Genomic DNA, 133,656 nt, shown 5'->3' with positions numbered 1-133,656 from the left:
TTTGTCATAACTCGCAATATTTTGTCCTTTTCCTTTCTCCATTTGTTCTAAAAAAATAACTCAGTAATCATTTGCTTGAGGAAAAAAATGACTTACTGGCAGGACTCGAACCTGTGACAATCGCGTATGCCCAGCAAGCACTCTACCACTTGTGATCATCCAAACGGCGACCGTTCAACGTTTTCCTCACACTTATTATCTCTCGCGTCCTGTGAATCCACACAAGCTGGAGGTATTCAAGGAACGTACATGACGTGTAGTGTTTAAATTGCAGTTTTTTTAGTTACTGCAAAACTCACGGTTTTCAGTTGCCTGGTGTCCTTTGTTATCAATTAGCTCCACCAAAATTGAGGAGGTATGAATAGCCCCCTATCAGTGTTTATGAACTGTGCAAGGTGCAATAGATTATGTAACATATACGTCGCAATACCTATAATTATCATTACGAGAGACGATATAAATCATGCCTCTATTCATAGCAGACACTTTGTGGGTAAATTCTAACGGCAAGATGGCTCAGCTCGCATCGCCTCTTCTCAGGTATGGCAGCGCCAGCTTGAAGATGATGTTTCAGCCTGGGTGATGTCAAACCAAGTTTTAAATTAAGCAAAGAGATCATGTGTGTGTATGTGAGGAGGGGGGGGGGATGAGGGCGTGTTTGTGTGGGTGAGTGTGTGTGTGTTAGTTTGTGTGTGGGTGGGTGTATGTGTGTGTTTGCGCGCGGAGCGAATGGTGTGAAAAGATCATAATGTGTCAGCTAAATATAAGGGCCTAGGAATATCGTGTTAAAGACTTGACCATTTAGCCGAATGTTCTTGTAATTATTCGGGAAACACAGCTGCTGCTGATTGCAATACTTACCTCCTAGAACGAGTTGTTCCAGTTTTTTTGGTCTATTGGTTTTGACGTCGGATACTTTTCCTTGCATGCCAGGTGAAGTGCCCTTGTGGGGATTGTTGAAGTAAGTAAATGATGGACAATCGGGACTGGATTTCGGAGGGAAGTGTTGACTCTGATGCACTCTCACCACTTCCACCCTTAGTGATATGGACCAGCAGAAGGACAACTGCGTGTCCTCCACCGCACAAGATATCATATTATGGTACGACTTATCCAGCTGTTCAGCACGCAAATCCCGTTAGTGCTACCCAAGTAGTGACCTCAGAAGGCTCCTTTGCATATGGTGCGCTTCAGAATACCTCATTCAGCCCTTGCACTACACAAACACCTACCTGCAGTGTGCTTCAAGAATATCCTTGGGTGGAAATTTCAGAAGACAATTTCAGGCACCCTCCACCAGAATTCCAAAGAAACAAAGATACGTGGACTAACGAGTCTTCTAAAGCAGCTGTCGAGAAACCATACTCTAATCCCATGACATCACCAGTGGACACTGACCAAAAATCGCAAGGCAACAGTCTCCAAACTGTTAACTATCCCGTTTCGTTTTCAGACCACTACACAGGACACGGGCACGTGGATTATCACTCGGCTGATTGCAATTACTCAAGCACGCCCTCCGATGTGGACCTTCACAATATCGGACATGTTGCAGTATCCCCTCTGGCACCTAGCGTTTCTGAGGATGCCAAACATCATGATCATCACATGCTCAATAAACAGCATACTTCGGAGTCGTGTTCTGAGGAAGATAGTCGACTTCTAGCTAACTTTCCTCAAGACCATACGTCACTCAACAAGGAAACAAGGGTGCCACTTGATCGCCAGCATGATGGTGATTGGGCACATTCACATACTGGAGAAGAGCTGCATAAATGTCAGTATTGCGATAAGTCATTTTCTACTCAATCCGGTCTAGCGTCGCATGAGCGTACACACACAGAAGATAAACCGTTCAAGTGTGAAGTGTGCGATAAATCCTTCAAGAGGAGATATAATCTGGTTTCTCATGGACGAATTCACTCAGGAGAGAAACCCTTTAGGTGCAAGTACTGCCCTAAATCATTCAGGGTGAAATACCAACTCACTGTTCATGAACGTATCCATAACGAGGAAAAGCCGTTCAAGTGTGATCATTGTGACCAAGGCTTTTCCCAAATTTCCCACCTTATAGTCCATAAACGTACACATACTGGAGAGAAGCCATTTAAGTGTAACCTATGTGGCAAGTCATACAGACAAAATGTGCATCTCACAGATCATCAACGCATCCATACTGGCGTGAAACCATTCAAGTGTAAAATTTGTAGAAAGTCTTTCTCTCAGAAATCCAATTTAACAGTACATGAAAGGTTGCATCTCTGAAAGAAACTGATCAACGATTGTGACAAGTTTTTCAAAAAAAAAAACACATATAAAACCATGCAAACACTAACCCCACATAAAATGCTTCTTTTTAAGGGCATGGAAAATGTTCATAAGAGAATCGTTTCCAAATGTAAGTAGCCCCATCTTAACTCCATGCAAAAAGTCACTGCTTAAATGCTGACTTCTACATTTGTACCATCACAAACATTATCATTGTCATTGTAATTGTTCTAGAGTTGATATATTGTACAGTTTCTACCTCTTTTATTCAATGCACTTCTTTCACGTATTTCCAAATCTACCGTTCCTAAAAAATAGCTCAGTTGCGCTGAACATGAGGATCATTTTTCATAAAATCATCTCTATTCTTCTGCCCACATACCTCGTATGGATCCTTTCCCTTGAAGAGTCGCTGTGCTGTTTTGAAATTCGCCCATGTTGCTAAATACGTGATGTACTTTGTTCCTGTATGTTCCTTTGGTCCCATTTTTATCGTCATGTAGTCCCGTTCTAGTCCCTTTTAAAACTCTTAAAATCTTCCAAAAAAAATTATTCTCTATATATATTGGCTTGTTCGAAGGTGCAAACAACAGAAAGTGACACTCACTACCACGAATCGAAAATGTGACTATTGTTTATGCACAGCGAGGCTCTACCACTGAGTACTCTACCACTAGTGGTCGTCTAAGCAGCAACCGTTCAACATTTTCCTTTGTCTCCTGCGAATCCACTAAGCTGGTGGGATGCAAGGAACGTACATGACATTTAAGGTGGCAGACTACCCAAAATTCCGCTGAAACATCGAATTTGTAAATTCATATTGAGTGCTACGTCAGTTGAAAGAGCATGAATAGCTGCAAATTCTCTGAAAATTGTGTCTCTATCTGACCAGCGGTTCAAGAGTTATGGCCGAAAATGTGCCTTTGCAAGGAAAGATTTTTTTGTTGCATGCTGTCATTTGTTGGCAGCACTGTATTTGAATGTGAGCAGACCGTGCGCAACTTGTCGTATTATGGAAACACGCGAAAGTGTGCAGCATTTTTCCCCAAGTCCAAAAAAGTGTAAAAAAATCACGTTAAAAAAACACGTATTGGGCTGCACGGCGGCGGGCGAAGCCCGCCGCCATGCAGCAGGACTTTTGCCAGCACCCTCGTCACGTTGCACATATGTGGCTTGATTATTGTAGTTGACGTTAATTTAGGCACTTTGGCAAGTTTGAGTCGTGTCAAGAAGTCAGGAAGGATTCAGTACTAGGCAGTAGTGAAACGTGAGTGGCAGTCTTTGCCGGTTTCTGAGGGCATCCTGGATTTGGTGTGCAGCGCTGTGGAAATGGCTTGCTGTGGAGGTCCCAGCACTGGATGTTGTATCAAAGATACGACCTCGTAGCACGTGCTAAACCTAAAAAAAATCAAAAATTGACTTGGGTCTGTGGGAGTCCGCGAGAGAACGCCCACTCGTTCCGTTGTGACCGATTCCAGGGCCACGTTGAGGGGCCCTACCCCACCACCCATGGCTGCTTCTGGACTTGTTTTAGGTTTGGGTCCCGCGCACGGACAGTGTTGTGAACCCTGCTAAGATTCTCTAAATTGTCAGGATCGTACGACCACACGGCACGAGGACAACTGTTTTCCTTTACACAGTATATTTCACTTCATCTGATAATTAACAATGAACACTAATAACACCAGCTATTTATAGCATGCAAAAACAGCGTACATGCAAAACATAAGCAGATAAAACTGGACATAACAGCGTATACAGCAAAACGCACACAACGCATATAGCGTATGCCATGCAGCAACATCAGCGGTACGGCGGAGTCGAAATACAACATTTCAACGAATACAATGCCATAAGCGCGAAGGCCTTTCCCAATTGAGAACTGGTGGTTTACAACATTCTCCCCACCAAAGGGCTTCTCACCGCCGTACAACAATGCACACAAGTCAAAAACGATCCGGGGCTCTGACTACGCGCCCAGAACGCGTTATCTCCTGCTGCCGTGGTGGTGGTAACGGTGCTGACGGTTCATACGCTGGCTGCTGAGGGACGATAGCAGGTTGAGCGGTATCTGCAAGCCCAGGAGCCACGTCCTGTGACGATACTTCTAACGGCACTAACCTTTGGATCGGCCTCAACAGGGTACTGGTACTCAACTTAACCTTGGCAACACGACGCTTACCATCTCGACCAGGGAATAACTCGATGATCCGTCCCAAACGCCAGAACTGTTTGCGCTTGGTATCATCGAGAACAAAGACAACATCACCCACAGCTAAAGGGCGCGACATGGTCTGTTGGTGTTTGTTCAGCTGACTTAGGTACTCCACCTCCCAACGATTCTTGACATGCTCCAGTGTCCGACTGAGGTAACGCAATCTCGATGACATCTGCGCAGCGTCCAGGGTACCTGCTGGCTTCTCTGACGACATCCAGATGTCACCCATCATCATTGCAGGGGTTACTGGTGGCTCATCCAGGCTATCAGACACATAAGTTAGCGGACGGCTATTCACCACTGCTTCAACCTCATACAAGAGGGTCTCAAGCTCCTGGACCTTCAGAAACGCTGTTCCCATTACCTTTTTCAAGGCACTCTTCACTGTACCAACCATTCGCTCATAGAAGCCTCCATGCCATGGTGCAGCTGGAGGATTGAACATCCATGGCACACCCAGTTTGTCAGATGCCGCCTTGAACGTTGTAGCGTTGTCAGACCTGATCCGAGACGGCAAACTACGTCTCGCGACAAACTTCCGAAATGCCATCAAGAATGACTCGGTACTTAAACTATCGACCACCTCCAAGTGAACTGCTCTGGTGGTGGCACACACAAACAATGCTATCCATACCTTCGGAGATGACTCACCACGGCGCACGTACAACGGACCAGCATAGTCGATGCCGGTAGTTGCGAAAGGCCTCTCGTGAACAACTCGGTCTTCCGGCAACGGCGGGCAGACTTCTGAGGCAGCCTTAGCCTTGAAGCGGCGGCATGTAACACATCGCTGAGTAATGTTGCGTAGCGCCCGTCGACCACCGATAATCCAGAATTTCTGACGGATGAACGACAAGACTCCTTCTACACCTTGGTGCATCCTTTCAACATGCATTTTCTCCAACAGCAACTCGGTCAGATGATGTTTGCCTAACAGGACTGGGTGCTTGGCTCCATACGCCAACTCGCTGTGCTGAAGTCGTCCCCCGGCTCTGAGCACTCCATGCTCATCCAGAAACGGTGCAAGCTGATACACCTTCGACCCAGGCTTCACTGGTTGACCTTGCTTGATCAGCTCAAGATCCTCAGCGAAACATGCGGCTTGAACGATGCGGTACAATACGTTGTCTGCTGCAAAATAGAGTTCAGCACGAGGCTCAGTGTGCTTCCACTGCAACATCCGAGTCACCACGCCCTGTGCCCTCGACCATTTACTGAATCGGAGCCACCATTCCTTATCAGATTCTCGACTACAGGTGGTGGCTGACACTCGTACCTCTACACTGGACTCATCTGTAGCTGCGGTTGAGGATGCGGTGGGCCAGTCATTGGGCTCCGTGATCCAGGTTGGTCCGCCCCTCCAGAACGGACTACGGATCTGCTGTGCACTACTCCCACGCGACGGTAAATCTGCTGGGTTGTGAAGGCCCGGGCAATGGTTCCACACAATGCCGACCTTCTTCGATATCTCTTGGACTTGACTGACGCGGTTAGCCACAAATGTTTTCCATTTGTACGATGGATTACTGATCCAATGAACGGTAGTGAGACTGTCAGTCCAGCCATAGACTTGCGTGACGGTCACACGCAGCTCCTTCACCACAAACTCAGCGTAGCGAGCCGCTAGACATACTGCTTGTAACTCAAGGCGGGCTAACGTGGGCGGAGACACAGGTGCCACTTTGGCCTTGGCAAATACCAAGTGCGACTGTCCATTGACGACGGCATACAAACAACATCCAAACGCTTTCTCACTGGCATCGGCGAAGGCATGAAGCGCAATCGGCGTGTCAAGATTGCAGCAAATCCAACGTGGTATGTCAATGCTCACCACTTCGGCCAACTCTCCCCACCATTGCGCACATGCGGCTGCGATGCCATCAGGCAACATATCATCCCAGTCGCCTCCGACTTTCCAGGCTTGCTGTAGCAGTATCTTTCCCGGCACAACTGCCGGTGCTGCTAGACCTAGCGGATCAAACACTGACGCAACACACTTGAGGAGGGATCGCCGGGTCCAAACAGACGGCCTATCGGACTCGCCTAGCGCTGCTATGCTGAGCAAGTCATCACTGGTTTTCCATTTCAGACCGAGAACTTTATCTCCGGCCTCTGGATCGCACGGGATTTCGTTGCCTCGCCACTTGCGTAACTCCATGCCAGCATCCGTAAGCACACGCACGCTGAACTCTTGCATCTCCTTAGCTTCCGAGGCATTTGAGACACTAGAGACCAAATCGTCAACGTAGAAACTCGTGAGCAAGAGATCAATACGATCTCGCTCTTTGGGTGCAGACAACGCCCGTAGCTCCTTCAAGTGATGCTGAATCACCGCAGTAAGCATGTATGGCGAGCAGTTTACGCCAAATGGCAGTTTCGTTAGCCTCCAGGTTAACAGTTCATCGCTGTCGCTTCGACCGGGCCACAAGAAACGCAGGTACGGACGGTCTTCGGGATTAACCGCGACCATGAAGAAAGCCTTGCGGATGTCCGCTTGCAGCGCGCTCTTATATTCACGGAACCGTAATAGCATACCTGCGAGACTCGGCAATAGCGACGGTCCAGGGTCAACCATGTCGTTCAACGACTTGCCATCTGGAGCCGTCGCCGAGGCATTGAACACCACTCTTAACTTCGTGGTTGCAGCGTGCTCGCGGAATACACCATGATGCGGTACATAGTACCCGGCATCGCTCTCACATGGCTCCAGCTCAATTGCTCCAAGCTCACGGTACTCCCTGATCAGCACATCATCATAGAGCGCACGCTTCCCATTCCTCTTCAGCTTTTCAAGAAGCCGCGTTGCGATGACTCTAGCTTGAGTAAAGTTATCCGTTGGGCGACGCTCATTTCGCCACAAGAGACCCACTTGGTACCCGCTGCCCTGGCGACATAGCGGGAACGATGGCAGGTGCTGATGTTGTTCCGGAGGTTCATCCAACTGCCATAGTTGTTCAATGTGGGCTGTGACACATGACACGGTCACCGGCTGACTGTTTCGACTTGGTGCAGACGCTGGACCAGATAATACATTACCTATCTCTGTGTTCCACACCGTCTCACCATTAACTTCCTTCTTGCTGTGCAGTACCGCGTTGATATAGTCTGCACCAATCAGCATATGTATTTCGTCTGATGTCCCTTGTTGAGGCTTGTCACTCAGCTCTACTCCCCAACTGTGCCACTGCGCAATGGTCTGCGGACTTGCGCACTTCAGGTCCAGCTCAAGCGTTGGTTTCACGAACGCGCGTACCCGAATGCTAGCGGAGCTACCCTGGATCGTGATGGCGTACTTATCCATGCGCTGTTGGGTTGGTTCCGCGCCGAACGGCTTCACCTCTACATTTTCAACCCCAACGTGTTCTGCATCGATTGCTGACACCAACGCTGCAGTCACGAATGACGCCTCAGCACCCGAGTCCAGGAACACTCGAACCTTCGCGTTTCGAGTTCTTCCCTCAACTCGTGCCACTCCGGTCATCAGCCGCACACTTGGCGAGTGTAGACAGCACGACCCAACATTCTTCTCCGTAACTATCTCAGTCGGTTTCTCCCGGCTGTAACCTGCTCTATCCAACACATCATGTATTAGCAGGTGGTGTTTCCTCTGGCATTTCGTGCATCTCGAGCCTGACCGACATTCTCTGGCCATATGGCCATACTTAAGGCAGTTCCAGCAGAGTCTCTCTCGCTGCAGAAAACCCTTTCTCTCTTCCTGTGGCAGCGACTTTAGCTGCTTCTCTGCATCTGCGACCGATATCGCCATGCACTGTGCCGACGCCGTGGGCCTTGGCACGGATCGTTCTACTGGCTTCCTGGCAGTATCACCCTGTCGTCCGTGCGCGACCTGGTAAGACGCGCCGTGCTCCTGTACCTGGCGCAGTGACATCCCGTAGCACTGCCGTTCGACCAGGTACGTCTTCATCTCAGGTCCGCATTGCTCCAAGATTACCTGCTTTGCCATTGCTTGCAGCACCGGGGCCATTTTACCTATATCGGCGCTATACTTGGTGCCCACCTCGCCATCTTCTGTCATAGCGAGTGTGGCCCACACCTCTACCTCTCGGCAAACACGGACAACGTATTGATGAAACGACTCATCTGACCGCTGCTTGCCTGTCAGCAATGTCTTCCACGCTTTATCCGGAGTCTTTCCGAGCGAGGCAAGCAACTCTCGCTTTGCTTCCTCGTAATTGTTGCATCCAATACATATCCTCTCCGCTTTGCTACCCGCTAGCGCGATGCGCAGTCGCAGCAGCCATTCGCTTTCTTCGAACTCGTTCTTGGAACAGATGTCCTCGAACAGGTCAAGATAACGCTCCAATGGCTGCGTTCCATCATATGAGGGGATTTTCATCACCGGTTGACGCCCACCGCTGTGACTGGGAGATTCCTCTGTACCTCCCATCGTGGCTTTACCCTCACCCTCCTGCGCATTGGCGATGCGCTCGTTAATCTCCTTTAGTGTTTTGGCAAACTCGGTGCGGAGCGCCTCCTCTCGCCGTCTGGCACTGCGCTCCTCACGCTCCGCGTACTGTTGGAGCCTCTGCTCCACATGTACCTTCAACAACTCGCCTTCTAATCCTAACCGCTCTCCATTGTCGATAAAGCTGGCTTCCAAATTGTTCCATAGTTCCTCTGCCATGCTCGCTCCTATCCTGGCGTGGTCGCCAAATGTTGTGAACCCTGCTAAGATTCTCTAAATTGTCAGGATCGTACGACCACACGGCACGAGGACAACTGTTTTCCTTTACACAGTATATTTCACTTCATCTGATAATTAACAATGAACACTAATAACACCAGCTATTTATAGCATGCAAAAACAGCGTACATGCAAAACATAAGCAGATAAAACTGGACATAACAGCGTATACAGCAAAACGCACACAACGCATATAGCGTATGCCATGCAGCAACATCAGCGGTACGGCGGAGTCGAAATACAACATTTCAACGAATACAATGCCATAAGCGCGAAGGCCTTTCCCAATTGAGAACTGGTGGTTTACAACAGACAGAATGGGCACGAAAATGTGAAAAAAATGTAAATGCATTTGTTTGGCTCCTGGGTGGCTCGCACACCGTGGCACTATGTCGGAAATTTCAGTTTTTCCGGCCTGATGGCCAGCATAGTGGCAGAAGTGTGTGGTCAAAATTTCACTCAAATCCACTGAGAAACACCAAAGTTACGGTCAATTGAATGCCATATGAAATTTATGGGTAGGCTGCCCCCTTAATGTCTTAAATTTGGCTTTTGTACACAATGTGAAACTCAAGATGTTCGGTTCCCTTAAATCATTCTTTATAATAATTTTAGCTCAAGCGAAATTTTCAAAAGTTATAACGTGACGAGGTCGCAAGAACACCCTATCAATCCATAGAACTGCGTATTTTGTTTTACGAGAAACCAAGAACCTCGAGAACAGAATACTGCATGATTGAGGTTGCTGCAGTTAACACTCTGGCCGTGAAACTGCAACATCTCCACCGACATACGGTCACGTACTGCACAGTAGAGGATAAAACATATACCCTGCACTACCTATTTCATATACCCCATTAGGCGATATAAATTATGCATCTATTCATATTACAAAAAAGATGACCAAAGGTTTACAATAATAGCAATAAAGAAAACAAATTCTGCTGTCATTACTACACTACAACGAAGTCATGAAAGTTTACCAAAAATGATTTTCTTGTCACATTCATCAGTGGAAAGTCGTTATTGAAGAGTAGGCATGCTGAACAATGATTAAATATACATTCAATAATGTGTTTCGAGAACAAAATAAAGTGCTGAAATAGAATGAGGAAAGGTGAGACAATAGAAGTGAATTGAGAGCTAAGTGCAACAGCGGGTGAGAAACGAACTAACAAACAATAATGCTGTGCACGTACGAAAATAATCTTAAAAAATTATTACACAATCATGTTGTGCACGTATGAAAACAATCTTAAACGAATACAAACAGCCTCAAGTACGTTCAACTGACTAGCATACCGTGCACGACAAAGAACAGAAAACTAAAATCATCATACACATGCAGACACTTACAGTGACATCGTGCAAAAGTTCTATTGCAAACATACCGTTAAAGACACCTTCGAATACGTTGATGTCCTTCGCTCCCACCCGGTCCCGGCCTCCGCGCATATGTGCTCGTTTGATTTTGTGAGTCTGTTCACGAAAGTCCCGTTAGAAGAGACTAGCAATATTTTGTACAACAAACTTACTACGCGGTGCATTTTGTACCCATTTTCACAACTGTACGTGCCTTCACGCATCTAAATCGGTCAATTTGAGTGCTGACAATGCAGTAGTCGGTACGTTGGTATGACTCTTTAACATCTGAACGCACGTATCAAGCAGTCCTGCACATTGGATCGACTACAAGCTCCTGCTGCCCGATCCTGCCTAATGCGTAAGACCCGACAGCTTACTACTTGGACAACATCCAAGAATGTTCTGAATCATCTGTTTGAATTGAAATCGCTCAAATGGCGTCGTCAAATCCTCTCTCTAGTTTGTTTTCATCATGTATTCTACCAATTTCCGGCACTACTGAGCCAGTTTAATTTCACCATCTCCAGCAGCTGCCGCCACCCTTCCTCTATCGTTTTGCCTCGTTCTGGAACTCATTTCCTTAAATCTCCTCTTTTTGGTTTATCAGTTATCTGGAACAAGCTTCCTGAGAGCCTACGCAGGGAGCAATCTCCTGCTAAGTTTCGGTTTCTCCTGAAGGACAATTATTTCACGTACAAATTCTCCACCACTGGAATTCCTGATTTTCGTATCTAGCTCTCGTCATGTATTCTGTTTCTCCCTGGTGGTTTTACCTGTAGTTTTCCCTGAGCAGTGTTTCTGCTAAGTACTATTTCCCCTTCTCCCCTTTCACTTCCCTTTCGTCTCATCCACCCTTTCAGGAAACTCCCCCGATAAGTATCCATCTACTTTTGGAGAATCCTTCAAATAAAGTCTAAATGAATGAAATGAAGCAGCACGTCCCACTGCATATGCTGACTTGCTCGGCATGGACACTGCGGGCCAAACGCGGCAGGCCACCTAAGAACCCTCGGGCACAGCCATCGTTAGCACAATTGCCGTCATCGGCAATAGTGCCTCCATTACCCGGATCCAGAGCCTTGGAGACGGATAATGTGCATATTGTCACCCCAACACTATGCACCATAACAACACAAGTTAACACACCACAACAACATTCAGCTCAAGGCCAAAGTGGACTGCGATGAGGCGATGCCCCCATCGCCGTCGTTGCCGCTGACTCCCCCAGAAACGCCACCTGCATCTGTCATCGGCAGTGCTGGGGCTGAGTCAGTGGTCTTGGTGGCACGTGCAAATATGGATGAGGCAAGCACTGAACGTGAAAAATGAGAAAGAAGGCTGAAAGGAACGGAATTCAACAAAGAAAGCAACGCGATCAACATTGAAAGACCTAGACGATCAACGGCTAATTATTCAATTATTCCAGCACTGGATGTCAAGCACCGGCGAAGAAACTGGGAACACAAGATTTAAGAACAACAGGAGCAACAACAACAACAATGGTAAAAATTGACCATCAAGATCAAAGGAGGAGTCAACGAACAGAGGTTTGGCAACATGAATCGAGCCTGGAACCGATCGGTGTTGTTCAGGAGAATGACACGCAGGACGACACTGAGGACGAGTTGGAAGATGGGACGGAGGACGAGGTTACGGTTGTTGGAGACGAGGAATCGGAAGGTGATTGTGATCGTAAGAAGCTTGCCATTTTTCTTCATTTGTTGTCTCACTCTAAGTGTCTGCAGGTGTATGATGATTTTTAGTTTTTTCTGTTCTTTGTCGTGCACAGTATGCTAGTCAGTTGAAAGTACTTGAGGCTGTTTGTATTCGTTTGCATAAGCCTGATCTTTGTAAGCCGAATAAACATGTAGTTGCTTTAAGATTGTTTTCGTAGGTGCACAGCATGATTGTTTGTCTCATTACACAGTTCAAGCGTTACAGTTAGTTTCTCACCAGCCGTTGCACTTAGCTCTCACTTCACTTCTATTGTCTCACTTTCCCTTGTTCTATTTTAGCACTTTATTTTGTTCTCGTAACACATTATTGAATATGTATTTAATCATTGTTCAGCATGGTTACTCTTCAGTAACGAATTTCCACTGATGAATGTGACAAGAAAATTAATGTTCGTAAACTTTCATGACTTCGTTGTAGTGTGGCGATGACAGCAGAATTTGTTCTCTTTATTGGTATTATAAAATTGTTGTCTCCTCGTCGAATATTTGCAAAAGTTTACAAGTTATCCGTTTTGTCTTACACTAACTGTTATAAGCAGAATACTGTTGAGTCAGAAATGTGCAACAATTAGCACAAAACTGACTGATGAGATCCTGACATTCAACGACCTGATGCTTAGCTGCATCACGTCTAGAATGCGCAAACCAGCAGACTTCTAACTTGGAAGGTTCTAAGTTATAAAGTAACGTAAGAAAAAACCGGATAATTTGTAAACTTCTGGTCATCTTTTTTTTTTATCGGCACTGCTAGCATTGTAACTAGCATAATCGCTCCAAATAACTAGCAGTGCTAGTGTAGCGTGGCCCAAGTGGTTGGGCACACAACAACCAACAAGTCTCACCAGAGCAAGGAGAAGTGGTTGAAGAAATGAAGGATGATCTTTCTTCAGAGACAGAGCTTTTTATATGTGCCAAGACTAAGAGAGTTCAGGTTTCACATAACAACGAGCAACGGTTTAGACCAATCAGGAGATAGAGAGATGGCACAGATTCGGCCAATCAGAAGACATGTATTGGAAGAAAGTAAAGAAAAAAAGGAAAGCTTCTGAAAAAGGTAGGTTCGAACTTCATATGCAAAGGATACTAGTCTTATTACTGTACAGGTTTTAACACACCAAGCTACAGTGACACAGGCACTAGACTACAATGCAACAGGTACAAGGTTGAAGAATCTGCATGCTCTACATGGCCCCCTCCCAGATTGAATCACGTCCTCGTGATAATGTGAATATTGTAAAAATAAAAATGAAACGAAAGAACCCAAGGAAGAAGCTATATAAACTGTGTGTTAAATGCCAACCCAACACTATATCTAAAAAAACTCAAATCTCAATCTCTCAAATCTTCACAAGAAAATTGTACATATCAATTGTTCTTGGCTCTCATTGACGGTATCGCACTGGCCTCTGGAGATTTGCCCGATTGCGTAAGTTATACCCACCTGCCTGTGGCATGATCGGAACGGCCGGCACAACGGGAGCTGCCGGAACAGCCGGGACTGGAACAGCCGGAACTGGAACAGCTGGAACTGCCGGAACTGGAATAACCGGAACTGCTGGAACCGGAACAGGCGGAACTGGAATAGCCGGAACTGCGTCTTGCACGTAATCAATTAGCGCCGGTTGAGGTAGGTGTGCTGGCACTGGAGCGTGCTGCTCCTCCGGTACTTGAGTCGTTGACTTGAGCCGGTTGATGTGCACCACCTGGAGTTTCCCTGTATCACAGTGCTCAATCCTGTACACCACGTCATCGATCACCTCGACAACTCGATACGGCCCGGTCCATGGCTTGAGGAACTTCTTTGTGTTGCCTGCTTTCACAGCTGGGTTGTGTAAGCGCACCTTGTCATTGATCGCAAACCGTGGCTTGGTCGTCTTTGCATCATAGTAGTCCTTCTGACGTTTCTGTGCTTTAGCGCCAGCTGATCGAGCGTGAGAAAATGCCTGCTGCAAGGAGATCTCGAGACCAATCATATAGTCAGGTACAGATTTGACATGTTCTCTGGAGTCGTTAAACATAATATCCACTGGCAACTTAAGCTCTCTGCCGAACATCAATCTAGCTGGGGTTTCCTTGGTTGAACTATGTACGCTACTACGATACGCCAGTAAACAGCGTTGAATATGCAGGTCCCAGTCATTGTGATTGGCATTGACTCTGGCACTCAGCATGTTCTCAAGTGTACGATTCATCCGTTCAACTTTTACGATGAGCTGATTGTTTAGTAACTGGTGGTGTTAGAGGACATCATAGTGTAACTTGTAGTTCCTTGGTCCTTTTTACCTTTTATAAATGAAGTGTACTGTGGAAAACAATAATAGGAACAATGAAAGATATAAAGATTCATCGATCTAGCTTTCGCACAACGCACATCAGGATCATCGTCTTACTAGTTAACAAAATTTAATTGCAGCACATACTGTTACTTCGAAGTATAAAGAATGAATAGTGATCAAAACACCTAAACGATGAAAATATGAAGAAATGGTGTAGGGAAAAAAATATGGATTCAAACAAGTTTTCGTACAACACTCATCAGGAATCGTCGTAAAACACCTAAACAATGCCAAAAATGTATCACAAGGTTTTTTTGTAAGTTACTATGTGCGTGAAAGATCACAATGAAACACTCCAAGGGGACAAAATTCGAGTATGACAAGGCCAGACAAAGACAACATTCTACTGGATGAGGCATTTTTAAAAGATGGCACTCTCGTTTTGAAAAGAAATGCCCAGCTTATGAATGCGTTGGAAAACAGCCTCCAAAACTGTCACCTGTAACTGATAACCATGATGTTCACGACACAAAAAGAAGAAACATGAATCAAAATACGCTTGGCAACATCCAGGACGAGATACCAACGGATTGTACACGGAAGACTCACGAGGTCGAAAAAAACGCCCGCACTCAAACTCACACTCTCCCATACCCACGCTCTCTTCCTCGCTCAACTCAATGCTAGAATCTCCTCCGTCAGTGCCCTTCCGTCATCTTCCTCCTCATTGGCGATCACGTCCAGTGGTGCCGTCGAGCTGGGTCTCCTCTTTTGTTGTTGTTGTTGTTGTTGTTGTTGTTGTTGTTGTTTCTTTCTCTTTGTCCGATTACGACACCCTCGACAGGTTGATGACGAATTCACGTCTGAACTGTCAAAATCCATAGGATTCATTTTTCACTACAGCAATCTTATTGGAATAGCGGTCCACCGGTTTCCGGCGTAGCTTGGTGTCGCACTCCGATATAACCCGACAAAAGTGGATATTTACATATGACTGTACTTGTATTTACATCAATTTATGAAATCAAACTGTATTTACATCCATTTATGAAATCAGACTGTATTTACATCAATTTATGAAATCAGACTGTATTTACATCAATTTATGAAATCAGACTGTATTTACATCAATAATATATTTATGAAATCAGACTGTATTTACATCAATTTATGAAATCAGACTGTATTTACATCAATTTATGAAATCAGACTGTATTTACAGCCATTTATCTCCTTTCTTCCTGTTGTATAATCACCGTCCGGCGTGTATTTACCGCCATATTGCCAGGTGCGTGTTTACTACCATAAGTATGAATAAAATACTCAGGAAGTTAAAAGTGAAGAAGTTAAAAATATGGATGTAATCCAATGTGTGGAGATTTGAATTTTTCTTTCGCTGACACTCAAAGAGCTTCAATTCTTCTATGCGCACAGTAACACAGTGTAAGGTTTCGAAAACCCTTAGCCATATTATTATACCTAGCGTCAACCTACCTCAGTTTACTAATTCACGAGTCACTATCGCACTTCGGCCTATTCACACATCCACAGTACATTCAGTTCCCAATTCATAACTAACAAGAAACGTTCCTAAGTTGCACTATCCCTAGTCTGGTGTTGAAGTGTCACACCAATGTGCATGTCTAATCTGGTTTGATTTCAAAGCAGGTGTTAAGGTGAAGGGAAATTTTCAGAGTGGGAGAGCCTGGTGTCCGTTTGTGGGTGTGAGTGTTTGTGAGGGAGAGGGAGAGAGAACATTTGCGCGAAGATCTGCGTGGATGTGCACGTGACTGTCAAGGAGTATTGTGCGGAATATAGAGTTCTTGAAATTGAGGTGTAGACTGAATTAGCACAGGGTTCGGATAAGTATTCGGTAAAAACTGGATGAAACTCACCACACAGCTATTGCCAGCAAGTAAGGAGAGTTCGTTTTGGCATTTGGATATTTGATATTGTTGGATGCTTTGCCGTGTTAGGAAGAGGATATAAGTTGGACCATTTTTTTAGGTACTTCCGTAAGAGAATCATGGCTGATTGCAACTGGACATCCAAGGGGAGTGTAGCCTCTGACTCATTCTCATCATTTGCCACCTTTAGTGATATGGACCAGCCGAAGGTCAGTTTTGTGTCCTCCACCGCCAAATACACCATCTTATTCTACGCCGTGTTCAGCTCTTCACCACGCATACGCCGTTAGAGGTAATGAAGTAGCAACCTCTGAAGCCTCCTTTGCCAATAATGCATACAGCATACCCCATTCAGCCCTTGTAATACACCATCAGTTGCCGCACATTTACTGCCAGGTCAACCACTGCTGGGCATAACAGCTAAGTTCAGGGACGCTCGACCAGAGTTCCAGAGGAACGAAGATAAACACATTATTGATGTTTCGACAACAGCTGTCGAAAACCAGTGCTGGAATCCCATGACATCACATATGGACATTGACGAAAGATCGCGAGACAGCGGTAGCCAAACTATGAACTATCCAGTCTCGTTTTCAGATCACTACCCGGGACCCTGGCAAGTAGGAGATGACTCGGAAGAAGGCAATTCTGCAAGCACTTCCGCCTGAATTGACCTAGACAATATCGGACATGTTAAAATATTTTCCCTGGCGCCTAGCGAATATGAAGATGCATCATGATCGTCAAACGCTCAAGAAACACTATATCTCGAAGTCGTGTTCTGAGGAAGACAGTCAACTTCTACCTGTATTGACGTTCTACAACTAACACGGCTAACATATCTAGCACATCTTGGAAGCGCACTCAAACAGCCTCCCAACTTGGAAAGGTCTAAGGTTTATATTAACGTAAGAGGGGAGGCAAACGCAGCCAAGAAAAGCACGAGCCGGAAGTCTCAGATATGGAGGACGTTGGCGGGTGTTGATGTATGTGGCTCACAATACTGATAAGAGTAATACATAATACGGGCAGTCCATGAATAAAGGCCCCGAAAAAACATTCCAGACACCTTTAATGTCTCAAAGAAGGGAAGATAAATAAAAGAGGAGCCTATGCGAACAAGAAGCAACTTTCAGCTCGTGCTTGGCTTGATTTCGGTCTTCGTTCCCACTTATGTTAGTACATAGATTAGACCATTCCAAGCTGGAAGGCTCTTGGAATGCACACCCAATATGTGCTAGAGCTGTTGACCAGTTAGTTGTACAACGTCAGTACCGTCGGTAAATGTCGTGCGATTTTATCCCAGGAGTTGATTGCTTAGTGACTGATGGTGTCAGTGGACATTATAGCGTAACTCGTAGTTCCTTGGTCCTTTCCTTCTTTGGTGGCGAGGTAGCAAGACCACCCTATCAATGCTTAGAACTGGGCATTGCGCTGGATTGTTGACCCATGACCCTTTCTTCAACTTCTGGCGAAGTGTTAGGTGTATCGCATTCATATTCCGGTAGATACAATGACAAATTCATTTTAATTCCCGTAGCTGTGCAGAAGACGTTACTTCAGTAACGTCTGGCACTAGCCAGGGTCCACACAGCTTTAATTTGGTTTTTGTTTGTTTGTGTGTTTGTGTCACGCCTGGCACTATCCCGTATCTGTCCCGTACCGTACCGTACCATCAAACACAGCTGGTCACATACAGCTGGCCACACTATTCAAAAAGGACTTTTTTTAATGTTTATTTGAATTCGGATAGCTCAACAGTACAGAAGTACAACTACAAAGAGTACCGAATAGAAGGCCCCGAGAACGGGAAACCAAAAAAACAAAACAAAAAACAAAAACAGCAACATCAAGTTACTGATTATGCACATTGCTTGAAAGCAAATCACAACAATGATTAAGAATTAAGCTGTCTTTTAGCCAAATAGCCAATTTGACGCGGAAATCTGCGATAGTAGTGCAGGACTTCAGGTCGTCTGGTAAATAATTCCAAACAAGAGCCGATTTACTTGAAAAGGACAGAAAGCCAGACATAGATCTATAGCGATTGATACTCATGTTATGAGTTGTAGAGCCGCGAGTAGTTCGGGTAGACGTACAGATGGGAAAGAGGGACTGCAAGCAAACAGCCGGCTAAACACAGTAACAGTGGAAAATGAATACAAGGAACAAAAATACTGATCGATATTGGAAAGAGGAAACATTGAGGTGGTGAAGAAGTGGCGTGATATTAGCTTGGGGTGATGCGCCACAAGCAACTCGTGCAGTGCGCCGGTGGAGTGAGGCTAGCTTGTTTCTATTTTTAGCGGATATAAACGAAAGGTATACAGGGAGATTATATTCTAGATCAGGCTGAATAACACCGACAACGAAAGTACGGCGGGCAAACAGGTTCATCTGGCGGAAAAATCGACGCAGTACACCGATCTTCCGTGAGGCTTTCCGGACGACATTGTTAATGTGTTGGTCAAAGGACAGCTTATTGTCAACAACGACTCCTAGAGCATCTGGTGCTTTCCACTTCCCCTAGCGTAACATTTGACAAGGTGATTTGCAGTTGTTGCCTTTGTTGTTGTTGCTGACTCCCTGTGGCACGTTTGGGATGGATTTGCATGAATTTCAAACGGAATCTTGGAATCATCTTTCCCAATAAAATTTCGAATAATGCTCTTTATCACATGTCACGTGAGTGTTTCCTTGGATCGGGCCAATCACTGGTCTGTATGAGCGGGCAATAAATCAGTCCAACGCCCGCGTCCAAAGCCCGTCGTCAGTGACAACCCTGACTGAGACTGTACGCGTGAAATCTACGGGATGTGAACATGGTGGGCATGGTGACTGTACGGCGCAGTGTGACATGTGAACGCGTGGTCGAAAGTGGCGATCTCAGCTTTCCTTTTTCTTTCCTTTGAAGTGTTGTGGCACACGAGGTCGACTTTCTCCTTTTGATTCTTTCAGGTTCTGTTTTGAAAATGGCAGAACGGTTTGTACCAGTTTCGAACTCTGAAGTGCAGGAAGTGGTGGCTGGTAGCACCCCCGCAGCAACTACCGCAGCTACCAAGGGCTGGGTGGAAGTTTTTCGTCGTTTCAACGCAGCTCAGGAGTCTCCCCTCGACGAAAAAGTGTGTTCGAAAGAGGATTTGTGTATTTTGTTGTCCAAGCTGTATGTTGGGGCAAAGCGCGTGGATGGAGCTCCTTACCAAAGGAGTAGTATGCTGTGTCTGAGAGCGGCAATTGCTCGGCATTTCGGTGACCTGAGGATCTGGGACATCGTCAAAGATGCAGCGTTCCGAGCTTCGAACAAAGCCATTGACGCTGTTTTGAAGAAAAACAAATGGGAAGGTCATCTGCGACTGGTGCAACACAAGGATTTTATTTGCGATGCGGACTTTGCGAAGATGTTGGACCTTTTCATGAGGTCCAAGGAGCCAGATGTTCTCAACCAGCAAGTATGGTTCTTCATCTCGCTTCATTTCTCTCTCCGTGGGCGAGAGCTGCAGCGGAGCATCAAGAAAACCGACTTGGTACTTCGTGACGATGAGAATAAGAAGGAGTACTTTGAAATGGCCGTTGATCTTGCAACGAAGAATCATGCTGGTGGCCTTGCTGACAAGCACGACGCTCCAACGGCTGGGCGAATTCAAGACGGTGATCAAGTGTTCTCCATCAAATTTCTGCTGGAGCGTCTGAATCCCGATTGTAATGCGCTCTTTCAGCGGCCCAAGGCAAATTTGAAGAAGGGTGAGAAAATCTGGTTTGTCAATAGTCCCCTTGGGAAGAACACGCTCGGCAGCATGATGCAAACCATTTCCAAGCGGTGTGAGCTGTCTCGTGTGTACACAAACCATTCTGTCCGTGCCACTGCTGTTCAGCGGCTCTCCGCTATGGGAGTTTCGGAGCGGCACATCATGTCCGTCACGGGACACCGCAATCCGATGAGCCTCAGGAACTACTCCCGGACCACAGACCAACAGAAGGACGCCATGGCTGCCATCCTGGATGGGGATACCAGTAAGTCGTGTGGTACTGGATCTTCGATTAGTGTAATGCCTGCAGTGGCGGCGAGTGCTGATGCTGCTTCTCAGTCTGCGACAACAGCAGACGCATCTTCCCTGCCTGCAGTGCCGACTGGCGAACCTCCACGTCTACCACTGCAACCTGTTCAATTCAACGGTCCAGTGAACAGCGTTGTCATCCAGTATGTCACACGCCCATGAATGCTTGTTGTTGGTTGCTATAGTGACACAAGCGCATCATTGCTTGAACAATTTTTGTATGTACAACATACATGCCCATGTATTTGTTCTGACAGTTCATATTGATGACTATCTGGCAATTTCCGAATTCATTGTTTTATATGTTTGCTTGCGTTGCCATGGTTACTATTGTTCGGCACGGAGTATAGTTTGGATTTTTCTCTTTTGTAGATTGTGGTTGTATGAGCACCATTGAGTGATGATAAAGTCACATGATGTTAGCTGATTGATTCATTTTATATTAAATTGTTTCAAAGCAACTATGTCCACTGTTGGAAGAAATGAATCAAGAAGATGCCATTGATGTGCTGTTAGATGCATAGTGCCTTCAGTATTAAATGTTAAGCTGAAAGTGATAAATCCATTATGGCATGGTTGGTCGGGCAATAATGGATTTACAGTGCCCTCCAAGTGAGCCCTCGGGCCTACGGCCCTCGGGCTCACTTGTCGGGCACTGAAAATCCATTATTGCCCTCCCAACCATGCCATAATATATACTTATGCTAAAACTGCTCAATGCCCAAAAAGTGCAGTCTGTAGACGCCGGCGCTTATTATAGTTTGGACATGTCATTCGTGAAGGCAAGGACGCTGTGTCCTACAAAGCCCTTCACATGGCAATGAATATAGCAGATATAAAGAAGCCCAGAGGTCCCCCAGTGACCAGATGGGTAGACAACATTAGGAATGACCTATTACTTCTCAATATGTCTCTTTTGGAAGCGGAGCAACTTACCTCAGACAGAACGCACTGGCTCGACGTTGTCAACAGATGCGTGACCCTCATTTGATTTTTCATATGAGCTATATGCGTGCTGTATTATTATTATTATTATTATTATTATCATAACGTGAAGCAACTTGGAAGAATGAGTATGAATGCGAAGTGTATGGGGGAATGCATGTAGGGCGATAGTGCGGGTTCGAACCCCAGGTAATGCCTGAAAAAAAAATAGGAGAATTGAAATATTTATAACATCCCTATTCTTTTTTTGCCGTCGTCAAGGCGGTAGATGGTGTCGTAATACCCTCGACCGTACCTGTCCCGTACCTGTCCCGTGCCTGTCCCGTACCTGTCCCGTACCGTACCGCAGAATCAAAGACGGCTGGCCACAATGCATATATAGCAATAAAAACTGCTTTATGGGAGTTTTCGAAAAAACGTTATTGTATTCTAGTCCATGGATCCCGTCTAAAACGTAAGAAATTAACGAAATGTGATAGCTGAAAATTGAAATTTCACACAAAACCTCAGAATAACTCAATCACATTCAACACCTGGCTCGTCTTGGCGCATCAGACCATGCCGTCCTCCTGGCTGAGTTCTCCTCCTCAAAGTCTTCCCCCACAGCAGCCAGCACCTGTCGTAGCCCAACATCTACGCAAAAATACAATGTCCTGAGTGCCACGGATAACATGTGGAATGCCATGAATGTTTTTTCTCGCAGATGTACCCTGGTCTCAGGTCCTTGCCTCCCACTGCATCGACACGGCTGTCTCCGCATTCGCTGACATCCTTGAAGGTGCCTTGGACCTATATATAGGAAGATCGTCACCTCCTCGTCGGAAATCACGCTACAAACCCTGCCTCCGGATGACTCCATCACTGAAAGCAGATATTAAAGTCAAGAGCGATCTCTACAGCATCTACCTCGCACTTACAACAGCAGGCGCCGGTGGTGCACCAGTACAGCCCACATGTACTCAGGGTGCTGCTGGGAGCACAGAAGGCGATCCCCATCAGAACAACTGGCAAGAACAGCGGCGAAGGAGCAATAAATCAGCGGCCCACAGCGATCCCATTGCCCGGGCAACAAAATCCAAAGTTGTGTCTGTCTACAGAAAAATGGCCACAGAAAACCCCAACCCCAACACACTCACTGGCACACATCTTCCCAAGCGATGTGCCTTCTTTGTCGGGAATGTTAGCCCTGGAAGTAAGGCACAGTCCATTGTCACCTGGTGCGCTGATAGGGGCGTTGATGTATACGCATGCACAATTGCCGAAACCCAATACTTTGGTACCTGCTATGCACGCGTTTCTGTCGCGGAAGAGTTTGAGCAAACGCTGCTTGACAAGGAATTCTGGCCCGACACCATTGCGCACACCGTCCGCAAATGGCGCTATGCCGACTCCGCTAGCAAGTGATGGGTCCTCGGTCACCTAGCCAACAGCTAAATCCTCTTGCCCAACCCTTTGTGCCCCACGCAAGTTCATCACACCCTTCCCCTCATTGCGTTACATATTCTTCTATATCTAGTGGTCATATTCCACTTGCACCACCATTCCTTCCTGATTCTGGACGACAAACTACTAAAACTCCTAATCAACAGCAGCTCCACGACGCCCCCTACCACAAACTAATGTCGGTCTTCACCCCGTTGAGCGCTCATGCTTTCCCGTTTTTCCCGGACCACGCACATTCTATTAACATTGTAACTATCAACTGTCGCTCTGTAACAAACAAACTTCCGGAATTGTACGCAATATGTGATGCCAACAAGCCCACCATAATATGTTTAACAGAAACCTGGCTAAGCCCGTCACTTTTATTCAGTGTTCCAGGCTACACATGCTTCCGTAAAGACAGATCTACACATAAGAACCTGAGATCAAACCTACGTGGCTATGGTGGCGTGGCCATTCTCATACGTGATGGGACATTTCCACATTGCACCCGTCGCCATGACCTTGATTCTCCCCAAAGCGAGGCCGTATGGCTTGAGCTTGGTGCACCGGCAGGTCTCCGGGCCAATCCGCTACTCATTTGCTGTCATTACCGCCCCCCTTCACAATCCCTTCTTGATATCACCTCCTTTTGCGACACACTTACCGACACGCTGTGTTCCTTGGACCTCTCTTTATTTGATGTTTTTCTTACCGGTGACTACAATGCCCACAATTCTGACTGGTGGAGTGGTGACACCACATCGCGTGCTGGTACGGAGCTATCACACGTGTTCTCTAGCTTTGGCCTCCAGCAGCTTGTCAATTTCCCCACCCGTGTCGCTCCGAATGGAAGACTGTCCTGTCTGGACTTGCTGGCTACGAACCGCCCCCTCTCTGTACGTTCTGTTGACGATGCTGCCCCGCTTGCTGCATCGGATCATTTGCAAGTCATTACAACGCTAGCCTACAACATTGCCACTGCTAACACCTCTTACAACTGCTCTCAGACTCCTACCCCTCCGCGACATGCCTTCCGCAAGGTTACACCCTCCACTTGGTCAATCATCAACTCTGCACTTTTTGCCTGTGACTGGCATCTTTTATTCACCTCCACTACTGTTGATGAAGCTGTGGAGAAGTTCACCACAGTTCTTGATGACGTGCTCTCCTTCTATGTGCCACAATACGGAGCAAGACCCGCTACACCCAAACATGGCAGCCACCACCCTCGTCAGTCCAGCCGTGACCCCAAGATCCCTTGGCTCGACAAAGATCTCCAAGGTGCAATTAAACTCAAATACGACTACTACAGCTTAAGTAAGAAGTACTCCACCTATGCTAATATTTCTTTATACAAAAAACAGCGCAATCTGGTGAAGTCATTGTCACGTTCTAAGTATCGAGCATATTTACGTTCGCTCACTACCACCCTATCTCACCCCTCTTCCAGGCCTAACCTGTATACCTTTGTTCGCACTCAAAGGACAACTAGTACACGTCAAGACATACCACCGTTATTAGCTTCCAATGGTTCGATGGTGACTGACCCCAAGTCTATAGCTAATACTCTCAATACGCAATTCACATCAGCTGGTATTCCAGACGACCATTCCTCTCCAATACCACCTCTGCAACGTTCTGCGACTGTGCCTTCTGATCTGCGCTCTATACATACCACCACATCATCTGTTCGCAGCTACCTAAAAAGACTAAAAAGCAACAAAAGCCCTGGTCCTGATGCCCTACCAAATGAAGTTCTCAAATTTCTGGCTCCATCTCTGGCGTACCCACTGTGCCTTATATTCAACCTTTCCTACTCCTCCGGCGTATTTCCTGATCGTTGGAAGATCGCTAAGGTCACGCCCATCTACAAGTGTAAAGGCTCCCGATCACAAGCCTCAAACTATCGTCCAATATCTCTTCTCTGCTCCCTTTCAAAAGTATGTGAAAAGGTATTTTACGACCAGTTGTATTGCCACATTTCACCATGCCTTAGCCCTTCCCAATCTGGCTTTCGGCGCAACGACTCAACCTCTGACCAACTAGCTCGTCTAGTACAAGACATTGCCACCCTTCGTGATGCTCGACACCATATTGCTCTCTGTTTCTTTGACTTGGCAAAGGCCTTTGATACTGTCTGGCATCGTGGCCTCCTTGCCAAGCTACATATTGTCTTTGGTGTGTCTGGCCCTGCTCTGTCCTGGCTGGAGTCCTATCTGAGTAGCCGATCCCAGTTTGTTTCTGCCCTCTCCATCAACTCTGATCCTCTACCAGTGTCTTCTGGAGTTCCCCAAGGCTCCATACTTGGACCTCTTTTGTTCGTAGCATACGTAAATGATTTACCCTCTATAGACCCAGGTGTCTCGTTATTTGCTGATGATACAACCCTACTGTCAGCATCCTCGTCCTCAGCGGCTCTTGTACCTCGAGTGTCGGCTCAGATATGCAGTGTCCTACGCTGGATGCAAACATGGCGACTTAGACCCAACCTGACTAAAACCGAAATAATGTTCCTTCCCCCAATCTCATCCATGTCACTTTTACACCATCCTGATTTCCCAGAACCCATAAAGGTTGTTTCCAACCATAAGCACCTGGGAATAATGCTTGATGATCGTCTCTCTTGGTCTTTCCATATTGATGCTCTTTGCAGCCGTTCAAGCTCTGCCCTAGGTGTTATACGTCCCCATTGTTTCCATCTTCCTTTCAAATGTAAAATTTTGTTTTACAAACTGTACATCCTGCCTCTTTTCATGTACGCTGCTGTTAGCTGGTGTGGCTTGTCCTCGGTTCTCGCTGAGCGTCTCGAAATCCACCATAGAAAACTTCTTCGTATCCTGTTTAGTCTACCCCCTCTCTACTCTTCTGCTTCCCTGTATGTCCTTGCAAATGCTTGCCCACTGTCGACCCACCGTCAAAAATTAATTTGCACTTTTGCTCACAAATTTAAATTAGCTCTACACCCTCCTCATCTTAACGTGTATAACTGGTTCCGAATCACAGATGGCTCCCAGACAAGATGCTCTGTTGCCCTCCCCTTGGCTAAAACGTCCTCCCTTGTACGCTCTCCACTCTTTGTTGCTTACTCTGCTTGGCTTGCGCTGCCCGCTACTACGCGCAATGCCAGTACCCTGGACGCATTTAAATCTGCTCACTAGATTCACCATCACCTGTCCCTCCCATGCTTCTCCGTCTTGACCATTACTTTTCTTCTTTTATTCACCATGGTTGGTTAACACCCACATCTCCCGTACTGGCTGATTTTCTTCTCATGCCATGAGGTGTTGTCTATAATAATAATAATACCGCAAATACCCATCCCCTACAAATTTCAACAAATACAAACACCAACGTAACTATGTAAAATGCCTTTCCAGATGCTGCCATCGCTGCTACATCCGCAACCTCCGTGCCACGATATCTCCCACAAACACTCGCCTCCCATCCCTCCCTGTGCTCATTCGTCAACTGCGAAATCCTACCAGCGCCCGGGTCATACCTTCGAAGATGGTGGGCCCCAATGGTCGAACAAGCACCTCTCTGGCATCCATTGGTAACTTATTGAACCGCCACTTCGTCAGTGCTGGCTTACAGGTTGACCCCGATGCTCCTATTCCAACTATTTCCCCCCTACCTCCACGTGCAACTACATTGCACTCCCTGATCATCACCTCATCGACTATTCACAAGTATATTGCAAGACTGCCTCTGAACAAATACCCTGGAGCTGATAGGATCACCAATGAGATCCTCAGGAAACTGAGCTACTCAATTGCCCGCCCACTCTCCATTCTTTTGAACCTTTCCCTCTCCTCCGGCACAGTCCCGTCACGATGGAAGTCAGCCACTGTCATTCCAGTGTACAAAAATAAAGGCGACAAGAACAACCCGTCTAATTACCGACCAATCTCCCTCCTGTCCTGCGTCTCCAAACTGCTATAGAGAATAGTGTACGACCGCTTGTACGACCATATCTCCCCTCTTCTTCACCCTGCACAATCTGGCCTCCGCCGCAAGGACAACACATCCCTGCAATTGTTCCGCATAATCCAAGACCTTTGCTCCCTAAAAGAACAGCGGCAGGTCTCCTGCATCTGTTTTTTCGACCTCTCCAAGGCCTTCGACACCGTGTGGCACAAGGGCCTGATCGCCAAACTTCGTGCCCATGGTGTCTCCGGCTTCCTACTCGCCTGGATAACTAGCTACCTCTTGGACCGAAATCAGTGCGTCACAGTAAATGGAACCTTATCTGACCCCGAGTCTGTGACATCCGGAGTGCCCCAGGGCTCCAATTTAGGTCCCCTGCTCTTCCTCACATACGTTAATGACCTCCCCTATTCAATTCCCAATATTTCTTTGTTTGCAGATGATACCACTGTCCTTGCTTCCTCCCCATCTCACGCCACCCTGTACCCCAAAGTTCAGACCTGTATCAATGACATTGTTCACTGGATGAGCACTTGGTACCTTAAGCCAAATGTGACCAAAACCGAGCTCCTCTTTTTTCCCCCTTCCCCAAAAATCCAGTGCCCATCTTCCACTTTCCCGATGATCCCGGTCACCCTATCTCTGTAGCGCCCCACCATAAACACCTTGGCATTGTCATAGATTCCGCCCTCTCCTGGTCTCACCATGCTGATCATGTGTCGTCCAAAGTATGCCGATCTGTCGGCATAATGTCAAGTCACTTGTCCCATTTGCCCCAAAATTGCCAGATCAATTTTTATAAATCATACATTCTTCCCCTCTTCACGTACGGCTTCCCTGCCTGGTCCACCATTAACAGAACCCACAAAGGTAAATTAGAAGTTCTCCATCGCCGTATACTGCGCATCATATTTCGTACTGATCGTTATATCACAAATCTAGACTTGTATGCCGCTGCATCCACTACCACTCTGCAACATTACCTTGATGCTTCCAGGTGCACCCTGGCACATTCAATTTTTCTTGACCAGCACCCTGCTCATTTACAGTCCATTAGTTGGTTCAATTCAGGAGGCACCACCCGAAGCTGCGTTCGTCGCCCCTAGCTAGGTCTACCCTATTCGTAAATTCCCCTTTCTTTTCCTCCTACTCCACGTGGCTCCTACTGCCTCCCAGTGTTAGACAAGCTCCAGATATGCCCAAATTCCGTACCCTCGTCAGACAGCCCTTCAGTATCTCCCAGTAAACAAAGTCACAGTCACCACTTCCGCTGCATAGCTCACTGAGCATCCCATTGCTTTTTAAGTTACTAATCCCTTCCGACTTTGTGTACGTGCTCTTCATTTTCTTTTTTCACTTCTTCCGTGGTTGGTCTCACCCCCTCCTCAATTCAATTGGCTGTCTTGACATGCCACGAGGTGCAGAAATAAATAAATAAAATTAATAAATAAAATAAATAATCACAACACTTGAAATACTGCTTTCAACACTAAACTTGTACTGCACCAACAATTGGCAACATGCATGCATAGGAAAGAGGATCACGAGGGTAAAAGGTCTTCTACATGTAGCTTTTCATTCTGTGTGTGATTATTGTGAGGTTTTGTGTGAAATTTTAATTTTCAGCTTTCACATTTCGTTAATTTCTTACTTTTTAGACGGGGTCCATGACTCCATGGACTAGAACACAATAACGTTTTTTAGAAAACTCCCATAAAGCAGTTTTTATTGCTATAATTTCTTTTGTTTTTTCCATATCAGGAAATACAACAATTAATCACAGTTTTCCCCCATCTGAATATTATGTTTTACAAAAGGCAGTATAATAAATCAGAACAAAACATAACTACTTGTAAGTCTTTATTAATATAGCAATGAATAGGATGAAGGCTGCAGACATCACGCAACTACGTTACTTGTTCGTCATGTATTACTGTTATTTTTTATAACAAAAATATTTTTGAAACCCAGAATGGATTTTCTCGTTCCTATTATCAGTGGGAAAAATACGGAACTAAAGGATACAACGAAAGAAACTGAAGTTAAGTACTGTAAATAGAAAGGTGTCAGAAATAACATCAAGATACAAGTGCAATAAAACCACTAGAGAAAACGCTCTAGTGGTTTTATTGCACTTGTACCTTGTATCTGTAGAAGAGAAAAAAAGGACATATGGATACGAGTTTAGAGTAACTCTCCATCACTGTAACATGATACTATATACAGTCAGAAAGTGCAATAACTAGGCACAAAACTGACAGAGTACTGAGACATTTGACGTCCTGACACCTAGCTTCAACACATCTTCGTAGCGCTAACCGACAGCCTTCCAACTTGGAAGGTTCAAGGTTATGGAAAGACCAAAGAGGGGAAGGCCAGCGCAACGAAAACGAGCAAAAGCTACAGTCCCAACTCCCAACTTTTTTTCTCTTCTACATTTATTTATGGCTCAACATCCGAGTTACCTTGTATCTATTTTCATTATAGTTATTTATTGGCTCAGTAAACGGGAAAGGGTCTGAAGAAAATATTGACTGTTATCACGAGGACCTTTATGAACTGCGGTGCTCTACTTGATATCTCAGTATGTAAAGCATATCTTTTTCCACTGCATGAGACCGATGTGAGGTTGAGGAGCTTACTTTTAGGATCACAGCAGGATGCACTGCCTGCGAGCTGACTATGCTAAATACATACAGTTTTTTATGCCTGCAATGTCGGGACGAACCCAGATCGTCGAAACTCTGGGTTTCTTTATCTAGCATGAATTTCATAAGCAATACTGTGAAATCAAAAGATAGGCAAACATGGGCATTCGAACTACCATGTACCAAGGAACGAGACTTGCTCCATTGCTCTTTCCTCAGTACTTTTAGAACTCTTAAGTCACAAGAAAGACAGGACAGGACACGATACATTTCTATGGGGAGCTGATCATCTCTTCCGCATGATTGGGCTTATCTCATTCCCTGAACAAATGCTGTTGATGACTACATTTGGAGTCATAATGCTGTGTATGTGCTGACGCTAAAGAAATTCCCTGCAGTTTACATCGAAGAAAGGCAAAGAGAATCCCTCTGCAATCCTCAAATTCGATCATTTGAGTCACAGCGTGTTTGTGTGTGTGTGTCCGTGTATCTGAGTGTGTATATGTGTGGGTGTCTGGGCGGGTGTGAATGTGTATGTGTGTTTTTCGGGGTGCGCGCTCAAGATGTGAAAAGATCATAATGTGTCAGCTTAATGTAAGGGCTAAGAAATAGGTATCAACTTAAAGCCGTGACAAATTAGCAGATTGTTCATGTACATATTTGCTACTGATCACAATGCTAACCTCCTAGGACAAATTGTTCCTGCACTTTGTATTATTAGTATTGAAGTCGGATACTTTGACCTGCATGACATTAGAATTGCGTTTGGAAGGATTGTTTAAGTAAGTTAGTCATGGATGATCTTGACTGGACTTCGGACGGGAGTGTCGACTCTGATGCACTTTCACCATTACCACCTTTAGTAATATGGACGAGCAGAAGGTCAACTGTGTGTGCTCTACCGCCGAACACACCAACTTCTGGTACACCTTATACATCTCATCACCCCGTACACGCAGTTGGTGGGAATCAAGTAGAGACTTCAGAGCCGTCCTTTGCTTATTATGAAATTCAGCATACCTCATTCAGTCCTTGGAACATACCATCAGTTACCACCAATTTACCGCTAGATTATCCACCGCCGGACCTGACAGACCGCGTCAGGGGCTCTCGACCAGAGTGCCAAAGGAAGGAAGATACAAACACTGCTGAGCTTTCAGCAACAGCAGTTGAAAATCCATGCTCGATTCCCATGACATCGGCAATGGAAATTGACCATAACTCGCGAGACAGCGATAACCAAACTGTGAACTATCCAATCTCTGTTTCAGATCACAACATAGTCAACGGGCACGTAGAGTATGACTCGGAAGAAGACAATTACTCAAGCACGTCTTCCGAAGTAGACCTTCAAAAGATCGGACATGTTCCAGTATCTCACCGATCGACTAGCGTATCTGAGGATGGCAAACAGCATGATCATCAAAATCTCAAGAAACAGCATACATCGGCGACGTATTCCGCGGAAGACACCCAACTTCTAGCTGATTTTCCTCAAGATTCTACGTCGCTCAGCCAGGAACCCGGGGTGTCACTTGATCGCAAGCATGATATGCGTGATCGTGCACATTCACAAACTGGAGAACAGCCGCATAAATGTAAGTATTGCAAAAAATCATTTTCTACTGAATCGAGTCTAACATATCATGAATGTGTACAGCCAGAAAAGAAACCTTTCAAATGTAAAGTATGTGATAAAACCTTCAGTACGCGATGGCGTCTTGTTCGTCATGGACGAGTTCACTCAGGAGAAAAACCCTTCGCGTGCAAGTACTGCGCTAAATCTTTCAGTCAGAAATCAAGCTGTACTGTTCATGACCGCATCCATACCGGGAAGAAGCCGTTTAAGTGTAAAGTATGTGGAAAGTGTTTCTCTTGGAAATCCTGTTTAACAGCACATAAAAGAACCCATCCCTGAGAGAAACTGATCAAGAATTGTCACACGTCTTTTAATAATAAAAAAAACACTTAGAAAACGATGCAAACACTAAAACAATTACACAGCAGTCTTCTTTTCAAGATAATGGAAAATGTTCATTATAGAATCGTTTTGAAATGCAAGATGCCCAATCTGAACTCCATGGAAAATTCACTGCTTACATGCTGACTTCTACATTTGTGGCATCACAAACACTATCATTATCATTATTTTAGAGATGATAATATTGTACAGTTTCTAACCATATTACTCAATGCACTTCTTACACGTATTTCCATATTCAATGTACATAACAAAAACTTAGTTTCGCTGAAAAATGCGACTCATTTCTGATAAAATCAACACTGTTTCGTGTATCTTTATTCCTTTGTATGCATATCGGGTCTTGATACTTTTTTATAGAATAGACGGAGTGCTGTTTTGAAATGCGCACATGTTAATTAATATTTGTGGTTCCGTTTTCCTGTATGTACCTTTGGTCTCCTTTCCATCGTTATAATTATAGTCCTTTTCTAGTCCCTGTCAAAACCTTTACAAGTAAAATGTTCAAGTAAAATGTTCTAAATATAACTCAATAATCATTTGCTTGAGGGAAATATGACCTACTGGCAGGACTCGAACCTATGACAATCGCTTGTGCCCAGGAATGATTCATCACTAAGCACTCTACCACTTGTGGGTATCCAAGCAGCGACCATTGAACGTTTTCCTCAGACTTGATTATCTGTCGCTTCCTGTCAATCAACGCAAGCTGTTGGGATTCAAGGAACGTACATGCACATTTACTGTTTTAATCGTAGTGTTTTTAGTTACTGTAAAACTCACTGTTTCCAGTTCCCTGGTGTCAGTCGTTATTCTTTAGCTGCTCCAAAATTGACGAGGTATGAATAGCCCCCTATCATTGCCTAGACCTGTGCAAGGTGCAATAGATTATGTAACATATACGCCACAAAGCCTATATCATTGCTAGAGACGATATAAATCATGCCTGTATTATAGCAGACACTTTGTTGTCAGGTTCTAACAACAAAATGTCTCAGCTCGCATCTCCTCCTGTCAGGTATGGCAATGTCAGCTTGAATGTGAGGTTTCAGCTCGGGTGATGTCAAATCAAACTTTAAGGCGAAGAGAAGTATGGAAAGAGATTGTGTGTGTGTGTTTGTGTGTATGTGTGTGTGTGTTTGAGTGTTTGAAATGTAGCCGTGGCAGTCCCCCTATTTGTAAACAGAGGGAAACCTTCGAATATTAGTGCCGGCACTGCAAGAAACGCCTTCGCGTTCCACGATATCTCAAGCGGCATGTGGCTCGCCAGTACTGTCTCTCTTGACCTGACCCTGGCTCCCTGTCACAATGGGATGGCGTGGCCCTCTATGGCAGTCATGCTATAGTAGTAGTAGTAGTGTGTGTGTGCGCGGGTGTGTTTGTGTGGGTGAGTGTATGTGTGTTTGTTTGTGTATGTGTGTGTGTATGTTCGTTTGTTTCCGCGCGTGAGCTCATAGTGTGAAAATGCCCTAATTTTTCAGCTAAACGTAAGGGCCTAGAAATATATATTATGCTAAAGACTGGACAATTTAGCGGAATATTCATGTACTTATTCGGTAAACACAGCTGCTACCGAATTAAATGCATACCTCCTAAGACGAGTTGCTCCTGCTCTTGGGATTATTGGTATTGAAGTCGGATCCTTTGCTTTGCATGGCAGGTGAATTGTCCTCGTAAGGATTGCTCAAGTAGAGTTAATCATGCACGATCGTGACTGGACGTCAGAGGGTAGTGTCGACTCTTATGCACTCTCACCACTTCCACCCTTAGTGATATGGACCAGCAGAAGGTCAACTGCGTGTCCTCTTCCGCCCAAAATACTATTATGGTACGACTTTTGCAGCTCATCACCACGCACACGGCGTTGGTGGGAATAAAGTAGCGACCTCAGAAGCCCCCTTTGCTTATGCTGCAATATCTCCTCTAGCGCCTAGCGTATCTGAGGGTGCACAATTTCATGACTTTCAAACGCTCGACTTTCAGGATACCTCTTAGTCTTGTTCCGAGAAAGATCCTAAATGACTTTCCTCAAGATCATAAGTCACTCAGCAAGGAAAAAGCAGTGTCGCTTTATGGCCAGCATGATATGTGTGATCGTGCAAATTCACAATCTGGGGGAACACCGTATAAATGTACTGAAGTAAGAATTGCGACTTTGGGATAAATATTTTTCTACTCCATCCCGTCTAACATTTCATGAACGTACACAACCAGAAGAGAAACCTTTCATGTGTGAAAAGCGTTCTAAAACTTTCAACGGGCGATATAATATTGTCCGTCATGAACGCTACTAAAGTAACGCCAGTTACTCACACAGCAGCCCTCTGCATCCTTCAACTTTATGCGCCTAACTCCGGCCACGTATTGTAAGAAATGTCACGTAAGTGTGTGTGAAAACACTGTATGATTTTGAGAAATGGCACGTAAGTGTGAAAAAATAGATAGATCGAAGACACCTAAATTTATCTAACAATAACCAAATGGCGATGGTAAGACCTCACCTCAAAGACCTCACATTGCAGCTCTTCACCGATTGATGCAATGGAAAGCTGGCTCTTCCGCTTCTTCCTAGATACTTGCTTTTTTTAAATCCGCCAAGGATCGATGGAGTTACGAATGTTTTAGTGTGTTCATATCCATCAATCTCTAGAAAGCGATTCAAGTACGCACGGATGGTAAAGGGTTAACAAAGAAAACAGTTAAGGTAGGTTATGTCGTGATAAATATAATTCCTTCCCTAATAATCGTGCGTTAAAAGATACTTATTGGCACAGAGTTCGAGTTAAGGATGACAATAAACGAAATTAGCTGAAGCGTCATGTTAGGAAGGTTTTAATGAGATATCACGAACAATTTCGGAAAAGGTGGTGAATGACAAAGAAATAGGAACGATGAAAAATTAGGATGCATCGAACTAGCTTTCGCAGAACGCTCATCAGGAATCATCGTGGTACTATTTTAACCAATGGCCACGCAGGCTATTTTAAAGTATCAATAGTAATCAATAATACCTAACAAATGCCAAAAATGTATCACAAGGTTTTCTTGTAAGATACCATGTGCGTGAAAGACAACAATCAAACAATCAAAGGGGGAAAAATTCAGATATGAACAACGCTAGGGACAAAATTCTGGTCCGACAAGGCCAGACTAGCACAACATTCTACTGGTTGAAGAATTTCAAAAAGATACCACTCTCTTTTTGAACACAAAGGTAATGTATATGAATGCGTTGGACAACAGCCTCCAACACTCTCACCTGCACCTGAAAACCATGACGCCCACGACATAAAACGTAGAAACATGATCTGAATACACTTGGCAACATTCCAAACGAGATACCTACCGATTATACACAGAAGACTTCCGAGGTCGAAACACACGCCCACACTCACTCTCTCAGTCCCATCCTCACGCTCTCTCTCACTCAACTCACTGCTAGAATCTCCTCCGTCAGAGTCATTTCCGTCATCGTCCTCATCGTTGGCGGTCATGTCCAGTGTTGCCGTCACGCTGGGTTTCCTTCTGTGTCGTTGTTGTTTCTGTCTTTGCGCCCAATAACGACAAAGGCGCCGGTTGACGATCAATTCATTCTTTTCTGCACTGGAAGGATCCATAGCATTCTTTCCTCACTACAGCAAACTTATTGCAATAACGCTCCACCAGCCTCCGGCGTTGCTAGGTGTGGCATTCCACTACGACCCGACAAAAGGGGATGTAATAAAATGTGCTCAATGTCGGTCGTATTCTGGACCTCGTCTGGCTATACTCCCTTTTCAGCCTATCACCCTCTATCCTTACCTTGGAGAGCTCATCACAGATAAAAGCCTTCTCTATTCTTAGCCAGTGGCGATACTTTGCGCGTCTAAATCTGTGCTGTATACGTTTTGGTGCAACACCACTTTGAAAATAAATCCCCGACAACTGAAACATAAATCTCGGAGTCGTTATTGATTATGGTGGTGAAGAATAGCGTGAGATTTGAACTTTCTTTCCCTGATATTGGACGAAATTCACGTTTTCTGTGTGCACAGTAAAGCAGTGTAAGGGTTTGAAAAACCTCAGCCATTTTATTTTACCTAGCGTCAACATACCTCAATTTACTAATTTATGAGTCACTATCCCACTTCCGACTATTCACACATCCACAGTACATTCTGTTCTCAATTCATATCTAACAATAAAAATTCTCCGAGATTGCACTATCATAAGTCTGGTTCTGAAGTGCCACACTGAAGTGCACGTAAAATCTTGTGAGATCCCTAAGCAGGTGTGAAGGTGAACGGGAAATTTTAGAGCGGGACCCTGTGGTGTATGTGTGCGTGTGTGTGTGTGAGGGAGAAAGAGAGTTTGCGCGTATACCTGTGTGCATGTGACTATCAAAATTGATAGTAGAGTGCGGAATATAGAGTTGTGGAAATGGATGTCGACTGCTGTGATGTGACGTGACGAGTTAGCACAGTGTTCGCATACGTGTATATTCGTTAAAAACTGGATGGACCTTATTTCAAAGCTATTGTCTGCAAATAAGGAGAGTTCGTTTTGGCATTTGGATATTTGATATTGTCAGATACTTTGCCGTTTTAGGAAGGAAATCAAATAAGGTGGGGCGAATTGTGTAACCACTTCAGTAAGTGAATCATGGCTGATTGTAACTAGGCCCCGGCGGATAATGCCGGCAGAATTTCGAGCAGAATCAGGGGTTTCAATATCGGAGCAGAATGCGGCAGAATGAGGCAATTGGCGGGCAGAACGGAGCACCAGACGAGCAGACGGAGCACCAGACGAGCAGAACGGAGCATGAGAAAAGCAGAACCGAGCACTACAAATGTAGACGAGCTGAGAACCGAGCACTAAACGAGCAGAGCGGTAGACGAGCAGAACCGAGCACTAGACGAGCAGAACGGAGCACTGTAGTTCTCAGTACGCAGAGCTTATCCACGTCGACGTGACGTCATGCCACTCAGCTTTTGTAGCCGTAACGGACCTTTTGCAGTTTTGGTGCCTATAGGGCTTGAAAGTGCTACGTCACAGCATAGCAACAATTTCAAAAATTCAAAAATTGGATCCACTTGGATCCAGTTTTTGTATGGATCCAAGCACATTTCAAGCCGGGTTACTCACAGCAAGGTGATGTAACCAGTGAAACTGACTGATTTGGCTACTGGGGGCGGGGTTACAACGGGTGGCGAAGTAAAAGTCACCCCTGCATACGACATGAGTGGGTTGCTATGCACCCACATACTGAGGCAATAGCAAAGTCACACCTTAGTGGATCCAAAATAGAAATCTGATGTCAACTTAGTACTCCCTGGCCGTTTTTGACGTCATCACTTTCAAGCCCTATTTGGGAGTCCTTGGTAATCAGGACGGTCTCGTGTATGGCTCCCTGGACGTTCGAAGATTTGCCTCAGCTCAGACTCACTGCACTTGGACATTTTTGGTCGTTGTTCATGACCACGTGACGGGTATGCATAAGCTCTATATATAGAGGAGTTTTGCAACACCTTGTGAATCGTTACATGCCATTTTAGCCCAAATTTGGGCAGGTGCCTTCAGAAATGGAAAGGCCGGATCGCGGGATAATCGATGTTCTACTGTAAAGGGATATTAATGTTTTACTTTTTGTTGTACTTTAGTTCATTACCATTGCCTGGATGTTGAATTGTGGGCTGGTAATTTAGTGTCTCGACCTGCGACCCTGATATGCTCTGTGTGCGGCAATGGCGGAACTCTGCCCCAGCAGAGAGAGTGTTCTCGCTTGTACAAGCTTCTTTCAACTCACAGCAGACGAGTTTACTGGGAGATCATCTGGAGGCGTCACTTATGCTGCAATACACTCGGGGTCGCCTGGCCATGGAGTAAATCCCACTATCCGGGAAGGGACCTGATGTGAAGTTTTACATGCCCGGCATAATCCAGTCCCAATGCATGAACTTGTTTCACCTGCCAGCTATGAACTATTATATTCCATACTCAGCGTTATCCAGTCCCAACATATGAACCTGTCAGGTATGAACTGTTATATTCCATACTCCGCGTTATCCAGACCCAAAGTATGAACCATGTTACAATCACTGACTTGTTCCATGTGCAGTACACAACAACCTGTAACTTTTGTCAATATGTATTTCTTTGAATGTGTAATGCATGAAACCCTGGGCATTCCCTGGCTTCCACCCAACACACATACAATGCCCTGATCTTTTCCAATTTCATTCTAAGGTGACTGCAGCGTAATCTTTTCTGTCTCATGATTTTGCATAATGACCACCTGTGCTACAGCAAGTGTATGGAGTCACACACCTCGCAGGTCTATTTCCTACTTTGCTGACCTCTAGATCTGTAAAACACCAAAGGCATTCCTCTGCTTTAAAATTCTTGCCGCACCACTTGTACAAGAAAAGAGGAACTTGTCTATTGTATTACATTGATCTATAATGAAGTTCAAGTAATACTCTAATGTACATGTCATCACTGACATGGAGCAGAATTGAGCAGAATGTGGGTGTTTTGCGAGCAGAATGCGAGCATAACGAAAAGCAGAATGGGCCTAATTCCCGAGCATTATCCGCCGGGGCCTAATTGTAACTGGACATCCGAGGGAAATGTAGCCTCTGACACATTCTCATCATTGCCACCTTTAGTGATATGGACCAGCAAAAGGTTAGTATTGTGTCCTCCACCGCCGAATCCACCATCTCAAGGTACGCCTTATACAGCTCTTCACCACGCACACTCGATTAGTGGGAATCAAGTAGCGACCTCAGAAGCCCACTTTGGCTGTTATGCACTTCAGCATACCTCATTCAGCTACTGTAATACACCATCAGCTATGGGCAATGTTCTGCCACATCATTCACCGCTGGACGTGACATACCAGTTTAGGCACCCTCGACCTGAGTGCCAGAGGATGGAAGATACGAACTCTGGCGAGATTTCTGCAACAGCTGTCGAAAATCCAGGTTCGAATGACCCAACACCGGTAATGAACATTGACCAAAGATCTCAAAACAGCGATATCCAGACTTTTAACTACCCAATCTCAGTTTCAGACCACTACACAGGCCACGGGCATGGAGCGTATGGTTCGGAAGAAGGCAATTACTCAACCACGTCTTCCGATGTGGACCATCACAACATCGGGCATGTTAGAGTATCTCCCCTATTTCCTAGGGTTTCTGAGGATGCCGAACATGACGAACGTCAAACCCTCAACAATCAGCATACCTCGGAGTCGTGTTCTGAGGAACGCAGTGAACTTCAAGATGGCTGTCCCCGAGATCATGCGTCGCTCGGCAAGGAAACCTGTGCGTCACTTGATCGCCAGCATGATATGCGTGATCGTGCACATTCACAATCTGGACAAGAACTGCATAAATGTAAGCATTGCGATCAATCATTTTCTACTCAATCCCGTCTAACAACTCATGAACGTACACACCGAGATGAGAAATCTGTCAAGTGTGAAGTGTGCGATAAAACTGTCAATAGGCGATTTGATCTTGTCCGTCATGGACGAGTTCACTCGGGAGAGAAACCATTTCCGTGCCAGTACTGCGCTAAACCATTCAGTGATAAATCCAATCTTACTGTTCATGAACGTAGGCATACTAGGGAGAAGCCGTTTAAGTGTGATTATTGTGACCGAGGTTTTATCGACAGGTCCACCCTTAGAGTTCATTTACGTACACATACTGGAGAGACGCCACTTCAGTGTAAAGTATGTAGCAAGACATTCCGACAATCATCACATCTCACAAAGCATCAACTTATCCACACTGGCGAGATGCCTTACAAGTGTAAAGAATGTGGCAAGTCATTCAGACAAACATCAAATCTGACAGTTCATCAACGCATCCACTCTGGAGAGAGACCTTACAAGTGTAACGTTTGTGACAAGGCGTTCACGACTACATCACAACTTACAGTTCATCAACGCATCCATAGTGGAGAGAAACCATTCAAGTGTAAAAAATGAGGAAAGTTTTTCACTCGGAATAAAATCTAACAGTATATGAAGGAATCCATCCCTGAGAGAAACCGATCAGGGATTGTGACAAGTCTGTTATCGTGGAAAAAAATTGAAAGATCATGCAATACTAACACTGTTAAAAAACTGGCTTCTCTTCGAGATTTTAGAAAATGTTCATTATAGAATCGTTTTGAAATTCAAGTAGCCCAATCTGAACTCCATGCAAAGGTCACTGCTGAAATGCTAACTTCCACATTTGTAGCATCACAAACATTCTCATTGGCATTGTACAGTTTCTTACCATGTTACTCAATGCACTTCTTCCACGTATTTCCTTATCTGAGCCGCAATCAGCGAAAACGACCCTTAGAGGTTTCGTAATTTTTTCAAGAAAAAGGTCGATTTGTGACGTTCAACGATTTTTTGATCGCGCTGCGAACAGCGCGACGAGTTCTTCTTGAACTCCTTGCTTGAATTTAATTGTAGTACTTAGTTAGTTGAAGTGGTGTCGAGTGGCGACTCGAGTGTTCCTTGATCTTGTTGCGATGCCTGCGGACGCCAGAGCTGTTTACAGAGCACACGCGGAAGTCATTGTGTACAGCCAGCTCGAGCCTGGTGGGGAGTGGATGCTGAAGTAGCCGCTGAAGTTCAGAGTGAGGATGAAACGTTCTTTGTTTCCGACATCGATGTCAACAGCAAGGCCGAATCGCAGCCGTCATCTCCTGCTGCGTTGCGGCTCAAGGTGGTCGATGACTCGTCATAGTCGGAAGATGAGGAGGCATCACCTGAGATAAATTCTGAGTCTGGGGCTAGTGACGGCAGCGACGTCGTGTCGCCAGCTGCGGAGGAAGAAATGGAAGACATTGCGGAATGACTCCACGCAGGATGCAGCTGCAAAATAATAAGTCGATCATGTCTCCGCACTCTTCAGTTATTCTTTGTCATTCTAGCTGCTTACTGCACTATTTCAAAGGTATTCAAGCTGCCCACCCACCTTCGAATGCTGAATATTTATTGTACACATACATCGTATACATACATTGCACCAATTTGGAGTACACCTTGTATATTGGTGTATACACTCGTTTCGAATCGGAATATTGAACTTTTTCTTGGCTGAGGTCCTTCAGTAGATGTGTTTCAACAAATTTCTAACCAAAAAGGAATTTTGAAAAATTTGACCCTAAGGGCTGTTTTCGCTGGTTGAGGCCCATCTATCATTCATAAAGAAACTCAATAGCGTTGAACATGCGGCTCATTTTTGACAAAATCAGAAATTTTCCGTTCATCTTTATTATTCTGCATGCATGCCGGGAATGAATCCTTTCCCTAGAAGAGACTATGATTGTGCTATTTTGAAGTTCGCAAATGATCCTAAAATATGTCATGGAATTTGTTTCTTTACGTACCTTTGGTGCAGTGTGTATTGTAATAACGTTCTAGTTCTTGTCAAACCTGTTAGAATCTTCTAACACAATTTATCTCTTTGTTCATATGATTGAGGGAAGGGTGCAAAGGGGAAAATGACGCTCACTTTTTTTATGTTTATTTGAATTCGAATAGCTCAACAGTACAGAAGTACAACTACAAAGAGTACCGAATAGAAGGCCCCGAGAACGGGAAACCAAAAAAACAAAAAAAGCAAATCACAACAATGATTAAGAGTTAAGCTGTCTTTTAGCCAAATAGCCAATTTGACGGGGAAATCTGCGATAGTAGTGCAGGACTTCAGGTCATCTGGTAAATAATTCCAAACAAGAGCCGATTTACTTGAAAAGGACAGAAAGCCAGACATAGATCTATAGCGATTGATACTCATGTTATGAGTTGTTGAGCTGCGAGTAGTTCGGGTAGACGTACAGATGGGAAAGAGGGTCTGCAAGCAAACACCCGGCTTAATACAGTAACAGTGGAAAATGAATGCAAGGAACAAAAATACTGATCGATATTGGAAAGAGGAAACATTGAGGTGGTGAAGAAGTGGCGTGATATTAGCTTGGGGTGATGCGCCACAAGCAACTCGTACAGTGCGCCGGTGGAGAGAGGCTAGCTTGTTTCAATTTTTAGCGGATATAAACGAAAGGTATACAGGGAGAGCATATCCCAGATCAGGCTGAATAACACCGACAACGAAAGTACGGCGGGCAAACAGGTTCATCTGGCGGAAAGATCGACGCAGTACACCGATCTTCCGTGAGGCTTTCCGGACGACATTGTTAATGTGTTGGTCAAAGGACAGTTTATTGTCAACAACGACTCCTAGGCATCTGGTGCTTTCCACTTCCCCTAGCGTAACATTTGACAAGGTAATTTGCAGTTGTTGCCTTTGTTGTTGTTGCTGACTCCCTGTGGCACGTTTGGGATGGATTTGCATGACAACGGTTTTGTCGGTATTTATCTGCATGCCAATGGAGCCAAGGTGGTTGTTTAGTATCTCCAGTGTTGTTGTTGTTGTTGTATACTTTATTTATAGTGGAAATCAAAACAGGCAAAATGCCTAATAACATTGGACCCACTGTGAATAACATGTTAAAGGATATTGTGGAGAAAAAAAAAAAAAAAAAAAAAAAAAAAAAAGTAGATACAAGAGAAAAAGAGAAAGGAAAAAATGACGGAAGGTCGGTTGCAACGAACAGATATCAATCCAGTAAGCATTGGAAAACCTATGTCGCTGATAATATATACTGCAAGGCTTGAGATTTAAAATCCAAATACCTATTTGAACATTTTGCTGCTGGTGGCAATCTATTCCACATAATGGCTCCAGCGTGCGTTAGGCGCTTAGCAGAACGAGCAGTGCTAGCAGGTGAGACCACAAGCAAGTTGCTTTGGCCTCCCCGAGTGCGAGTTGAGGGCACGACAGCAAAAAAGGACTCAAACAGGGTGCTACATGCATCATGCAAACATCGCCAGATGAAACACAACATATTCAAGTGCACAGAAACCTGTAGATCACATACATGCATTCGATTTAGCAGCGGAGCAGTACTGGTCCACGGTGGCGACTTGCAGACTGCCCGAGCGGCACGTTTGAACAGCCTATGTAGCCGTTGTTCCTGGGCAACTGTCAAATACGGGTAGTAACTAATAGAAGCATACAAAAATTCAGGCAAAACGATAGATCTGAAGTAGGTGAGTCGGCATGGATACGGCAGCGAGGAAGCATGTCGCAGCAGGACAGCAATTTTGCCGGCAACACGACGAGCAACATGGTCCACCATTGTGGTCCAACTCATGTCCGAGTCAAAATGCAGGCCAAGGTATTTGGCAGATGTGACTACTGGTAGGACTTGTGAATTGCATACAACATTGATGTCGAGGGCTGCAGCTCTATGGTGTGGTATGGCGAGTATCTGCGTCTTGGTCTCGTTAAGGATCAGTCCACGTTTCTTCAACCAAGTGGCCAGGTACTGAACTGCTGCAGTGAGGCGCTGGGAGACAACTTCTGGCTGTGGACTGCTCGCACGCAGCGAGATGTCATCAGCAAACTGAATAGTGGTGACGTCATGAGGGGCAAGGTCGCCGGCAATATCCCTCACATACAGAACGAAGAGCAAAGGTCCGAGAACTGACCCCTGAGGAACCCCTGACTGGCTGTCATAAGTTGTACTTCTGGTTTTTCCTGTCTCCACGTATTGCCGGCGATACATCAAGTAGTCTGAAAACCATTGCAAAGCAGTGCTAGTGAGACCCAGTTCAAAGAGGTCCTCAACCAGAATGCTATGCTTTACCTTGTCGAAAGCTTTAGACATGTCGACAAATGCTACTCCTGTGTGCTGCCCAGCGGCTTGTGCTTCATTGATGTTCTCTACAGCTAGCGCTAAGGCATCTGCTGTGGAATGCTGGTGTCTGTAACCAAACTGACTAGTAGGCAAGAAATTGTTCGTGTTGAGGTACTGCAGAAGCTGCTTATGAACAATACGTTCAAGCACTTTCGACACTATCGGCAATAGGGAGACTGGTCGGTAATTCTTGGGTTGGCTGGGGTCTCCAGCCTTGAACAGAGGCCGTATTTTACCCACCTTCATTGCCGCAGGAAACTGTCCTTCTCTCAATGACTTATTAAATAGTAGCGTGAGTGACGGTGCCAGGATGTCAGCATGCATCTGGAGGAGACTTGCTGGAATATCATCACTCCCAGTGGCTTTTCTGGTGTCCAACTGTTCCAACATTTTCCGAGTAGTTGCAATGTAGACTGGCAAGAATTCCGAGAAGTGCACCGCAGGTGGAGATAGTGCCGATGGCAACTTGGCTTCGGAACGCACCTTCGACGGATCACTAGAGTAGACTGTCTTGTCCTCTGCGAACATGAGTAATTTTGAACCCTCTGTCTCCGCAAGCCGGGGAAGGTCCCTCAGGTAGACATTAAAAAGGGTAGGGCCTAGAATACTTCCCTGAGGAACTCCTCGAGACACTGCAAGACTTGAAGACTGGCTGGCTTGCGTGACGACACGCTGAGGTCTCCCGGCGAGGTACGACGCAAACCAACGCAGGGCGCTTGTATGAACACCATGGAGCGCAACGAGTAACTGTTGATGCTGGACGCGATCAAACGCCTTGCTGAGGTCGACAAAGGCTACACTGGTAGTCTCTCCGCGGTCCTGGGCCAGTTTCCAATCATTAACAGCAAGTGTGAGCAGTTGTGTCGTAGAACGAGCTGGTCGGAATCCAAATTGGTGATCGTGGAGGTGATTTTCGATGGTCACTAGCAGGATTGGAACCTGTGACAATCGAGTATACTCAGCGACACCCTACCATTATGCACTCTAACACTAGTTGCCGTCCAAGCAGCGACCGTTCAACTGTTTCCTCGGACTTAGAAACTCTCGATTTTTCCGAGTCACACAAGCTGGTCGGATGCAAGGAACGTACATGACATTTCCTGTTTTAATCGTTGGGTTTGTAGATAGTGCGAAATTCACGATTTTCTTGCTCCACATAATTATACTGGCATACACAGAGACAAAGAGAGCAATAGCGACAACACACAAAGTGAAGGGTAGTTGGCCGCAGCCAGATGTGAGGCGAATAACGAGTGAGGTATGGAAGCAAGGACTGAGAACAGAGTGTCTCAGATAGAATAGGCGTGCCAGTGGATAGCAGAAATAGGCCATGTTGCAGAACCACTTGGGACGGTCAGATTAATTTTCCTGAACCGAGCCAGCCGGGGAAAAACCCTCGCGCCGACGGACGCATTTGTGAGGGAAAAAACGGGTGTATATCCCCAATGGTGATTAGGCATCATGTAGGCATGGCAAGCATATCACGGCAAACAGTGATAAAAAAGCAATGATAATATGCACAGAAATGAAGAATGGGAGGGCAGGGACACTGGTGAGACTCAAAACTGACGGAAGAAGTCAGGAAAAGAAGCAACTACAAAGAACACACCAGATGCCATATTGGCAACTGAAAATATTTCGCGAGATACTGAGCCAGTAATAAATGTACAAAAGAGTCATTCTTGTGCCCTATTATGGAAATTTATGACTGTTTATCATCTTGTTACAGTCGTGGATAGTTGCTGCGTACCTCTTTCTCATGTGTTTTCTTCTACTTTCGTTATATTTATTGGCTCAGTATCCGATTTAAGTTTACAATAGATTATGACCAACAATTTCCTTTCTGAAAAGAAGCAAGACAAAATGTTACGAGTTGTGGGTAACTGTCCACCAACGTAAGCAGATCTTATACAGTCAGTGAGTGCGACAAAATGGCACAAAACTGACAAAGGAGTACTGAGACATTCGGCGACCCGATACCAAGCTCCACCACTTCTCCAAGGCGCAAACCAACAACCTTCCAACTTGCAAGGCTCAGGTTCGGAAAGGTCCAAAATGGGGAAGGAAAGCGCAACGAAGAAGGCCACGAGTTAGGCATCACGGCAACAAAGAAAGCCGAAGGTTTTTGGTTTGAGCCTTGGAGACGTGTTGGAGCTAGGTGTCAGGTCGCCGAATGTCTCAGTACTCCTTGTCAGTTTTGTGCCATTTTGTCACACTCGCTGACTGTATAAGATCTGGTTACGTAAGTCGTTGGTGGACAGTTAGTCATAACTCGTAACCTTTTGTCTTTCTTCTTTTCATAATAATATAATAGGCTCACCGTCCGAGTTAAATTTCCTTTCTGTTGACACATTTTGATGAACTTGAAAGAAGGTATTGTGTCAAACAATGATCTACCACTAAGCTATGGCCTAGTGGTCATCAAAGCAGCCACAGCTGAACACTTTCTTTAGACTTCAAAACGCTCACTTCTTGTGATTTCACACAGGCTTGCGATACGCAGTACCCCTGTAAATCACACACGCTAGTCTTTAGCACTATGTAGTACGCGGGGGGACCCCCGACACTAAAAGAAATCAAATATTCCAGGAAAAGATGTAAAAGGGGAAGGGTGAGAAAAAACGTCGACTGTCATCACGAGGACTCCTATTTCCGGCGATGCTTTGATATCTCAGCATTTTGTCCTTGATGTCACAGCAGGATGCACTGCGTGCGAGCTGATTATGCTACGCAGATGGAGTATGCTAAATACATACATATTTTTATACCTGCAATATCGGGACAAACTCAGATCGTCAAAACTCTGGGTTTCTTTATCTAGCATGAATTTCTTAAGCAATACTGTGAAATCATAAGGTAGGCATAAATGTGCATTATAACTAGCATCTGCCAAGAAACAAGACTTGTTCCATTGCCCTTTCCTCAGTTAATTTTTAAGTCACAAGCAAGACAGGACATGACACGATACATTTCCATGGGGAGCTGATCATCCATTCCATATGATAATGCTCATCTCATCACCTGATCAAATACTGTTGATGACTACATTTGGAGTCATAATGTTGGGTCTGTGCTAACGCTAAAGAAATTCCCTGCAATTTACATCAAAGAAAGGTCAAAGAGAATCTCCTCTGCAGTCCTGAAATTCGATCATTTGAATCACAGCGTGTTTGTGTGTGTGTATGTCCGTGTATCTGAGTGTATGTTTAAGTGGGTGTCGGGCAGTGTGGATGGGTGTGTGTGAGTGTGTATGTGTGTGGTTCGGCGCGTGCGCTCATGATGTGAAAAGATCATAATGTGTCAGCTAAATGTAAGGGCTGAGAAATAGATATCAAGTTAAAGACGTGACAAATTAGCAGATTGTCCATGTACATATTCGGGGAACATGGTTGTTACTGATCACAATACTTACCTCCTAGGACAAGTTGTTCCTGCTCTTTGGATTATTGGTATTGAAATCGGATACTTTGACATGCATAGCATTACATAGCGCTTGGAAGGATTGTATAAAAGTAAGTGAATCATGGATGATCTTGACTGGACTTCGGCCGGGAGTGTCGACTCCAATGCACTTCCACAAATTCCACCCTTAGTGATATGGACCAGCAGAAGGTCAACTGTGTGTCCCCCACCGCAGAACACACCAACTTCTGGTACACCTTATACAGCTCATCACGACGTATATGCCGTTGGTGAGAATGAAATAGCGACCTCAGATGCTTCCTTTGCCTATTATGCAATTCAGCATACCTCATTCAGTCCTTGGAACATACCATCAGTTACCACCAATTTACCGCTAGTTCATCCACCGCCGAACCTAACAGACCGCGTCAGGGACAGTCGAACAGAGTGTCGAAGGAAGGAAGATACAAACCCTACTGAGCCTTCAGCAACAGTTGTCGAAAATCCATGTTCGATTCCCATGACATCCGCAATGGAAATTGAACAAAGATCGCGAGACAGCGATAACCAAACTGTCAACTATCCAATCTCAATTTCAGATCACTACACAGGACACAGGCACGTAGAGTATGACTCGGAAGAAGACAATTACTCAAGCACGTCTTCCGAAGTAGATCTTCAAAATATCGGACATGTTCCAGTATCTCACCGACCGCCTAGCGTATCTGAAGATGGCAAACATCATTATCATCACAAGTTCAAGAAACAGCATACATCGGCGACGTATTCCGCTGAAGGCACTCAACTTTTAGCTGACTTTCCTCAAGATCATACGTCGCTCAGCCAGGAAACCAGGGTGTCACTTGATCGTCAGCATGATATGCGTGACCGTGCAAGTCCACAATCTGGAGAACAGCAGCATAAATGTAAGTTTTGCGATAAATCATTTTCTACTCAATCCCGTCTAACCTCTCACGAATGTGTACAGCCAGAAAAGAAAACTTTCAAATGTAAAGTGTGTGATAAAACCTTCAGTACGCGATCTCATCTTGTTAGTCATGGACGAATTCACTCAGGAGAGAAACCGTTTACGTGTAAGTACTGCGCTAAATCATTCAGTCAGAAATCAAGCTGTACTGTTCATGAACGCATCCACACCGGGAAGAAGCCGTTTAGGTGTGATCATTGTGACCAAGGGTTTTGCGACAGTCGCAACCTTAGACGTCATAAACGCACACACACTGAAGAGAAGCAATTCAAGTGTACCGAATGTAAAAAGGCATTTAGACGTTCATCACATCTCGCCGATCATCAACGTACCCATACCGGGGAGAAGCCATTCAAGTGTAAAGTATGTGGAAAGTCTTTCTGTTGGAAAACCAATCTAGCAGCACATGAAAGAATCCATCTCTGATAGAAACTGATCAAGGATTGTCACAAGTCTTTTAATTAAAAAACCACTTAGAAGACCATGCAAACGCTAACACAACAGTCTTCATTTTAAGATAATGGAAGATATTTAATATACATGTAGGTCTGTTTTGAAATGCAAGTAACCCAATCTGAATTCCACGCAAAATTCACTTCTTACACGCTGACTTCTACATTTGTGGCATCACAAACATTATCATTATCACGGTTGCACAGGTCACAATTTCTAACCATGTTACTCGATGCACTTCTTACGCGTATTTCCATATGCAATGTTCTTAAAAAAACTCAGTTTCGCTGAACATGCGGCTCATTTTTGATAAAATCAGTATTTTTTCGTGCATTTCTATTCTTTTGCACGCATGTCAGGTATAGATCCTTTCCCTAGAATGAGACGCTGTGCTTTTTTGAACCTCGCACCTGTTGCTGAATATGTGTTGTAATTTTTTCCTGTATGTACCTTCAGTCCCCTTGGCATCTTATTATAGTCCTTTTCCAGTCCCTATCAAAACTCTTAAAATGTTGAACTCGGATGGTCAGCCAATAAAGTTATGATGAAGACAGGAAAAGGACCAAATGTTACGAGTTATAACAAACTGTCCACCAACGTACTTCCTCCGTTAACAAAAACTTCGTGATGGATTTTGATGGATATGAAAACGCTTAGAACAGGTCAAGAACAGTTTGTATCGACTGCAAATTACTGGACGAAGGTGATTCAGCCTATGTACAGCGTTTTTACAAGAGAAACTGTTGGCGGAATGAGCAGAGCGTTCGGTTTGCGTCGCTTTCGCTCGATTCATTTTTGACCTGCGTCGCTGTCGTCATCTGCTGCACGCGAGTCGTCATCTGCTGTACGCGAGTCGTCATCTCTCTCGAGTCGTTGTCCAGCTCGTTTCCGCCTTGCCTCGGCTTCTTTGATCACACTCTGCTTGATGTCGCCGTCGTTCAAGTAAGTTTGCTTTCAAGCCGCGTGATCCGCCGCGATGGCGATTACTCGTTTCCACCAGGGAGTTGTGAAAAATATTTTACGACTCCCTGGTTTCATCTTCGCTCTCAAGAACTCCGCGAAACGAGGAGTAAAGGCACAGCTAACCTGATTCCATTTTCTCTAATGGATACCAGCACTGAACGGCAGCGGCTAGCAAGTCCAGTCGACTTCCTTGGCTTTAGCCACGAGACTCGCATCTAACTGCAGACTTCTGAAAGAATGCATGGTCATCAGCATTCGAATTTGGGCTTTGCGCAGGTTGAACAAGAACTTCAGTTCAGATTTATTTTCATTGAGCCGTGCGATCGGAGCAGCTCCTTGTTCACTCGCTCATTGTGAGGGCTCACTGCTCCGTTTTATCGCTCTCTATCACTCTCCAACGTACTCCGTGCTAAAGTGGTAGAGAGGCCAAGCAGCGTAATATCCCCTCGGAGAAGTGGCATTTCAGTTTCGCTCGACATGACTGTCATCACCTATGTTTCCACAGTGCAACCATCGATTCCGCTCGGCTTGTTGTGAAAGGTCGCTTTCCTTGCATCGTACCTCTGTCATGGCATGCCAGGGAAGGCCAAGAAAGTGATTGTGACTCATTTCACGGCAGTTTGTGCCCAAATCAGACCCTCAAAATTCCATCACGAAGTTTTTGTTAACGGAGGAAGTAACCAGATCTTATACAGTCAGCGAGTGCCACAAAATGGCACAAAATGGAGCTTTCCGAACCTGAGCCTTCCAAGTTGGAAGTTTGTTGGTTTGCGCCTTGGAAATGTGTTTGAACTAGGTGTCAGGTAGCCGAATGTCTCAGTAGGTCTTGTCAGTTTTGTGCAATTTTGACGCACCCGCTGACAGTATAAGCTCTGGTTACGTTGGTGGACAGTTTGTCCTAACTCGCAATATTTTGTCCTTTTCCTTTCTCCATCTTAAAGAGTTCTAAATAAATAACTCAATAAATAACTCAATAATCATTTGCTTGAGGGAAAAATGACTTACTGGCAGGACTCGAAACTGTGACAATCGCGTATGCCCAGCAAGCACTCTACCACTTGTGATCATCCAAGCGGCGACCGTTCAACGTTTTCCTCACACTTATAATCTCTCGCGTCCTATGAATCCACACAAGCTGGTGGTATTCTAGGAACGTTCATGACGTTTAGTGTTTTAATTGCAGCATTTTTTACTCTATCCCGTCTTACATCTCATGAACGACAACACCCAGAAGAAGAACCGTTGAAGTGTGAAGTGTGCGATAAAACCTTCACCAGACGATATCTCCTGGTCTCTCACGGAAGAATTCACTCATGAGAGAAACCCTTAAGAGAGCATGTCTGAGAATACCAAAGTATGTGTGCAAGTGGATCTCTCCGATTTCGCTCAAAATTTGCAGGTAGGTTGCCTTTGGGGTGTGGATCGACTGTGCAAAGCCCTTGAAAAAGTTTCTGAAGGGAACCTTGAAATTTGCATACCCCTCAAAAATGGCCGAAATATCACATTATTTATGGGTCTAGAAACGAGTCACGCCACAGCGTATACGAACAAGCTATGAACAAAACTCCATCAAGCCAACATTGCCTCACCTTAGAAGAGTTCCTGGAGCAGTACCGCTTAGCCACGCCAGCATCCCAGAAGACGAGGTCCATCACCCCCTGACGCCACAAATGATCGTCTTGAAAATAGCCAATTTACAAGCGCTGGCAAAACAGCCAGCTACGTCCTCAATTGGCCAGAACTATACACCGGCAGATAGTAGAACACCTCTTCTAGCGCTGAGGACATGTCCCCCATCTTCCTTTTGGGGTTTTCTTGAAATAAACTTTTTTGAATTTTTCCACTCGACCATGCTGAAATACGGCCAAAGTCATACCTGCGCAGGAAAGCTCGCCCCGTCGCGACGTCTCCTCAGCAATTTCTACTCCAACACTACTCCCAAGGCCGCAGAACAAAGTGTAGTTTTGACTCTGACAAGGAAAAGCAGCGGTGATCACTTGTCACTCCAAACGACAAGCTTCTCCTTGCGCCACCAATAATTTTTTGTGCGACTGTTGATGCAAAAGTGACTGAAGGCCTGAGCGCAGTTTTTGAATTTTATTGCAAGATGCACGGTGAAATCACGTGCCTTGTGACGCAAGAATGCCAAGTCGCGTGGCCCACGGCTCACGAGATTTCAGAGTCACCTTCGTCAAGTGCGCTTGTTACTCGCCTTGAAGTTGAACGCCCGTTGGTCTGGAAGTGATCCCACTTGTGTTGTTACTGCGCTCAAGAACACCCTGGGAGTGTTGTAGGCCAACGAACCGGGACTTTCCCTGACCATGTAGGTCGAAGACCAGTGAAATGATGATGAAATCACATTCTTTATGACGTAAGAAATCTCTCATGCAGTTCACGCGACAAGTGCGTGCAGTCAGTGCTACTCGCGTGCCAGTCAACACAGGGACCGAGCTAGCCGCTTTTGTCGAGCATCGACATGAAAACAAGGGACTTTTACTGTTGGACTATGTTCGGGATTGCAGGAGGTAAGTGTGAAAGACGAATAACTCTCCATGCTGTACGGGGCATATTTCAACGGCTTGCTGCCATTGCAACACTCCTAGGACAGTTTGTTGGGGTACTCAGCAGTTCAAGCAGGAAATGAAGCTCATCTTACCTCTGCCATCATGGTCTGTTCCGAGTAGCGTTCCAGGCACTTTCACGATCGTTGGCCGCGTATCGTGATGCAGGAAGCGTCATCCTACGTCACAGAGCACGCGATCTCACCGTGCATCTTGCAATAAAATTCAAAAACTGCGCTCAGGCCTTCAGTCACTTTTGCATCCAGTCGCACAAAAAATTATTGGTGGCGCAAGGAGAAGCTTGTCGTTTGGAGTGACAAGTGATCACCGCTGCTTTTCCTTGTCAGAGTCAACACTATACTTTGTTCTGCGGCCTTGGGAGTAGTGTTGGAGTAGAAATTGCTGAGGAGACGTCGCGGAGGGGCGAGCTTTCCTGCGCAGGTATGACTTTGGCCGTATTTCAGCATGGTCGAGTGGAAAAATTCAAAAACGTTTATTTCAAGAAAACCCCAAAAGGAAGATGGGAGACATGTCCTCGGCGCTAGAAGAGGTGTTCTACTATCTGCCGGTGTATAGTTCTGGCCAATTGAGGACGTAGCTGGCTGTTTTGCCAGCGCTTGTAAATTGGCTATTTTCAAGACGATCATTTGTGGCGTCAGGGGGTGATGGACCTCGTCTTCTGGGATGCTGGCGTGGCTAAGCGGTACTGCTCCAGGAACTCTTCTAAGGTGAGGCAATGTTGGCTTGATGGAGTTTTGTTCATAGCTTGTTCGTATACGCTGTGGCGTGACTCGTTTCTAGACCCATAAATAATGTGATATTTCGGCCATTTTTGAGGGGTATGCAAATTTCAAGGTTCCCTTCAGAAACTTTTTCAAGGGCTTTGCACAGTCGATCCACACCCCAAAGGCAACCTACCTGCAAATTTTGAGCGAAATCGGAGAGATCCACTTGCACACATACTTTGGTATTCTCAGACATGCTCTCTTAACGTGCAAGTACTGCCCTAGATCATTCAGGGTGAAGTCCAGACTTGCTATTCATGAACGTATCCATAACGAGGAGAAGCCATTTAAGTGTGATCATTGTGATCAAGGCTTTTCCGACAGTTCCAACCTTAGAGGGCATAAACGTATACATACTGGGGAGGAGCCATTCAAGTGTAAATTATGTGGCACGGCTTTCAGGGATTCTTCATCCCTCGCAAAACACCAATGGAGAGAAACCATTCAAGTGTGAATTGTGTGACAAGGCATTCAGGCGTACTTCTTCCCTCACAGATCATCAAGGCACCCATACTCGAGAGAAACCATTCCAGTGAACATTTTATGGCAGGACTTTCTGTCAGAAATCCAATCTAACAGTGCACAGAAGAATGCATACCTGAGAGAAACTGATTAGTGATTGTGACAAGTCTCTCAATCGACAAAATGAACACTTGTAAGATCATTCAAACACTAACACCATTAAACAATACGCTTCTTTTCAAGATAATGGAAAATGTTCAATATAGAATCCTTTTGAAATGCAACTACTGTATCCCAATCTGAACTCCATGCAAAGGTCACTGCTTACTTGCTGACTTCTACATTTGTAGCATAACAAACATTATCATTGTCATTGTTTTAGAGCTGATATGTTGTACAGTTTCCAACCATGTTATTCAATGCACCTCTGACACGTATTTCCATATCTACCATTCCTAAAAGTAGCTCAGTTGCGCTGAACATGCGGCTCTTTTTTGATAAAGTCAGTACCTTTTCGCGCATCTAAATTCTTCTGTATACATACCTGGTATGGTTCGTTTCCCTTGAAGAGACGCTGTGCTGTTTAGAAATTCGCACATGATGCTAAATATGTAATGTGCTTTGTTCCTGCATGTACATTCGGTTCCATTTATATCATTATAGTCACTGTTGAAACTCATAAAATCTTCTAACAAAATCATATCTCAATGTTCATTTGCTTGTGGGAATGTGCAAACAAAAGAAAGTGACACTCACTACCAAGAATCAAAAATTATGACAATTGATTTTGCCCAGCGATGCTCTACCACTAAGCACTCTACCATAGTGGTCGTCCAAGCAGCGACCGTTCAACATTTCCCCTTACTTTCTGCGAATCCACGAAGCTGGTGGGAAGCAAGGAACGTACATGACGTTTAATGTCATAATTTTGGTGTTGTACACAGGGTGAAACGCAAGATGTTCAGTTTCCCTAAATCATTCTTTATAATGATTATAGCTCCACCGAAATTTTCAAAAGTTATAACGTGACGAGGTAGCAAGAACACCCTATAAGCGCATAAAACTGCGTATTTTTTTTTACGTGAAACTATGAATCTCGAGAACAGAATACTGCATGATAGAGGTGGCTGAAGTTACAACTGTGGAGGTGAAACTACAGCATCTCCGCCGACATGAGGACTCGTTTTGTACAATAGATGATAGAACACAAGTATACCTTGCACTACCTATATCTTATCACAATAGTCGTTATAAATTAAGCATCTATTCATATATGGAAACGAGTTAAGAGTAACTCTCCACCACTGTAACTAGATACTAGATACAGTCAGAAAGTGCAACAACTAGGCACAACACTGACAGAGTAATGAGATATTTTTCTTTGGTCTTTCCATAACCTTGAACCTTCCAAGTTGGAAGGCTGTCGGTTAGCGCTACAGAGATGTGTTGAAACTAGGTGTCAACTCGTTTCCATATGTCCTTTTCCGTTCTACTTCTGTTATTGGCTCAATACCCGAGTTTCATCTATTCATATCTGAACCTTTTTTCTAGGAGTCTCACAACTTACAGCACCTATTGTCTGGTGTTGTAGAGTCAGCATGAAGATAATTTCACAGCTTGAGTGATCACAAATCAATCATTAGTGTGAAGTTAAATATGGAATTAGAGACAGTGTGTGTGTCGTTTTGTGTATGTTTGTGGGGTGAGTGTTTGTGTGTGTGTGTGATTATGTATGTGTGTGTGTGTTTTTGCGCGTGAGCTCATGATGTGAAATGATCATAATGTAAGGGCTTAGAAATAGTTATCAACTTAAAGACGTGACAAATTAGCACAGTGTTCGTGTACTTATTCGGGAAACACAGCTGCTACTGATTACAATACTTACCTCCTAGGACGAGTTGTTCCTGGTCTTTAGATTATTGGTATTTAAGTCAGATACTTTGGTACTTTGATACTTTGGTATGTGAATTGCGCTTTGAAGGATTGCTGAAGTAAGTGAATCATGGACGATCGGGACTGGATTTCGATGGGTAGTGTTGACTCTGATGGACTCTCACCACTTCCGCCTTTAGTGATATGGATCAGCAGAAGGTCAACTGCGTGTCCTCCACCTTTAAATGTACCATATGATGGTACGACCGATACAGCTCTTGACCACGCATGCACCGTTGGTGGGAATCAAGTAGCGAACTCAGAAGTCTCCTTTGCCTATGATGCACTTCAGGAGACATCATTTAGCACTTGCAATATACCACCAGTTACCCCCAGTTTTCTGCGAGATCTTTCACCGCTGGATATAATAGACCACTTCAGAAACCCTAGACAGGAGTGCCAGATGAAAAAAAGACACAAATCCTGAGATTTCAGCAGCAGCCGTCGACAATCTATGCCCGAAACCCTTGATATCGTTTGTGGACATGGAACAAAGATGGCAAGTCAGCTGTAACCAAACTGTGAACTAGCCAATCTCAGTTTCAGATCACTACGCAGGCCACGGGAAGATTGCGTTTGACTCGGAAGGACCCAATTAATCAATCACGCCTTCCGACGTGGACCTTCACAATACCGGACATGTTGCAGTATCTCCTCTGGCGCCTAGCGTATCTGAGGATGCCGAACACCATGATCGTCAAACGCTATAGAAACAGCATACCTCGCAGTCGTGTTCTGATGAGGACAGTCAACTTCTAGCTGACTTTCCTCAAGATCATTCTTCGCTCAGCATGGAAACCGGGGTGTCACGTGATCGACAGCATGATATGTGTGATCGAGCACACTCACAATCTGGAGAAGAGCCAAATAATGTAAGCATTGCGGTAAATCATTTTCTACCAATCTTGTCTAACATCTCATGCAAGGCACATCTAGAAGTGAAGTTTTTCAATTGTAAACTGTGGGATTAACCTTTCAGTACGCGACATAATATTACACGTCATGGACGAGATCACTCAGGAGAGAAACCCTTTCCGTGCACGTACTGCGCTAACTCATCCCAGTAACAAATCTAACCTTACTGCTCATGAACGTATCCATAACGGGGAGAAACCGTTTAAGTGTGATCATTTTGACCAAAGTTTTAACGACAGTTCCAACCTTAGACGTCTTAAACGTACACATAATGGAGGGGAGCCATTCAAGTGTAAACGATGTGACAAATCATACAGATAATCAGGACATCTCATAGATCACCAACGCGCCCACACTGGAGAGAGACCTTACAAGTGTAAAGAATGTGGCAAGGCATTCCTGCGAATGTGGCATTTCATAGTTTAGCACCGCATCCATACTGGAGAGAAGCTATGTTCGTGTAGGGAGTGTGGAAAATCTTTCACCACAAAATCCAGCCTGACTGTTCATGAACGAATCCATTCCTGTTGAAAACTGGACAAGTGGCAGCGACGCGTCTTTCAATGCAAAACAAAACACTTGGAAGACTACACGAATACCAACACACTAACACAGACACTGCTTATTATCACGATGATGGAAAATGCTATTATTACAGGTCCGTTTTGATCCGCAAATAGCGTCATTGCAGTTTACAGCTATAACTGATATCCATGCAAACAATATCACTTATATGCTAATGTCAACATTTGGAACATCCAAAACATTATCATTATTACCGTATTCCAGTTGAAAACCACTGTTGCAATCCTTGTTTTCTATTCCATTTCTACACAGCAGGAACATGTTTCCATATTTACCATGCATTAAAAACTAAATTGCGCTGAACGTTCCTATAATTATTATGGTTCATTTTTGATAATTCAGTCTTGTTTTATGTCGACTACCCTACTTCCTTTCGCTGGAAGAGGCGCTGTGCTGTTTTCAAGTTCGAACACGAAGCTAAAATGTTTTTTCTTTATTTACTATTATTGCTATGTGTAATAATTATTGCATCAGATCAGTTGTCTGATCATTGCCTAGCGGCATACAACTCAGAGTTACGACCAACCTGACCGTCCTCCGCTGACAAGACCCAGTTCCTGGTCCTTCGGCGCCCACGCCAACCTGTGCCGCATCTACCAATCCCCCTGGTTTGTAAGGGCAAGCCCCTCACCCCTGCAGCCACCGTGAAGTATCTCGGACTACTCATCGACGAGCATCTCATCTTCCGGCCGCAAGTCGAGAAGGTCTTCGGTGCGGTGTTCGGCAAGATTGCCGCCTTCAAACATGGCCGAACAAAACTAACACCTGAAGCGAAGAGGACGTTCTTTTTATCCATTGTGCAATTGACTCTCGACTATGCCAGTAGCGCTTATCTCCACGGTCAGCCACATAGCAATGAAGAAGGTTTTTGGGTTTGACCATAATTGTGATGTCTACAGAAATTTTTCTCCGCAAATATCATCTCTATTCTTTTGAACAGCGCATAAATCTTAAACTCTATGCTTTCGTGTACCGCTGCTTGACCCAACATCTTGCTAGTCCCCTTCTCCAATCATTGTTCCAGATTAGGGCTGCTGTGCCTGGACACCAGGCTCGCACGCGCGGCCAGACACAGCGCGCATTAGTTCTTCCGCCTGTTTCTGCGCAATATGGCAGGCGTTTTATTTATTTCCTTGCGGCAGACAGATGGAATGCTCTTCCCACTGCCTGCCGTCAGGCCCGGACTCTTACTCTGTATGTAAATATGGTAAAATTTAACCTAGGGTTCCCAGTAAAAAGGCAACGCCTGTTGGGACTCCCCTAGTAAAATAATAAAATCTACTACTACTACTACTCCGCTGAGTCAGCTATGTCATAATCATTATAATAATAAATAATGGAAATAAAATTTAGATCTATTGCTATCAGGTTCGGCCTCATTTCCTCTGTGCTGCGCTGACGAGTCAACAAAGGACGAAACAATTCTGTCCGCAGATTGAGTATAACAAATAATAATAAAAAAAAAATTTAAAAAATTTCACGGTTCGCGTGAGACTCGGCTGGAAGCCGGGTTTTCCGCATCCGTAGGAACGCCACCACCCTTCAAGGATCAAGGCGCAGATGCAGCTCCTAAAGCGGTGGGAGGTGAGTAGATCAGCTCACCAGCAAGTGGTCAAAGACCGAAAATCCCATTCACTGCATCCATGTTTTCCTCGTGCCAGGCCACGAGTTCCCAATTAACTGTGGGTCGCAGCACGGCTGGAAAAAATCCTTCCGCTTCCAAGCAGGACTTGAACCTGGTACCCTCTGTTTCTCAATCATGGTATTAGACCATCCCACTATGCCTGCCTGCCTAAATAATAATAATAATAATAATAATTTGAAAGTAGGACGGAGGCAGAAAATATTACAAAAAATGTATTATCTACGCATGCATCTACGCAAGAGTCACCACCAGCCAATTAGGACATGTGTCACAGTATTGAACGTTTTCGTTCCCTTCTTGTCAAAATACTACAGGGAATGATGGAAATAAGCTAAAAGACTACAACTATAAGGAAAAGAAGTTCAGAAATATATCACTCCAATTATGTGTAGAAGTGACACGAAAAAAAATATAATGAATCAAGAAAACAGCATGCAAATCCAATAAGGGACAAAAACGTAGTGACAAGAAAAAGAGAGAAATATCAAGAGATCTATTTCGCACCTTCACGACGAACAGTGCCAAACAACTGCAAAGACAACACATTCTCCTTCTGAACACAAAGCTCAGGGTCTAACTTACGTATGTACAAAGCTTCCAACACGGCAAGATGTAACAAAGACCTACCACGCGACAAAACAGAGAATACATCATCGGAATACCACTCACGACAACTAGCACTGCCCGACAGGTGACACTTGATTGCCGAGGTACCGTTTCCCTGACCCGACGACTTGGCCGTTGTCACCTCCGATATTGCCGCTTGCGAATCTCTCCCATTACGCCCTGCGTCCCTGCAATTCCGATTGCCTCGGTCGAGATCAGTGTGCTGCCCCACGTCCAGTCTGTCCTGCTTCCGTGGTCTACCTCGTTTCTTCACATTAACCGTTGTTGTCACTTCCAGTATTGGTTCTTTTGATTCGTCATCAATTCGTCTCCTCAATTGACTTCTGGTGACTCGTCCGGGGCTCGATTGTCCAGATGTCAGTTTCGGTGGTTTCCGTATAGGTCTCTTCTTCTTGTTGACTGTTGTTTGGGCTGGCTCCAGCCCTCCGCCCGACGAAAAGGAGGAGGCGTCGGCAAGCGTATCCACAGCGGACTTGGACAAGTCCACCTCAGACATGGACTGCACTGGACACTTCGGTGGACGACCACGCCGAGGTCGAGAACCACGGGCAGCTACAGGGACAAGATTCAACGGTACATGTTGACGAATCCGTGCGCCCAGGTGCTGAAAGGTTCTACCTACGTACCGATTTTCACAATTTCGGCACTGAAAGAAATAGATTAAATTACTTTTGCTTAGGGTAGGTAGAACGTCCTTCTTCACGCTGAACGCACGGGTCGTCCCAAAGATGACATACAATTTGACACACGGATAAGAGGAACAAACAATATTCCGCACCTCCTTCTCGACGCGCGAAGAACCGGCACCAACCCATGGCAAACGTAGTACCACAGGGCATCTCTCTGGTCCAAAAGTAATCGTCCATTTGGCCATCAATGTACTGTCGTTTTGTTGATGATGTGTATTGTCACGACGACGACAAGGAAACCTGTGATAGGTTTATGGAAACTCTCAACTCCTTACATCCAGCATTAAAATTCACATCAGATGGTGAAAACAATGGTACACTTTCTTTCCTGGATGTTAGTATTTCTCGTAACATGGATACGCACAACATGGACACGACCATTTATAGAAAGCCCACTTTCACAGGCTTGTATATCCCATGGTCAAGTTTTACTCCAACTAAGTCCAAAACACACCTCGTCAAGGCCCTTGTCTACCGTGCACATAGGATATGTTCCCCTCATCTGCTGGACGAGGAACTAGAACGACTCTTAACCATAATGACAAAGAATGGCTATCCAAAGACACTTTTAATGAAACTCATCAACCAGAAACCGACCTTGGAAAAGACGATTACTTTTGGACCAGAGAGATGCCCTGTGGTACTACGTTTGCCATGGGTTGGTGCCGGTTCTTCGCGCGTCGAGAAGGAGGTGCGGAATATTGTTTGTTCCTCTTATCCGTGTGTCAAATTGTATGTCATCTTTGGGACGACCCGTGCGTTCAGCGTGAAGAAGGACGTTCTACCTACCCTAAGCAAAAGTAATTTAATCTATTTATTTCAGTGCCGAAATTGTGAAAATCGGTACGTAGGTAGAACCTTTCAGCACCTGGGCGCACGGATTCGTCAACATGACCGTTGAATCTTGTCCCTGTAGCTGCACGTGGTTCTCGACCTCGGCGTGGTCGTCCACCGAAGTGTCCAGTGCAGTCCATGTCTGAGGTGGACTTGTCCAAGTCCGCTGTGGATACGCTTGCCGACGCCTCCTCCTTTTCGTCGGGCGGAGGGCTGGAGCCAGCCCAAACAACAGTCAACAAGAAGAAGAGACCTATACGGAAACCACCGAAACTGACATCTGGACAATCGAGCCCCGGACGAGTCACCAGAAGTCAATTGAGGAGACGAATTGATGACGAATCAAAAGAACCAATACTGGAAGTGACAACAACGGTTAATGTGAAGAAACGAGGTAGACCACGGAAGTAGGACAGACTGGACGTGGGGCAGCACACTGATCTCGACCGAGGCAATCGGAATTGCAGGGACGCAGGGCGTAATGGGAGAGATTCGCAAGCGGCAATATCGGAGGTGACAACGGCCAAGTCGTCGGGTCAGGGAAACGGTACCTCGGCAATCAAGTGTCACCTGTCGGGCAGTGCTAGTTGTCGTGAGTGGTATTCCGATGATGTATTCTCTGTTTTGTCGCGTGGTAGGTCTTTGTTACATCTTGCCGTGTTGGAAGCTTTGTACATACGTAAGTTAGACCCTGAGCTTTGTGTTCAGAAGGAGAATGTGTTGTCTTTGCAGTTGTTTGGCACTGTTCGTCGTGAAGGTGCGAAATAGATCTCTTGATATTTCTCTCTTTTTCTTGTCACTACGTTTTTGTCACTTATTGGATTTGCATGCTGTTTTCTTGATTCATTATATTTTTTTTTCGTGTCACTTCTACACATAATTGGAGTGATATATTTCTGAACTTCTTTTCCTTATAGTTGTAGTCTTTTAGCTTATTTCCATCATTCCCTGTAGTATTTTGACAAGAAGGGAACGAAAACGTTCAATACTGTGACACATGTCCTAACTGGCTGGTGGTGACTCTTGCGTAGATGCATGCGTAGATAATACATTTTTTGTAATAATAATAATAATAATAATACCACAGCACGCGTACAAAGGCCAAAGAACAATGCATGGGAATACACTGAAATTAAGCCAAGTCCGCTTCTGTCTCCTGTCAACCAAAACTCATCCATAAACAATGTCTGATCTCCATTTCGACTTGTATATAGTATCGTTTTAGTTCTTCTCAAATCTCGTCATTTCTTCTAAGTTCTAGCATCTCACTTTTCATTTGAAATCACATTGAAAGGAGTTATGAAGCAACTATCCACGACTGTAAAAAAACAGTAAGTAGTCAGAACGGACGATAACAGGTGACAAACCTTACATCTTACCGAGAAATTCAACGGCCTGAGACGGAGCTCTCTCACACGAGTATCGTGCCACATTCCGCCCGAAGGTTGTGCAAAGCAAAATAATTTCATAATTATACCATTCTGTCCACCTCCAATGCGCCAACCAACAGCCTTCCAGCTTGGAAGGGTATGTGATTGTGATTTCGTGATTTCTTCTATTGTAATTATGCTTATTAACTCAGTATTCGGTATTCCGTACTCAGTATACCGGTATAACTGGTTCCGAATCACAGATGGCTCCCAGACAAGATGCTCTGTTGCCCTCCCCTAGGCTAAAATGTCCTCCCTTGTACACTCTCCACTCTTTGTTGCCTACACTGCTTGGCTTGCACTGCCCGCTACTACGCGCAATGCCAGTACCATGGATGCATTTAAATCTACTCACTAGTTTCACCATCACCTGTCCCTCCCATGCTTCTCCGTCTTGATCATTACTTTTCCTCTTTTCTTCTTTTAATCTCCTTGGTTGGTTAAAACCCACATCTTCCATACTGGCTGATTTTTTTTCATGCCCTGATAATGTACGAAGTAGTGGTTGCGACTTCGGCGATGACTTGTAAGAAAGGGTTTGCTCCCCACACCGGAGCTCGCGCTATTCTGCCGACTTTGGCAGTCATGAGTCAGTCAAGTGTCAAGTAAAGTCGGCAGAATAGCGCGAACTCCAGTGTGGGGAGCAAACCCTTTCTTACAAAATAATGTATCTCGTTTTACTGATTTACGACCCTCTATCGCACTTCGCACTATGCACGTGTTCACAGTACATTTACACTCACTTCTCACTAAATACCTAACAAGAAACTTTGCGAGGTTGCACTATCCCTAGTCTGGTGTTGAAGTGGGCCACTGCAGTGCATGTCTAATCTGGTGTGATCCCAAAGCAGGTGTGAATGTGAAGAGGATAATTAAATTTTAGAGTGGGAGAGCCTGTTGTCCGTTTGTGGGTGGGTGTGTTTGTGAGGGAGAGAGAGAGAGAGAGAGAGAGAGAGAGAGATAGATAGAGAGAGAGAGAGAGAGAGAGAAAGAGAGAGAGAGATAGAGAGAGAGAGAGAGAGAGAGAGAGAGAGAGAGAGAGAGAGAGAGAGAGAAGAGAGAGAGAGAGAGAGAGAGAGAGAGAGGGAGAGAACATTTGCGCGTATATCTGAGTGGATGTGCGCGTGACTGTCAAAGAGTATAGTGCGGAATGAAGAGTTCTGGAAATAGACGTGGACTGTTGTGATGTGACGTGCGAGTAAGTGCAGTGTTCGCATACTTATTTGGTAAAAGCCAGATGAAACTCATTACACTTATATTGTGCGCAAGTAACGAGAGTTTGATTTGGTACTTGAATATTTGATCTTGTCCGGTACTTTGCCGTGTTAGGAACGAGAAGAAGTAAGGTTGGACGGATTGTGTACGTACTTCAGTAAGTGAATGATGGCTGATTTAAACTGGACATCTGAGGGGAGTGTAGTTTGTGACACATTCTCACCATTGCCACCTTTAGTGATATGGACCAATTAAAAGTCAGTTGGATGTCCTCCGCCGCCGAATACAACATCTTATTCTGCGCCTTGTACAGCTCTTCACCAAGCATACGCCGTTGGTGGGAATCAAGTAGCGACCTCAGAAGCCCCGTTTGGCTGTTATACACTTCAGCATACCTCATTCAGCCCTTGGAATACACCATCAGTTACAGCCGAATTACAGTCAGATTATGCACGGCTGGACATAAAAGACCAGTGCAGGGACTCTCGACCAGTGTGCCAGAGGAACGAAGATACACACACTATTGAAATGTCAACAACACCTGTCCAAATATCATGCTGGAATCCCATGATATTGGTAGTGGACATTGATCAAAGATCGCAAGACAGCGGTAACCAAACTGTGAATTGTCCAGTTTCAGTTTCAGGTCACTACGCAGGACTCGGGCACGTAACGAATATCTCGGAAAAAGGCAACTACCCAATCACGTCTGTCGAAGTGGACCATCACAGTATCGGCCATGTTCCAGTATCTCCTCTAGCGCCGAGGGTATCTGAAGATGCCAAACATCAAGATCGTCAAAAGCTCAACTATCAGCATACCTCGGAGTCGTGTTCTGAGAAAGATAGTCAACTTTTACCTGACCATCCTCAAGATCATACGTCACTCATCAATGAAATCGGGGTGTCACTTGATCGCCAGAATGATATTCGTTATCGTGCACATTCACTATCTGGAAAAGAGCCTCATAAATGTAAGCATTGCGATAAGTCATTTTCTGCTCAATCCTCTCTAACATCTCATGACCGTACATGTCCAGAAGAGAACCATTTCAAGTGTAAGGTGTGTGATAAACCTTTCACTATGCGATATAGTCTGGTCTGTCATGGTCGAGTTCACTCAGGAGAGAAACCCTTTCAGTGCACGTACTGCTATCTCATAAATGTAAGCATTGCTAGAAGTCATTCTCTGCTCAATCCCGTCTAACATCTCATGAACTTACATGTCCAGACGAGAAAGGTCTCAAGTGTAAGGTGTGTGATAACACCTTCAGTGAGCGATATAGTCTGGTCTGTCATGGTCGAGTTCACTCAGGAGAGAAACCCTTTCCGTGCACGTACTGCGCTAAATCATTCAGTGAGAAATCCACCTGTACTGTTCATGAACGCATCCATACAGGGAAGAGGCCGTTTAAATGTGATCAGTGTGACCAAGGTTTCCCAAAAGTTCTGGCCTTAGAGTTCATATTCGTACACATACTGGAGAGAAACCTTTCAAGTGTAAACGATGTGACAAGTCATACAGGCAATCCTCGCATCTCATTAACCATCAACGCATCCACACTGGAGAGAAACCATTTTCTTGTGGGGAATGTGGAAAGTCTTTCACAAAGAAATTCAACCTAACACGTCATGAACGAATCCATCCTTGATAGAAACTGATCAATGCCATCGCTCGTGAAAAGTCTTTCAATGTGAAAAATGCACGGGAAGACTATGTAAATAAAAACATCATAAAACATAAGGCTTGTTTCCAAGATGATGGAAAATGCTAATTATAGGTCCGTTTTGAAACGCATGAAACCTAATTGTCCCTTTATACCCGAATCTGATATCCATGCCACAGTCATTCACTGCTTACATGCTAGCTGCAACATAATTAAGTATCATACAAACGTTATCATTATCATTGTATTCCAGTTCCTACTCAGAAGGAACTTTTCCATATCTACCATTCATTAGAAACTCAATTTGGCTGAACGTTCCTGTACGGTTCATTTTTGATAAATCAGTCCTGTTTGATGTCGGATATCCTACTTCTGGAGCATGGTTCCAGGGTACGGATCTTTTCGCCGGAATAGGCGCTGTGGTACTCTCAAATTCGCACACGAAGCTAAAATGTGATGTATCCTTCGTCCCATGAGTTATATTGTATAGTAACACTTTAGTACTCAGAGTTTGAGCTAGTAAACTCGATCGAAAGACGTGTGCCCACAATTTCCATGTTACAATTCACGTTTTAGTCTTTATCAATACTCATCAAATCTTCAGAAATCTGATAGTATCGCATTGTTCATTTGTTTGATGTGTAAAGGGTGTTGAGCTACTAAAGGGTCCATACTCCCAAGACACTACGGACAAGGAGTACGGGTATGTGGGAAGACATTTTACTAGAGAGAGACGAAGAGGCGCGGACGAAGACGAACCGGAAACGACTACATTCTGAACGAGAGAGAGAGAGATCAAAAAATCGATTCAGGGCGAATGTTAGATAATGGACCTGGATAGCTATGGCAAATATATTCGCGCAACTATCTACCCAGGCCAAAAGAACAAAAGGTGGAAAAAGGAGATATGGGGAAAGCCTAACACACGCCCAACGCACGGATATCAAAAAAAGTTTTATACTAATATCCTATACCCTTATCCCGCGTGTGTGTGTTCTGAATGTGTGTGTGCATATATCTATAGGTGTGTGTATATGCGTGTGTGCGTGTGTTTGTGCATGTGCGAGTTAGGGTGTTGTGGGTGGGTGGGTGTCTGTGTGTGCGTGCACCCGTGTGCAAGTTAGGGTGTTGTGGGTGGGTGTATGTGTGTGTGCTAGTGTTAGTGTGTGCGTGTATGTGTGTATGTGTGTGAGTGTTACCATGCGTGTGCGTGTTAGTACGTGTGTGTGTGTGTGTGTGTGTGTGTGTGTATGTGTGTGTGTGTGTGTGTGTGTGTGTGTGTGTGTGTGTGTGTGTGTGTGTGTGTGTGTGTGTGTGTGTGTGTGTGTGTGTGTGTGTGTGTGAGTGTGTTGTGTGAGATTAAAGGGGAAGTATACCCTAAAATCAAATTTTCACCAGTTGTAGTCTTCTGGGTGCTGAGTCGAATGGTCTTGGTCCGAAGAAACTGCGACGCTCCCTTCCTACTTGAATCCCAATCGAACCCGCGCACTTCCACCGAAACTGGGTGACTGCGCCCTACTAGATGGGGATTTGTATGCAAAATGTCACTAAAAGCGCCATTTCGTTCTTATAAAAGCACGGATGACCGCGATTGGCCCATATGTTGTAGTCTTTTGGACGCTAAGTCGACTGGTTTTGGTCCGAAAAGGCTGCGATGCAGCGTTCCTCCTTTATTTCCAATCGAACATGGTTGAAGAAGCGGTCACGTGCTCCTGCGTACACCAGTCACCTGGTCACCGTGCCTGCAGGGTACAACTTACTAGCCTGTTTGACCTTTCTTGGGTGCAGTCCTGTCACTCGAGTTGAACTCGAGTTGAACCTTGGTTCAAGCAGTGAGGTGAGGATAAATATGGAAATAGAGATAGTGGGTGTGCGAGGGGGGGGGGGTGTGGTGTGAATGTGGGTGTGTGGTTATTTGTGTAAGTGTGTATGTATATGTGTGTTCCCGTCTCTCAGCTCAATATGTAAAAAGACCAAAATGTGTCAGATAAAAATGCAAGCGACTAGAATTAGATGTCAACTTCAAAACGTGACAAATATTATAGGGTTTCCAGGTACTTATTCGGGGAACACAGCTTCCAATGTTTACAATATTTACCAACTAGGACGAGTTGTTCCTGCTCTTTGGATTATTAGTATTGAAGTCGGATACTTTGACCTGCATGGCATTAGAATTGCGCTTGGAAGTTTTGTTGAAGTAAGTGAATCATGGATGATCTTGACTGGACTTCGGACGGGAGTGTCGACTCTGATACACTCCCACTACTTCCACCCTTAGTGATATGGACCATCAGAAGGTCAACTATGTATCCTCCATGGCCGAACATACCAGCTTCTGGTACACCTTATACAGCTCATCAACACGTATACGCCGTTGGTGGGAATGAAGTAGTGACATCAGAAGCCTCCTTTGCCTATAATGCAATTCAGCATACATCATTCACTCCTCGGAACGTAGCATCAGTTACCACCAATTTACCGCCAGATCATCCACCGTTGGACCTAGCAGACATTCAACCTCGACTAGAGTGCCAAATGAAGGAAGATACAAACCCTACTGAGCTTTCAGCAACAGTTGTCGAAAATCTATGCTCTGATCCCATGGCATCGGCAACGGACATTAACCAAAGATCACAAGACAGCGGTAACCAAACTGTGAACTATCCAATCTCAATTTCCGATCACCACAAAAGACAAGGGCACGTAGATTACGACTCGGAAGAAGACAATTGCTCAAGCACATCTTCCGAAAAGGATCTTCAAAAAATCGGACATGTTCCAGTATCTCACCTAGCGCCTGAGGATGGCAAACATCATGATCATCAGAACCAGCATACGTCCGCGACGTATTCCGATGAAGACTCTCAACTTCTAGCTGACTTTCCTCATGACCCTACGTCGCTCAGCAAAGAAACCGTTGCGTCACGTGGTCGCCAGCATGATATGTTTTATCGTGCAGATTCACTATCTGGAGAAGGGCCTCATAAATGTAAGCATTGCGGTACATCATTTTCTATTCTATTCCGTTTAACATCTCATGAATGTGTACATCCAGGAAAGAAACCTTTCAAATGTAAAGTGTGTGATACCACCTTCAGTATGCGATATAATCTTGTCCGTCATGGACGAGTTCACTCAGGAGAGAAATCCTTTCCATGCATATACTGCGCTAAATCATTCAGTGAGAAATCCAGCTGTACTATTCATGAACGCATCCATACCGGGAAGAAACCATTTAAGTGTGATCATTGTGACCGAGGTTTTAACAAAGCTTCCGACCTTAGAGTTCATGAACGTACACATACTGGAGAGAAGGCTTACAAGTGTAAACGATGTGGCAAGTCATACAGGCAATTCGCACATCTCACTAGCCACAACGCATCCACACTGGAGAGAGACTTTACAAGTGTATTGAATGTGGCGAGGCATTCGCGTGAATGTTCACTCTCACAGCTCACCACCGCGTCCATACTGGAGAGAAACCATTTTCGTGTAAGGAATGTGGAAAGTCATTCACTAAAAAATCCAACCTAACAGTTCACGAACGAATCCATCCCTGAAGGAAACTGATCAAGTACCAGCGACGCGTCTTTCAATGCAAAAAAATACCAACAAAAAATATAGAAAATGCTATGTATTCCAGTTGATATCCACCGTTGCATTCCTTGTTTTCTATTTCAGTTCCTCCTGTGTAGGAACTGAAATAGAAAACAAGGAATGCAACCTTTCAATATTTAATGTGGGCTTTGCGCAGCAAAGCCTAGTTAGCCCATGCACACGCATGCTGGTGGTGGACTGCTGCGAGTGCGTGTCATGTGACCACCTCGTGATTAAGCCGTGTGCGCCGTGTATGGCCTGGCAAAATTTTATGGACAATCGTGGATCCGGCGTCTAATTATTTGGAGACGTGTTTTGCGGAGCTGTCTTTGTGCGAAGGAGCATTCTTTGCAGTTGCAGTGTCTGTGTCAAGTCAAAGTTTTTTCCCTCCCTCCCACCCCTTTTGAAGGGGCACTTTGTTTCTCCGGTTGGGGGGGGGGGCAAACGGGCCTCCTATTATGTCTGTATGTTGTGACGCCTGATGCCAGGCAGTCGTGTGAGCCCTCGGTGGGCGATTGGCTGGCCTCGGTGGCCGTTTGTGTGCCCTCGGCGGGCAAGATGATATCGGCCCACGGTGGGCAGTTTGCTTGCCTCGGTGGCAATTTGCGCACCCTCAATGGGTTGTCTGCTGGTTTAGCCCTCGACGGGTGGTTTGCTGGCCGCGGCGGCCATTTGAGCGCCCTCGGTGGGCAGTATACTAGTTTACCCCTCGGCGGGCGGTTTGCTGGCCTCGGCGGCCATGTGTGCGCCCTCGGTGGGCAGTATGCTAGTTTAGCCCTCGGCGGGCGGTTTGCTGGCCTCGGCGGCCATTTGCGCGCCCTCGGTGGGCAGTATGCTAGTTTAGCCCGCGGCGGGCCGTGGTGGCCATTTGGGCGCCCTTGGCGGGCGGATGCTAGTTTCAGGCATGCATCTTTACTCAATCAATTATTATCAAAGAGCATATTCTTGAATATTTGAATTGTCCAAAAGAAATCATGGCAACCCCCAACCCAATGTGTCTATTGTATGTTTGTGCACGCCATAGTGAGCGGTACGTTGTGCGGGTGTCTGCGTGTCAGAGCATGGGTACACCAGTGGCGTGTGCGTGCATGTGTGCGCTTGTGTCTGGCTGCATGAGTGCACGAGTGCCCAAGCTGGGCGTGCGGGTACACTTGGAGGTGCTTGCATGTTGACGGGTGCATGCATTAAAAACTAAATTGCGCTGAACGTTTGTGTATGGTTCATTTTTGATAAATCAGTCCTCTTTTATGTCGACTATCCTACTTCTTTTCGCTGGAAGAGGCGCTAGACTGTTTTGAATTTCGAACACGAAGCCAAAATGTGATGTCTAAATTTACCTTTGGTGTATGTGCAATAATTATTGTGTACTTCTCGTAAAGTTTTACTCCTTGTCCAAAGTCGTCAAAGCGTCATTTTACGAAGGTTTTATGGAGATGCAACGAACAAATTCTAAAGAAGGAGTTACCGGACAAAGAAATTACTATGACGGAAATGTAATGTGAAGAACCATAAAAAGAGCGATGGAAAATAATAATGATGAATCGATCTAGAGAATAGCAGAAAACTGGGTCTTGAGTTTTTGAGTACTTATTGATAATGATGTTGAAGAATAGCTTGAGATTTGCGGTTTTTCTTTTCCTGCCACTCTAAAAGCTTCTACTCTTGTAGGCTGATAAATATGGTGGTATGGTGGTAATATGGTTATATGGTGGTAATAATATTATGGTGGAATGGTGGTTAGATGGTGGGATGGTGGTAATATGGTGGTATGGTGGTAATATGGTGGTAATTATGGGGGTATGGTGGTAATATGGTGGTAAAGACAAACCAGGCAATACGGTCTTCAACTTCGTTTTACTCTTTTAAGTGTACAGTAAAACAGTACTATTTTTACCTAGCGTCGACGTACCTCGATTTACTGATTTATGAAACACTATCCCGATTCGCACTATGCACACAGCCACAGTACATTCAGTTCTCAATTCATATCTAACATGAAAGTTACACACTAGTCAGAACCACAGATGGCTTGATCAGTCACAACTTAAAGTCTCATGCCATCTCAGGCACTTATCAGGTGATACACAATCAAGTTAAATATTTTTTTGATTGTCCGAAGTTGCACTACCCAAAAATCTGGTGTTGAAGTGTCATACTGAAGTGCATGGCTAATCCGGTGTCATCCTAAAGCAATTGTGAAGGTGAAGGGGAAATTTTAGAGAGGGGCCCTGTGGTGTATGTGTGTGTGTGTGAGAGAGAAAGACAGTTCATATAATTATCTCTTTGCATGTGCGCGTGACTATCAAATAGTATAGTGCGGAATGTAGAGTTCTGGAAATAGACGTGGACTGATAATGTGACAAGTTAGCACAGAGTTCGCATACTTATTCGGTAAAAACTGGATGAAACAGTTAACTCACTACACAGCTATTGTCAGCGAGTATAGGGATAGTTCGTTTTGGAATTTGGATATTTCATATTGTTGGATACTTTTCCGTGTTAGGAAGGAGATCAAATACTTTTGCACGATTTTTTTTAATTACTTCAGTAAGTAAACCATGGCTGATTGTAACTGGACATCCGAGGGGAGTTACGCCTCTGGGAAACTCTCACCATTGCCACCTTTAGTGATATGGACCAGCAGAAGGTCAGTTGTGTGTCCTCCACCGCAGACGACACCATCCTATGGTACACCTTATCCAGCTCCTCACCGCGCACACTCCTTTAGTGGGAATCAAGTAGCGACCTCGGAAGCCTCTTCTGCCTATTGTACACTTCAGCATACCTCCTTCAGTCCTTGGAACGTACCATCAGTTGCCTCCAATTTACCGCTAGTTCATCCACCGCCGGACCTAACAGACCACGCAAGGGACCATCGACTAGAGTGCCGAAGGAAGCAAGATACAAATCCTGCTGAGCTTTCAGCAACAGCTGTCGAAAATCCATGTGCGTTTCCCATGACATCGGCAATGGAAATTGAACAAAGATCGCGAGAAAGCGATAATCAAACTGTGAACTATCCAATCTCAGTTTCAGATCACTACACAGTACACGGGCACGTAGAGTATGACTCGGAAGTACACAATTACTCAAGCACGTCTTCCGAAGTAGATCTTCAAAATATCGGACATGTTCCAGTATCTCACCGACCGTCTAGCTTATCTGAGGATGGCAAACATTATGATCATCAAAAGCTCAAGAAACAGCATACATCGGTGACGTATTCCGCTGAAGACACTCAACTTCTAGCTGACTTTGCTCAAGATCATACGTCGCTCAGCCAGGAAACCGGGGTCACACTTGATCGCCAGCATGATATGCGTGATCGTGCACATTCACAGACTGGAGAACAGCCGCATAAATGTAGGTATTGCAAAAAATCATTTTCTACTCAATCGAGTCTAACATCTCATGAATGTGTACAGCCAGAAAAGAAAACTTTCAAATGTAAATTGTGTGATAAAACCTTCAGTACGCGATACAATCTTGTTAGTCATGGACGAGTTCACTCAGGAGAGAAACCCTTTAGGTGTCATTACTGCGCTAAATCATTCAGTGAGAAATCAAGCTGTACTGTTCATGAACGCATCCACACCGGGAAGAAGCCGTTTAAGTGTGATCATTGTGACCAAAGTTTTTCCTACAGTTCCAGTCTTAGACGTCATAAACGCACACATACTGGAGAGAAGCCATTCAAGTGTAACGAATGTAAAAAGGCATTTATACAATCGTCACATCTCGCAGATCATCAACGCATCCATACCGGAGAGAAACCATTCAATTGTAAAGTATGTGGAAAGACTTTCTCCCGGAAATCCAGTTTATCAAGACATGAAAGTATCCATCCCAGAGATTAACTGATCAAGGATTGTCAAAAGTCTCTTAATTAAAAAATACTTAGAAGACCATGCAAACACTAACACAACAGTTTTCTTTTCAAGATAATGGAAGATATTAATTATAAATGCAGGTCCGTTTTGAAATGCAAGTAGCTCAATCTGAACTGCAAAATTCACTTCTTATACGCTGACTTCTACATTAATTTTGTGGCAACACAAACATTATCATTATCACTGTTTCACAGGGTTCAATTTTAAACCATGTTACTCAATTCACTTCTTACACATATTTCCACATGCAATGTTCTTAAAAAAAACTCAGTTTCGCTGAACACGCTGCTCGTTTTTGATAAAATCAGTACTTTTTGCATCTCTATTCTTTTGCACACATGCATGGTATGGATCCTTTCCCTAGAAGAGACGCTGTGCTGTTTTGAAGCTCGCACATGTTGCTAAATATGTGTTGTACTTTTTATCCTGTATGTACCTTCAGTCCACTTGGCATCGTGTTATAGTCCTTTTCTAGTCCCTAGCAAAACTCTTAAAATGTTGAACTCCAACGGCGAGCCAATATAGTTATGATGAAGAAGGGAAAGTACCAAATGTTACGAGTTATGAAAAACTGTCCACCAACGTAACCAGATCTTATACATTTAGCGAGTGCGACAAAATGGCACAAAATGTAGCTTTCAGAACCTGAACCTTCCAGGTTGGAAGTTTGTTCATTTGCGCCTTGGAGAAGTGTTTGACCTAGGTGTCAGGTCGCCGAATGTCTCAGTACGCCTTGTCAGTTTTGTGCAATTTTGTCGCACCCACTGACTGTATAAGCTCTGGTTACGTTGGTGCACAGTTTGTCGTAACTCGCAAGATTTTGTCCTTTTCCTTTCTCCATCTTAAAATGTTCTAAAAAAATAACTCAATAATCATTTGCTTGAGGGAAAAATGACTTACTGGCAGGATTCGAACCTGTGACAATCGCGTATGCCCAGCAAGCACTCTACCACTTGTGATCATCCAAGCGGCGACCGTTCACCGTTTTCCTCACACTTATAATCTCTCGCGTCCTGTGAATTCACACAAGCTGGTGGCATTCTAGGAACGTACATGACGTTTAGTGTTTTAATTGCAGTTTTTGAGCTACTGCAAAATGGTTTTCAGGTGCCTGGTGTCATTCGTTATCCTTTAGCTCCACCAAAATTGAGGAGGTATGAATAGCCCCTATCAGTGTGTCGAACTGTGCAAGGTGCAATAGATTATGTAACATATTCGCAGCACTTCCTATATCATTGCAAGAGACGATCTAAATGATGCCTCTATTCATAGCAGACACTTTGTGGGTAGATTCTAACAGCAAGATGTCTTAGCTCACATCTACTCTTGTCAGGTATGGGAGCGCCAGCTTGAAGATGATGTTTCAGCCTGGGTGATGTCAAACCAAGTTTTATATAGGCGAAGAGATCATGTGTGTGTGTGACGGGGGGGGAGTGTGGGCGTGTTTGTGTGGGTGAGTGTGTGTGTGTGTTAGTTTGTGTGTGGATGGGTGTATGTGTGTGTATCCGCGCGGGAGCGAAGGGTGTGAAAAGATCATAATGTGTCAGCTAAATATAAGGGCCTAGGAATACCATGTTAAAGATTTGACCATTTAGCCGAATGTTCTTGTAATTATTCGGGAAACACAGCTGCTGCTGATAACAATACTTGCCTCCTAGGACGAGTTGTTCCAGTTTTTTTGGATTATTGGTACTGACGTCGGATACTTTTCCTTGCATGCCAGGTGAAGTGCCCTTGTAAGGATTGTTGAAGTAAGTGAATGATGGACAATCGGGACTGGATTTCGGAGGGAAGTGTTGACTCTGATGCACTCTCACCACTTCCACCCTTAGTGATATGGACCAGCAGAAGGACAACTGCGTGTCCTCCACCGCACAATATACCATATTATGGGACGACTTATCCAGCTCTTCAGCACGTAAATCCCGTTAGTGCTAACCAAGTAGTGACCTCAGAAGGCTCCTTTACATATGGTGCGCTTCAGAATACCTCATTCACCCCTTGCACTACACAAACATCTACCTGCAGTGTGCTTCAAGAATATCCTTGGGTAGGAATTGCAGAAGACAATTTCAGGCACCCTCGACCAGAATTCCAAGACAAAGATACGTGGACTAACGAGTCTTCAAAAGCAGCTGTTGAGAAACCATGCTCTAATCCAATGACACCACCAGTGGACACTGACCAAAGATCGCAAGGCAACGTTCACCAAACTGTCAACTATCCCATCTCGTTTTCAGACCACTCCACAGGCCACGGGAACGTGGATTATAACTCAGTAGATGGTAAATACTCAAGAACGCCCTCCGAAGTGGACCTTCACAATATCGGACATGTTGCAGTATCTCATCTTGCGCCTAGCGTATCTGAGGATGCCAAACATCATGATCGTCACATGCTCAATACACAGCATACTTCGGAGTCGTGTTTTGAGGAAGATAGTCAACTTCTAGCTGACTTTCTTCAAGACCACACGTCGCTCAGAATGGAAACCCGGATGTCAATTGATCGTCAGCATGATATTGGTGATTGGGCAAAATCACATCCTGGAGAAAAACTGTATAAAAGAAAGTGTTCCGATAAATCATTTTCTACTCTATCCCGTCTTACATCTCATGAACGACAACACCCAGAAGAAGAACCGTTTAAGTGTGAAGTGTGCGATAAAACCTTCACTAGACGATATAACTTGGTCTCTCATGGAAGAATTCACTCAGGAGAGAAACCCTTTACGTGCAAGTACTGCCCTAAATCATTCAGGGTGAAATCCAGACTTGCTATCCATGAACGTATTCATAACGAGGAGAAGCCCTTTAAGTGTGATCATTGTGACCAAGGCTTTTCCGACAGTTCCAACCTTAGACGTCATAAACGTATACATACTGGGGAAAAGCCATTCAAGTGTAAATTATGTGGTACGGCTTTCGGGGATTCTTCATCCCTCGCAAAACACCAACGGATCCATACTGGAGAGAAACCATTCAAGTGTGAATTGTGTGACAAGGCATTCAGGCATAATTCATCCCTCACAAATCATCAACGCACCCATACCCGAGAGAAACCATTGAATTGAACATTTTGTGGAAAGTCTTTCTGTCAGAAATCCAATCTAACACTGCACAAAGGAATACATCCCTGAGAGAAACTGATTAGCGATTATGACAAGTCTTTCAATCGACAAAAAGAACACTTGGAAGATCGTGCAAACACTAACACCATTAAACAAAATACTTTTTTTAAGAAAATGGAAAATGTTCGTTATAGAATCGTTTTGAAATGCAAGTATCCCAATCTGACCTCCATGCAAAGGTCACTGCTTACATGTTGACTTCCACATTTGTAGCATCACAAACATTATCATTATCATTGTCATTGTTTTAGAGTTGATATATTGTACAGTTTCTAACCATATTATTCAATCCACTTCTGACACGTATTTCCATATCTACCATTCCTAAAAAATGCTCAGTTGCGCTGAACATGCGGCTCATTTTTGATACCTCTGTACCTTTTCGCCCATCTTTATTCTTCTGTACACATACCTGGCATGGATCGTTTCCCTTGAAGAGACGCTGTGCTGTTTAAAAATTCGCACATGATGCTAAATATGTGATGTACTTTGTACCTGTACATACCTTTGGTCCCATTTATATCGTTATTGTCCCTGTTGAAACTCATAAAATCTTCTTAAAAATATTATCTCAATGTTTATTTGCTTGTGGGAATGTGCAAACAAAAGAAAGTGACACTCACGACCAAAAATCGAACATTATGACAATTGATTATGCCCAGCGATGCTCTTCCACTAAGCACTCTACCACTAGTGGTCGTCAAAGCAGCGACCGTTCAACATTTCCCTTTGCCTCCGGCGGATCCACAAAGCTGGTGGGAAGCAAGGAACGTACATGACGTTTAATGTCTTAATTTTGGTTTTTGTGCACAGTGAGAAAATCAATATGTTCAGTTCCCTTGAATATTACTTTATAATACTTATAGCTCCACCGACAAGTTATAACGTGACGAGGTGGCAAGAACAACCTATCAGTGCAAAGAACTGGGTATTTTTTTGTTTTACGAGAAGCCAAAAACCTCGTGAAAAGAATACTGCATGGTAGAGGTGGCCGCAGTTACAACTGTGGTGGGAAAACTGCAGCATCTCCGCCGACATGAGGTCTCGTATTGCACAAAAGATTTCAGAACATATACCTTGCACTACTTATCACAATAGGCGATATCAATTAAGTATCTCTTCATCATCTGAATATTATTTGTAGGAGTCTCACAACGATTTGTCTCAGATTGCGTCACCTCTTGTCTGGTTTTGAAGAGTCAGCGTGAAGGTAATTTCTCAGCTTGGGTGATCACAAATAAGCGTTCATGTGAAGTTTTAAAAACATCGAATTAGAGACAGTGTGTGTGTGTGTGTGTGTGTGTGTATGTGTGTGTGTGTGTGTGTGTGTGTGTGTGTGTGTGTGTGTGTGTGTGTGTGTGTGTGTGTGTGTGTGTGTGTGGGGGGGGGGGGGGGTGTGGGTGTTGGTGTGTGCATATTTGTGGGGTGAGTGTTTGTGTGTATGAGTATGTATGTGTGTGTTTTCGCACGTGAGCTCATGATGTGAAAAGAACATAATGTGTCAGTTAATTGTAAGGGCCTAGAAATAGATATCAACTCATTGACGTGAAACATTAGCAACGTGTTCATGTACTTATTCGGGAAACCCAGCTGCTACTGATTACAAACAATACTTACCTCATAGGACAAATTGTTCCTATTCTTTGGATTATTGGTATTGAAGCATAACTACCAGCTTGAGACAGGGCTACCTGTCAATAGCCGGGAAAGTTGCCGTAGAGCTTTCCCCGCCTGTGCTGTCCCTGTATGGAATGCCCTGCCACCCGCCGTCCTCAGCCAGCCACCTGACTGGAAACGGCTGCAAAGTTTCAAAGTGTCTGTCTTCCGGCACCTCCGTGCCCAGCAATGGCACTGGGCGACTGACACTTTGTAAGATGTATGCACATCTGCCCACACACTGCTGCATATTGCCATACGCCTCGTGCCCTGCTTACTCTTTTCTCTGGATCTGAATGTGCATCCCTTACGCATTATAAAATTATACTATAATTATTTAGTTCTCTCCCCCTCTCTTGCCCCCAACCCTCCCCGCTCGCGCTCTCTCTCTCTCTCATTTTTTAAATACTTTATTTAGTTCTCTTATTTAGTTCTCTTGCTCCCCAACCCTCCCGCTCTCTCTCTCTATCTCTCTCTTTCTCTCTCTCCTCTCTCTCTCTCTCTCTCCTCTCTGTCTCTCGCCTCTCTCTCTCTCTCTCTATCTATCTATCTATCTATCTCTCTCTCTTTCTTTCTCTCTCTCTCTCTCTCTCTTTCTCTATTTCTCTCTCCATCTCTCTCTCTCTCTCTCTCTCTCTCTCTCTCTGTCTCTCTCTCTGTCTGTCTGTCTGTCTCTCTGTCTCTGTCTATGTCTCTCTGTCTCTTTCTCTCTCTGCTATTGGCGCGCCTGGTTGTGATGAAGCCGAGACCCAAGGTCGGCAGAGCATCTCAGACCACGCCACCACTCCCCTTATTCATAGCTCACACATGACGGGTTTACGTGGCTCTAGTAAAAAAAAAAAGTCGGATACATTGGTACTTTGGTACGAGATTTGCGCTAGGAAGGATTGCTGATGTAAGTGAATCATGGATAATTGAGACTGGACTTCGCAGGGGAGTATTGACTCTGATGGACTCTCACCACTTCCACCTTCAGTGATATGGACCTGCAGAAGGTCAACTGCGTGTCCTCCACCGCAGAATGAACAATCGTCCAGTATACCTTATAATTATAGCTCATCACCACTTATACGCCGGTGGTGGGAATCAAGTAGAGAACTCAGAAGTCTCCTTTGCCCATTATGCAAATCAGCATACCTCGTTTACTCCTTGGAGCATACCATCACTTACCACCAATTTACCGCCAGATCATCCACCTCTGGACCTATCAGACATTGAACCTCGACTAGAGTGCCATATGAAGGAAGATACAAACACTACTGAGCTTTGAGCAACAGTTGTCGAAAATCCATGCCCGAATCCCATGACATCGGCAATGGATATTAACCAAAGATCGCAAGACAGCGGTCACCTAACCGTTCACTATCCTGTCTCAGTTTCAGATCACCACACAGGACACGGGCACGTAGATTATGACTATGAATAAGACAATTACTCAAGCACATCTTCAAAAACAGATCTTAAAAATCCGGACATGTTCCAGTATCTCACCTAGCGCCTGAGGAGGGCAAACATCATGATCATCAAAAGCTCAAGAACCAGCATACGTCCGGGACGTATTCCGATGAAGACTGTCAACTTCTAGCTGACGTCCCTCATTACCCTACGTCGCTCAGCAATGAAACCGTTGTGTCACGTGATCGCCAGCGTGATATGTGTGATCGTGCATATTCACAATCTGGAATAGGGCCTCATAAATGTAAGCATTGTGATACATCATTTTCTACTCTATCCCGTCTAACATCTCATGAATGTGTACACCCAGGAAAGAAACCTTTCAAATGTAAGGTGTGTGATACCACCTTCAGTATGCGATATGATCTTGTCCGTCATGGACGAGTTCACTCAGGAGAGAAAATCTTTCCATGCAAGTACTGCGCTAAATCATTCAGTGAGAAATCCAGCTGTACTGTTCATGAACGCATCCATACCGGGAAGAAGCCGTTTAAGTGTGATCATTGTGACCGAGGTTTTTACAAAGCTTCCGACCTTAGAGTTCATGAACGTACACATACTGGAGGGGAGCCTTACAAGTGTAAACGGTGTGACAAGTCATACAGGCAATTCGCGCACCTCATTAACCATCAACGCATCCACACTGGAGAGAGACCTTGCAAGTCTAATGAATGTGGCAATACATTCGCGCGAATGTTCAATCTCACAGCTCACCACCGCGTCCATACTGGAGAGAAACCATTTTCGTGTAAGGAATGTGGAAAGTCTTTCACTAAAAAATCCAACCTAACAGTTCACGAACGAATCCATCCCTGATGGAAACTGATCAAGCACCAGCGACGCGTCTTTCAATGCAAAAAATACCAACACAAAAAATATAGAAAATGCTATTATTACATGTCGGTTTTGATCCGCAAATAGCGTCAATGCCGTTTACAGCTCAATCTGATATCTTTGCAAAATGCACGGCTTATATGCTGATTTCAACAAAATTATAGCATTCAAAATATTACTTTTACCGTTGTATTCCAGTTGATATCCACCGTTGCATTCCTTGTTTTCTATTTCAGTTCCTACACAGGAGGAATATGTTTCCATATTTATCATGCATTTAAAAAAAACTAAATTGCGCTGAACGTTTGTGTATGGTTCATTTTTGATAAATCAGTCCTGTTTTATGTCGACTATCCTACTTCTTTTCGCTGGAAGAGGCGCTAGGAAGTTTTGAATTTCGAACACGAAGCCAAAATGTGATGTCTAAATTTACCTTTGGTACTATGTGCAATAATTATTGTGTACTTCTCGTAAAGTTTTACTCCTTGTCCAAAGTCGTCAAAGCGTAATTTTACGAAGGTTTTATGGAGATGCAACGAACAAATTCTAAAGAAGGAGTTATCGGACAAAGAAATTACTTTGATGGAAATGTAATGTGAAGAACCATAATAAGAGCGATGGAAAATAATAATGATGAATCGATCTAGAGAATAGCAGAAAACTGGGTCTTGAGTTTTTGAGTATTTGTTGATAATGATGTTGAAGAATAGCTTGAGATTTGCAGTTTTTCTTTCCCTGCCACTCTAAAAGCTTCTACTCTTGTAGGCTGATAAATATGGTGGTATGGTGGTAATATAGTGATATGGTGGTAATATGGTGGGTTGGTGGGAATATGGTGGTATGGTGGAAATATGGTGGTATGGTGGTGATATGGTGGTATGGTGGTAATTATGGGGGTATGGTGGTAATTATGGGGGTATGGTGTTAACATGGTGGTAAAGACAAACCAGGCAATACGGTCTTCAACTTCGTTTTACTCATTTTTTAAAAGTTTCATGCCATCTCAGGCACTTATCAGGTGATACACAAGAAAGTTAAATATTTGTTTCATTGTCCGAAGCTGCACTACCCAAAATCTGATGTTGAAGTGTCATACTGAAGTGAATGGCTAATCCAGTGTGATCCTAAAGCAATTTTGTAGGTGAAGGGGACATTTTAGAGAGGGACCCTGTGGTGTATGTGTGTGTGTGTGTGTGAGAGAGAGAGAAAGACAGTTCATATAATTATCTCTTTGCATGTGCGCGTGACTATCAAAATTAATAGTATAGTGCGAAATGTAGAGTTCTGGAAATAGATGTGGACTGATAATGTGACAAGTTAGCACAGAGTTCGCATACATATTCGGTAAAAACTGGATGAAACTCAATACACAGCTATTGTCAGCGAGTAGGGATAGTTCGTTTTGGAATTTGGATTTTTCATATTGTTGGATACTTTTCCGTGTTAGGAAGGAGATCAAATCCTTTTGCACGAATTTTTTAATTACTTCAGTAAGTAAACCATGGCTGATTGTAACTGGACATCCGAGGGGAGTTACGCCTCTGGGAAACTCTCACCATTGCCACCTTTAGTGATATGGACCAGCAGAAGGTCAGTTGAGTGTCCTCCGCCGCCGAATACACCATCCTATGGTACACCTTATCCAGCTCTTCACCGCGCACACTCCTTTAGTGGGGATCAAGTAGCGACCTCAGAAGCCTCCTCGGCCTATTGTACACTTCAGCATACCTCCTTCAGTCCTTGGAACATACCATCAGTTGCCACCAATTTACCGCTAGTTCATCCACCGCCGGACCTAACAGACCGCGCAAGGGACCATCGACTAGAGTGCCGAAGGAAGCAAGATACAAATCCTGCTGAGCTTTCAGCAACAGTTGTCGAAAATCCATGCTCGTTTCCCATGACATCGGGAATGGAAATTGGACAAAGATCGCGAGACAGCGATAACCAAACTGTGAACTATCCAATCTCAGTTTTAGATCACTACACAGTACACGGGCACGTAGAGTATGACTCGGAAGTACACAATTACTCAAGCACGTCTTCCGAAGTAGATCTTCAAAATATCAGACATGTTCCAGTATCTCATCGAGTGCCTAGCGTGCCTGAGGATGCCAAACATCATGATCATCAAAATCTCAAGGAACAGCATACATCCGCGACGTATTCCTCTGAAGACACTCAACTTCTAGCGGACTTTCCTCAAGATCATACGTCGCTCAGCCAGAAACCTTGGTTGTCACTTGATCGCCAGCACGATATGCGTGATCGTGCACATTCACAATCTGGAAAAGGGCCGCATAAATGTAAGTATTGCAAAAAATCATTTTCTACTCAATCCCGTCTAACATCTCATGAATGTGTACAGCCAAAAAAGAAAACTTTCAAATGTAAAGTGTGTGATAAAACCTTCAGTAGGCAATTTGATCTTGTTCGTCATGGACGAGTTCACTCAGGAGAGAAACCGTTTACGTGTAAGTACTGCGCTAAATCATTCTGTGCGAAATCGAGCTGTACTGTTCACGAACGCATCCATACCGGGAAGAGGCCGTTTAAGTGTGATCATTGTGACCAAGGGTTTTGCAACAGTTCCAATCTTAGACGTCATAAACGCACACACACTGGAGAAAAGCCATTCAAGTGTAATGTATGTGTAAAGTCTTTCTCTTGGAAATCCAGTTTAAAAGAACATGAAAGACTCCATCCCTGAGAGAAACTGATCAAGGATTGTCACAAGTCTTTTAATTAAAAGACACTTAGAAGACCATGCAAACACTAAAACAATAACACAACAGTCTACTTTTCAAGATAATGGAAGATATTCATTATAGAATCGTTTTGAAATGCAAGATGCCCAATCTGAACTCCATGCAAAAGCCTCCGATTGAATGCTGACTTCTAAATTTGAAGCATCACAAAATTATCTTTGTCATTGTGTTTAAGTTGATATAATTATTGTACAGTCACTACCCATGTTACTCAATGAACGTCTTACACGTATTTCCATAGGCAATGTTCATAAAAACGTCAGTTTCGGTGAACATGCGGCTCATTTTTTATAAAATCAGTACTTCTTTGTGTGTCTTTATTCTTATGCCGGATATAGATACTTTCCCTAGAAGAGACGCTGTGCTGTTTTGAAGTTCGCACATGTTCCAAAAATAATATGTGTGGTACTTTTTTCTGTATGTACCTTTAGTCCCTTTTGCATCGTTATAGTCCTTTTCTAGTCCCTTTCACAACTCTTAAAATGTTCAAAAACTAAATCAATAATCATTTGCTCGTGGAAAAAAATGACTTACTGGCAGGACTCGAACCTGTCACAATCGTTCACGCCCAGCAATGCTCCACAGCTAACCATTCTACCACTTGTGATCGTCCAAGCAGCGACCGTTCAACGTTTTCCTCAGACCTATAATCTCTGGCTTCCTGTGAATCCACACAAGCTGGTGGGATTCTAGGAACGTACATGACGTGTAATGATTTAACTGTAGTGTTTTTAGTTACTGTCAAACTCACGGATTCCAGTTACCTATTGTCAGCCGTTATCAGTTAGCTGCACCACAATTGACGAGGTGTGAATCACTATCAGTGTTTAGAACTGGGCAAGGTGCAATCGATTATGTAACATATACGTCGCACTACCTATATCATATTAAGAGACGATATAAATCATGCCTCTATTCATAGCAGATACTTTGTTGGTAGATTCTAACAACCAATGTCTCAGCTCGCATCTCCTCTTGTCAGGTATGGCATCGCCAGCCCCCCCCCCCCACCCCCCAAAGCAACGCAGCGGTTGGTCCATTGCCATAGTTTCCTGAATTAATCTGGCACTCACTCACTCACCCTCCCTCATTCACCCCCCCCTCTCTTCCTCTCTCTCTCTCTCCCCCTCTCTCTCTCTCTCCATTGTCTGGCTCTCAGGTTCTCACTTTTCACACACAGTCTTTCTTCTCTCCCTTTCCCCCATGGTGCGTGATATGCGCCTTGATCCCGAGACCATTGGTCGGGGGAGCGCACTTCACCTCACTGGCACAGCTCAATAGCACCTACACGCCCATTGTAGTCCCCTATGTTCTCTTGATGTTGTTGTTGTTGTTCTCTTCCATTCTATGTAGGCATGTGCAGTTTCATAACAATGAAAATGAAACAGGGTATCAGCGATAGGACTCTAGTGGAAGGTCTAATTCTAGTAGTTCCAGCCTGTGAAATAAGCGCCGGCAGAGGGATTGGGTGCCAGTGGGCTGCAGGTGTTAGGATAATGGCGGGTATAGCGTTAGGAGATCTTTGAGTGACGGGCAGGCATGAGCAGAGTGGCATAGCATCGATAAAAGCAGCGGATTGTGATATTGGCACGGGCTGAAATCGTCAAGCCCGTCGAATTGAGAATTTACTATCAAAGTGCACTTGAAGGTAATGAATTTCCAAATATCCCACCTATAAAATATTATGCTGACTAAGGTGATTCGTCATTTTCTAACATTGCATCATCTATTAACAAATCGGTAAAATATCTCATTGCCAGCGCCTTCAAAAAGTCACGTGAAATTTCTTTTTGCTATTGTCATTGCCAATGTGCTGTCCAGTTTGCCTCCAAAATTGAAACTGATAGTCCTTTAGGAAGTGACATTGTAAGAGCTTTCAGTCTGCATGTGCTCGATTTTACGGTAAAATAGAGCATAGTAAAAGATCCATCGCCGCTGGTTTCAACCTCCGGTGACAGCACATTTAGCTGAGGAGGAAGCATGTGATAGTCACATACTAGGAGCCACGCGTGGGAAGGGGGGATGTCGGTGTTTTGACCCTGGCAATGGCCACTGAACTCACTTACCGATGTTGACTGCAATTGCATAATGCAATCATGGTGATACACTCGTTGCTATGCAAGCTTGAATGGCTTGTATTTGGATCAACATGACCTTGATCCAGTCTTGCTTGACCACGCTGGATATGTAGGGTCTCTTTCTATTGAAAACTGACTTGAAATTGTGACCCTAAAGCCTATTTTACTATGCTGTTAAGAAATGACCACAAAAATACTTGAAGTATAATGTGGAAAATCGCCTTTTTTCAATTGCCACCTGCCTCCAAACACGAAGGAGAATGTGAATGCACAACCCACCATTGCAATCTAGGGGCATCAGTATTATATTATCGGAGGAAGAAATGGACAGATTTGCACCTCGAACCCTACAGAAGGCTGTTTTACTTTCGTGTTAAATAATGACGAATCACCTCGTGCTTTACTGGACTTTGCTTAAGCATCCCGACATCACAATCTCCTGCTGTAACCTAGCGCTAGCGAATTGAACGTGCAATGCGTATACGATATTGGTGATCTGAGCAGAAGCTGAAAGAGTAATGTTCCGATTGGGAAGTAATGGAATCACACGGAAAGCATGAATGCAGAGGCCATTGTCTGTGTTAGAACTCTGGGCATATCTCCTGCACTTCCAGCTTAGTTGTAGAGTTGCGGCCTGTGTAGGCATTGGACGTCTTGCGATGCCCCAAAGGTCCAATGTTCACAGCGATAACGTGCCGACCTGCCGGTATGGTACTCACACTGCCGGGCTCCGTCGATTCGCAAATTCCGGTGAGCAGAGCTGGCAGGAGCAGGTTGATATCGTCGCTCTGAAACCAGAATATGTCTATCTTGCTTGGCCTAGCGCACTCCTTGCCATCTATGAGGAAGAACCAGCGAGCAAACCCATTGGCTGTTCGTGAGCGAATGCTGGCCGAATACGACAACTTTAGGAGAGTATGGGGGTACTTCTTGTCGAAGATGATGGACGCTAACTGACCCTCATCGCGATCATTGTTGATGCTGTGAAGCTGCTCGTACTTGTATGCCACCGCTCCCATGGAACAGCCGGTACTCAACAGCTGAAATCACAGAAAAGAACAAAATGTAGATTAACACGAAACACACGAAAGAAGATACATTCGTGCAAAGGTGTGATGCTGAAAAAGCGCTTAGTCCAGGATAAAGAGCTCTTTCACAGCGCATAAAGTCTGTTACTGCACATCCTGATTGATCAATTCCTAATCGAGAGAGACTATCCAATGATTTAATTAAACAAAACAGTACCGATTGTTGGCGTGTTCTTGACTCAGGCTACCTTATTTGAAGACATTTCCATTGCAGCTTTCCTTGCAGGTACTCACCCGCAATTTCTTGTGGATTGCAAATTTATAATGGCGGAATTCTCTTTGAAAGTCGTAGAAGTCGTTGATTGTGAAAGGAAGCGCTGTGGAGGGGGAGTAAAAGCAGTGATAAGCAGAGACTTGAAAAACAAAATCCATGGTATTGCCTACACAGAGGAGAGATCAACACTTTAAGTAAAGTATTCCTACAAGTGCATCAAAGGCACAAGAAAGGCTTTTTAAACGAATTTGGCCGAAGTATTCATTACCGTATTGTGCGGGGCAGAAGCTGCACTGGAGTATATGCAGTACCCGCATTTGTTTGTCATGCAATACAGACATCTATCCTATTTATTACCGTTCATTTATTCATCAGTGTATAAGCTGCACCAATTCCCCCCCCCCTTTTTGGGGTGAATTTAGAGTGTTGAAGGTGCGGCGTACCGGTATACTGAGGCAATGGTGCCAAACGGGACTAGTCTGAAGAAAATTCACTGTCACAACCAGGGCATGAACTGTCTGAACCCTCGCTTATGGCCAGCAATCCAGTACCACTAAGCTATGTGTAGTCATCATCCAAGCAGCGACCGTTCGAAATTTACTTCTTTATAATACTTCGAAAATCACGCTTCCTGCGAATCCAAACAGGCTGGTGCGACGCAGCCCTCACTCCACTTACAAAATAGAACCCGAACCCCAAACTCCGATTCCTTTACAAGGGTAATCATTGAGGTACTTGTGACATTGCAGATCAACAGTCCCCTACCACACCGCTTGATGCTTACATTTACGGCAAGAAACTTAGAGTTGCAACAAACCCCCAATCCTTCTTGGTGCCTTCGTTGAGTGTACGTCTATGTTGGTTCTGCAGTTGAGTGTACGTCTATGTTGGTTCTGCAGTTGAGTGTACGTCTATGTTGGCTCTGCAGTTTTACTTTATACTACATAATATGTCTGGTAATCAGATTTCAAACAGAAATTTGTAACCAGATCAGCCCCAATAGTCTTGAAAATAATCCTGCGGATGCTGTTTCCAGCTTCATAATCACACTCACACACGTACATATACATAATGCACACACACGTACGCACAGACACGCAAGCACGCACACACACCCCTACCCATGGCCCTGTATGGGTCACTCCAAGACGTCCGACCCTAATCTTTACTTACCAGTTTCACAGTAGACGCCAGTGTAGTAGGGACTGCACTGGCATCGGTAGTCATACTGTCCGTTGCGTAACTCGACCAGCAGGCACTCTGCACCGTTCTGACATGGCCGCCACGTCTTACAAAGCTCGTGTCTGGCGTCTGATAGAAAGAGGTCACATTGTTAGAGCGCGAAACACGAAAACAACTCTTGCGACCTTACAAAGTACATGTAGTTGCTCACAGCAGCCTAGTGCGAAATTAATGATATTCAAACTGTATCCTCATTGGTCAATTCTAGGGACTATAAATATTGCGAACTTAGAAGTTGCGACTTCCGCGGTATTATTCATGAAGTTGGTTTTCCAACGAGGAACAGACGCTTCTTCCCGAACTTGACACTTGACTGACTCACGACTGCTATCCGGAGCACACAAGGAGCACGTCGCACCGTCCACTTGGCAAACCTGCAAGAAAGCACTACTCCCTGCTCAATACATCGTGTTTCTCTCCTGGTGTGCCCCAAATGGAGGTCGTGAGTCAGTTAAGTGTCAAACTAGTTCGGCAAGAAGCCGGTGTTCCTCGTTGGAACAACCAACTGTATGATGTAAAATTATTGCGTCCTGATAGTACTGTGTCAAGTACAATAGTCAGTCCCGGTGGTAACAGTCAATATTGCCTTGAGACTTTTCCCGTTTGCAACTGTCCCTTAAACTGATGAAGAAAGTACAATTTTGAAACTCGAGATGTTGAGCCAATAACAAACGTAGAAAGGAAAGGGATATTATGAGTACGAGTTAAGAGTAAATGTCCACCACTGTAACTACTTGTAGATACTATAATACAACCAGAAAGTGCACCAACAAGGCACGGAACTGACAGGCACTGACACATGTGATGCCCTGCCACCTAGCTCTAACACAAATCCGAAGCGCTAACCAACCCGTCGGCCTTTAGCTTGTACTACTAACATATCGCGTATGAGTGGCAGACATTGGGTGTATCCCAAGCTGCGAAATGGAGATGCCCCGGCAAAGTACCTTATCATTATTTAGAGCCCAGATTTGTACGTCTGCGAGAGCAACCGGACATGCACAGCACAACAATGATCATACATACCCTTCTTGTTCCAGGAAACACTGGGATAATTTGAGAGAATTGCATGACCCGTGTACCCGCAATGTCACCAATGTAGTAGAACTGTAGTTCAACTTCCTCAACCTTATGAAGGCAATGAAGTTCATCGGCCCATATTTCGTAATGGTTTGCAGCGGCCTTGAAGAGTCACACCTGGCTGCAGTCAACTACCCTTCAATTTGTGCGCTGCTGTTATTGCTATCTATGTCACTGTGTATGCCAGTATAGTACAGCCTCTTTTCGGGCAAAATAAACACAATGAATGTGTATGCCAGTATAATACCAGTTTGCCAGTATGACAGTTTATCACTCTCTTAGTATTCACTCCCATTGATTTTCGCTATACCTAAGTAGTCAAATATTCCTGCATATTTCACTCCTTAGGGCTATATTGACTGCTTATATTGGACTGCTTAGGGGTTGCGCAGTTGAACTGTGCCTAGTGAAGCATTGTCACTGCATGATTAGGTTGTGGTGCAACGGTTGTGCAATCATAAAACCGGGATTCATGAGGTTATCGTTCTGGAATGTGAAATACGGACTGTTTGTCGTGATAATTCAATTTTGACTTCGTACTTGGTCAGTATAGGAAATAAAAACCTCGTAAAAGACCTCGGCTTCGCCTCGGTCTTTTACTCGGCTTTTATTTCCTATATTGACGTCGTACTCAGTCAATATTAGATACATAATGTGCAGCGAAAAGTACCAATTCCACCAATGTTTACTGGCGGCATAATAATCCGTCCGGGGCTAATGGCAGAAGCACATACCTCATTTGTCATAATGCTGTCTTGCGCACCCAAACAGTCCAGAATACTTACGAAAGCAATCTTGCATAACTGTCATCTGCGACACGGATGCGTTGAAGACCATAGACAGCCCTATGGGCCCGTACGTGAACTGTTTCGTGGGTGAAAAATAGGAGACCTGCATGTTCACTAACGCGGCCAACTCGTAAATCCTTAAGGCAGTTGATGGGTCGATTCCTACTCGCTCTAGAGTAGTCCTGAAGCAACCGATGGGGTACGATCCATTGAACCTGTCTGGGTATACCACGGGGTGGCTATCCAACACTGGACGAATACGAAAAGCATTACGAATAACAGCAGAATGCTATGCAGAATGCAGAATGCCATGATTTTTATTTTCGCTTGAAATCTTTTTTAAAGATTCACAAATTTCATAACAAAATATGTTTTAAAATGGCTGACATGAAACCTGAGCATGCACACAGTCTCCAGGGAAGAAACTTTGAAATAAAAAGGACATTGAAGTGATATTTCTGTCAAGCCCACTGTGCTGAACACACTGTGACAGTGTGGTCTACACTGGCACACGTATGTGCATACACAGACAGACATGTACACACAATTATACTTCACTCCAGATACAGTGGTCCCTCTATAATCCGGCACCATTTGTGCCACGGAAATCTGCTGGATTAGGGAGGGTGCTGGATTAACAAATCTGATCTACTGCTGCAATGTGCATGAAGAGGACATTTGGCTACTGAAAATTGTGCTGGTTTATCGAGGGTGCTGGATTATAAAGTGCCGGATTAGAGAGGGACGACTGTACAACCATAGTCATAGGCATAGGCATGCCCTTTCTTAGTGGTGGATAATAATATCTCCATGGACTCCACTAACGGAAATTAGCAGTAGTTGTCGGCGAGGAACAAGCCATCAGGAGGCCACACACGGTGAATATGGAGAGGTATAAAATATAATTATAGCAAAGCGGCCTCGTGTATATTGAGATATATACACCATTTATAAAAACCTCGGTTCGCCTCGGTTTTCTTACTGGTGTATATACCGTAAAGTCTTGTATAAAAGCTTCTATGACTTTCTTGATGAATTTGTGCAGGCTTCTATATGAGACAAGCTTCTGTACAAGACAGGTATTTCTATGTATGTCAACATTAAAACCAGGCTTATGTGTGATTTGATTGGCCCAAAATTGCGGCTTCTATTCGAGGGCGGCTTCTATTCAAGTGCGGCTTTTATGCAAGACTTTACGGTATCTCGATATACCCTCGGTCCCTTGTTATAATCTATACATAATCACGCGGACGTGCATGCACACGAACCAGTCATGCAAACACAACCACATATACCAAAACTCACATGCACATGTGCATAAACGCAAAAACATACGCACTCACGCCCTCTTTGCATCGTGCAGTGTGTGTGTGTGTGTCTAGTAAGAACGAAGAAATGGAAAATAGGGATTCACTGGTCAGAAAAAGTTGCCTCGATTAGCTGTGTGGTGCAGACCAGGCTGAAATTAGTGGCGGTCAATTCATCAGCTGTGCAAGCTGTTGAATGGTGTAATCCTAGCACAAGGTGCTATGCCTAACATAGCTGTTCGCTGCCCTCGCTTCCGCGATGGGCAGTTCTGAGGTCTGAGATAAGTAGAATAACACGCGATATGCGGAATACGCTGTTGGTTAAATCAGGGAGTACTAGTAGTATGGTATTGCATTACTCCCTGTCCGGAGTCCCTGGGTTAAATACCAACACGTCGTGGTATATACTGTACTATGTGGCGTTAACTGCAACGCCCATCATAATAATTATGTCATCGATTATTATTTTTGATGATTGTGTGCTGTGGAAAAGAGATGATTTGACAGAATAACTCACCTTTCACGCTAAGCAGTGACAGCAGGCCGACGCACAGGAAGCCTGAAATTCTCCAAAGTGGTAGTAATCCCGATGACATCATGCTTGTGAGCAACATGTCAACAGGCACGCAGTTAGAACGCTCCTAACCCTCTTCTGTCGTTTACCGTTCTGCGTAACGCTGGCATGTATTCCACTACTGATAATTCCCTGTGGCCATGACCAGGATTCAGCGAGTAAAAGAGCGCTATAAGATATTATCTTTGTTACATGGCATACCACACCACGGGTTGCAAAGAGAAGGGAATCGCTGAGACGACACCACGTACGATCTATGCCAGATGTGCAAAGTCACTTTGTAGGACCGTTAAATTTTACTAATGATGCCAGCTTTGCACCTAAATCTAACACTTCCCGTGGGGAAAATGGTCTCTGGAGGAGTGCATGCCTGTACATTCAAACCGTGTAGTCCTACGCGTTCCAGACTGTTACATTCTACAACTCACCAGTCAAAACAACAACGAGGGCCAGGAAGTGCCACATCACTTTCTACACCTACCAAAGTAATACACGCATATAAACGGATCACGTCACACTTCCAAAGATCATGTGCAGTGTTTGGTGAAGGCCAGGGAGTCGTATAATAGTTCCACAAGCTTGAAATGAGTGAGACGTCGCATCCCGTCTTTTTTCTCGGGCTTCCGTGTTCTTTTGACTCCCTGGTTAGCGTGAACGCCGGCCCCTTCTTTTATCTATTGACGGTTGAAAGTCTTTTGCTGTGTGGCTGGGCAAATACTCCAACCTATAATGGCGATAAGTCGCAGCTAGTATAGACTTAGCCATTGGCAAGACAGAACTAGTTACTGTGTCCCTTTGTAAACACAATGACAGAATGTTCGGTTGCGTCACTGTTTCACGGATAGACCTAAGACTAAGCAATAGACAAATCCATGACCGGTGCCATGCCGTCACCGCTCTCAGCAGTGCCATTCGGTGCTCTATGAGGCGTGTGAGCTGAAGGAGGGCTAGCGCTCTAGTCTACGCTTCCCTGACAGTAGAGAGGTTGGGATGCACGTGATGTCTGACGTGAAGCGAAAGTAACAGTTGAGCTCGCGTTATTCGGCACGCGCGTTGAAAAACAACCCGAGTGACCTGCAGCTCACGCCGCAATTTTTAATTAAAATTATTTGGAGTTTACGCCAGATTTGACGTGAAGTAATTGTGCGTCACGTCGGAAGTAACGTGCATCATAACCTCTGTAATGCAAGGGAAGCGTAAAGAGCGCGTCCTCAGCTCATACGGCCTCATAGAGCACCGAAGAGCATTTTACCCCTCTATTTAATGACAGTGTACATGTACGTTGCTACAAGTACCTGGTGAAGAATCATACATCGACACAAAGGTTCCATATCGTTTCTCGCCGGCTTCAATCCCACACCTCCCTTGCAGCACTCTTCACTACCATGGTAACTATAACTCAACTCCTGTTTGCAGATCACATGTCATTCAAAGTCAGCCGCACTAGATATTGGCCCTCCATTGTGGTCAATACGGAGAAAATCTTCAGCTCATGGCATGACGGATAATACAGCGTAATTAGAATAGTGTAACTCCTTTGCAACCTCGTCAGAATGGTTAGGAACCGTCCTCTCCAAACTTCTCCTATTCCCTAATGAGGCCCTCTTGGTCGCAAATCTGGAAAGATTCGGAGAGGTTCGGCGATGTATGTTCTGCGCAGCAGTCTACAGTGGGTTCAAATGAGGATTATCATGTTGGGATACTGTTACGAGTATATGAATCAATAATGAACAATAATGATAGTTGCCTTCGCATGGCTATAAGAAGCAGCACTAGTATCTCAAACCAAGGAATTGGGGGTAGAATGATGGGATCCAAGGAATTGAGATAAGATAACTGACTGACTGCCCAGCATGAAGTACTATGGTGTACCGGCCGTAAGGCTTGCTTCATTGAAATTACCAATGGAACAGTGCAAACTTTCCAATGGCATCTTGCAGTCAGAAGAGTGTGTTCACAAATCATCTTATTTTAAGACTACATAATGCTCCCCATCTCGGTGCAAGCTGTCGCAACTCTCTCTCTCTCTCTCTCTCTCTCTCTCTCTCTCTCTCTCTCTCTCTCTCTCTCTCTCTCTCTCTCTTCCCGAGTATACACATTTCTGCCTAGTTATATTCTATGAATTATAAAACACAATTTCCGATGCAAACTATGCATGAGTAGACTCTGGACACCCAGACGATCCGTCATTGTCTTGTCAACACCTTCTAATACATCATATGATAATAGTTGTCCTGTCCCAAAAATTGCATTGGCATGTGTACTATATTGGTCTCTCGGCACTAGATGTCTTTCAGTATTCATAAACACAGATCTATACCAGCATAGTATGTGTTCATCAGTGAGTGATCAGAGAAGACACACTTTCTCAACCTCCAGCAGAGACCTTGAGAGTTGCCTCAAGGTTCTTTTTTACATTAATGCTTCGGCATATGTACTATACTGGTCACGCACAACCGGCTATCTCGCAGTAAACAAGACTGGATAACAATTCCAGTATGGTGTGTCTTTTGCTTAATCACAGGTCATGGGGGACACACTTCCTCGACTTCAAGCAGAGACATCGAGAGTCGTCCCGTTTTGGCATCTCCGGCTTTCAGCGACCCCAAGCCGCCAACATGAACTGAGATGTTGTGCTTGCCTGATGGTATGGGTCCAAGCCGCAGATCCGTGGACGCGCATATTCCTGACATTGTGGATGGGATGAGGATCTTCCAGGCCTTGTTCTGATAGCGCACCATGTCAATATTGCTGGGAGAAGAACACTCCTTGCCATCTATCTTGAAGTACCAGCGCGAGTAGGCATTAGCAGTGCCCAACATTGTACCTGCTGTGTACGTCAGCTTGAAATATGAGAGCGACAACTTCTTCACGTACTCGACGGAGGTGATCATTCCTACATCCGTGTCGACGTCAGTGCTATGTCCCGCGTTAAACGTGTAACCCAACGTGCCGAGGTTGCAACCTCTGGTCATGTACTGTGGATCATACGTGCACTCACACAAAGACGCACACACACACACACACACTCAAAATATACAAAAACACAAGCACACAAACATGCATGCACGCACACATACACACACATAACTATACACAAACACACGCACACACAAGCAAAAACACACACATACATATGCGTGCACGTGTGCACATTTGCACTTACTCAGTACCAGGAACTGGTCCTTTGAATCTCCAATTGGGTAAAGGCAAAGGTATTCAAAAAGAACTTGGAGTGTTGGGTTATTGAGCTGCTAAGTGGCAGACACCCCCTAAAATCCCCAAACTCAGGGTGAACTTGAAAACGATACTGCTCCTACACCGCATTAACAGTGGATGAGAACATGGTGCAAAAAGGATAGACAGCATTACCGTATGGGGGAGGGTAGTTGACTACATGCCAGCTCTATGCTTACCTTGGTTCTTTCCTTTGTGTGCCTCATCATGAGCGCTATTTCAGCTTCTATTACCCGGAGGTCCCGGAGAGGGCCAGAGCGAACTGCGAAGATAAACAAACATCAAATCAACTAACTCCTCCAGACATTTCTACCTCCTCCACATTCTCTCTCTGGCCGCACCTCATCACACCAGCAACAGGACTCCAAGTTGTAGATACATACACTGACAAATCTCTCTCTCTTTTCTTCATGCCAGACGTGAGCCATCCCCTGGATCGACAAAATGGGTGCTATAATATATTTATTTATTTATTTTTATTCATTGTGTTAAAAAAGGATACTGACAAATACAATTTCCATGTGAAAATTTGAATCTTATTTTAAATTAATTATTTTGGAGGAATTTGTAGCCGAGAGACCGTTTTTGGGTAGTGGTGTATAACTGTGTGAAAACTGTGGAATGGGGAATGTGGAAATGCTATCAATGATAAGCAGGTGGAAAGCTGCTGCATACCCTGTGAAAACACCTCTAGACTGTAACACACAATGTGCAGTCAGACCTTGCTAATTCCGTCCTCTTTTATCCGGATCCCTCGCCATCCGGAAGAAAATCGTTGGTTATTGATTTACAGCATAACGTTACGTATGTCGCGTCCATACAGTATGTGTGTTCGATTATCTGGTTCCCTCGCCTATCCGGGTATTTTAGTGGAAAATGGATATGTGCGGTTAAGCGAGGCCTGACTCTATCAGTGCATGCACTGCCATGGGCCATGTTTCACATCCGGGAACACGTGGTCGAAGAGTTCGGCACATGAAAATGCACTGCCCCCCTATACACATGCACACAATCCTATCATGCCCCCTTTCTTGTACTGCTACAGAATTTAACCCAAAAGCAATGCTGCTCGCTGAAATCCAATTGCGTGAGTCGGGTTTGTGGGCTGGACCATTTCATAGCGCAGTACAGTGTTCATAGGTTCAGGTCTTTGCAGCGCTCCAGTGTGTACTGGACTCGGCCTAACGGATTTCATTGAGCAGCAAAGTTTATCGACTGATATGCGTTGTACTTTGATGCATGGAGTGGCAATCTGATACTCTTCAAGCCACTACGTATTTTTAAAAACCTAAGATATGATGTAATCGAACTTGAAATGATGATATACTTGCAAGTCAGGGTGATGATGTACGTGATCATGTCTCAAGTGATGATGTAATCACACCTCAAGTGTTGACGTAATCAAACCTCAAGTGTTGATGTGATCCCATGAGCTCCAAAGTCGGATTTTGGAAGACGACTTCACTTCTTTTGTCAAAGCGTTTTTTGTAACTTTGAGTGTGCTTGAACATACTTACTGTGTTCGCAGTACTCTCCGTGATACAACGGTGGGCAAATGCACAAGTAATCCAGGTCCCAGTCTCTATTGCGCACCATACGACAGAGGCCACGGTTATCGCAGGGCTTGTAGTCAATGCAAAGCGGGGTCTTACGACCTTCGAATTACGACAAGAGAACAAAAAAAAACAGAGCTTGTTGATTTTCCTTGCTGTGCAAGTCTACTACGAGGCTTGAGTAGGATCTACGCAGTTAGAATCATGTCACTACACCACGTGTGTGGCCCGTTCCGGCTCTATTCCACTGGCGTTCGAACACTAAATGCCTTCCCATCATTGTACTGTGTCCTTTGAAGCAATGATCACACATCCAGAGGCGATATAATACATGTGGTACCAGGATGTCGGGTGGTAGTGTTTTACGGTGGTAACGGTATGCCACATGAATACCAATTTACTCTGGGTCTGGATGAGAGGACGGGGGAGGGGGGGGGGGGGAGCGGCGTCTTGGAGCATTTCGAAATTTAGACCTAAATCAGTGCATTTCCATGCCTCTACATGGTGGGCAGTTTCAGCTATGGTACACACGACTCTCATTTGTCAGACTGCATACAGACGCACCCATTATCCATTTTCACAATGTTCAGGAAAGAACGCATGTGAGTGTGTCAGGTAGACAGATACATGCACTTTGCGTGCTTGGTTCTCAGTTCTTTTTTGTATGTGAGCCATGCCCGGGACTCAACACTACTTGTCACCCCCTGCTTCAGGGATATGGGGCCAACGTTTGAAGGCCAGACTCGCAACAGAACCAAAGTTATGGTCTATAGTGGTGCATCACATGCATACCAGTTGAACTCGTCTGGTAAAAGCCCAAAGGGTTAAAACACACTATTATGGTACATGCACTCACGAAAGCATTCTTGAATCAACACAGCATCCTCGACCGATGCGTTGAGCTTGATCATGAGATCCTCGACACGCATTGTGGCAAAGTTGTCGAGACTGATGTTGTGACTCAGTGCTCTCTCCTCGTAGTAAACAGAGTAGTTGTATTCAAACCCCAGATGCTGCATGGTCTTGATAACACAGTTATGGTGTGGGTCATCACCTGCCGGTGTACAGTACAGTGCAGAGTTGAATAGAATGACGTAATTGTAACATGCATGACGTCATCATAATTATCATGCACGACATTTTCACATCATACATGAGGTCATCACATCCAACAATAGAGCTTTTTCAAGGATGCAACGCAGTGCCTGCCAGTAGTGCCCACCCTGAGATGTAAGTGAACAGGTCCCTCATTGATTGAAAAGTATACGAAATGTGACAGGTCCGTCTCCATCGGCGCTTTGAGCGATTCTGAAGCTTGTTCTTTCTCGCCCAAGTCATGGAAGGGCTTCCTGGCAGCATCTCTGACTCAGCTCGAGGGACGGACATAAAGTTGAGCACCATCCTAGTGCTTCTTTCACCTCCACGCATCCATTCCCGTACAACCTGCATGTGACCTGGGCTTTGCTTCTTCACCAGCGATTCAAATTTCAAACATTTCTTGCACGACCGTTGTCGTCCTTGAAACAGCTCTATACTATAACATCACATCCTCATGAGGTCATCACATCCTCATGAGGTCATCACATCATACATGAGGTCATCATACTAATATTATCCCGCTATGCACATTGTTTTCCATAATAATTATTAATTTCAGCAAACAATCCCGCTTTCACCACATACCCCTGGTCGAACAGAGACTCTTCACTGATTAATAATAAAATAAATTTCACGGTTCGCATGAGAACCGGCTAGAAGCCGAGTTTACACATCCGCTGTGGGAACGCCACCACCCTCTCGGATCAAGGCGCAGATGCAGCGCCTAAACGGTGGGAGGTGAGTAGATCAGACCCACCACCAAGTGGTCAAAGACCAAAATCCCATTAGCTACATCCATGTTACCCTCGTGCCAGGCCACGCCTGCTGAGTTCCAAATTAACTGTGGGTCGCAGCATGGCTGGAAAAATTCCTTCCGTTTCCAAACAGGACTTGAACCTGGTACCATCTGTTTCTCAATCATGATCTTAGACCATCCCACTATGCCTGCCTATGCTCTTCACTAGAACTACTTTAAAAACTCGGATGTTCAGCCAATAGTACTTGAAGTAATCATGTGAAGAGAAAAAGGACCTATAAGTTACTAGCTATGACTAACACTCCACCTAGGTAATGAGAAAATATACAGCCGGCTAGTGCGACAACAAGGCAAAAAACTGACATGGATGTTGAGACATTCGACAACCTGACACCTAGCCCCAACACATCTACGAAGGGCAAACCAACAACCATCCAACTTGGAAGACTCAGGTGGGGAAAGTTCCAAGGTTACTTTGGTCGACTGTTATTCATACCTAGTAACATATAGGTCCTTTTCTCGCTACATATTACTACTTTCAATGATTGTGAATATGCGAGGCACTGTGTGACAGTCGCAGCAACTGACAATGCAATGCTGAAGGTGATGTGCGTGTGCATGCATCGCTTCCGGAATTTCTGCTGTGTTACTATCCATTTTTTTGACATTTTGCAAAACAAAACACTAGGCTTGAGTACACACTGCCACTGCTATTCTTGAAAGTAAAACTTATTACCATGGGAGCTCTACCGATACAGTGAAACCTGTCAAGGCGACCACTCGGTTAAGGCGATCACCTGTCCTAGACGGCCAATGTAACCAAGACCAAGGGATGCTATTTCCAGTCAAATGACCCTGGATAAGGAGACCACCTGGTTACAAAGGCCAGATTTTGAAGGTCCCTTCAGCGGTCGTCTTAGACAGGTTTCACTGTACTAGTTCTGTCGCTCCTAACATCCATGTACCCTACAACTAACTTGGCGATCACGTCAGTTTTCCCCAACGCTTGTAATCGGCATGCAGCCTCACCACATCCAGATCCTTTCTTAGTCCAGTGTCTTACCTTTCACGGCGACCAAGAGGAGAGCCAGGGTGAATAGAGTCACAACTCCGTAAACTGACGAGCCGCGAACTACGCACATGGTGAATCGGTCGACAAACAATCACAAGCAAAGGTCCGTCCCAAACTGGCCTTCAGTAAAGGTAACAAGTCACCTGATAGCCAACTAACTACTTGCCTTTCTTTACCTTAAACAATAATGTCATAAAGGGTATTTGATAGCCAACTCATGGAATATCACAACTCCTGTTGTAATCCCCACTAGGCATTCAGTCTCTGGGTACGTGTACAGCAGGACAGACTTACGATGGATGACACGCATTGTATTATCGCTACAACAACTGAGCGGAAATATGGCAACACTTGTTACAGTGGCTCGCACAATGCAGCGCAAGTGTCAGAAACTGCTCTTCGCTCGTGTCACCTCTAACCATAGTAAGAGCCATTCGTTGATTTACTCGAAAATTGCATTGTACAAATCACTGTTTCGTGTTGGATACAACGAGCTGCCAAGTACAAACCAAACCCTGAGACTGGGCATGCGAATCCAGGCCACAGTGCTTTTGGTAGTGGGCGGTGTCCACACTACAGTACTAAGTCTTCGCCTTAGAATGTTGCATGCAACCCAAACATAGTTTCTTGTTTCCACCACTAGTACTACAGTTTGTAAAAACACTTCCATGCCACAACTGAGTCTGTCGATAACGCACGAACATGACGTGAGCTAACCAATCTTTATTGGTTTTCTACTGCTAGTAGTGGGAGTCTGTGTACATGACTTGTACTGGTGCTATTGCTACTCGTAGTGTGCCTTGCTCTTGGACCTGGTGGCTGACGACAGTCATTTCTATCTCTGGATGTTTGTTATGCCAGTGGCAGTACCGGTGTGAGACAAGCACTGCATGCATGCAGTGATATGATGTACTTCCACGTTTCCATGGTCGTTCGTGAAAAAAAAAGATTAAATAAATGTGTTCAAGCCGAGGCTTTTCCATGACACATCATGGCATGAGGACTCGGAGAATACGATGTCACATAGACTCTACGTATGTGTGGGATACTTACGCACTCCATTAAACTACTTAGCTGGTCTACATGTACATGTGTGTCCATCCTTGCGAGCACCAAAAAAAACAAGTTTTATTATTATTTGCGCCTCAGACAGTGAAGTCTTGCAATAGCCCGCGATGCCATGATGCCGCCTATCTATCTGTATGAGAATTGTGTTGTTCAATGAAATCCGAGCCAACGAGTAGGAATTGGCGGATAATGCTCGAAAAGGTGGCAGATTCTGCTCTAAAAGCGGTGAAAATTGCAGAACCATACAAACCTTATGGCGGGCAATTCCTCGAATTCTGCTCCATTTCCTTATCCACATACCAAACATGCATGAAACTTACCAGAAAAAGTACCGAATTCTGCCAATTTTCCTGCCAGCATAATCCGCCAGTGCCTAACGGCCGAGACCCCCTGAAATCCCTTACTAGGGTTCACATGAAAATGATCCCACTGATGGGCTCACTATACCTAAGTAAGTGGGTGAGGACAAGGTGCACAGAAAACGGATTAACGGCCGGCATCAGGGTATCCGTCCCGGGATCCAACTGCAGTTACCCCTTCCCCCAGTGAAGGTAATACTTGGTACTAGTGTGGGTGGCTAAATCAGAGTGGATCTGATATAAATTGCGGTTTAACCGTTCTGCCTGGTCTTGCCGTCCCGTCATCATACCAGGCCAGCATTCCATGAAGCCTTGGAATATACACATTGTGTTGGTGATGATGTTGTCAAACCTTTCAGACAGCTGTTTCTCATAGTGTTTCTTATTTCAGATAGATAATAGAATTTCCAAGCAAGTAAAGTCATTTTAATCGCTATAGGGTAACCCTGCACGATGATAGTTATTATGAGATGACTAGATAAATTGAGGTGAAACGTCTTAGTAGCATTAGGGAAAAGGATCGCCCTCGTAGTCGATATGCTTCCATGGGTAGAAGTATTGATGAGGTGCGCATACTTCATACACCTCAAGTAGTGTTGTCGAGAGACGTCCCGTGTAGGCGTTGGATTGCTTGCGCTTCAGCACTGGTCCAACGTTCACGGCTATCGTGTGGTTTCCAGGAAGGATGATGCCGCTATACGTCGTCATGGATTGACAATATCCAATTAGGACCGAGGGTAGAAGAAAATTGATCTTTTTGCTTTGGTAACGCACCATGTCGAGCTTGGCTGGCCACGCGCATTCTTCGCCATCGATCGTAACGAACCATCGAACGAATCCACCTGCAGTTGCGGACCGCGTGTTCGCTGAGAAGACAACCTTGAAAATTGTCGACTGGTACTTCTTGTTGATGATCAGGGACATGATCTCACCAGTGTCTCTGCCATCATTCCGGTTGTGACGGCTGGTATACTTGAAACCCTGCACCCGGTGTTGACAGCCGATACTTTGATACTGTATTGGCATTTCAACACAAGAAGAACATAGTGGACACAAGTACAGGTACTTCACATAGTAGAATGTTCCCAAAGTGCACCATAATCGATAAAGATCAATTTTCATTCCAGTTTTTTGTCAATGTCATCATGCCTATGCTTAAGAACCCTGATACCACATCCCCCCCCCCTCTCTTTCTAAAATTCTGTTTGCTTGATGTCAATATAATTCTTAGCAGAGGAATAGCTTCCTAACATAGGATATTGCGTCTTTTCCCGTGAAATCATCCCCAGCATACCTTCGCCTTCTCCAGCACCGTGTCATTTAAGTACTCTAAATCAGCTTTCAATGCTCCATACTGTGGCATAGTTGCTCCAACGACTGTGGAGACGACACAGAACATACAGAGAAACTCTCCTCAGGCTGCCCCAAGGTGAAGATACACTACTACTCAATGAGATCCAGTCACGTCACTAAAGTACACGCCGGGCGTTGCGCGTGCCCTAGGCCTGCAAACACTGGGCTGTGAAATTGTGCAAGTAATTAGTTATCATATAAAAACCTGTGACTAACGACCACCCATTGGGGCCAACGAGAGCGGGCTTTAGTGGCAGGTGGTCCTTAGTTAGAGGTTTGCACCGCACAACCATAATAATAATAATAATAATAAATGTAGAAAGGAAAAGGAAATACATGTATAGATACGAGTTGAGAGTAACTCTCCATCACTGTAACCAGATACTATATACAGTCAGAAAGTGCAACAACTAGGCACAAAACTGACAGAGCACTGAGACATTCGACGTCCTGACACCTAGCTTCAACACATCTCCATAGCGCTAACCGACAGCGTTCCAACTTGGAAGGTTCAAGGTTATGGGAAGACCAAGAAGGGGAAGGCAAGCGCAACGAAAATGAGCACAAGCTACAGTCCCAACGGAACAAAGGATGTTGATTGTTACTGGACTACGGAGATGTGTTGAAGCTAGGTGTTAGGACGTCGAATGTCTCAGTACTCTGTCAGTTTTGTGCCTAGTTGTTGCACTTTCTGACTGTATATAGTATCTGGTTACAATGATGGAGAGTTACTCTCAACTCGTATCTATACATGTATTTCCTTTTCCTTTCTACATTAATTATTATTGGCTCAACATCCGAGTTTCAAATAATAATAATACTAAATGAATGTGAGACCGTCCGTGCCTGGCGAAGTGGTCTGTAGTGCCAGGTTGGTCGCTAGTCCCGGTGGTCTTTAGTTACAGGTTTTACTGTAAAATTGGTACTGGAGGATGCACCCAGTGTGCTGACAGCTAGTGCTTAGCACTGCAGGGTCAGCTGATCAGAGCTTGATACACAGAACAACAAGGACAAGCGAGGCCAATTTGTCGCTACTCTGAGTTTCATGCTTACGTCATCATCAGGCAACAGTTGCCTGATGATGACGTAAGCATGAATCTCAGAGTAGCGACAAACAAGCCTTGCTTGCCCTTGTTGGTCTCTGTCATATCAATGGTATGTATTCAACACGCATGTTCCATGCTCTCAGGTCTGTTCTTACGTCGCTCGCAGAAATCTCCTTCATAGAGGGTTTCCGGCGGGCAGTGACATCGATAAACCCGCTCGTTGTCCCAAGGCCTTGTGGAGAGCCAGCACAATCCACCGTTCTTACACGGTGAATAGTACTGACAATCCAGAGTTCGCCGGGCTGCATACAAGCACGAGCCATACAAGAATGGAACAGAAAAGGAGGTTAACGCGTTGCCAACTGGCTCAGCCCGTCCTTCCCAATAACACAATTCACATATTGCATGCACTGCTAATCCATTTCTGGATGTGTCCAACACATCAAATATTTGCACGGGTTCGCGAACATACAGGAGAGGTCAAGCGCCGCCTTTCCGCTTCCATGGGATGCCACCACCCCATGATCAGGCGTCAGACGCGGCTCCAAAACGGCAGGGGAGGGTAGATCAGATCCACCAACCAGAGGCCAAAGGCCGTAAAACCCAATTGCCACATGCACCCAGCACATCAACGTGCACAGAATTCAGGTCTGTAGTGATCACAGTACGATGGTCAGAATGCAAGCTAAGGCCAGCGGTGAGGCTCGACACGTGCTACTCACACCACTTGCTTGCATCTACATGTAGCCCAATACCATGGAGGATGACTGGTGGACATACATGTACATGTGCCAGATATCGGTGGTAAGGCCATCATTTTTTATATCTATGTTTCGAGTCGTACGCACGCATACGTTTTCATGTTTTCCGAAAAATTAACAAAATCGACCTTGCACAGTGAGTATACGATCGTGCGAGTCATCAGTGTGGACTGGTTGCATACGGCGAAGCTGGGGTTCAGAAATGGGCCCGAGCAGGGAGTCGTCAAATACCATTTGACGACTCCCTGGTATTTGACGACTCCCTGCTAGCTATACACCTCAGATGAGACTATTTTTATTGTGCAACTTTTTTTTCTTTTTTTCCACCTCTTGCTTAGGATTCTGGAAGTTGAACAGACGCGAAACATAGATAAAAAAATGATGGCCTTATAGGCACTCAAAAGTGCATTTTGTCGAATGCCTCACAGTTGGATTTGGACACACTTTCATACCTAGGTATGTCATTGTCTCGATCTCAGGTTAGCAAAGGTTGGCAGGTGTGCGACGAGAAACTCCAGCCAGTCTCTAACAGGAGGTGATCTCCTTTCCTTTTTTCCCTCCGTGCCGTGACTGCCAACACATGGATGCTGCCAATCCTGGTACGGTCACTTCTGAAACTACCACTCCTGAAACTGCCACTGCTGATACTGCCTTGGATGCCATCTGTGACAAAGGCTGTAGGGCTTCTCTGGCCTGCTCTCATGCTCAGCTCGCCTCTAGGATTTATGGGTGACTCAGACTACGGCCAAAATCACGTGTGAACTTGAATTTCCATGGTGATTCTTGCGTGTTTCAAAATTGTATGCACAATCTCTGATCAAATACATCTGAGTCGGGGAAACATGGTGACAGTAGGCCGTAGTTTGAATCGCCTATAATGCAGGCTTGTGTATGTACATTTTACATTACCCGGATACTCCACTGCAGCCAATTAATCATCTCTCCAACACCTTTCACAACCAAGGTCTTCCACTGCAATCACAATTAAATCGGCCTCCAAGAACTCCAACACAATTGCAACTAAATAATAATAATAATATTCGCGGGATCCGCGTCGGCATCGCTTGAATGTTCAGAAACACACAAACTAGCCTTCGCATCCGCAGGCCACCACTATGCCTGTTAACCTTAGTGGCGAATGCAGACCTCACAAGTGAGTCAGGGGAGAGGAGGTTAGTCTCTCAACCAATCGGGCGTGTAACGGCCCATAACCCTGTAAACTGCATCCTTGTTATTCTCACTCCGAGCTGTGAGTACCCAGTTGACCGTGGGTGTCGGCGCAGTTCAACACGCGTAAAAAGTCTTTTTACACGCTCCCTGCTCCCAGCGCGGGTCTTGAACTCGGGACCTCATGATTCGCAGGCAGGCCTGCAAACCAATCGGCCATATGCGTTGCAACTAAAACAGTCTCTAAATACATAACATTGTAGTCTCCAAAGACGCCTCAGCAGCAAACATTTGGCGACTAATTTAATCGCAATTGCAGTGGACCTTGGTCGTGAAGATGTGGGAGAGATGCCTGTGTACGTACTTTGAAGCATGGTGTTTGGCGGTTTGCAGATTTCTAGAAAATTTGTAAAACTCAAACAGTTTCCCAACTTGTGGCGAAATGCATGTCTCTAATTTATGATACGCAACAAATTTAATGGTGAGAATTTCCCAAATTCCATTCAGGGGAATTTTATCTAACTTTGGTAGCTAGGCAAATAGAGTCAAATGCGTAAGAGATCCAGCTCCAAGGTGCTGCCTGAGACCACCGTCTGGTTCATGAAGATCTCAAACTTCCATGTGTATACTCCCCGCAGCCTGAACTACATGTGGGTCTGGTTTTCAGACCAGATAGCACTGCATGGAGTCACTCCAGTGCATACTGAAAGGCAGTATTCTCTGCATGCAGACCGGTCAGCAGTATCCTCTGCATACAGACACAAGAGCATTCTTCCCTACAAGCAGACCATAATTATGGCAGTATTCTCTGCATGCAGACAAGATAGCAGTATTCTCTGCATGCAGACAAGATAGCAGTATTCTCTGCATGTAGATTAGATAGCAGTATTCTCTGCGGCATGCAGACCAGATTATTTCCAGTGAACACACGATGTCGATGGTACTCACCGAAGCAATCTTGGAACATTTTCACATGACGAGGCGGCGCCCCCAGAAACAGCCCCATCAGATGTGTGTCGAGCCCTTTCAGCGTCTCCAGCCACAACTCCATTTTGCGCGCTCTCCTCTCATACTGACTGGCTGCATCGGCCGAGAAACCAGCCCGCTCGAAAAGTCTCATCATGCAACTCCCTCCTCTGTAATAAACAAAGACTGCGTGGAAGATGCGCAGAAAATAACGTAAAGACCATAAAAACACAGGAGAGAACGGGAAAGTTACACGATTTCTACTCAAAAGTAGTGGTAGCTTGAAGGATTTAACTAACTTACTAACCTCCACGGGGGAAAAGCACAAGGATCAACGCACAACTGAGCAATCCACGGGCTAAGCAGCCTGGGGGCGAGCGAGACGACAGCATGGTGGTGTCTGCAGGTCTTGGTGTGCACCACGCCGGTCGCTTGATACTGTGATGTAGTATGTCAGGTAAAGAGTAACAGTTCGCACATCCGCGATACAACCAGCTATTCAATCATTATAGTTACCATCTAATAGTCCGCCTGTTGAGTAATAGAATGCAGTAACACAAACCTAGTACACGAACTATAGCTCTAAGAGTAAGAGGGAAACCAAAACGTCGATCGAAATTTCATGTATCATAATCCGACCGCAGACTTCGCTACAATCATGGTCTTCCTATGTACAAACCTATTGGCAGTGCTAATGTTGAACTCCCAGAGTCCAGTTGCTAGATCTTGCGGGAGCAGTGCGACCGTGCCGTTCCTCTATGCCATTTATGGCCACTAGTAGTAGTACGAAGTATTCTATCTCCCAGCTGGCTGGGTGAAGTAAGCAGTTGGCGCTACAACATAGTTTTTTTTGCTAGTTTTACTTCCTGCTGAAGCACCTACCACGCCGTGGATTAGACTTTTTTCAAATTTTCATTTCGATTTCACCCCTTGTATCTTTGGTTTTCTTCCTTCTTTCCATGTCGTATTGTTTGAATAAACCCGTTTTGTATACCTACCACGCACACACATGTAGTTGTACCACGCACGCGCTCGCGCACGTGCAACTACATTGCAATTGTACTTGTACTTGTAGGCATCACGCGAACCTACATGTATGTAGCTGTATGTACGAATACATAGTCATTGTATTGTACAATGTACATGTAGACAGTTTAGGAATGAGAGGAAGAGCGAGCTAGCCTCTACTAGGCTCTAGTCTAGGTCTGTGCCTGATGCCGAAACTGCAAAAGTAAAACCCTGCATCGGTTTCCACCGCAGAGTCAGAATGGTGGTTGATGTCATTGTACCAACGACTTATGATACGTAGACTCTACTCTTCTTTCTTAGAATGACGCGAAACACTGATGGCATTGTGCAATGCCTGTGCAACACATCCTCAACGATTACAGTATTCAATACGGTTTTAGTTTCGTGCAGGTCTAGTCTGTCTACCTGTGCCTGTGGCCCGGCATGATGATGTAAACTAATCTGCAAGTCACGGTGATTCTGACTGTCACTTTTCAGTAGTGCTGGCGCTAGTGTCGCACCAGGTCCAAAAGAAAACCTGGTGCAGAACGCAATTGCCAGTAGCAGATAATGTGGCTAGCTGATACCTTATACCTGTACATGCCTTTGAAGAAGTGCGAAAACTTTGTGGCTTTGTGCGTGTTGCCTACACCAGGGAGTAGTACGACAGGGCATTGTACTACTCCCTGGCCTGCACACGTACGTGTCGTCACAGTCTGTGTATCTTGTCAGTGTATGCAATTATGGTGTAGTTCTATCTTTATCAACGCACATCACGCTCCTACAATGACGCTGTGCCTTGGACTGTATGCGTGTGTGTCAGACAGTCTCCCAGGCCCACGGGACCAGTTATGGCATTGAGCAAGACAAGTGTGTGTGTGTGTGCGTGCGTGTGTGCGTGTGTGTGTGTGTGTGTGTGTGTGTGTGTGTGTGTGTGTGTGTGTGTGTGGTTTGTGAAAAAGACCAAAAAGTAGAGATTCACTGGCCAGAAAAAGCCACTTCATAGCTATGTGGTGTAGACTAGGCTGAATAGTGGCGGTCAATTCTTCAGCCTTGCAATCTGTTGAATGGCGCAATCCCAGCACAAGCTGCTATGGCTCTGCTGTAGCATCGCTATCATCGCCTCCGGCGATGGGCGTCCAATGGTCCAATGGTGTGTTAGTCTCCCAGACCGACGGGACCAGTTACGGCATTGAGCAAGACAAGTGTGTGTGTGTGTGTGTGTGTGCGTGTATGGTGTGTGTCCTAGTAGTACAGTAATGACAGCTAACAGCATGGAAGTACCAAGCTTAGATATACGAGCAAGCGTATTGGAATCTTTTGGTAATCTAGCCATGCTCTGAAAAGCTTCTTTGGCATACCGCAGCAGGATAATCCCCCCCCCCCCAACACACACCACAAACACACACACACACACACACACACACACAAACACACAGGCATGCCCCCCCCCAAACACAAACAAAACTAGTCACAAAGTCATGCACATACAGACACTTCCCCACGCATGCAGAGACACAGACAAACAACACAGACAAACAACGTAAATAACCCACTCACGTAACTATGGCAATGTGATCTACAAATTGCAAAGCAGCATACCGTTGAAGATACGAGGAATTCTCGACAGACGCAGTAAAATAAGCAAGCTGACACACACCCAAACACACGAAAGCACACACACACACACACACACACGCACACACACGCACACACACACATGCACCCCGTACAAAACCATTGGGAGCAAAGTGCACACAATGAAGACGATGCGAGAAAGCTTTGAATGTTTCACTATTTGTAGCCAAGGTAGAATAGGTGTGGAATTTCAGAAGAATTGGACAGAGGAGCACTATTGTCGGTGTGAGAAGTGCTCTGAAAGCAAATATCAGCTCAATCAGTGTGTTAGCATCTAGTTAGCATGAAGAGTGGTTACTGCGATGCAGTGGTGAAGAAATTAATAAATAGGAACTATGGGCTGATTCAAGCCGACAGGTCACAGACACCTGTATGAGAATAGAAATGTAGAAGACGTGCTCTGAGCTACTGTTGGCTCACACTGCAGCCATTCAGTGACCACAGACGGCAAGCTAAATAAAATGTACACAAAGGGGCGAAATTTCTTTGATAAATCATATTATTGGGACTAGAAAACATTCTGGAGTACAAGTATTATGAGCGGGCACATCGTTCTCTTCACGGCATTAAAAATATATTAATCTGCTTGCATCAATCCTGCCATAGGGCTTCGTGATAATGTTTACGTCAAGTGGAATCCATAGGCTTTTTATAACAAAGTCAAAAAATCCATCAACATGTCAATTGTCTCCATGTTGAAGGTGATTATTTCTTACTGATTCGCACGTTAGGTCACATGATTTCTCAATAGGTGAAGACTACATTGTAGCCATTGTCTATTATAATGCAAAGATTCTCATGTAACGGTCTCTGGATTGCATGAACTAAGAGTTGTTCGGCAGAGCAGTCCTCAAGTGCTGACACCAATATACAAGCAAGCTGCTATACCAGTAAATGGACCAAATGAAGATGGCATCAACCAATCGTGATACTTAGTATTCAGGGCTATTAATTGCCAACGTATAGATGTGCTTTGCGGTGCGAAGTTAAAGCACTATTCTTCATGACCAACTGGCGTTTGGTGTGGCCAGGTTCAACCGGTCTTCCATCTAGCAGCGGGTGGAGTAGGCAAGGAAGTGGACTCTGTGTGTGTCCATGTCGTGGAGATAGGCTTGGTCGCTGATACCCACTGTTAGGGGTGGCTGAGAGGAAAGCAAGCAATAGGCATGGCTACGACCTTACTGGGACAGGTCTTGGTCCAGACGGGAGTACTGAGGCTTCACGAACACTATTACCGTTGTGCCGAACACCAGGACAGCCACCAGAGACCAATTCAACCACACCACACCTGCATGTTCACAATGAAAGACAACAACCAAGAACAAAGTCCCAAAAAGTAAGACTGATGACATGCAATGCGACCTTCACAAAGGTTACTCAGATGCACAAAACACATGCAGAAAGATAAGTAACTGACATTGGTATCTGGTTATTGCCTGGCAAGAGGCAGTTACTCAGGTCATTGCATCAGATAGCAGAGTGATTCAGAAGGAATCACGGAAACATGGTTTCAATGGCTATTCCACCAGCCAAACCGATGCTACCCAGACTAGTGGCGGCTTGAAAATAACACACACATGCACTCACCATCACAACGTGAGTGGTGTGCGAATGCACCCATGCGCACGTATGCACGCACCCACACGCACGCACCCACACCAATGACCCCCACCCCCTCACACACACACGCGCGCGCGCGTATCATGTATACGCCCGTCGCAAGAGAAGCACGCAAATCTGCAAATGCACTGGATGTGCACCAGCAGATTTTCTCTTTATAGCAACGATAGCGGATCTGATTCTGAATGAAACAGATCAAGCCTAGCGCCAGATAACTCCTCTAACCCACACAACCGGCAAAGTCATGTGAATCGACCCTCAATGCACACCTGGTCTACACCACACGGAGCATATCGGAAAAGGACGGCCAAGACCTATGCACCAATGCACATACTACACTTGCTGGTGTATCTAGTATAGACGGCATGCTGCTTTGATAAGCAGACACAAGAATTAAAAATAAAGGTAGAAGCACTGATACCATGAAGTGAATTTGAAGTGAATTCACCATCCAGCCTCGGCAACTGAGTACTGGGATCCCAGGGCCAACAACAGATATACCAACAGCCTCAAACTATAATAACGACACACTGGATTGAGGAGTCGAAACCAGTCCGACTTCCAAATGCTTTGGCAAGAAGGTAGCCTCCCAATAGGTTGGCAACACACACACACATACACACACACACACACACACGTACACACACGTACACACACGCGCACACACAAACGGAACCCAACACAGCGACTCACCTATTCCAGGTATATAGAGCAGGCCAAGGAAGATGACGACAAAGAAACAACTGAAGAAGGTCATGAAGACGGCCGTGATACCCTCAGCCACTGGATAAGATATCTCCACGGCTAACTCTAACATGATGGGTATGAGTCCGTATTGGAAGATGCCACCCAGGATGACAGCAATGTAGTATACTGCAAGCTCCCACTTGTGTGTTTCTGCAGGAGCAAACACACATACAGTGACATACAGTTAACCCCTTGAACAAGGACTTTGAATAGAACAGTAATTAGTGAATACCGGCACAACCTTTAGACATAGTGACCAGTACACAGTTTGACTACATTATTTTAAACCGTGGGAGAGCGACAAATCACACACACGCACCCATGCAAGCCCTCCACCCCCTCCCAATAGGTTGGCAACACACACACACACACACACACACCATTGGACCATTGGACGCCCATCGCCGAAGGCGATGATAGCGATGCTATAGCAGAAGCCATAGCAGCTTGTGCTGGGATTGCACCATTCAACAACTTGCAAGGCTGAAGAATTGACCGCCACTATTCAGCCTGGTCTACACCACACAGCTATGAAGTGGCTTTTTCTGGCCAGTGAATCCCTACTTTTTGGTCTTTTTTCATTTTTTTCCGCACACACATCACACCACGTGCACATACTCCGGCATGCACTGGCTGTTGGTAACCACCCAGGAGAATGAAAGAAAAGTCAGGAGAAGTCTGAGAAAGAGAAGAAAGACGTGTGTGACCATAATCGTCGGGAATCGAACCCGCAACCTATCGATTGGAAACCGCTGCACATACCACTGCACCATATGGGACACACACACACACACACACACACACACACACACACACACACACACACACACACACACACACACACACAGACACACACACAGACACACATACACACACACACACAAGCGCACACACTCACCTCCTGACGAGAAATGTCCCACAACGGACAATGCCAAGAAGGCAAAAATGGAGCCGACCAACACGACTAGGATCAGCTCTTTGTGACGACGAGAGTATTTGTCAGCAATCCTATACACAGAAACAATAACGAAATAGACTATGTACACAGGTACCAGCTTACAAGGAGACTAATAGGCCATTCACACGACGGGCAAACTTACTTTTATCGTACTGTTTCCAAGGATATTTACTCGGGTACGATAAACTTGGACACACGCGTGCAACTGATTTTTTATCTTGGCCGAGGCCCTTTTGCTCGCGATTATCGTTGCACGCCAGGAAAAGTGTCGGTTGTTGAAAGTGCGTACTGCCAATGCAGTGCATGAACAAGGGAAATTTCAAAATTGAACATTTCCCGGCATTTTCAGGGGGTCGCTATGGTTACATTGACGGTTGCAAAGTTTTCCCAGCACAGTGTGAACTGGATGACGGTTTGCCAGTGTTATCTTGATCACACACGTGCAAGTGTTTACACGTCGTGAGAATGGCCTATTAGGGCAAGAACAAGACAATAGCACTGGCATAATCAGCATAGAGCTAACATCAACACAAGCATCAGAATCAGCATCAGATCCAAGCTCGTGAAATGCAGATTATGAAGCCAGAAAGCCAGCAGGATGCACTGCTTGTCAATCAGTGTAGAACCGAGCCTTACCGTGCCATGAGGATGCCAGTGAAGCCACCTGCAATGGTGGAGTAGAAACCAATGAAGCCACTCTCTCGCTGTGAGCGCAAGGATAACAAGTTGGGAAGAACACACAAGCATGCAAGCGCATACCCATACACACATACACACGCACGCACACAGACACACATATGCACATACAAACACCATTTGACATCCATCAGAGGTGATGATAGCGATGCTACAGCAGAAGCCATAGCAGCTTGTGCTGAGATTGCACCATTCAACAGCTTGCAAGGCTGAAGAATTGACCTCCACTATTCAGCTTGGTCTACACCACACAGCTAGGAAGTGGCTTTTCTGGACAGTGAATCCCTACTTTTTGGTCTTTTTCATTTTTTTCCCCGCACACGCATCACACCACATACTCTGGTATGCACTAGCTGTTGGTAACCACCCAGGAGAATGAAAGAAAATTCAGGAGGAGTCTGAGAAAGAGAAGAAAGACGTGTGCGACCATAATCGTCCGGAATCGAACCCGCAATCTCTCGATTGGAAAACGCTGCACATACCACTGCACCATATGGCACACACGCGCACACACATGCACACACATGCACACACATGCACACACATGCACACACACACACACACACACACACACACACACACACACACACACACACACACACACACATGCACAAGGAAAAGTGTACGGTAAGCACATAGCTGTACTTCTTACTTGTACTGTTGCGAAAACACCGTACTCCAACTATCCAAACGAGTTCTCAGGAGCGAACTGCTACCCGGATACCCGCTTTAATTACGGTTCGGATTACAGGTAGGATTACGGGTAGGATGAGTACCCGATGACACCCCTACATGGTATACAAGTACATGCCCGTGTAGATACGCCAGAGAACAGAGACACAGCAGGGTTGTACTGACCTGAGAGACTCCATACATGCCGAGAATCAGCGACAGAACAGCACCCCAGCCGCTGAACAATCCTGGAATTGCACACACATGTATGCACACACACACACACACACATGCACACAGGTTCATGCACGCACGCACACACACACACACCACGCACACACACACATGCGCAGAAAATGGACACATGTGAGCATACAATACACAATTTCAAACATGGAAGCGTACATGAATCTATGCTTCGGCACAACACATAAAAGCAGGCCTGTTGCCCCCGTAGAGGTACTTCATTGACCCACACTGGCGAGATCTGATACACTCAAAGAACATGGCAGCTAGCAGTGAGCATTGTTTGTTGTAGTTGACTTTCCTCCAGCACAGAACAACGATCTCCTCACCAGTTATTTAAAGAAACGTCAAGGGGATCATAATTCTACAATGGCAGTAAAAAGAACAAAACTCTGCAGTCATAGCAACACTGTTATTATTTCAGTAAATAAATTTTACTATCACCAAGGGCACATAACCAAGAGAGTGCAACTCCTATCTCGAACTGTGATGGGTTCACCCACGGCGGAATTTTGTATAGTGCCATTCTTTGCCAGAAGTATGATCAAGTGTATATTCCCCCCCCCCCCCCCGCTTATTTTGTAGATACGTTGAGAGTTCATCAGGTTCCGGACACATCGATCCACCGTCCGTTGTTCTGCCTCGACTACCGTAGTTGTGATTTATAACTTATTTGAACTGATCTCTGGCTACGCATGATGGCATCAGTGAGCCAAATAGCTGCAAAAGACTGATGGTACCCGTCATCTCCATGAACTCTTTGCCGAACAAATGCACGAAGTATAAACACACCAGCACAGCAAGGACACGTCCGTTGACAGATAATTGCTACGCCTCTTAACAGCTGTTTCGCTCCTTCAAGCTCATCAGTAGAAGATGATAATGATGATAATGGAGTGGTGAGCTCTGCTGATGAGCTCGAAGGAGCGAACCAGCTGTCTAGAGACGCAACAAATACTTGTCTCCGGAAGTGTCCTTGGTGTGCTGGTGTGTTTATGCTTCGTGCATTGGTTCGGCTAAGAGCGCATGGTGGTGATGGGTTGAGAATGTAGTAAAGTGGAGTATGGCCGAAAGCTCGGTCGCAATATTTAAGTGTAAAGTCTGTTATAAAAATTCCGCCTTGGCTAGGTGATCGTCGAGTTGCACTCTGTTGGTTATAATACTCTTGTTAGCACTGATCATTCAAGTCATGAAATCTTACCATTGATCAAGCCGTAGACAACAGATATTACTATGTATGGTGTATTCCTGCAGACGAACACACACACACACACACACACACACACACACACACACACACACACACACACACACACACACACACACACACACACACACACACACACACACACACACACACACACACACACACACACACACACACACACACACACACACACACACACACACACACACACACACACACACACACACACACACACACACACACACACACACACACACACACACACACACACACACACACACACACACACACACACACACACACACACACACACACACACACACACACACACACACACACACACACACACACACACACACACACACACACACACACACACACACACACACACACACACACACACACACACACAGAGACACACATACCGGTACATGCATGGACAGACATATGCACATACATACATGTACACACACCCACATACACACACGTACACACACACGTACACACGTACACACACGTACACACACGAGTACACACACACGTACACACGAGCGCGCGTGAACACACACATACACACAGGGTTGTGGCAACTGTTGGGAAACTGCTCAATGCGCGGAGTAGAGAACTGCTAACGGATAAGAGAGGTGATCCAATTAGAATTTAATTGCAACTCCGAGATTGATACTCAACTAAAACTACTGATAGAAAACCCACGAGCTGCTCGATGTAGTGCAACCTAAATGTATGTGCGAGGCAAGTGGCAAATTACGAGTTACGAACAGGGTCAAATATTTGATTGGGGTGTCACCCATAAAAGTTGTTACCAACGAGCAGGGCTGCAACAGGTAGAGGTTTGGTCGGGTAACGAGTTCGGGTATTACTATCCGGGTAGCACGGGTGCCCTATCGGGTATTTTTTGACACAGTAAGAGTTTGTACAGTGAGTGTGCACTTGCGCTACATGGAACGTGTACAGTAGGCACGTAGCTGTGCTTTTTACATGCACCGTTGCGAAAACACCGTACTCCAACTATCACATCGGGTTCTCAGGAGCAAACTGCTACCCGAGTACCCGCTCTAATTACGGGTAGCACGGGTACCCTACTACTCGTTGACCCCCCCCCCCCCCCCGCCAACAAGAAGTAAAATCACGGGCTCTTATTAGGGCGGATGTGTCATCTATTGGTCAGCAGATAGTGCATGCACGGGCGCAATCTCTCCAGTCCACACAGTGAAAGTCATACTGCTACAACGAACAGTCTTTTTTGGCCTTTAGGCTTTCTTCCAGCTTAAGATTATGAAGTAGAAGCTGTCATTCTCCTGCAGTATTTCCATATGACGTCAGGATAAACAGCAAAGGGATTGACGGAATTGGCATGGAACAGCGACAGTTCTTCTTATCAATGCATTACACATCAGGAGTGGATCCAGAGATCTCTCTCGGGGGGGGGGGAGGGGGGTCCAGTTTAGCCAAAAATGAATAGATAATACACCACTGCTGCCATTCGCACTTTTGGATTTGCGCCATGATGCATTCAGTTACACTTTGCACTGCCGTCATTCACACGTTTTAGATTTGCGCCATGATGCAGCCATTTACACTTTGCTTTGTGGGTATATAAAGCAGTACTGATCCAGATTTACTCATGACTGTTTTCTGATGATCGCTTAGTGCGTGAAACTCAGAGTTAAAATACTTTTTCCGCCTTCTTATTGTTTGAATACATGATACATGTATGGCTTTCAGTAGAACTGTTGCGAAATTTAGGGGGTTCTACGGACCCCCCCCCCCCCCCCTCTCGATCGGCCCGGCACACGGTGGAAATGCAGGAGAGGATGTTGACGTGACGCTGGCCCCGGAAACCCACCTGATGAGCTTCCGTAGTCCGGGACGGAACTCCAGTCTCGGTATCGCACTGGAGTGTGACGGTGCACTCTTCGGCTCAGTTTTCAACGTGAACACCACCAAGAATAGGACCACAGCGGAGAAGCCAAGATCTGTGACAAGTCAGCACCAGAAACAGAAAGGGCGTAAACAGGCGTGAGTCGTCGAGTGACACATACCGTATTTCCGCAAATAAAAGGCCGTCCTCGTATACAACGCCTTCCTCGTATACAAGGCCGGGGCAGGGGCGATTGAAAAAATAAAAGACCGTCTCCGATTAGAAGACCGGGCCTACTAAATGAGTCTTTGTTCTTGTGTTAAAAATAGAAGACCGTGCTCAAACTGTGGGAAAAAATAGAAGACCGTGCTCAAACTGTGTAGAAGAAAATAGAAGAACGGGGGTAAAACTATGTGGCGAGAAATAGAAGACCGGGGTCAAACTGGGTTGAAAGAATAAAAGACCGTCCTCGAATACAAGACCGTCCTCGATTATAAGGCCGGGTTAGGACGAGGTTGAAAAAATAGTAGACCGGCCTACTATTTGTGGAAATACGGTAATAGTTGATTGTCAAGCTAGACAGTGATGTCTCCTCCCGGGAAAGTGTGATGGCGTATGCCCCCAACCCCCCCCCCCCCCCACACACCCACACCCACACAAAAAATCACGGTTTGCATGAGACTCGGCTGTAGGCCAAGTCCCCCTTCCCCCCCCCCCCCCCCCCTCATCACACGCACACACACACACATATATGGTGGGATTACCTAGGCCAGGGTACTCGGCAAGAAGACTCACAGTCTGGTGGGTGGATTACCCTACTTCCTCCGCTAACAAAAACATCGTGATGGATATTGATGGATACAAAAACACTTATACATGTATTAGAACAGATCAAGAACAGTTTGTATCGACTGTAAATCACTGGACGAAGGTAGTTCAGCCTTTGTGCAGCGTCTTTACAAGAGAAACTGTTGGCGGAATGAGCAGAAAGTTATGTTTGCGTCGCTTTCGCTCGACTCATTTTTGACCCTGCGTCGCTGTCGTCATCTGCTGCACGCGAGTCGTCATCTCTTTCTAGTCGTTGTTCAGGTTATAGCTCTTTGATCACACTCCGCTGAAATTTGGTGATGCCGTCGTCGCTCAAGTTGGCTTTCAAGCTGCGTGATCTGCCGCATTGGCGTTTACTCGTTTCCACCAGGGAGTCGTAAAAATATGTTACGACTCCGCGGTTTCACCTCCACTCTCTAGAACTCTGCGAAACGAGGGGTAAAGGCACAACCAAACTGATTCCATTTTCCCTGATGGATGCTCCTGCCAGCTTTGAACGGCAACGGCTAGCAAGTTCTGTCGACTTTTCTTAGCCACGAGATTCACGTCGGACTGTAGACTTCTAAAGAATGCATGGTCATCAGCATTCAAATCTGGACTTTGTGCAGGTTGAACAAGACCAGAGTCATGTCATTGCGCCGTGCGGTCGGAGCAGCTGCCTGTTCACTCGCTCATTGTGTGGGTTCGCTGCTCTGTTCCATCGCGCTCTATCACTCTCAAACTCCGTGCCAGAGAGGCCAAGCAGCGCATTATGTCCTCGGAGGAGTGGTATTTCAGTTTCCCTCGCCATGGCTGTCATCACCTATGTTGACACAGCGCAACCATCGATTCCGCCCAGTTTGTTGTGAAAGGTCGCTTTCCTTCAATCGTATTTCTTTCATGGCATGCCAGGAAAGGTCGAGAAAGTGATCGCGACTCAGTTCACGGAAGTTCGTGCGCAAACCAGTCCCTCAAAAATCCATCACGATTTTTTTGTTAACGGAGGAAGTAGTAAAATAATGAACACAAGTATGTGGAATGGTGAAGAGATCCAGAGAATGATAGTACATGTACACAACTGGCTGCAACACCCTGACCAACAAACTCCATGCCCAGAATTCTGGAATGTTGAGGGACTAGCCGGCTTCAGTACTTACGAACAAGCATGAGGTTCCGGATGTTGTGTCGCAATCCGTCTGCGGGCATGATGTGAGGAAGTAAAGTGAACACACACAAAACCAGAGAACACTGAACACCTACGCATAGAGTTTTGTTTAGTCTAGCTTGTGACCCCCCCCCCCCCCCCTCTAGAGTGTGTAGAGTGTTTTGAGTGATGATCATCAACACGCACTGAGTGTGTGTGTGTGTAGTGCAAAGTGATAGCTCAAGTTTCTATTACACCCTCGTCCCATAACAGTAATGACACCATTAATTTTGTGGACCTGCGTCTTGATCCTAGAGGATGCGGAAAACTCGGCTCATGCGGACCGTGAATTTTTTCGTGCAACGGAAATTCCGCTGGATATGGGAAAGTAGTGAATCACACTCTGCGGTAATATTGTAGTGTGTGCGAAGGGGACACCGCGATTGCTGAGAATTGTGCTCGCTCAGTGAGCATGCTGTCCTTAAAACGAGGAAAATGTGTTGCTCTTCGATACTCTCCGCACAGCAAAAACAAGTGCTATCGAGTGCAGAAACGATAGCACTATGGTGGCCCTGCAGACTGGGCTCTGAGTAACTGTAACTAACTTGGTCTACTGTACTTTTCTAACATGTCCAAACGCAGGTCAACATTGGTGAAAATGCTCGTTATGCCTACACGAGGAAGTCAACACACAGTCAAAAAAATCACGGTTCGCTCTAGCCGAGTTTTTTTGCATCCGTAGGAACACGACCACCCTTCAAGGATCAAGGCGCAGATGCAGCTCCTAAAGCGGTGGGAGGTGAGTGGATCACACCTACCAACGTGGTCAAAGACATACAGTACATGTGCAAGCACAGTGTCAATATGTCAGTGTGTGCTTTTCAGGTCACATCTACAAGTAAACCTTACCGATGCATTCGTCGTAGAGGATTGTGAAGTTCGACTCGAAGGTGTGGTTTACTGCACCATCCGCGCTGGTTCTTTAAGGGCAAATTAACACAGCCACCCAGCCACAGACACAGACACGCACAGCCACCCAGCCACACACACACCGCGCGCGTACACGCACACACACACACTTAACAGGCTTACAACAAAGCCGGGCAGCATGTCGAAAACATAATCGTACAAACGGACGAAATCCGGAGAAAGCGATCCAGCAAATCCACAGCCACCATGTGAACATACTAACAATATCATAGTGCCACTGTAGGAAGGCTTTCGACAAGTCTCAAACTAAACTAGAGTGAGGCAATGTGCCCGCCGGGTGGGGCTTACCCGTTGCATTGCGTATCCGGTACAAGCAGTGGTCCCAGCAGGAACGACGTCGCAACTCCCACCGTGGTGCTCATGCCGGCTACAGCGGTCGCTGTCACACGTTCCGACGGTGGGAACCACTTTGCAGAGATCACGGGCCCAGCTCCCAGCGCCACGGGTGCTGACAGGCCGTTGAGCAGGTGAGCAAAGTTTATCAGGCTGTATGCAAAGTGCGGAGATACACGCGCGTGCATACAGAAGTGCACACACACACACACACACACACACACACATACACGTACACACGAGGGGCTTATGCACACCCACACACAAGTATACACACGGGCACCAATGCAGACATAGTATGATACGTGCACAATTATACTCCATCGTGCTTCTCACTCATAGCAAGATGCCACGGCCTGAAACTGTACAGGTCCTGTCTGAACAACCCTATAAAAGAACTCCAAGAAATGCTATGCCTCTGCACTGCATCCAGAAATGAAGTGCTGTACCAAAAGGCAAGGGGGGGGGGGGGTGTTGGTGAGATGATAATAACAAAGAATACACACAGACAAAGATGTCACGAACTAGAAACCCAGTGCAACTCACTAGGAGGCTGCATTTGGCTCCATGGTGATACAGCGTAGCGCTGTGCATGCCATGCCACACAGAGCCGAGAACAGGAAGACGGCCTTCAGAGTCCGTCGTCCCATCGCCCATGACAACGGGCCAGCCGCAATCGTGAAGCCAATGCAACCCCAGTTGGCTAGCAGTGCAATTGTTCCATCCGTCCAACCGAATGCCTAGGTAGAGAAATAGAGGGAGGGAGAGAGAGAGAGAGAGAGAGACCATTGAAGAGAAACTTAGATGTGGTTATACTGCAACGCTACGCATACACGCACATGTACAGCACACCTACAATCACACAGTCATGCGTAAACACACACTAGCCCCCCCCCCCCCCCTCTGCACGAGGGCACGCACACACACACGCACACGCACACACGCGTGTGTACATGTACTTGCTCACTGCTAAAACGGTTCACGTGGGTCTCCCCGGGAGAAGGGAGAGAGACTCAAAAACAATCTTGGAAAGATTACTCAATTGGCTATTGAACCGCCCAACGGCCGACTCACCCTGAAATCCCCAAACTCCGGGTGGACTTGGAAATGATCCCACTTACCACATCTCAGTAATTGGTTGAGGACAATGTGCAGAAAAAGGATTGAAGGTATCAGGGTATCTGTCTGGGATCCACCTGCAGTTATCCCTGCCCCCCGTGAAGGTATTACTTGCTACTAGTGTGGGTGGCTAAATCAGAGTGGATCTGATAATTATAAACTTCACTAGCACCATTGATTACACAAGAGTTAATCTAGCCAGAAGCAGTCCATGGTTAACAGGTACCGTAGTGCCGCGTATAAAAGAATGACCTGTGCATAAGCATGACTTGAATAGAAGCCAATTTTTCGAGGTGCGCCACGACACAGAAGCACGATTTGAATAGAAGCCACTTTGTGCAAAGACACGTGCAAGTATTTGAACAGTACATACGTGGCAGTATGCACTGCACTGTACAGTGTACACTGATCATGTTGACGTAGAAGCGTGTTTCGAATAGAAGCATACTTGAATAGAAGCATGGTTTGAACCCCGGCTTATACAGTCGTAAGCACCTGCTTTTATACGCGGCGTTACAGTATGTATACTTAAAATAGAAAACCAACAAAGGTGGCAGGTACAACATTACACCTTCAAACAGCCGAGCCCGTTGGCAACATACCCAGCACTATCTGGCACACACACACACACACGCAAACACACACGCGCGCACGCGCGAGCGCACGCATGCACACGCATGCATGGTCCGTACCTGTTTGGCCACGTCAGCGATGGGTCCCCATGTATTCCAGAGGCATGCCTCTTCAAAGATAACTAACCAGACGACAAACAACACCCACCAGCGATACTTGTACACCTGAATGCAGCAACAAGAAACACACAAACCAAACAGGAACATGAAGATTGGAATAAACTCCTGTTGATGGGATATGCTGCTCATGTCTTATCACGTGACTATTACGTCATATATTTTGCCTGTATGTTACGTCACAACCAGCCTGCGCCATCTTGGACTAGTCGCCTGAAGTGCATGCTTGGCTTGACCTGGTTGTCTGTTCTTTACCTGTCTTCTTCACACCTGTATCTAATTGTATTCTTCCAAACCTCGCCCTGTGTCCTTGAGTGTTTGTGCATGACTGTGAAGGCAGACATCACATGGCGCAGTGAACATATTCTAGTATAGTACCTGTTCTGTTGCTGCCGTTTTTTTACCTGTGTTTGCACCTCGTTGTGTTACTCGCAGGCCGGAATTTTAAAATTTGCGTTTTGTTCGTGTCGAACCGGTTTCGAAATGGCGGACGGCAATGGCCAAGCCGAACTCTCTGGAGCCGCTGCTCTCACTAAGTTAGTCGCAGCGCAGATGCAAGCTGCCGAGGCCAGAGAACAACAACTGTCCAAAATGTTTCAAGACACATTGAAAAGTCTCCAACAGCAACAAGAACAGCCCACAGGTTTAGCCCCAACGTCTACACGCTCGACACCCACATCCACACCAACACCAAAGCCGCTGTCTGTGGATCGTCCAATGTTGCTTTCCACTGCGTCTTTGGCTGATTTCGTCACATGGGAAGAAGCCTGGGACGACTATTCTGCGTGCCAACAACTTGCTTCTCATGGCTTGAACACCAGAGTGAGCGCCCTTCGTCAAGCGTTTGACGAGGACCTCCGCCGCTCTCTCCGCGAGGGTATCATCCCCATTGGTGCAAACGACGATGTTCATGTGATCATCGCCGAAGTCAAGAAGTATTTGCGACGCTTAAGTAATCCCTTGTTGGACAGACTGGCAGTTTACAATCGTAAACAGTCCAGAGCTAAGCCGTTTGACGTGTTTTACACCTCCCCGAGAGAGTCGTATAATGCATGTGATTTTCCGGATTTGTCACTATGCACTACATGTTCGGGCCGAGTATGCGGAGGGTGCAAGTCCATCCTACAACAAGTCACACATGATGTACTGCGTGACCGCATTGTCGTCGGAATACTCAACGAGGAAAGCCGACACAAGTTGCTTGCCACACCAGACCTGGCCCTGGATGCAGACATCAAACTTTGCTGAGCCGAGGAAGCAGCGTCTGACACCTCCCACAACATTCCTGGGCAGGCGCAAGTCAACGCCGCACGATAATCTGCATACCAGAAGCAGAAGCGACAGTCTGTCTCTAACTCTTTTACTAAGTCCTCTGCTGCTCCGAAAGCACCAGTTAAATATCCGAACTGTGGTCGTTCCCCTCACACTAAGTCTGCACGTCCAGCCATTGGGAAATTGTGCAACGGATGCAAAGTTGCTGGCCATTTCCAATCAATGTGCCCGAAACCCAAGAAGCAAACCCAGATTGGCATGTCGAAGGTCCGGTGCGCCCAGGAGTCCGGCTCCGACACTGTTCGACTAGCAACAAAGCTATGCATTGAACCACAGCCAATTCAGCTTCAATGGATCCCGGACACTGGGAGTGACATCGACGCAATTGGCATCCGGCAACTTTTCCTGCTAGGCGGATTCGTTGAGAATCTCGACAGTGACTTTGACGACGTCCGGACAAAGAGTGGCGACAAGTTCGTAACTGTCGGCAAGATGTGTGTCACTTTCCAGGTCAATGACCAATCACATGACAGCGTGAGCCATGTCTTGACGACGCACTGCTGTCACGTTCCTTATTGAGAGCTCTAAACTTCTCGCCGCCCGGCTGGCCCCAGCAAGTCGCACGCGTGAGTGCTCCGCGTACGCCCAGCCCGACAGACCTAGTGAAAATCCGATCACAGTTGCTAGAGGAGTTTTCCGACGTATTTGACGACAGTACTCTAAAACCAATGGCTGCCCCCCCCCCCCCCCCCCCCGATGGACATCATTCTTGAACCCGATGCCAAGCCTCACCGTTTGTAAAAGCAGAAACTATCGTGGTGTTATTTTTTTTCGGTATTCTCCAAAATCGGAGGTTCGGTGGAGGGGAATGTTCGGTAAACCCGTTTTCCAGGCAAGTGTACTAGTACCGGTACCGACATTTAGTGCCTTTTTATTATACGTAAAACTTGTCGGCACCGAATTTTCCGAAAATAAAACACCACCGAAATGTTTTCCTTTTTAATACAGTACCTTCAGTGTGAGTCACCGACAATGTGTGCCTTTCATAAAGTAAGTGAGCTTTGACCAGTTGTGGAGTGCAGTACCGCGCGGGAAGGAGTTTTTGATTGGTCCCGTAGTTTCATGGCCTTATTTTGTGTGTGATGTGGCGGGTACACACGTTGGTGCGGTGATAACCTGACCAACCGGACCGGTTTCGGCGGGCCTGGAGGTTTTTTTTTTATAGATTCACAGAACTGCCTGCAACCCGGTCAGCACTCTTGGCAACAGTCGAACAGCACCAGTCGGGTCAGCACTCTGGGTATATACCAGCTGTACACAACAACCACAAGCCCACACCACACTACCCGGGTCGGCAGGCTCTGTACACAACAGCTGGGTTGGCAGACTCTACACAACAACTGGGTTGGCAGACTCTGTACACAACAGCCAGCGGGGGGGGGGGGTAGAAGGGATACTGTAAGACATGTTATTATAACGAGTTGCAAATTTAACGATTGTTCAAAATTCATAGGTTAACGAGACGATATGTTAACGATCTTGCAGTATTCCGGCATATCCATACACAACATATATGAAGCATTACAGCCTCATCGAATCTTATTATAACGAAAAAATGTCAGCCGTTAAAACTTTAGATTTACTTCCTCGTTATATATACATGTCTTACAGTAGGTCCCAGCAGTTGTGGCAGACGTATGTAATACTGCACAAGGACCAGTGCAATACCGGCCGATATCTGCACGAACGGCGAAGCCGTAAGTGCAGATATCGACGCCGGTATTGCACGCGTCCGAGTGCAGTAATACATTTATCGCACCCCTGCCACCACAAAGTCTGTCACCACACACTTGACACAGTGTGGTGCAACCCTAGCATGCTGCATGCAACCCTGCTATCATTTTCACAGTTATACAACACAGCACAACCAGTCGCGTTCATTTTTAGAGCAGCTGCTGTTTGTACACGGGACATCCTGGAAGTAGCGGGACAGCTTGCTCATGTCGTCGTCGTTGATGGGGTGTTTGTGCTCCACCGCTTTGACTTCTCCCGCTTTCTTTAGCTTCATGAGGAAGGCCTTCAATGCAATGTTTGCGTCCTTGAACGCTGGGTCACTGTGGACGTTCATGGGCCGCTTCAACTCGCCTAGCTTGCGATGTATTGCGGAACGGAAACCGAGCAAGCTTGATGCAGAGACGGTAGTAGAGAACTTCACTCCAGCTTTCTTCGGACGCAATTCGACGTATGCATGTCGCAGAATGTAAGCTAGGTCGCTTGCCGTAACCGAACTAAGGTCACAGCGACGTCCTGTCTCTTTACAATACTTGTCGAATAAGCGGAGCCATTTGGCAGTTGCCTGCTCTGTGTTTTTGTTTTTCTGCTCAGAAACGAGGCTGTCGATGGCGGCGTCGGACAGTTTCTCAAATCGGCTGTCGACAGTCTTCTCCAATACTTGGGCGTCTGCTGTCTCGACTCTCACGGAGCTTGTGAAGTTGACTTGGCGGACGCACGCCGGGTCCACATGCGCTTCCGCGACAGCGTCCTCGACCAAGTTGGTGTGCTGCAGCAAGTCAGCAGCTACTCCCTGGCGGAGCGACTCGCAATATTCCCCAGTACACAGCCAGCCAATGATTATGTGGATGCACTGCAGTGCGATATTGCACCCCGGCGAGTGAGCGTGCAAATAACCTATATCTGCACGCTCACTTCGAAGCGAGCGTGCAAATGTAGGTTATTGCACGCTCACTCGCCGGGGTGCAATATCGCACTGCAGTGCATCCACATTGGCTGGCGGTGTACTGGGGAATATTGCACGCTCAGTAAGGCCGCTGATTGGCTCAAACCATGGAGACACTCACTTGGGGTGCGATAATCTGTGCATACCAGCCAGGTCGCCAGTCCCTGTACATACCAGCAGCTGATGATTACTAAAAACTGGTACCTATTGAGCATAGTATGACTTCCGCAGGGGTAAGTCGGTGGTTGAGTGTGTAAGGGCCCGGTCACACATGCACTGGGATTCGCTTCGGCGATGAGGTTCGGCGGCAGCGAGCCTGGTGTCGCTCCAGCGAAACCACGTGTGCATGGTCACACATACAAACAGGGCACAACTCCTACTTTGGCGGAAAATGAGAGTAAAGTGGACTGTGGTGCATACAGTACGGAGAATGGACGAGGTCAATGACTATCTTGCAAGCATTCTTGTTGCATGGACATCATACGCATACAAATTTCTCGTAGCAAGTCCATATACAGCAGACCGTGGTGTTTTCCGCTGAAGCGAATCCGCAGAAGCGACAGTCTCGCTTCGAAAATTTTGGCGGAAGCGGATTGGAGTTTCCGCTGAAGCGGAAGTTCCGCTTTTCGCCGTTGCCATGCCATTTTTCGCTCCTGCAACCCGCTTTAGCGTATACGCTACTTTCGAGTGCTTGTGTGACTGGGCAGAAGCAGTGGTTGCTGGCAACTGCCGCGTGTTTCTGCAATAGGTGTATTTATGCTACGACCTGTACATACTCACTATTCGTGTTTCCCGCTCGTTCCCCTTGGCGATGAGAGCCACTCACATAGAAGTACTACTACTACAGTACTAATACACTGTACTTGCACCACAGGCAAAGGAGTCGACCTTACCTTTCGTTTGGCGGTACCACTACTATTGAGATGCGAGTCAGCTTCCGCTGCAGAGTCCTCGCTATGCTTTGTCGAGCCCTCAACGGAAAGGTCCGTAAGCTGTAGATGTAGGGAGTCATCCGAGCTGGTTCTTGATACGCTTCCACCTGCAACATCACGGAACGAAGTAAGGATGGGTCGAGTATCCCGGCTGTCTGAATCTTCGCCGGAAATCGGCTCGTAAGAAGCCATTGCCTCGTCCCAGCACTGCGGGCGGAGACGACGTTGAGCACCAGCTGCTACAGGCTGCCTACTACGAGCCCATTTCTAACGGCAAGAACCCGACGATGCAGAGTGACTATTATCTCCCTGCTATTGCTACGTACATCGAGGGCTGCTTGGTTCTAGTCACATTCAAACAGCAGTAAACACTTGCCAGCGTCCTTGGCCCAAAGAAACAATGTCACTCAATGCAGCCTCGTCTAGCTCTCAGTAAATACAAAAATGTAGAAGAATAAGCTGTCCCCGAGGAGAAACTAATAGTTGGCAGGACTCAAATACCATGAATACGCAGCTTCTCCACTGCTTTGAGAGTTACACTTCGAACGCTCGATTCGCTCACGGCGATGATAATAAAATTATTATTTTCATCTCATTCTCAGAGGTAGTCTGCGACGACGGACTACCAGTATCAAACTCCTGTAGCTATCTTACGCTGTCAAACAACACGCAAGTAACTTAGTTCCTTGAAATGCATGCTGTCGAGCGGATGATCGCCGCAGATCAGGCAAGACAGCTCAATTAAATTGATCGGTCGCTTTCTCCTCCATCAATCAGCCTTACATTTTGTAGCTTCGCTGTTTGCAATCAAAATGGAAAAAAGATGTTTGCCGAGCTAGCTGCGCGAGGCATTGCCTATGTGCGAGGTGTGACATGACAGTCGACTAGTCATGCCATTGCAAATGACACACGTGCAGGCTGAGGCTGTGCCAGACACTGCAGTGCATGCACAAAAAAAGTCAGTTCATTCATCTGGCGATGGGACCGGTACAGGCCGCGATTACGACCTCTCACACTCAGTCCACATGCCATGGTCCAGGTCTGAGACAAGAGAACTAAAAACAGACGGTCGACCTGTTATTGTGTGCAATCATGCAGACAGTCGTGTACGCAACATGGATGCATTTCCAAACGCTGTCATTAATTTTTGTAGCCACAATGCCGGTACCGTTCATAATAATAAATTGTAGTCGATGATTCCCATGCATGGCGCACAGCCAGGAAAAACGTTTCGACTCTTTTACCACTTGTCCAGTTATCCGTTCTTGAATCTTCAGTAGATTTTGGATCTACATGTAGAAGTGACTTCTGGCTTGCACCTGGCGTCCAGTCAAAGACATCCTGACACTCAAAGCCAGACAGTTCCCAGTTGAAACTCGCTAGTGGTGTGTGTGTGTGTGTGTGTGTGTGCGTGCGTGTGTGTGTGCGCGCGCGCGCGTGTGTGTGTGGGTGTGTGTGTGTGTAGTCGGAGGCATGCATAGGCATGTGTGTGCATATGTGTGCGCGTGCGCACTCGCGTGTGTGTGTGTGTGTGTGTGTGTGTGTGTGTGTGTGTGTGTGTGCGCGTGGATACCAGGCTAAAATTAGTGGCGGTCAATTCTTCAGCCTTGCAAGCTGTTGAATTGTGTAATCCCAGCACAAGTTGCTATGTGTAACATAGCTGTTCGCTATCATCGCTTCCGCGATGGGCGTGTGTGTATGTGTGCGTGTGTGTGTGCATGCGCTCGCGCGCGTGCGTGTGTGTCAGCCAGCACCCTCTAAACATACGGATACAGCATTGTGGAAATTGAGTTATCTCTAGCTGCTGGCTTTTGCAGACTGGCAAATGTCAACCCTGAAGTCGATGGATCAAGCACTGGGCTGATGCCCAAAGACAGGTGTTTTCGAAGACTGAAAGCAGCGGTGCAGCGGGTCCATGTTTTAGGGGGCGCAGGGTAGAAACTATAAAAATGTTCTTGAAGCATTTCAAGTAGTATGATTGTAATTCTTTGAAAATGCATAGCACGGCTCTACAGTCACCCAGCTACAGCTAGGGAGTGAGTGGACTTTGCACACTGGCCCCAGATCCACACTGGCTTCATAGTGGGTACGGAACTGCGATCCACTGACCATTTGGCCCAAACAGTCGCGTGCTCCACGGAGTTTGAAAGTATTGGATGGGGCGAAGGCAGGTCGGGGAACATCCCCCCCCCCTCCCCCTCGCGGCCTCAGTGCCTGCTTAGACCTGATAAAGGGCCAAAAGTCTTGCCAATGTTGCTTCCAAACGATGGCCACTACGGAGGTGGTATTAGCCTGTGCATGTATGACTAAGCAATCGTACATTGATGCTACAGTCCTGCCTGGCGCCAAAGAAAGGAGCTCCGATGTACGACCAGCTTAGGAACTCATCAAGAACAGTGTACCAATGTACATGTATACACATGACTCAAATGTGCGTAGACTGTTATACATGAAAATAAGAATGGTCTGGGCTAGGAGGCTTAAGTTTATGAAGTCTTTTTTTCTAAAAGCAAGCTGTAATAATGATAGGAATAGCTAGATGTTGCCAAGGAAAGACTGAATTGGAAAAAACCAGGTAAATCCAGACCGTTTGACTCGGCTTGCAACAGTACATGATGCGGTTCGAACTCCATTTGAGATACCTTTTCGACCCATTTTCAAATTTCAAGTTTTGCGGCACAGCACACGATGAAATTAATCATCGCAATCACCAAATATGGAAGCTAATCGGAAGTGGACATCATAATAATAATTATTTCAATGAACGATCTGCAGGCAGAGAGTTGCATGCATTTCGAAATTGCAAGATAGTCGGTTTGGAGTAGCGGAAGACGTAGACATTTCCGTCCACTTTCGACTGATAAAGAGCTCCACAACGAAAGCTACTTCCGTTGCAACCACCGGACTGCCAAATAGTGATGTGCGCCACATGAGTGCTGTCATACTAGGATTGCGCGCAAGTGTACCTGCCGACACCAGCAAGAAGTTTTCCGTCTTACATCCTATTTTGCTTCTTGAGCCCGGGAGAATGTCTTCATGGACAGTGCAGTGTGCCTTCTGAGCTCAGCGCTTGGCTTCTGTATCTCTGGTTGCGCTTTCACCCTTTCGGGAAAGATCTGACAGCCGGGCATCAGTGTGTTGATGGTTTCGGGCGCTACAGATACACATAAACATGCAACCGTAACCCTCCGTGACCATCGGTGCCCATGGCAACTGTACCAATACCCTTTTTTATCATGGAAACTGAGTCGGGTAGCCCAATTGCAGGCGCGTGCCCCGTATAGGATCCTGGGTGCCCGGACCCCCCCCCCCCCTTGAAGGGCACCGGCGCACGCGCCTGCAATTGTGTAGCCTATCGGCAGCATGTCACTTAGTATTCTCAGTTAGTTGTAGGAGTAACGGAGTATGCTTTCATTTCATTTTATTTTATTCCCGTAGTCATGCAAAAGACGTTGCTTCAGTAACGTTTGGCGCTAGCCAGGGTCCACACAGCCTTAATTCCGTGTGTGTTTGTGTGTTTGTGGCGTCAGCATGCCTGGCGCTATCTCGTAACTCAAATATGGTTTTCAAATGCAAGATCATAACGTGAAGCAACTTGGAAGAATGAGTATGTATGCGAAATGTATCGGGGGAATGCATGCAGGACGATAGTGCGGGTTCGAATCCTAGGTTATGTCTTGAAAAAATAGGAGAAATGAAAAAAATTATATCACCCCTATGCTTTTTTTGCCTAGGTCATCAAGGTGGTAGACGGTGTCGTATTACCCTCGAATGCAGAGAGAAAGTTTATTTCTTTCGCTCAGGGCCCTATGCTATGCATCATGCATGCTATTCGAACAGATGGAGACTTTTGCAATACAATGATGTAGCCGATCAGTTCGTTGTGGCATGGTTGGGCATTGTAGCCGTCATGGTCGACATAAAACACTATAGCCAATCAATGGAAAACACATTTCCATCCGCTCTAATAACATGCACGATGAGCTAGGCACAAAAGCATAGCGTAGGGCCATGAGCTTCCAAGCTCTCTCGTTGGCCCTCGTGTCAAGTCAGGGTTACACGTGCACGTTGTTTTCAGCTTATCTCCTCCCAGCACAATGCACTCCCGACAGTTTTATACCCCTCGCTTTACGCAACAGCTGAATTTCACCTGACGCAATTTGAATCACTCACCGCGTAGGTGACGTTCGCGGTCTCGCGTCCCTCCTCGACCAGCTTTCCGGGCAGCAATGCTGCTGTTGATCTGTCGGAGGCCTGTGCGGGCTCTTCACTTGCAAGTGAAACGTCACCTTCCCCTACAGCACATCCCGCCACACTGCCGTACCCGGACGAACTCAACACTGTATCGTTTCCCACAACGAAACTTGTAGCAACATTTCCAGTTGAACTTGCGGGAGCACGGTCAACTCCACTCGACGTTCTCCGCTCATCCGACCCAGCACGCTTTCTTGAAGTCATCTGGACCACAGAAGCAAGGCTTCACTAGAAGAACACTGTGAATCGCCAGGTCCAGGTAGCTGCAAAGAAACACCTGTACCAAGAAGATGGACTTGCTGTTCTCACAATTATTTTGATTTTGAAATTTACAACCTTCACCGGACGACACGTGGTCCAAACAGGGAGTCGACTCGATCGAGTAGATCTACAACAAGAAAGTGCAAGTGAACCAGGGAGTCGTAAAATACCGGTATTTTACGACTCCCTGGAGTGAACTAACTACTTACTACTTGTGATGTTTTTATTTTTTTGTTTTTTTACCAAATTAAACCAAGCCTCTTGTACGGGCAAAATAAACAGAAGTGCAAGGAGGTCAACAGCTTAGTGCCGAGACTGCGAGAGAAAATGAGCTGCAATGGCTGTGAAAACAGTCTTATACGGAGGAAGCTACAATGGCTGTGAAAACAGTCTAATAAGGAGGGAGCTAAAATGGCTGCGAAGACAGTCTAATGCCTAGCAAGGCGAGCCTCAGCAGCCTGGACGAGGTCGACAGGCGCTAGGCACAAGGTTTGTAACAGTCCAACTAACTTCAGTAGTCATTCTTGGAATAAGCAATGATCCTTGCCATAATGCATTCTTATATACATGAACAAGCAATGATGGACATAACACCTAACAGCAGCAGCGTGGTAATAGCAGGTGATAAGTGTATCCTATTCCTAGTGTTAGTAGTAACAGTGAATCTGTTACACCATTCCCCCCTCTCAACTGTCAGAACAGTACCAATTCGAAGGAACAGTTATGGTAACTAATGATCATGCATGGATATGTGGAATGCATGGTAGCCGAAAACAACACTGATGAACTCAAGATCCAGTGCATGTCCTCTGCAAATAACGCCTGGCTGGCAGGGAAGCACTATCCTAATCATGCAGAATGCTACATTTCTATTGCAACACGTAGAAACTAGCAATACAACTGTGGCTGCCAATTAAATAGCAATTTTATGAAAAACGGTCCAGGTAGGTTTTCAGCGGAATAATAGCGTTTCCTGCTTCATCCATCAAGTATTCCTCCGGCTCCCAGGTGGCATCTCGGTAGCCCTTCCATTTCACTAGGTACTGCGTGCGCCGTCCTCTCTTCTTGTGCGACAACACCTTTTCGACAATGTACCGCGTATGGCCATCCGCATCGGTTAGGGGTGGAGGTGCCGGCTGAGTACGGCCCGGTATCTCATTGCCATGGTACAGCTTGAGGGCAGCAATATTGAACACTGGATGGGCCCGAATGATTCTTGGAAGAGCTAATCTGTACGCATTCGGGGCCACTTTCTTCTGCACCTTGAACGGCCCATACCACTTGAGCCTTAATTTGTGTGAAGGCCTGTCTCGTTCCTCGGGCGTCAGCAGGAAGTCCCTGAAGACCAACACCTCATCCCCCTCCTTCAGGGCGTCCTCCACCCGTCCTCGATCCGCATACAATGATTGCCGGGCCTGCGCCGCCACGATGGCATCCTGTGCCTCACGTAGTGCCTCTACGCGGCCATCCAGCCATGACAGCGGACCATTCGTGTCCATGCCAGCTCCAGCTTTCTGCTTCGTCAATAAGCTCGAGGGAGTAACTGGATGGCATCCATGGTTGAGGAAAAATGGCGTGTTACCTGTTGACGCTTGATCGGCATTGTTGATCGCAAACTCACATAGCGATAGGAGTTCATCCCAATTGTTTTGCCTATGGTTGACGAAAGCTCTTAGCGTATCCTCAATGACACGGTTCACACGCTCAGTCATGCCATCGGTCTGCGGGTGGTTGGCCGTGCTCATTTTTAGCTCCACGCCAAGAATACTGAAAACCTCCTTGAAGAACGCCGACGTGAATCGCGGATCTCGATCACAAACTATCGTTTTGCTCAAGCCATGGGCAGCAAACACATGATCCACCTACAATCGGGCTGCCTCCTTAGAGTCAACATGAACAGTCGTCGGGATCAGGTGCACATACTTCGTCAGACGGTCCACAAAGGTTAGAATGGCGCTATGTCCTCGGCAGGTCAGCGGCAGTGCCATGATGAAATCCATGCTGATGTCTGTCCAGGGCTGTTCGGGGACTGGAAGGGACTGCAACAGTCCTGCCTTGGTCTGGCTACCCTTTACGCGTTGGCACCGGTCGCAAGATTTAACGAAGTCCTTCACAGTACTTCTCATGCCTGGCCAATAGAAGTATCTGCTCAGCTTCAGGTAGGTCCTGTCTCTCCCCGGATGGCCGGCCGTCAGGCAATCATGATTCTGTTTGAGCAGTTGCAGCCGTACCGGACCGCGAGGAATGCAGAGGCGAGCATCGCCCGATGTTACTAGGTACAGCCGCCGGTCCACACTGTTCCAGACGTATCGCTCATGCATGGCGTCTTCGCTGCAAGCCATCAAGCGCTTGATTACTGGCGAAAGCTCTGGGTCACTATCATACCCTGCTGAGATCTGATTCGCAATTCCTTGATTCACATCCAGAGAGAACTCGATTCCATTCAGTTCCAAGTCTGGTCGACGTGACAACGGGTCTGCTATGTTACACTTCCCTGGCTTGTGATGTACCGTGTAGTCATAGTCGGCCAGGAATTCAATCCATCGAGCCTCTCTCTTGGTTAAGTTTGGTTTGGTCCTGAGGTAGACAACTCCCATGTTGTCGGTGTAGAGTTGAAAGTGGCGAAATAGGTAGACTCGCCAGCACTGCAGGGCCTACACTACAGCCAAAGTTTCTCGCTCGGCGGCCGTGTAATTCCGTTCGGCAGAAGACAGCTTTCGGCTCACGTAAGCCACAGGATGCCAGGACTGGTCCTCTGCTTGCTGCGTCAAGACTCCTGCCACAGCAAAGTCACTTGCGTCAGTCTCAACGCGGAAATCCTGACTGACGTTTGCTAGTCGCAACACTGGTGCATCCAGCAGAGCAGACTTCAATCGCTCAAATGTCTCCTGTCGAGTCTGATTCCACTCGAAGCGCACATGTTTCCCTGTCAGTTCCTCCAGGGGTTTGGAGATGGCCGAGAAATGGTTAATGAACCTTCGAAAGTAATTAGCGAATCCCAGAAACTGTCTTACGTGCGTGACCGTCGTCGGGACAGGCCAGTTATGCACGGCCTTGATCTTCTCTGGATCTGGAGAAATGCATTGGCCGTCTATCCGGTGCCCAAGAAACAGAACGTCTGTCCGGCCGAATTCACATTTAGACGGTTTGCAATATAGCTCATTCCTCCTGAGGGCGTTTAAGATGGTTCTGACATGATCGAGGTGCTCCTCCCATGATTTGCTGAATATGAGGATATCGTCTAGAAACACCACAACGAATTTACGCAGGTATGGCTGGAGGACACTGTTCATCAAGGTTTGGAATGTTGCCGGGGCATTTGTTAGGCCAAAACCCATCACTGTGAACTGAAAGTGACCGAATGGGGTATTTATTGCTGTCTTCGGAATATCTGTTTCTTCTATTCGAATCTGATTGTAACCGGACCTCAGATCTAGCTTGGTGAAATACGCACTGCCTTGGACGGTATCAAAGAGGTCGTCAATATTCGGTAGGCATGCCTTGTTCTTAATGGTTATGCGGTTTAGCTCACGCCAGTCGCATACCATTCGAAGTGTTCCATCCGCTTTCTTTACGAAGAACACAGGGGCTCCGTATGGGGATTTGCTGGGCTGGATGAATCCTCTACGGAGCAGCTCGGTGAGCTGAGCTTGAAGCTCATCCATCTCTGGTTTTGGTAAACGATATGCTGCACGAGATGGCGGTTTAGCTCCTTCTTCCGTTTTTATCTCGTGATCTGCGCCTCTTCTGGGTGGCAGCTTGTTTGGAAGCTCATCGGGAAAGACGTCCCCGAACTCCTTCAGCAGGTCCTTGAAATCCTTCTGATCCTCCCTACCCGGACTATCCACCGTCTGTGGCTCGTCCGGATCTGCTGTCACATA

At 45.6% G+C, this 133,656-nt stretch overlaps 9 protein-coding genes across 10 annotated transcripts; 5 read left to right on the top strand and 4 right to left on the bottom strand.

Moving 5' to 3' along the window:
- The first annotated feature begins 30,179 nt into the window (after positions 1–30,179).
- LOC135826386 (zinc finger and SCAN domain-containing protein 2-like) lies at positions 30,180–32,389 on the top strand. The gene has a single exon (XM_065338997.1). It carries the CDS (start codon positions 30,269–30,271, stop codon positions 31,391–31,393), a length of 1,125 nt encoding a protein of 374 aa, XP_065195069.1. The 5' UTR covers positions 30,180–30,268; the 3' UTR covers positions 31,394–32,389.
- Positions 32,390–38,043: 5,654 nt separating this feature from the next.
- Positions 38,044–39,508, top strand: LOC135826385 (zinc finger protein 664-like). The gene has a single exon (XM_065338996.1). It carries the CDS (start codon positions 38,292–38,294, stop codon positions 39,435–39,437), a length of 1,146 nt encoding a protein of 381 aa, XP_065195068.1. The 5' UTR covers positions 38,044–38,291; the 3' UTR covers positions 39,438–39,508.
- Positions 39,509–47,147: 7,639 nt separating this feature from the next.
- LOC135826759 (zinc finger protein 184-like) lies at positions 47,148–72,360 on the top strand. Its single transcript, XM_065339364.1, is given in 8 exon segments — positions 47,148–47,541; positions 63,280–63,467; positions 63,878–64,136; positions 64,139–64,338; positions 65,013–65,068; positions 68,451–68,792; positions 68,987–69,107; positions 70,518–72,360. Coding segments are annotated over 8 exon segments (2,862 nt in total). The 3' UTR covers positions 71,820–72,360.
- A 1,909-nt stretch (positions 72,361–74,269) lies between these two features.
- LOC135826758 (zinc finger protein 239-like) lies at positions 74,270–78,909 on the top strand. The gene is made up of 2 exons (XM_065339363.1): positions 74,270–74,613; positions 78,447–78,909. Exons 1-2 carry the CDS (start codon positions 74,369–74,371, stop codon positions 78,907–78,909), a joined length of 708 nt encoding a protein of 235 aa, XP_065195435.1. The 5' UTR covers positions 74,270–74,368.
- A 1,402-nt stretch (positions 78,910–80,311) lies between these two features.
- LOC135825999 (zinc finger protein 836-like) lies at positions 80,312–82,610 on the top strand. Its single transcript, XM_065338634.1, has one exon. It carries the CDS (start codon positions 80,429–80,431, stop codon positions 81,635–81,637), a length of 1,209 nt encoding a protein of 402 aa, XP_065194706.1. The 5' UTR covers positions 80,312–80,428; the 3' UTR covers positions 81,638–82,610.
- A 1,450-nt stretch (positions 82,611–84,060) lies between these two features.
- LOC135825985 (uncharacterized) lies at positions 84,061–90,518 on the bottom strand. Its single transcript, XM_065338620.1, has 5 exons — positions 90,010–90,518; positions 88,183–88,434; positions 86,249–86,386; positions 85,096–85,178; positions 84,061–84,813 (listed from the first exon to the last, which is right to left on the bottom strand). The coding sequence occupies exons 1-5, from the start codon at positions 90,104–90,106 to the stop codon at positions 84,355–84,357; spliced, it is 1,029 nt and encodes a 342-aa protein (XP_065194692.1). The 5' UTR covers positions 90,107–90,518; the 3' UTR covers positions 84,061–84,354.
- A 1,569-nt stretch (positions 90,519–92,087) lies between these two features.
- Positions 92,088–98,444, bottom strand: LOC135825991 (uncharacterized). The gene is made up of 5 exons (XM_065338624.1): positions 97,775–98,444; positions 95,713–95,910; positions 94,821–94,958; positions 93,483–93,565; positions 92,088–93,044 (listed from the first exon to the last, which is right to left on the bottom strand). Exons 1-5 carry the CDS (start codon positions 97,851–97,853, stop codon positions 92,592–92,594), a joined length of 951 nt encoding a protein of 316 aa, XP_065194696.1. The 5' UTR covers positions 97,854–98,444; the 3' UTR covers positions 92,088–92,591.
- A 1,092-nt stretch (positions 98,445–99,536) lies between these two features.
- LOC135825982 (uncharacterized) lies at positions 99,537–105,263 on the bottom strand. Its single transcript, XM_065338617.1, has 5 exons — positions 104,811–105,263; positions 104,486–104,689; positions 101,765–101,911; positions 100,505–100,587; positions 99,537–100,224 (listed from the first exon to the last, which is right to left on the bottom strand). The coding sequence occupies exons 1-5, from the start codon at positions 104,893–104,895 to the stop codon at positions 99,718–99,720; spliced, it is 1,026 nt and encodes a 341-aa protein (XP_065194689.1). The 5' UTR covers positions 104,896–105,263; the 3' UTR covers positions 99,537–99,717.
- A 2,024-nt stretch (positions 105,264–107,287) lies between these two features.
- On the bottom strand, positions 107,288–129,817 carry LOC135826550 (solute carrier family 49 member 4 homolog). 2 transcript variants are annotated; one of them, XM_065339160.1, is made up of 13 exons: positions 129,434–129,817; positions 120,263–120,367; positions 118,998–119,191; positions 118,407–118,604; positions 118,038–118,108; positions 117,142–117,180; positions 115,163–115,292; positions 113,290–113,336; positions 112,029–112,090; positions 111,111–111,178; positions 110,415–110,524; positions 109,463–109,666; positions 107,288–108,437 (listed from the first exon to the last, which is right to left on the bottom strand). In XM_065339160.1, the coding sequence occupies exons 1-13, from the start codon at positions 129,716–129,718 to the stop codon at positions 108,328–108,330; spliced, it is 1,623 nt and encodes a 540-aa protein (XP_065195232.1). In that variant the 5' UTR covers positions 129,719–129,817; the 3' UTR covers positions 107,288–108,327. The 2 variants fall into 2 exon arrangements, with proteins under 2 accessions (XP_065195232.1, XP_065195233.1); XM_065339161.1 differs by lacking the exon at positions 129,434–129,817 and adding an exon at positions 125,222–126,067.
- Positions 129,818–133,656: the final 3,839 nt, after the last annotated feature.

Source organism: Sycon ciliatum, chromosome 10 (genome assembly GCF_964019385.1).
Source record: "Sycon ciliatum chromosome 10, ocSycCili1.1, whole genome shotgun sequence".
Taxonomy (NCBI): domain Eukaryota; kingdom Metazoa; phylum Porifera; class Calcarea; order Leucosolenida; family Sycettidae; genus Sycon; species Sycon ciliatum.
This window is presented reverse-complemented; position numbering and strand designations above follow the sequence as displayed.

Coding starts and splice junctions, on each gene's coding strand:
- LOC135825991 (XM_065338624.1), bottom strand. CDS start 97,853: ATGTGCGTAGTTCGCGGCTCGTCAGTTTACGGAGTTGTGACTCTATTC. Junction 94,959..95,712: donor GTTGATTCAAGAATGCTTTC/GTGAGTGCATGT, acceptor CGTAATTCGAAG/GTCGTAAGACCCCGCTTTGC. Junction 93,566..94,820: donor CGGAGAGTACTGCGAACACA/GTAAGTATGTTC, acceptor TTATCTTCGCAG/TTCGCTCTGGCCCTCTCCGG.
- LOC135826550 (XM_065339160.1), bottom strand. CDS start 129,718: ATGACTTCAAGAAAGCGTGCTGGGTCGGATGAGCGGAGAACGTCGAGT. Junction 115,293..117,141: donor CCGGAACCTCATGCTTGTTC/GTAAGTACTGAA, acceptor GACTTGTCACAG/ATCTTGGCTTCTCCGCTGTG. Junction 113,337..115,162: donor GGACTACGGAAGCTCATCAG/GTGGGTTTCCGG, acceptor GTTCGTCTGCAG/GAATACACCATACATAGTAA.
- LOC135825999 (XM_065338634.1), top strand. CDS start 80,429: ATGGCTGATTGTAACTGGACATCCGAGGGGAGTTACGCCTCTGGGAAA.
- LOC135826386 (XM_065338997.1), top strand. CDS start 30,269: ATGGATGATCTTGACTGGACTTCGGACGGGAGTGTCGACTCTGATGCA.
- LOC135826758 (XM_065339363.1), top strand. CDS start 74,369: ATGATATTGGTGATTGGGCAAAATCACATCCTGGAGAAAAACTGTATA. Junction 74,614..78,446: donor ACTGCCCTAAATCATTCAGG/GTGAAATCCAGA, acceptor TACCACCTTCAG/TATGCGATATGATCTTGTCC.
- LOC135825985 (XM_065338620.1), bottom strand. CDS start 90,106: ATGTTGCTCACAAGCATGATGTCATCGGGATTACTACCACTTTGGAGA. Junction 88,435..90,009: donor GTCACTGCTTAGCGTGAAAG/GTGAGTTATTCT, acceptor GTATTCGTCCAG/TGTTGGATAGCCACCCCGTG. Junction 86,387..88,182: donor AGTTATGCAAGATTGCTTTC/GTAAGTATTCTG, acceptor TCTTTCTATCAG/ACGCCAGACACGAGCTTTGT.
- LOC135826385 (XM_065338996.1), top strand. CDS start 38,292: ATGGGCAATGTTCTGCCACATCATTCACCGCTGGACGTGACATACCAG.
- LOC135825982 (XM_065338617.1), bottom strand. CDS start 104,895: ATGCTGTCGTCTCGCTCGCCCCCAGGCTGCTTAGCCCGTGGATTGCTC. Junction 100,588..101,764: donor AGGAGATTTCTGCGAGCGAC/GTAAGAACAGAC, acceptor TCGTCTCCACAG/TCGTTGGAGCAACTATGCCA. Junction 100,225..100,504: donor CGGTGCTGGAGAAGGCGAAG/GTATGCTGGGGA, acceptor ATGCCAATACAG/TATCAAAGTATCGGCTGTCA.